Source organism: Eublepharis macularius, chromosome 8 (assembly GCF_028583425.1).
Source record: "Eublepharis macularius isolate TG4126 chromosome 8, MPM_Emac_v1.0, whole genome shotgun sequence".
Classification (NCBI taxonomy): domain Eukaryota; kingdom Metazoa; phylum Chordata; class Lepidosauria; order Squamata; family Eublepharidae; genus Eublepharis; species Eublepharis macularius.
In genome coordinates, this window is record NC_072797.1 from 7,024,151 (window position 1) to 7,168,329 (window position 144,179).

Here is a 144,179-nt window from a genome sequence, read left to right on the forward strand (position 1 = left end):
TCCCCGCAAGCGGGCTCAGGGTGGCGAACAACATTTAAAAACAATTTAAAACATTACATCTGTATAAATATTAAAACACCATTTAAAAGAGCGTCATTTTGTATTGTGAGGCGGCAACATCAGGAAGACTTATAATATTTTGCATGCATACTGTGGTGGACAGTTTTTCACGGGGAGGTTAAATTTCCTCCCCCCACCTGCAGGCTGGCGGAGGCCCAACCTTAGCCATGAGCCTGGCAGAACAACTCTGTCTTGCAGGCCCGGTGGAAAGACAATAAAACCCGCCGGGACCTGGTCTCAGTAGATGGAGCGTTCCACCAGGTAGGAGCCATGACCGGGAAAGCCCTGGATCTCATCGTGGCCAGGCAGGCCTCCTTGGGTCCAGGGACCACTAATAGCTGATCGGAGAGTCGCCCAGGGAATATATGGGGAGAGATGCTGGCCCCAGTCCGCATGGGGCCTTATAGGTCAATAGCAGAACCTTGAATATGATCTGGTACTCCACTGGCAACCAATGCAGCTTGCGTAGTATTGGTGTTATTAGCGCTCTACTTGCGTTCTTGTAATAACACGCACCGCTGCATTTTGCACCAGCTGTAATCTCTGGGTCAGGCTTAAGGGCAGACCCATGTAGAGCGAGTTACAGTAGTCCAACCTCGAGATGACCGTTGCCTGGATCACTGTAGTTAAGTCACAGTAGTTAAGTACTAGTTAAGCACTATTTGGCAGGACAGTGATGAATTAAACCGAGAGGTCACATGAGAAGGCAGAACTTGATAAAGAGCTTCCTGTGTTGTTCTCTAGAATCCTAGAGCATCAGGGCAACACAGCGATGTCACTTCCAGATTTGGGCAGGAATGGCACAACGGCACCCCTAATAATAATAATTTATTCGATTTCCCATTTCCCCCTGCAAACCTATTCATGTGGATGATGGTTTGGTTTGGGAATTTGATTTTGGACCAGTTTGGCTGCAAACTACTTTTGTCTACGCATTGCCATTTCCAGTAAAAGAATTCATATATATTAAGATGCATAGGACCTAGCTGTGTTAGTCTGTAGTAGCAAAATCAAAAAGAGTCCAGTATCACCTTTAAGACTAACCAATTTTATTGTAGCTTAAGCTTTCGAGAATCACGCTCTCTTCGTCAGATGCCTGATACAGAGACTGGTCAAATACAGAGGAGGAGGAGAGAGAAGAGGCAATTAGGGGGAGGAAGGGGGAGGGAGCAATCAAAACATTCCTTTGCTAGTATATGTAAACATCTCCTTTTAGTATGTGTATCAGTTGGCTTCAAAGGAGTTTGCCCTGTTAGTTTGTAGCAGCCAAACAGCTAGACCATCCAATTCCAATGCAGTATGGGCCTTCGATAACCACAGCTCTCCCTGCCAGATGCATCTGACAAAGAGATCTGTGGTTCCCGAAAGCCCACGCCAGGTGCCACTGAGCTCCCCCAGACCCCGCCTCTGTAAAGGAAATCTGTTACCTGTGGTAATGTGATAACCATTCATAGTCCCTATTCAGTCCCAGCTTGACAGAGTCAAATTTGCATATGAATTCCAGTTCAGTAGCCTCCCGTTGGATTTTGTTTTTGAAAGGTTTCTGTTGAACTACAGTGACCTTTAAGTCTTTGATGGAATGTCCTGGTAGATTGAAGTGTTCTCCCACTGGTTTCTGGACGTTTCCATTTCTAATGTCAGATTTGTGTCCATTTATTCTTTTGCGTAGAGGTTGGCTGGTTTGTCCAATGTACAGAGCAGAAGGACATTGTTGGCACATGAGGGCATATATCAGATTGGAGGATGAGCAGCTGTAAGAGCCAGAGACAGTGTAATTGATGCCATTGGGTCCTGTAATTGTATTCCCTGGGTAGATACAGGGGCAGAGCTGGCATCTGGGTCTGTTGCAGGGCCTGGTACCTGTGCTGGTGACTCTGCTAGCCGATTCATGGTTGTGAGTGAGAAGTCGTTTAAGGTTGGAGGGCTGTCTGTAGGCAAGGAAAGGTCTTCCACCCAGGGCTTCTGAGAGAGAGGCGTCTGGCTGCCCGTTTGACCCTCTAGTCTCTCTTCATGCAAGAGCTTTTAAAGGGCCACTTTGCAGCAATAGTAGGGATTCACTTCCAATGTGAAACTTTCCCCAGAAATCCCACTTACAGTATTGTAACACCTCTGGCAGAAAAACTCAACAATTGGACAGGTAGATTATCCAAATTTCTGCAGCGAAGATGAGATGGGCTGAAGGAAGAAAAAATGTCATTAAAAAAGAAATTTCTACAGGGGAGGGAAGAACCCATGGAGGTAGCAATCTAGTTTGCTGACTTCAGAATAGTTGTTTTCTGTTGCTTTATCTGACGGCCCTAAACCCCACCCACCCACAGATATTTCCACATTCCCTTGGTGCAACTGTGTTTATTTTATTGTCAGTCTGTCAATTTGTAATGAGAAGTACATTTGTCATTAGTGTACCCGTTCTGTGTTTATAGAAGTAAAACCCCCAGAAATGTTCTTTCACATATGCTCAGTGTTTTTTTTTTAAAAAAAGAGGTATCAGTGTTTATGATCTCCCTTCCCAGCCCTGGTCCAGAATGCCCTAGAGGTGCCGGCATGCCGTAAAGAGGTGCCAGCATTCTGTACCGGCACATACTTCCTGAAAAAAAGCCCTGCATAAACTACAGAAAGAGATACATATGCAGAGAGAAATTTGATGGAGAAAAACTTTGTACATAGTCCTGCATTTTAGCAAATTCTGTGGGATCACCTGATCTTTTACATTTTGTCCTCAGGGTATATTGGTACACCACAGCTGTCACTTCTCTACTCAAGGAAGGGGCAATTTGCAGAAAGAAGTTGAAAGGAAGGGTTTCTTCCGCTGTTTTTCTTCTGAAACTCCCCACTTCTGCTATTTCTGTTCTTGAGAGGTTTCCAAGTAAACCAAGCAAGAGTAAATGTAGCAAGAGGGAGGCTCCAGGCAGAAAAAGACTTCCTCCCCCTTGCTCCTTCTCTGCATTTAATTTCCACTCCTTCAAGGTAATTTGGAGGAAAGAAGTGGAAAACGTGACTTATAGCAGGTGGCTCGATCCTTCTTGAATTCATGCTTTGGAGGCCAACACACAATAAGGTCATTTTATTCTTGGGAGGGAAAAAGACCCCCGTGTCACAAGCCTTCTCTTACAGGGTCTTTAAAAGGAGGTGTCTTTTGGTGGCTCCATTATTCTGTCTTCAAGGAAGTCCTTTATTTTTACTACAAAATGACCTTCTTTTATGGAGAGCAGATTCCACTCTGCAGTTTAAGTGTCACAAATGTTTCAGGGAGCAATGGGGTCGGCTGTTGTATTGCTGGAAAGGCCCACAGGAACATCCGAGACAACGGCACAGCGCGGGTGTCTCACCAGTGAAATTAGACTCCTAGTAAAATAACAGTTCCAGATTTCTTCTTAGCAAATCAGGGGTCAAAACATTGCATTCCCCCTTTGGGTCTTTCCTCATGCTGTAATGTAATATAATGAAAGAATAAGTCATAGATTTACATCTCCCTGTGTGATGTTTTTATATTCTTACATAATTTCAAATTACATATGAAAAAATACTGTAACTCAAATTAATGCATTTTCAACATATGATCAATTACATTGTATTTCCTGGCCATTAAAATATATAGTTTTATAGCATCAATAACAAATGTAATAAAATTGTATTTCCTTATTGGGCTTTTTTTTTGAAGGGGAGGGAAGCAATAACTGAAAAATTATAATCTTCAAAGTTCTTTTTTTAAAAAAAAATACAGTGGTGTAATTGTTCTTATATTGCATAATAAAAGAACAGACGGTATTGACAAAATTAATTCCAGAAAAAATGGCGGCTGTTCATCTTTTATCTTCCACTAAAGCCCGGTGCTTGGTTGGAATTTGAAAAATGGACTAATAAAAAGAAATTACTATTTGTTGCAAACATGAAGGAATCGATTAAAAATATCCTTCTGCCTCTTGGAATTTTGATATGGAAATAGTAAAGGTAGAAATGTAAATTGTCTTCGAAGTTCACCGAGAGCTACCTTTACACGTATTTTGGCTTAAAAATAGGAGCCTGTTGGGGCCTTTTTCTTTACCGACTTTCATAAGACTTTTCCTCATCATTTCTCTTCACTCGGAGCACAAAAGCTTTCAACTTCAAAACTGTGCCTCTTCCCTGCTGCTACACAGGCCTGGAGAGAGGAGAGACTCGCGTAGTCAGGAAGGGGGTAAATTAGCCTGTAGAACTTCTTTTATGAGGTCTCCGAGACTCCTTGCTGACCTCTGACTGCATCAGGAAGTTGATGTTTGTGTGGATCACAGACATCAATAATTCTGCAGTTCTTTTGTCCCAGCTCTTTGAAATCATCTTCTGTCTGTTCCAGGAGCTTGTCTGGGTCACCACGTCAATCTCATAAGGACAATAGAGAAGCTCGCTTGAGATAGCAGGCAGCATTGCTTTAAATTGTCTTCTAGAGATTTAAGAGAATGGTTGGGGAAAGCTTCCAAAAATCAGAAGAGTTGGAAGGGACCCCGCGAGACAACTTGTCCAGTCTCTGGACCCCGTGTTTTTCAAACTCGCCATCGTCGGGGCACGCTTTTCAACTTCTCTGCTGAGAAAATCCTCAGTGTCTGCCGTAAAGCCATTGCACACTGTGAAATATTATAAAGGCATATTCTAGGTTGTGCATATAGTTCACAAAACATACAAGCCAGACTTGTCAGAGCACTTCTTCGCCCAGGACAGTATGATCTGGAAAATGTCTTCAGTGTCTCTCCTATCTATTGCAGGAAAAAATCGTGGATAATATGTTCTACTGGGAAGCTTATCAGCTAATATCGATCCACTAAAAAAAAAATTGGATATACTTGAACACAGCTTGAAAACCACTTCCTCGGTCTATAAAACTAAAACACACTATATCTAAAACATTCTTAACAGATTCCTTCCTGATTTTTTCCCCTTGAAAAACATGCTACCTTTTTAAGCATGATCCATTTCAGTAAAATTCTGTGCAATCCCCTGAGGAAACTCTTTTTTGCCTAGTTCAGTGCTTGTCATCGTATCAGTTGGGTGTATAAGGAAGTTGGGACCACATATTGCAAGGATCCTTGTGTTAGAGGGTGCAACAAACCCTCTCTGCAGTATCAATTAGGGGTGCTATTGAACTTGACAATCCAGCTGATTTGAGGGGAAAGTCTCCATTTTACAGCCAGTTTGGTGTAGTGGTTAGGATTGGAGCAGTGGGACTCTGACCTGGAGAACGAGGTTTTATTCCCCATCCGCACTCCTCCACTTATAGCCAGTTGGGAGACCTTGGGTCAGTCACAGCTTCTTGGGGCTCTCTCTGTCAGACTGTGGCTTGCTAAAAGTTGCAATTCAGCCTACCCCTTGCAATGAGACGAAAGTCCATCGATTTCAAAAGGCTTTACTGAAGATAAACAACATTAGAAGTACACATTCCAAGATACACGGATCTTAGCTGGACTTGGAAATTGTTACGAATGCCAGGCAAAAGCTGAAGTACAGAATAGCAGTTCCCTGCAGGCCCCATCCTCCCCCTCAGTTCTCAAAACAATCGGCCGAGGGTGAGAAAGTGAAAGTTTCTCAAGGGTGTCGGAAAGGCAGATATATGTAGACATAACATTCCTCTTCTCTCTGTGAGCTTCCAGCGGAAGGCTTGCCACCTGCAAAAGAAACACTTAATATACTGACAGGATTAAAATGGAGTCTCTTTGGCTTAAACACAATCAGAACCTGACACTCTCAGCCCCACCACCTCAAAAGGTGATTGTTGTGGGGATAATAATAATACACGTTATAAAGAGCTCTGAGTGGGCATTAAGTTGTCCTGAAGGGCGGTATATAAATAAAATGTTGTTATTGTTATTGTTATTATTATTATTAAATTGCTCCAATGAGTCCACAAATGGCATAGGTCACAAAAGCAGCAGTCGCCACAATGAAAAGGAGTTTTTTAAATTTATTTTATTAAATGTATATTCTACTCTCCCCACAAGCAGGCTCAAAGCGGATCACAAAATGCAATAAATATTATGTAACATATGTTAAAACATCAGTCAATAAAATCTATTTAAGACAATTGCGCACATATTGCACATCCACCAGACGTTAAACTGATCCATGGGGCAGGGTGGCCAGCTACCAGATAAAAACAGTCCAGGGGGACAACACGGCGCCCACCCCCACCCCACTATGCCCCCCCCCAGACAGGCAATGTTAGTCTTTTGCCTAAACTAACTTCTTTAATGAAAGGACAAATGGAAGAAGACTTTTCCACGCCATGGGATCCCTTCTACAAATGGATGAAGAATAAATACGATTAAATGTAATGTAATATGAAGGTGATACTATATGATATAACAGAACTCACAGTCGAAGATGTATTAAGAGGAAACATATGATGCAGAGAACTAGAATATTGATACAAGCAAGCATAAAGATAACTGCCTTAGTTTCCATATGTTTATCTTTTCTCTCCTTTTTTTCCTGTATGAAAATTAATAAAAATATATATCAGGAAAAAAACCTGATCCATGTCTCTGGGGCAAATGGAAGCTGGTTCCTTTCACGATGATTTGCATCTCAGCAAGACATCACTCCATTGCTTGATTTGCCACCTCTTTCCAAATTATAAGGAACATTCCAGGCAGCTCAAAAAACGTGTTTCTTTATTTTATATATTCAAAATATTTGCAGACCTGCTTTTTTCTCCCCACCCCAAAACAGCTCGTGAAATTAAAAAAAAAACATTTTAAATACTCAATAAAGTTCTAAATTGTATAGCAAATATTTTGTTTGTATATACTGTCACTCTGCTTTCACATGCTGGCATTCCATTATAGCAGAAAACCCCTCAGCTGCCTGCTGCTTTGCCTGCTGGGGCCTGAGGCAATGGTGGGAGGGAAAGGGTGGGATTGGAGCATGCACCAATTTTGTGCCAGTGTGCCAGAAGCACTTCTGGTAAAATCTGGAACTGATGTAGTGGATGCCTTAGAATTTACGAAAGTTCTACGGAAAAACCATAGAGTTTCTATACAATCTAGAACATCTAATGATGTCACTTCTGCTTTTTACTGGAAGTAATATCAGTACACCAATGCAGTGCCTTAATGCCAGGCCTTGTTCCCTAATTTCTCCCAGGAGTTGCCAGTTGATGCCTTCCTTGCTTCCTTCCTTCCTTCCTTCCTTCCTTTCCAGACATTTAAAAGAGACACATAAACGCATAAAATTACACAGGCAGAGAGCTAGCTTGTCAAGAATGGTGTGATGTCACTTCTGAGTTTGCCCGGAAATGACATCACACCATCAATGTGACAGCACATCTCTCATCTCCCACCCTCCCAGTCTCCTTCCAGTTTCCAGATGCTGGTTGGCAACCCTATTCAGTCCTCGTCCTCCAGGCCTTCACATGCCAATCAAATGGCAGCAATCAGCTTTGTTTCCCCTTGTTGCTTTTCTGCTAACAAGCTGAATGATGGAATGATTATAACAACGGCATTTGGTACAATAACATTTCATCCAGTCCTTCTGAAAGGAAGCTGAGCTAGAGTTATCATTACAGATTGTCTCTGATTAGGCTTTGGAGTCAACCCAACATTAGCTTAATTAACAACACAATGCGACTGTTCTGCTGATTTGGATGCAAATATTCAAGGACCCTCCAAAGAAAGTGGGAAGTAAATACTCATGATTTAACCCTATGCCAGTCTATCATATGTTCTTCCCTGCTGATCCTCTGAGGAACTCAGGGTGGCTACATAGTTCTTCCTTTTGCATTTTTCTTTCCTTCACAGCATCCTTGCAAAATAGGATAGCTGGGAGAAATTAAGTTTAAGTATTGCCTCATCTCACTGGAAGCAGCTGTCCAGATTTTCAGAAGAAAAAAGGTCACTCCTAACATCGGCTAAGTAGAGATGCCATGGGCTGAATTGCAAATGTAACCTCTATGAGGTCATTGGTTTAGCCCAGTAGGGCGGAGTCGGTAGCTAGAGCCATGAAGCTGAGGAAGAAGCGGGTTGCTGGGGAGCTGAATAATAATTTATACGCTCTTATCACCTTGAATGAGGTAATCTATTGTATTGTGTTTGGTTGATGTTACTGGGATTGTATTAGTTTTGCAGGGCTGTAATTCCTCAAGAAGAGGAACTGGAACTGGGTTCCAGTTGCTTCAAACTGGAAAGATTGTGAAGGACTCTCTCACTTGGTGGGGTCTGATAAGCTGAACTGTTTACCTTTTCAAAGACATTGTTGGCTGAAAGTTTCTGTAGGGTTGCACTGCTGGGAGGGCCCCGGAGAGTTCCTGCTCTTCACAGCAGGCCAATTTTGGCCTCAAATAGGCCTGATTTGGCTCACTGCAGAGTGCGGGAGCACTGCCAGGAGGGCCCTGGGGAACTTCTGCACTTCACAGTGGGCCAATTTAGACCCCAAACTGGTCTGATTCAGCCTGTTTAGGGCCCACATCAGTCCACTGCAGAGCACAGGAGCGTGTTGCACCACCTGGGAGTGCACCCCGGCAGTTGCTTTCCCCTGTCTTCCCCCCCGACCAGGTAAGTGGGGGCGGGAGGTGGAGGGTGGGAGTGGGGGATCCCCTTGCTCCCAGTGGAGGACTGGCAACCCTAGAGGCATCTAAATCAATGCTGATTCTGTGAACCTAGGCAGATCATAAGAAGGAGGACAGGAAGGGTTACATAAGTGCTTAGTTCTTATGACCAATTCTTACATGCTCAGGGTAATGCCAGATGCCACCTTGGGGTCAGGTAGCAATTTTTCCCAGGCATGTCCCTGGGAGAATAAAATTGTGATTTGTAATGTAAGTACTATCTTAATGATTGGGGGACGGTTATACATGTATTGCTGTACATTACTGCTTTATGTTATTCTTTAGATATTGTGGCCTGATGAAAGATTTATTCAAGTCTGAAACGAGAAAAAGAGAACGATCTGGCCGGCTCACGCTCGTTGCCTCAGTTGCTTTATTCCCGCTTGTTTTACAGCGGCTTCTACAAGCGTCAGATTGGGACGGCTCGCCTTTCAGCGGCTCTCACGAGCGCCCATTTGGGCTACCGCCCGCCCTGCGGTGGATGTGCAGCGCCTATAATCTCTCGTTATACACATTGGGAACTATATTGGCTACAGCTGTTTTAAGCAGCAATAATTTGGTGTTAACCGGACTTTGAAATCGCTGATATACAGTGATTCTTGCATGTAATTTTGTATCACGTGCTATTCTGGCTGAAACTTTGTAAAATTGTCTTTGATTAATTCCGCCTTGGGCGTGCTTCCTTTATGTGTGGTGTACTGTTTATATTTAGGCATGGAGCAAGGGTCACTGAGGGCCAAGCTACACATGACGAATGACACTTGAACGGCAAGTGGATTGAGTGGAGGGCAAGTGAACAGGGAGAAATACACTTGCTGTTCAAGTGTCATTCGTCATGTGTAGCTTGGCCCTCAGTGTGTGTGGGGGAAGGGGAGGTAGTTGTGAATCTCCTGTATTGTGCAGGGGGTTGGGCTAGATGACCCTAGAGGTCCCTTCCAACCCTATGATTCTATGGTTCTATGAAGTAAGGCCTCCAAATATGACTGGTTTATAATCTATCCAAGTCTACTGAACAGGAAACAGGTGAAAAAGGTCTCAATTTTGGACAGGAGCCCATGTGTTCCTGTCTGGCCCCATCAAGTGACCAGCTAAGCTCACATTATTCAAAATGGGTGAGTGGGTTTGTCAGCAGGAAGCAAATGAAGACTCAACATAAATACCGCCATCAAACAGGAACCTAGTGCTTCTATTGCAAATGGAGCAGGCACAATGTCTTCCATCCGCTGGAAAGCAGAGAACAAATTGGTGGATAACTTTTTAAAAGCTTGCCTAAACAACCTTGGCCTCTGATCATCAAGTTCGCTTAATAAACACTTCCAGCACACACACCCCGGACCCACGCACACTCAAACTAATTCTTTATTTCTGGATCACTTGTGTCAACTGCATTGAGGGGGGGAAAGGGAACGATAAACCGAAATGATAGCCAATCAGATTGTACTCACAGCTGAACTGCTAGACAAATTGCAGCTCATGAAATTTGCCATGGGTCAGGGGAGTGAGTAATTTCATTTTAATCAGTCTTATTTGAAGCAAAGAATGGCTGCCATTGCAGAAAAAGCTCAAAAGAAAAGCTATGGAAGAGAAAGCGTTGAAGACGGGGAAAGCAGACACACAATGCACGGCCGTTAGTGATCCGTGGAGTGATGATCAGCCTGTGAAGCCGTACTTTGGAATTACACCCAGCATAGGCCGCTATCCAATTAGAAAGCCCGTGTCAAGTTCCCCAACACCATCTCCAAGTCAGCCTTGTGCCCTGACATGTCTTGATGTAATTATGACGAGCACTTCTCTGTCAGTGACAGCAGATGCTGATCAACTGAAAAGGAACCCTGATTAATCAAAGAACCTCGTTTAAAATGTTATTTTTTTTACCTGTAAGTACCTTTCAGAACTGCAATGGCACACATCGTCTTAGGAGTCAAATTACTCCTCCTCTCATGCTCAGAAGGAGATACATCTTTAAAGTAAGATTAGAGTCCAGTGGCACCTTAGAGACTAACAAGATTTTCAGGGTATAAGCAGTTGAGGATCAGATTTCCCTTCTTCGGACATTCTCTGACCCTCAGAAGCTTACACCCTGAATATATCACCCACAATGATAAACTACTTAACAGTTGATAAATAAATCATTATGTAGGCCCCAGAAACTTAATTAAAGGATTCCATGTTTGAGCCGTTAGCAGAGTCTATTGTTTAGGCATAGGAAGCGTGATTATAGGTGGTTGGGAGCTTGTTCTGCTGGCTGGTGTATGTGCAGGAACGGAAATAATAAAAGCATATACTTAGTTTATATTTAGGAAAGAAATAAGAGTTCTTTTTTGCAGGAACTCCATACTCTGATAGGAAAGGAGGAGAGATAGAGCCTAACTTCCTATCTAGTCTAAGGATGGACATGGATGCTAGGGCAAGTCCTGCATTCATGCTTTCAAAATGGAGGGAGGAGGAGAGAGATGTTGCCTGGAGCAAATCCAGGAAGAGAAGGAGTGAGAGGGAGGAAGTCAGAAGGAGGAAATCCTGAGAACAGCAATCTGCATATCAAAGGCTAGTCAGAGCAGTAGGCAGTAGTAAACAATATACAGAGTGCCCTGACCTCTCTATCTTTCTAACTCTTTAGTTTGGTCTCTGAAACCTGAGGAAAGAGACAGCACTGGGTCCTCCTCTTCCAACAACAGTAACATGGACTCTGGTGCCAAGGCCTGCAACAAACCAAGATGCCAACTTTGCTCTCATACAAATCCTAGCAACACCATCTGTGGACTCAACAAAATCAGCCATACTATCTCAGGTTCATACTCCTGCTCGTCCTCTAATGTGATTTATGCCATCAAATGTCAGCAATAAACATGGGCATGAACAGAAAAAAAGCCTCGAACACCCTGTTCATCGTTGGTTGCCATCCATGAAAACAAACAACAAACATGAACTGTTCCTGGACACATTCGGTGTTCATTGTTCGTGGGGGCCAGAACTACCCCCGCCCCAACCCCCCACTTAGCCCCCCTCCCCTCAAACCCACTTACCTGGCCCTTTAAAGATCCATTTAAACTATCAGCTGGCAGGCGACAGGGGGGATTCCCCCCCACCTGCCAGCTGATAGTTTAAAGGGTCCTGTCCTGGCAAAAACAGCAGTGTCTGCTGGCAGCTAGTTTGAGGGGTTACAAACTGACCTTCCCAATGGCCAATACCCACCAAATTTGCAGGGGACATAGTTCTCACTGTCCTCTGAAGACCCCCCTAAGTTTCAGAGAGATTACACCCTGGGAAAGGCATGATCCACGGGTCTCCCTGTTGGCTGTCATTTTCTCTTCACAGTGGCAAAAACGGGACTCTCTGCTGGAAGTACTTTGAAGGGTTAAAGCCAGAAGGGAAGCCAGAAGGAGTTCAGACAGAGTTCAGAGTTCAGTCCCTGCCTCCGGTTGCCAAGGGGATTGATTACAGGTGCCAGAGTCTGCCAAGAAAACGTCGTGATACGATGTCCCCCCATGGGTCAGTAATGACTCTGTGCTTGCACAGGGGACTACCTTTACCTACCTAAGAAAGGTTAAAGTAATGTCTGCGAATACACAAACTCAATAAATCCTTCTCTTGCCAGAGTCCCAGCTGCATGTGTGGTCAAATTAGGAACTCAAAATACTGTATGAAAAATGGTAGTTTTTGAGCAGTTAAGACTGGGAAAGTAGGTTAAATGAATTAGTAGGATGGGAGAGGGAAGAGCAGGGAAGTAGATAAGAATTAAACATGCCAACTGTATAGCCTAGGTTAGGCTGATCTTGCTAAGCTGGTCCAGCCCTGGTTAGTACTTAGATGGGAGACCACCAAAGAGGACCAGAGTTGATATACAGAGGCAAACAATGGCCAACCACTTCTGTTAGCCACTTTGCCTGGAAAACTCCAGCAGGGGACACCATAAGTCAATTACAACTTGACAGCACTTTCTACAACCATGGCTTCATAGAAGGTGTCAGCTGTAGTATGAATGTCCTCTTCTGTAGGGTGTATATGGGCCAAGCTACACATGACGAATGACACTTGAACGGCAAGTGGATTGAGTGGAGGGCAAGTGAACAGGGAGAAATACACTTGCCATTCAAGTGTCATTCGTCATGTGTAGCTTGGCCCTCAGTCTCAAATACTTTCACACAGGTCAGTGCAGTCGAGGTAACATAGCATCATGGGAATTGTAGTTTGGGGTGGTTTGGAAGCATTCCAAACATGCTCATACTGAATATGTATCTCTTGGAGTTTTAATGTCTTCAGCCACATTGAAAAGTCCCCATACTCCTTTTTCCACCCATTGGGTTTTTGGAATATTACATTTGTGCACAAAATTGCTGGTAATTTCTGGTTTATGTTCCTTAGGCAGGGTTTAAATCTATCACAATTGTACAGCTGCACAAACAGTGAGAAGGAAACCGATAATAACCCTCTTAGAATCTTTTTAACCAGTAACCAGAGTTACTAATGTAAATTACATTAGAATTTTCTCCAAATCACTTGTATTCATAATCAGAACTCTGCATGCCAATTAGGTTATAGCTGTAGGGGAGAAATGATTTGAACACATGAGGAATTGCTGTGCACAGAGGGGGGGAAAGATACCGGGGAAAGAGCGTTCAACAAAGTTGCACTTTTGTGTCTCAAAGAAACTTTCAAATCGGGGCAAAATTTGTAATAGAGTTGGTGTGAACCCAGGTGCAAAGAAATTCCCCATTTTACTTCTTCATTGTAATAGATGGACTTTTTTATAAAAGGCAGTAGCTATTTAACATAATATAATCTCTTTGTTCAGAAGCACTGTACCTCTGAATACGAGGTGCTGATCGAGCAACAGCACGTCCTAGAAGCTGGCAGCATCTATTACAGGATGTTGGACTATCTCTGGCTGAATGGAGCATCCACCTTGGGTTACTAACCACCAGGTGGGGCGTGGAAATCTCCGAGAACTACTACTGATCTCTGGACTTTGAAGATCAGTTCCTGTGGGGAAAAGTCTGCTTTGGAGGGTAGAATCTATGGCATTATACTCCTACTGTAGTTCCTCCCTTTCTCCAAACCTGCTCTCCCCAAGCTTCATCTACAAGTCTACAGGAATTTCTGAACCCAGAGCTGTACACCCTACAAATGGCCTGTTGGTCCTATTCTGCCGGTCTCTTACGTTCCACCTGCTTCCAACTACAGTGGGGGTGGAGCCCTCAAGTCATAGCTGACTTATTGGCAACCCTTGGCAGGGTTTTCATGGCAAGAGACTAACAGAGGTAGTTTGCCATTGCCTGCCTCTGCAACCCTGATCTTTGGCGGAGGTCTGCTGTCCAATTACTATCCAAGGCCAACCCTGCTTAGCTTCTGAGATATAATGAGATCAGGCTCACCTGAGCTATCTCGGTCAGGGCACCAACTACAGAAACAAAAGTAAAACAGAGGCGCAGAAGGCTTCATGCCATGTGCGACTGGGGGACAAATGTTGGAATGCTGAAATACCCCTTCGCCACCTCTTTTTTGTACTTTATGCCTAGCATAACAAAGAGTTCAGGAGAACTCAAAATCTTGCCAGCCCCAGCAGGTGGCCAGATCTGAGTCTTGGCTCATGAGTAAAGATGGCAGTCAACCACTGTACGTTTGCCTGCTGAACATCTGTTCTCTGAGTTTCCTGGTGTGCCTTTTCGTAAGGGAGAAAGCATTCCCTGAGTTATTCTGGAGACAGGGCACTTCACACAGCCTATAGAACCTTCGTACACCATTCTTCAGCCATTCTTTTAAATGAAGCCTGACTCTCCTTCCGGGGGAAGGTTTTCGACCATTATAATCTTGGGCTAGGGGTTTGCCACGCTTTTTGTAGGCTGCCCTTTCAACCCCTCTTCCAATCGATAATGATTAAGGGGCCAAGCAGTGATTTGCGGGGGTTTCCTTTGAATTGGTAAATAAGGGGGGCTTTCCTTGCTCAACCATTGACTCCAAAACCATGTGGAGGGATCTCCTCAACTGCCAGGATTCCTTCTTAACAACCATCCCAAGGTGTCTAAGCACAGAGGGCTGTCACAACTATCCTACCATTGGCTTGTGCTGGTGGGTAAGGTTGCCAACCTCCAGGTGGTGTCTGGAGATCTCCTGGAATTCCATCTCATCTCCAGGCAACAGAGACCAATTCCCCCGAAGGAAAGGGTTGCTTTGGAGTGTAGACTCTTTCGCATTATACCCTGCTGAGGTCACTCCCCTCCCCAAACTCCACTCTCCCCAGTCTCCACCCCCCAATGTCAGACTATGGATATCAGGTTATGGCAGACAGATCCCCGGATCACTTCAGCATGACACATTTCTTTGGCTAAATGATCTTTATTCAAGAATTCAATCTTGTACATATACACAGGTCCATAGGAGTACATGAAGTAAAAGGCAGATGAGCCTGGTGAATTCTCATTGAAAGGAATAAAGCTTCAGGCTATTGCAGGACAATATAATCAACCAACCTCCTCCCCCCTAGATCAGAAGTACAGAATCTGTCTGGGAAACATTTCTGAAGTTCCCACACTAAGCAGACAGAACACCGGGCAAAGCAACATTCAAGGCCAGTCTCAACAATATCAAAAGAACAGATTGTCCGCAGCTGCCAGCTAGGCCGTGAGACTGAGAAATCGAAAGTGGTTATTGCAAGTTACAGAATGTACTTATCAGTACTACATAAGACCAGGTACAACACCAAAGCATCTCTGGACCATACACTAAATATTGGAATGGAGGAAACATGACACCCAAATCCCCAGGAATTTTCAAACCTGGAGCTGGAAACCCTGTCACCGGGTGCACTGAGGATGCCCCTTGGTGTTGAACAAACTCTTAGGGCCAAGCTACACATGACGAATGACACTTGAACGGCAAGTGGATTGAGTGGAGGGCAAGTGAACAGGGAGGAATACACTTGCTGTTCAAGTGTCATTCATCATATGTAGCTTGGCCCTCAGTTGCACCCTGGAGAGGGAGATACGGCTTAACACCTATCAGAACCAGTAAAAGCAGGCGAGGATAAAGAAATCTAGTGCTAATGCTGGTCAAGTGTGCAGCCAGGGTGGAGTGACCCAAAATGCTGGTGGCCATAGAAAGCTGCCTGGATAGCTAGCAACTCAGTTTTAATAGCTGGTGGTAGAATGTGCTGTCAAGTCACAGGCAATCTGTGGTGGCTCCATAGAGTTTTCAAGGCAAGATACAGACTGAGGTGGCTTGTCGTTGCCTTTCTCTGCACAGCAACCCTGAAAATCCTTGGTGGTCTCCCATCCAAGTACAATCCAGGACATTGTCCTACTTAGCTTCTGAAATCTGACGAGATTGAGCTAGCTTGGGCCATCCCAGTCAGTTCTTTTTAATAGTTAGAATACGAACTGAATGAATGGATTGAGAAAATATATGTCCTGCCTCTCCAGAGAATCGGCTCAAGGCAGCTTACAAAGTAAAACGTGTTAAAATCATAAAAAAGGAATGAAATTGTTAAAATTAACCAACTATTAAACCCAGCCATTAAAAACCTAGCCAGGACATAAAAACAATATAAAATATTTAGTAGCCTAAAAAGTCATAAAACAGTTCTCAAGCTAGAAGCAGATGGTTTAAAAAAAAATTAAAAAGTCCTTTAGTTAAAAGTCTCGATTAAAAAAAAACTTTTCGTCCTTATGTTTAAGAGTCCAGGATAGCCATGAGGAATGCCACTGAAAAAAACTCTCTAAGGTGCTACCGGACCTGAATCTTGCTCTTCTATTATAGACCAACACAGCTACCCATCTAAAAAAAACTCTGTGTCTAATGTAGGCTAGTCATTAATAAAGATTAGTTTAACCCAGATGTTTATATCTCATGTCTTTGTGTCTTACTGCTGCTGTTACAAAGCTGAGAACTTGAAAATTTAGAAGTCATCTATGCATAGCCCTATATTGAGATGATTTTGTCTCAAATATACTGAGTTGAGAAGCTCCATTTTGTAGGATCTGAGCAAGTCTGTTAATAACAGAATGTTTTGGAGATCTGTCATTTATAGAGTCACCGATTGGTGGTGACTTGATGGAACATAACACACATGGGAAACTAGAATAGGTCTAATTCTATGTCTTGGGCTTTCTGGATGGGCATCACAAATATGTAACTTGCCAGCCCCCCCACCCCCGCCAAGTCCCATGGACCACCACCACTCTGAAGAGCGGGGTGGATCGGTGGAGTGGAATCTGCCCTGAGCCTGCTGATGTGGGGAGGGTGGAATATAAATTAAATATAAATAAAAATAAATAAATTTTTAAAAAAATGATGTTGCTGACATTGCTACATCATGTCCTGGTTCAACCCAAAAGTGACAACAGCTCTAGGAATCACCAGAAACTCTATGGTTTTATCCTCCTTGAGCACCTGGAAGTGATGTAGTGACATTGTTGATGCCTCTCATAAATTCATACCCAGCCAGCCTGCCGGTTGTTGCAGAAGCGACAGCCTGCTAAGAGTCTAGTTACTGTAAATACTGAAAAAAGTAGTTTAGTCTGCTTGTACCCTAGGGGGAGCTGTGGAGCATTCTCTAGTGTTTAGGGTTTAATGAATGTTTTTCTTGAGGTTCAACCTACCTCTTGTTTTCTCTCTCTGCTGTGTATCAGTATGTGTTAGTGCTTGCGCTCTGAAGTCCTCTCTGTTGCATTAACAGCCTACAGCCAGTTATTGTCTTCTGCAAAAAGCCTGTTGCAATAAAATTCAAGAAAGCAAATTACAAAGCATGGATTGGATTATTTCCTGAACTCTGCCAACACCAGTTGCCAGGCTCGACCTGTAAACGCTTGAAACATGGTCAAGACTGTGCAGATCTTATTTTATCAAGAATTTTGGAAGAGTTGGCTAGCAGGATTTTGGTTTGAAATGTTGTCCAAGTATTCACTCTGCTTCTGAGCAGTTGTGCCAGTGATGAGTTTACGAAGCTGGCAGGACAGAGGCGACTTAACAGTTGCAAATGATAGATGTGGGAGGACTCATAAACGGACCCTTGAGTGAGCACACCATAATGCCAAAAATGTGTGCGGCAGTTAAACGAAAAAGTGACGCTAAGCTGAAGAAGATGCTTAGGTAAGAACTTTCGTGCCCCGTGCCACTCAGTGATGATTAATGCATAACCAGGCAAACTTTATGGGGGGGGGGGAAGAGAATGAACCGATTGTATTCCTATCAACTTTGGATTTTAGCTCTCCCTTGGGGATGATAATGATGATGATGATGATGACGACGCTGATGATGACGCTGATGATGATGACAATAATGATAAGGTACTCCTCACTTTGTGAGTATGAATGTCTTTCCATTCTTGTGCCATGATGATAACAATAACATAATAACGTTCGATTTATATAGCGCCCTTCAAGACAACTTATTACCCACTCAGAGTGGTTTACAAAGTGTGTCATTATTATCCCCACAAGAACAATCACCCTATGAGGGGCTGGGGCTGAGAGAGCTCTGGAAGGGCTATGACTTACCCACGGTCACCCAGCTGGCTTCAAGTGGAGGAGAAGGGAATCAAACCTGGTTCTCCAGATTAGAATCCTGCCGCTCTTAACCACTACACCAAACTGGAATGGCCATTCCCTGTTAGGTATAGTCACCTAGTCATCTTCATGCCAACCATGTGGAGAAAAAGAAGCATTTATTAGAAGAAAGAGGAGTAGAGGGAAACTGGGGGAACGGAGCGTGAGACAAAGCCATCTTACCAACAGAATGGAAATGTGTCCATTCTCAGTTATTAAGGAATATTCAAGATTCCTGGTCTTCAACCCATAAGTCAAGACCTTCAGATGGGTCATAGAGCCACACTGTTTAACAACATCCTACACAGCAACACTCTCTGGAGCAAGCAGGGTTGCCATTTTCCCACCCCCAACTCCCATTGATATTTGCCGCTCTGGTAGCCAGTGGGTGAAAAAAATTGTCTTTAGAACAATAAAGTTGGAAATGATGTCGTGCCACTCTAGGAATCACCAGAAACTCTTTGGTTTTACCATGCAGTTTCTGGTCATTCTTAGAGTGATGTTTTGTCACTTCCAGGCTTACGTTGGCACATAATCTTGTTGTGCCAATGCCCTTCATGTCGCCACCCCCTCAGATTTCTGATGTTTGCCATCCACTGATGGACGACCCTAAGAGAAAGCATTCCACAACTTCAGACTCTTTTGGCATGCGTTCTGAGAAGTATAGTGGTAAAGATTATTAAGCTTCACACTTGATCTTAGCCAAAAGGCCGAGAAGCAATGATTGTTAAGCTTAAATTTAGAGATTCTGGATCTTTCGCTTCCTGTCACATGACTGTGATGCCATGTGACTTCCTACCACATGCTTGAAGTTCCGTGGGCCCCATTCAGGTATCTGAGGTGAAAGGCGGTGTCCTCTGGATCTTCAAGGTCAAAGGTCACTTATCTTAAATAACATTATACGTTTGGGTCTGTTAGAAGAAAATTCTTCACTTCAAGCAGAGCTCTTTCAAGAAGCATGGGGTGTCATTCAGTAGCATGTGCCAGATGCTTGTCTTTGTTCCTCTTTCCAAGTGCATTTCCTCTTCGTAAAGTATAAGACATACTAACCTGTTTAAACCATAACTCAGATGGTTGGTGAACCATGGTGGTGGAGCTGCTTCTCCGATCAAGACAATCCACTTACTCACCGGCGCCGTTTCCATGTGACTGCTAAATTTGGATTGACTGCATATGTCGCACCTGATAGCATGGGGCTCTGATTGAAGACTGAGGCCCTTCTCTGCTTTGCTCTTCACTTGGGGGTGGGGGGTAGGACACACAAGGTTTGTTTTGCTGAGTCTGTTAAGCTAACATGACATGATGTAAATTCACCTGTCACAACACCTTCGAAATTAAGAGAGAGAGAGAGAGAGAGAGAGAGAGAGAGAGAGAGAGAGAGAGAGAGAGAAGCTTTCTTCCACATCTGAATACCTGAATCCATTTTCTTGGAGCTTTTTCGCAAAATGACTATTGCATTGCTCAACAACAAACATGTCATATGAGCTGGGATGCTCTTCTATGGGTCCAAGGGATGACTGACTGACTTTTTCACCATACCCCTGCACATATAATCCTAATCTTCAACCCCCACATAGGAAATTTATCATATAGAACCCGTTTGGTGTAGTGGTTAAAAGCAGCAGGTCTCTAATCTGGAGAGCCGAGTTTGATTCCCCACTCCTCTGCTTGAAGCCAGCTGGGTGACCTTGGGTCAGTCACAGCTCTTCCAGAGTTCTCTCAACCCCACCCACCTCATAGGGTGATTGTTGTTGGGATAATAATAACATACTTTGTAAACTGCTCTGAGTGAGCATTAAGTTGTCCTGAAGGTTGGTATTTAAATTGTATGTTGTTGTTGTTGTTATATACACACAGAGAGAGACATACATACATACACACACACCACATGAACCTGTGTTATATACAATCAGAATACTAGTGGTGGTGGAGGAAAGTATCATCAAGTCATAACTGACTCATGGCCACCTCTGCTGGAGTTTTCAAGGCAAGAAATTAACAGAGGGTCTCTGTTGGAGGTCTGCCTTCCAATGAACTAACCAAGACCGACTGCTTAGCTTCCAAAATCTGATGAGATCTGGCTTGCCTGGGCTATCCAGGTCAGAACACTAGTTCAATATTGCATACTCTGATATGCAGCTCTCCAGGGGGAGGACCTTAGAGAGAAAGTTTTCCTCCAAAGACCTTATCTAAATAATACGCACACCAGAGAGAGATTTCTGGTGCCATTTGGTTGATTTGTAATGGTTACCACATGCATTTGTCATGTTAAGGTAGTAGCTTGTCACCTTGGGAATCCATCTCAAGAACTTTGTAAGGATCTGGCGAGAGCTCTTTAGCTCATGCAGGTCGTTGAATTCTGAATCTGATTATTTGAAAGAAAGAAGATCATCTAGCTGTCTCAATGTGCCCATGGTCCTCTTTCAAAGTACTGGCTGTATGCAAAGCAATGGATATTATCATCTGGAATTATCAGCATAGACGGCCAGTGATTGCAGAATGCATTGCTTAAAAAACTGTGGTGCACAATGTCCCGCCCATTTTTTTAATGCCACTGTCACTTTCCCATCACATCAGCTTCTAAAGCAACACAGTCAAGAAAATGTGACCACTGCCAATGACAGTTGCTAAAGAAAAGTAACTGATGCAACAGTTTGTCTAAATTCCTTACCCATTCCCTCTTACCAACAGCTATTAATTTAATATACCACACAAACATCCTTGGCTTTTCCTACTTTATAGTCCAAGATCATTTCTCGTTGATTTGAGTGATGTTTGTACCTTATATCAGAAGGCTCATAAACATGGAGCATTTTTCCACATTCCATAGATGATTCAGGATTAGAGATGGGCACAAACCGGAAAAAAACTGAACCATGTGGTTCATGGTTCGTCAAATTTCACGAACCATGAACTTTCATGAACCTGCCCCCAGGTCGTGAACTGGTTCGTTTGGTTCATGAAAACGTCACATCCAGGTCAGAAAATTGTCACTTCCGGGTCAGCAGAAGGTTACTTCTGGGTCAGCGGAAGGTCTGCAGGAAGTCCATCTCGTTGCCTAGGAAACTGATTGATCAGCACCAGGCTGTCTGCAGTGACGAACCAAAAAACGAACCAAACGAACCAGCCTAAAGTTCATGGCAGTTTGTCAGAAATGGGATCTGATGAACCACAAACCGGCCTGGTTCATCACAAATGTTGGTTTGTATTTTGGTTCATACCCATCTCTATTCAGGATTGATCAGCTTCATGGACCAAGGAAGACTTGGGCACATTGTGTGCCATTTGGAATCAAAAGCCAATTTATTTATGAACCTGACACAATTCATGTTTTGACATTAATGCCAGAGAAGACACATGCTACAGGAACTGATGGCTTTAAGCTATTATTTTGTCTGGGACAGAAATTAAAAGCATACATTTGGAATTCAAAATTCACAATAATTGCCCAACTGGAGACTCTCACACTGATTTTAGAAGCGAATGAGGCATTCCATGCTTTCTCACATACTGGATTTCTAAGGCAATGAGAAAGCCAGTCAATGGAGACATAAATGAGACAGAAGACAGCACCCTTCAGCAGAGAATTTTTTTAATGCTGATGAACTTTTCTCTATCAAGGGGGACTAAAAGAAAATCCTTACAGCTTTGCTCCCTGAATATAACAGCTGGAGGATGGGGTGGGGGGAGATGTTCAAATCGAGCAATTTCTGCAGGATGCTCCGCCAGATCTTGCCAGCCAAACAAGGTCATATCTATTATCTAGCATTTTAAAACTTTATATTAAAAAGACCAACAACTGCCCAAACTGACTTGTGACTAGAGACCATTTCCCACTCAGAAAAGGTGATTTTTCCTAGGATTTTTTATAAGAATTACTGACCCGCGAAAGCAGCGTCCTTGTGTTTTTAAAGGACTTCACGGAAACCATCCAGGCATAGTTATCGCAAACACCTTATCTATATTGGCAGCCAATATGACCTCGGCAGTGCAATCCAAGGAAGTAACTGAGGCATTCATTCCTAAAGCTGACCCTCTTTCACACACAAAGGTTTGCTTTTTGTGTTTCTCAATTACTAGAAAGAGGGAGGAAGAGAGAAAGAGGGTGAGAGATAGAAAGAGAGAGAGATCTGGAAATGTTCATTATACCTTGCAAATGGTGATAAAAAAATTGTCTCTGGACCTTTTTATACTAGGGAAGTACTAACCTGTCAGATTCCATTCCATTTCCTTATCCATTTATCATCTTGTCAACTTTTCCATTTCGCTTTCTGCTCCCTTGCAACGGGATGCGTTCTTTCCTTCCGCATGTATTTTGTCTTTTAAATTCTATATGCATTTTATAAGTCATATATATATTTGTCCATGTACCAACGCATATCACTAACCTTAAGAAATCGTTATGACGTAAACAGAAAACCATTTAAAGACACCTATTTTGTGATAGGGAAAAAGTATTCAAATTAAAAGAATGCCAAAAGGAAAGGAGGTTGACGGTGTCATTTTTCTTTTGTCAAAAGAGGAATTTAAATAGTATTTGAAACCAAATCAAAATAAATGAGAAACTGAAAGGGATCGCTATTTCATTTTTTTTAAAGGAAGAAGAAAAGAAAGAAGCCAAGAAAATGTCTTTTTCTTATGTCACATAATATAGAAAAATGCACACCATAGGATCATTATTTTTTGGTTTTGTCATAGAGTTTCCAAAGATTCCTAGAGGTACCTAACATCATTTCTGGGTTTTCTTGGAAGTGACATCATCATGCTGAGACATTGTCCCCACCGTGTCCCCAACCCAACAACTGCTGGCTGACAACCTGAGGGTCAGTTGATTTTTGATCTGTTCTCAGTTTTAATGATGATTCACAGTATGACTGTAGCCAAGTAATCACTTGCTTTTCTCCAAACTGAAAAATGATGCAATGATCCCTAGTAGCCACTGTAAAGTGAAATCGCCACATAGAAGAACATGAAAATGTCTCAATCAGTATGACGTAAGAAGGGAGGGAAAGTAGCTTGGTATAGCCCAATCTCATCAAGTCTCAGAAGCTGCACAGGGCTGTTACATGGATGGGAGACCACCAAGGAAGATTATGCAGAGGAAGGCAATGGCAAACCACCTCTGCTTCTCACTTGTCTTGAAAACCTCTTGTTGGAGTCACTATTGTAGAGCAATTTTTTAAAAAATACCATCGACAATGCCATGATCGCTTCTGGAGGAAACCCAGAGGTGATATGCCTCTTTAGGAATCATTGGGAACTCAATGGTAACACCATAAGTTTTTTTTAGTGGTTCCTAGGGAGGACTGGTGTCATTTGGGGAAAACATAATTCCTCTCTAGGAATCACCCCAAATGCTATGATTTTATCATAAAGTTTCCCGAGATTCCTGGAGAAGCACGGAAAAGATTTCCTCCTGCTGGTTGCCAGGCCAGGCAAACCTGGACAATCGTTGAAATCTCTATGATGAAACTCTACGGTATGGAGATTTTTTGAGATTGCTAGAGTCTTGATGCTGCAATGACACTTTTTCTAAATATTTCTCCTGCTTCTGAACCAGGCAGTAGTTGGAATGGTGGAGGGCTGCTCCTCTATTTGTAGCACCTAACACCCGTTGCAGAGATAGAACATCATTTAGAAACCTTTCCTTTTGTCATAGGCCCTGTGTGTGTGTTTATTTCAGGCCTCGCCCAAAGGATAACCCGATTCACGGTAACCAGAGAAACATGAATCAGATCCTTGGTCCATCAAGGTCAGTATTGTCTACTCAGGCTGGCAGCCGCTCTCGAGTGTCTCAGGCAGAGATGCCAGGAATGGAACTCGGGAGTTTTTGTATGCCAATCAAATGCTCTACCGTGGAGCTACTGCCTGTCTCTGAGATCACAATGGCATGATTTGACTGATAATTCTCTTAGAGAATCAAGTTCAAATCTCCACTGAGCCACAAAACTCCCAAGGTCACCTAGGACAAGGCATTTTCTGTTTGCCTAACCTGTCAGCCCTCACAGGGTTGTTGTAAGGATAAAAGGGCAGGTGCAATCTTCTGAATTTTCTTTCTGTTGTGGTTGTTTCTTTATCTAATTATATTTGCAAGTCTCCCCCCCCCTCTTAATCTGCTTTTGGTTCATTTAAATAAATGAAAATAAGCAATGTATACTTCCCTGGATTCCTTGGTCAAAGAACAATAATATGAATAATACCTTTCCCCAAATAATACCTTTCCCCAAACCCCAATTCTCTATTCAGTGGTGGGTGCCAACTCTCAAGTTATCATATGGTACTTCTGTTTTTCTTTACCAGACGTACCTTCTTGGAGACATGGTGTACGGTACGATAGCTTCGATAGGGAGGCCATTCAACATCTCTTCTTGGGAGATATTAAGTAATCCATTTTGACTCAGCAAGGAACTTTTGGTTATCTGCCTTCTGCAATATGATTCATTCTCCTGTGATTTCGCACTTGCCCACAAGCTTACTCTCCCCCCCACACACACCCCACACCCACATGCTGTGTTACTACAAAAACTTTGACCTTGCATTGAAAGATAATAACCGAGCACATCTACAGTATCTTTGTGATTAATAGTACAGCCAAAGACTTGTCTCAGACTTATGGAACGCCACGAAAAAAAAATGCTTGAATACACCAGGCACCTCCAAGGCGCTATCACCTTCGTGCTCAATAATTCATCAGCGTAATGATAATGGCATTCAAATATTGTAATTACAGCAAACTCTTTAAAAAAACATAAATTTTGTGCCTCAAAATGGAGAGCCACCTCCCTCCACCCGCGGCCCACCCCGCCTTCTCCTTCCCACCATTAGCCGTTAATGCCAAAATATGATCTTTATTCATTTCACTGACATAATATAAAACTAACGCCGTTTCCCCATTTTTCATAAAATTTTCATCCACACTATTAGTTTCGCTGAGAGCAGGCTAGGAAATGTTGTTAGGTTACAAGATGGACGACGCTGCAAAACCTCAGCATGTTAAGAAGCCATAAAATTTTATTCAGTTCATTTACTGCCACAGTCCAGTAACCCTATCGTCGTGTGCTATTTTTATTGTGTATTTATTTAAAGGTTGGATGTTCCCTCAGCTGGGCCATCTAACTGAATTAATCTAGGTTTCTAATGAACTCCGTTGGCGGAGAGGTGCATCGGATCCATTGTGCTTCGATAGCTGAACGCCGCCGTGAGTACATTATTTCTTGGGTTTCCAGTGGCGAAACAATTGTTTTAACAATGAACATGTATGAAGCTATGTTTTACCAAACATAAGAAGGTTTCCTGCCTCTGAATGTGAAGTTATCTCTAGCCACTATGGCTACTATCCTCCACAAATCCCTCTTTAAAGCTATCTAGTCCCAAGTGAACTCCCCCTCCTTTCAGTACTCTGTAATTTGTTTTGAGTCTCAGAGTCTCTCTACACAAGCATCTGACACATGAAGAAAATGCCTCAGCTGATGCAATGGTAGCTGGGAAGGGTAGTTTAAAAAGACGGAGCTGGCAACCGGGCAAAGGATTTGCTATACACTAGAGCTGTGTGAAGGGGCTGTGAAATGTCAGAAGGGGAACTTCAGCCCATTATAACCTCTCCAGGTCCAAGCCTGGCTCTGGGAAGCAGCTCCAGCCCATTTTCATTCCTGGCTGCCCTTTGGTTGTGATCCCACACAGTTTCAGACTGGAGAGGTGAAATTGACAGCCCTTCCAGGAGGTGAAGATGAAATTAACAAACTCTCTGAAGCAGGATCTCCACCAGCTGTCTTTTTAAACTACGCTTTTTAAACTGCACTTCCCAGCTAACATTGTGTCTCCCTACACTTGACGAACATGCGCCGAGACGTCTCAGGCAGAGAGACTCACAGTGAAAAAGTCTAAGTACAAATAAACTAAATGAACTAAATAAATAAATTTTGCCTGATTCAAGCGGATTGACATTTCAGAGGGGAGGGGAAATATAATAGGAACCAAATGTTCAAATGTTATACAAAAAGCAAATTGAGGGACGAAAACAGTGGCTGGATGGGAAATCTCTTGCAGGAGATAGATGGGAGCTAAAGGATGATTATGGAATGTATATTCAAGTCTGCATTCCACTGAGAACCATCGAATAGAAATCATCTAAATGTGCTTCGGCGTGTGCGTTCCTTTGAAAGCAATGGAGCAGGAGGCATGTGAAGTTGCATTTAAATGCGCATTCCACCAAAAGCAATGGAGTAGAAAGCATCGAAATGCGCATCCTAACATGCATTCCCTTGAAAACAATGAATTAAATAGCCACTAACTATGCATTCATATATTCATATTAGTGAACAGTGAGTCTCTTTGGCGGCATTTGGGTTATTGAAATGGATGTTTGAGGGCTTGGGATTAAACTGCATCAGAAGATAAAGTCCCTTGATGTCTTTTATGCATTTTCACAAAAACTTGTAGTCTTTTAGTGCAATTCTAAGCAGCGTTACTCCAATCTAATAGCCTAGGCTGGAGTAACGCTGGTTAGGATTGCAATTGCAAGACATCTTACATGGGATGCTACATATTCAGATAGAAGGGCTGTAAGATAAGGAAGCTGTCTCAAAGAGTTGCATCAGTAAAGGGTTAGGGAGAGAATATAGCCTTACATACTACAGCCTTATATACATACTGTTGTAAGTACGATAGCCTATAGACTTTACTGCTATTCCAGGGCAGTTTCTATTGTCATTTAATATGTCAGTCTTAGAATTGCTTATGCTCTGTTTCAGCATTTCTTGATTTCACTATTAGATTCATGCTACTTTTAAATCTTTGCAAATTTGCATTTACATACCCTATTACACGTGTATTGACATATCTTTGGAATTAACTGTATGACTCTCATTGTGTAGTCTGCATTAAGTCTCAATGAGAAAGGCGGACTATAAATAAATAAATAAATAAATAAATAAATAAATAAATAAATAAATAAATAAATAAACAAAACACATGCTTCAAAAGTGGATTAGGTCTCAACAACAAAATCAGATGTGAACTTTCCCAAAAAAACTCTGATGGATTTAATTGAATGTGAGGCTTCCTGGGAATATTTGTTATGATATAACTGAAATATGGAATGAGTCGGTCCGGCAAAGGTCCCTTGAGAGTCCCTCTACACGAGACATCTTACATGGTATGCTCAAGTGTAGGGAGTCACAATGTTAGCTGAGACGCATAGTTTAAAGGGACAGAGCCTGCAGAGATTGCTCCTCATAGGGTTTGTTAATTTCCTATTCACTTCCTCGAAGGCTCTGCCAATTTCTCCTCCCCTTTGGGAATACGAAGATGAAATTAACAAACTCTTTGAGGAGCCATCTCTGCAGGCTCTGTCTCTTTAAACTATGCATCCCAGCTAACATGGCATCTCCCTACACTTGAGCTTCCCACGTAAGTTGTCTTGTGTAGAGAGACTCTGAAACTTAGCATGAAACCCAATAACTGCTGTGTGTCTGTGTATATGAACGAACGAACAAATGAACGAATGAAGGAATGAGAGGTGTGAAGCTTCCTTCCTTGCGACTGCAATTAGGGTACAGGTATAAATCAAAGCCACAGAAGCATGAATATTCTTTTCTGCAGATGTGCAGGTGAAATCTTCAATGCTTTTAAAAAAAAACAGCAATGGTGAGAGTGGACATTTTTGTAAGGTGAACAAAGAAATTCCGTGGAGCAGTATCTTCTGCAAATCAACATATTTGAGACATACAATGGGAAAGAAATATAAGACTCTACAACGTTATTGAAAACCGACGAATCTCTACCCCAAGGCAGAAGCGGAGAGTAGGGCTCATCAGACCCTGTTCCCTGCTGACTTGAAGAGGAGAATTTCAAATACAAGAGGCCAAAGAAGAAAAGGTAGGAATCTCAAAGCAGCTAACGAAAGCATAAGCATTAAAGTCCCTATCTTCTACCCAGAGCTACCTCAAGAGGTAGTAAAAAAATGTATACACAGGGCAGAGCTTACTCTCCATTTTCTATCACTTTTAAAGAATAAGGTGGAAAGAAGCACTTCAAACACTCAAAGACAAAAAAGAAACTTCAATTGGTGAAGACAGTTCTCCTGAATATATCTGCTTCTCGGCACAAATGCACACAGCCCACTGCTTCCTCGATCTCTGTTAAGCCGATAACTTCTGAGGAAAGGAATATAAATTTTTAAGACGAATGTGTAAGGGAATTTAAACCATGTTCCTGTTATCTTTCCCCCCATCTTCTTTCAAGGCCAGCCTGCTGTGCCTTCAGTTTCCTATCCTTTGCTGCCATGTCTTTTGGGGAGAGCACAGTGTCCTATAGATTGCTCTGAGAGTTGAAAGAAGAGCCCCAATGTCAGAACCATCCAGCCAACAATCCCCCTCAGGTCAGGCATGAAACTGCCTAATACTAAATCAGACCATCAGTCCATCAAAGTCAGTATTGGCTACTCAAGCTGTCAGCAGCTCTCTGTGGTCTCAGGCAGAGGACTTTCTCATCACTAGAGATGGGGAAGAAGCGGAAAAAAACCAAGCCATGTGGTTCATGGTTCGTCATATTTCGCGAACCACAAACCATGAACTTTCATGAACCTACCCCTGGTTTGTGTACCGGTTCGTTTGGTTCATGAAAAGGTCACATCCAGGTCAGCAAATCATCACTTCTAGGTCAGCAGAAGGTCACTTCTGGGTCAGCAGAAGGTCTGCAGGAAGTCCATCCCCTGTTGCCTAGGAAACTGATTAATTGGTACCAGGCTGTCTGCAGTGACAAACCAAAAAAATGAACCAAACAAACCAGCCTAAAAGTTCGGGCCGGTTCGTCAGAAATGGGTTCTGATGAACCGTGGTTCGCAAACCATGAACCGGCCTGGTTCGTGCTTAATTTTGGTTCGTATTTCGGTTAGTGCCCATCTCTACTCATCACCTACCAACTGATCATTCTTAACTGGGACCTTCTGCATGCCAAATAACAAAGAGCCACAGCCATTACGTCCCTTGCAGGGTGCTGCGCTCTGCGGACAAACAACTCCTGGTGGTCCCTGGCCCGAGGGACATGCATCTGACCTCCACCAGGGCCAGGGCTTTTTCTGCCCTGGCCCCAGCCTGGTGGAGCCCTGTGGGGCCTATTACAGTTCCACAGGGCCTGTAAAATGGAGATGTTCCATCGGGCCTTTGGCTGAGGATCAGTGGGTGTCCCCCTTTATTCCACCTAAGACCACCACCTCTTCTATGACTGCCCTCGACCATGCGTTCTGCCCACAAACTATGTCCTATGCAGGTTTTTGATCAGTATCTAAAGTAGCCTATGTAAAATGGTGGAATAAATTCCCCCCTCAAAAAAAGGAACACTTTGTGTGCCTATGTGGAATGGTGATGGTTAATATAATAGTTTTTTTATTATTATTATTTTATGGATTAGACAAATTCATGAAGGACATGCTACCAACTTTTATGTTTTATAAATAAAATTAATCAATGGCACATCTGTACAGAAGTGCTTTCTTTTGTCTACCCTTTTCTAATTTTTAAGGAAGCTTCTCAGGGAATCAATTGTGGATGGGGGGAGAGGTTCGTTACCGTTCTCGTCTGACTTTCAAAACAGGTCCAAGTTCAAGAACGGATTGAAAATGCCCCCAAACAGCAGGAGAGAATGCTGCCTACAGCTGTAAAGGAAAGCGTGGGTCAGTAAAACCCTTGTCAATATTGTGCTTGAATTTGTCAAACATTAGTGTTTGACAACATGATAACCCCTTTGCTTTGATTCGCAACAGAGAACGGGGAGTCGGAAACAAAGCTCGCCAAAATTCCCTGTAGCTAACACTTGATCAAAGAACTTCAGATAAAAGCCAGGGAAAAAAATGTTGAAAATATATAATAAAAAAAAACCCTCTCCACGTTTTGTCAATCAAGTCCTTGTGGAGGTTAGAAACGAGCCTAAACATCTCTTCACAGTGGGATCAGGCCTTTATGCAAAGTCTTGGGTTTCTCCAATTTACTTCTTAAAAGGAAGGTAAGGAATGAACTGTGTGTATTTTCTTGTCTTTTAAAAAATGTACTGCTATTTAAACTTAGGAACAAAAAAATGGGAGAGACGGAGATGAATCCAATGAAGTCAAAGTGTATATTATATCCATCTGGGGAAGAAAATGTTATCTCATATTTTTGAAAACAGAGGATGACTTTTGCATCAGTAATGCAAGTTTGAACATGCTTTTGAGTATTCAAGCCAGTGTGGTGAAAGTACTAGCTTGTTGGCATCGGGCTGGAGAGACTTGAGTTCAAATCTCCACAGCCATGAAACTCAGCCATGAAACTTTCTCTTAGGTTTACTAACCTCACTGGGTTGTTGTACAGATCAGATCAGATGGAAGAGAGAAAACCTAGGTATTCTTCCCTGAGCTGCTTGGAGGAACAGCAATAATACAAATATGGAAGCTATCATGGGATATTTATTTATTTGACTTCTATACCGCCTCTCCACCGTATTTATGTTTAGTGCTCGAGGCGGTTTACAACATAAGATATAAAATAACCAATACTTAAAAAAAATATTTTATTTTTTACAATTTATTTATGTCATTATAGTCCACCTTTCTCACTGAGACTCAAAGCAGATTGCAAGATTAGTAGAGTCAAGATCCAAGGACATTTCCATAAACAATGCCATAGAGTAAATAAATACAAGTTTACAAAGACGTAACGTTAGCAAAAATCTGATACAGAGTTGAAGAAATGCTGAAACAGAAGCAATTCTAGGACTGACATTAGGCAACATAGAACTACCCAGCAGGGTTATACTTGAAGCACAAGTAGCACATGGGAGCACATACAGATAAACATGGTGGTGGAGTACATGATCCCTAACTCATTAGCAAAGCATCTGAGATCCCCTCCCTACAATGCAACCCTCCTATCTGAGTGAAAAGCCTTTTTGAAAAATTCCATTTTGCATCGTTTTTGGAAAGCCAGGAGAGTGGGGACTCTCCTGACCTCCTCAGGCAGGCCATTCCACAGGGTAGGGGCCACCACAGAGAAAGTCCATGTACAGGCTGCTGTTGATTTCACCCATATGCAGGCTGGCACCTGCAGAAGACCCTATTCAGGTAAGTGAAGCTGCCAGGGAGGAACATAGGGAGGGAGGTGGTCCCGTAGGTGTGCCGGACCATGGCCATGAAGAGCTTTGAATGTAATAACCAATACTTTGAATTGAGCATGGTAACTGATAGGTAGCCAATGGAGTGACTGTAGGATGGGAGTGATATTCACGATCCTGCTCACTCTTGGTAATAGTCGAGCTGCAGCATTTTGCACCAATTGGAGTCTCCTAGTTAACTTAGATGGGAGACTTGTGCATAGCGCATTACAAGAGTCTCCCCCTGGAGTTCTGGATCTGGTTCAAGGTGTTAACCTTGGTGTTTAAAGCCCTTCACGGACTGGGACCTGCATATCTGTGGGACCGCCTCTCCCATTACATCCCCTGCAGGGTGTTGCACTCTGCTGACAAGCAACTCCTGGTGGTCCCTGTCCCGAAGGACATCTGTCTGGCCTCAACCAGGGCCAGGGCTTTTTCTGCCCTTTCTCTAACTGAGGGCCAAGCTACACATGACGAATGACACTTGAACACCAAGCGTATTTCTCCCTGTTCACTTGCCCTCCACTCAATCCACTTGCCGTTCAAGTGTCATTTGTCATGTGTAGCTTGGCCCTCAGCCCAGTCACTACTATCCTTTCCACACCCAGTCAGGGCATCTGTTGTCTCATCTGATTCAGTCAAAAAGGAGAAATAGAGTTTGGTGTCATCTGCATGTTGATGACATTTATCTCCAAAACTTAGGAGGAATGCTCCCAGAAATATCATGTGGGTAATAAATAGCACAAGGGAGAAAACTGGACCTTGTGGGACACCATAGTATAAGGATCATAATGCTGGACAAAGACTCCCTTTCTGGAAATGATTAGTCAGGTAGTAATGGAGCCACCAAAGCATGGTGGTCTCAATATCCATTCCTGCCAAATGATTCAGAAAGATACAACGGTGATGTCAAGCCAGGGGCATGTTCAAAAGAACTGACAGGGATACACTCCCCTTGTCAGATCCTCAAGAAAGGTCATTGAATAAGTAACCAAGGCAGTTTCTGTTCCAAACATGGGCCTGAATCCAATGGAAGTGAGTCTTGAAGATAATCAGTTTCATCTAAGACTTGAAAACCATGCCCCAGATGACCATCTTGCCTTTGCAATATCAGAATAATAAAACTGGCTTCTCTTCTCTTCTCTTCTCTTCTCTTCTCTTCTCTTCTCTTCTCTTCTCTTCTCTTCTCTTCTCTTCTCTTCTCTTCTCTTCTCTTCTCTTCTCTTCTCTTCTCTTCTCTTCTCTTCTCTCCTCCAGTTTCGTTTGCCATGCAGAAAATCTCTGAGGTCTGCCACATCCCCGAGTCATGTTTGCACCCTTACACTCTTCCCTTCTCTTCCCGTCCCATCCCATCCTGTCCCGTCCCGTCCCATCGCCTTCCTTCCTTCCTTCCCTCCCTCCCTCCTTCCTAGTCAAAGACACTTCAAAAAAACTCTTCTCTTTTTGTTTAAACCAACATAGGCTTGGTTTGTATTTATAGTACAGATTTAGGTCACTTCTTATTTTATCCAAACTGTTTTTCTCCCCTCACCCCTAGTCGTACCAATGAATTACCTGTGGGGAAGACAGAGGATGTGAAGGGAGAGTACATTGTCGGCATTTGCCTTGTTTACGAGAAGTCACCGCCAGTTCCTTAAGCTAATGGAAACATCAAACATGATTCTCTGTTTCCTCATTAAAATGTAGATAGAGCAATGTACCGTGGTGCCATTACGTACTTTGGCAGACAGGGCATCACACTGAAATCTCTTCTGCTGTCTAGGCAGATGTTAAATATGACACTTTTAAAGAGCAGAAGGGAGACTCAGAACCAAGAATTGCATCCGGCAATAAAGCAGGTTGTCGCTGTGCCCTGGGTTCTGTGAGTTGCCACTGCCTAGTAAATTACTGTGGCTCATCCTCCAGGGGCTGTGGGCCCACAAGTCTAAGCCTCAGATAAGTTATCATGATTAATAAGTGGGTGCTCCTCAAAAAGACAATTGCTTGCCTTTTATGATGGGCCCCTCCTTTACTTCCCCACTCTGAGGCAGATTTCCCACCAAAGTACAGGTTTGCCTGCTTTAGCCGAGCAGCCCCAAGTAGCATATCTCTATTTGTGATTTTAAATTTCTTTTGTGCCCACCCTGAAAAACAGTTATAATTTTGGCTTTTTAGCCCACCCCAGAAACGTGATGGGGGGGGGAGTAGGACCTTTCATTCTCTATGTTGAAATGGCACTGAAGAGACTGTACAATATTCAAAATAAACACTGACTTTATTGAACAGGCAGGAATGGAATAAGGGCAGTCAGGGAGGTGAAATTTGAGCTGAGGTAAAATTTGTTGGTAGAACAGAATACTCTTAAAGTCACAGGTAAAATCGTTTTCTTGAAGCCTAGTTTCTATGTTCTTAATCCTTAACAGTGAGAGGTGTTTTGTTTAATACTTTGGCTACAGCAACAATATTTCTTCACAGAGTTCCATTTTACAACTCAAGTTTCTTGATGTTAGTTCAAAACTGTTTTCCATTTAAACAGACCCGGGGTCCTCCTCAGAGCCAAACCTCCTTTAGACACTGGGCAGGAATTAATCTTGTTTACCTAAGAAGATATATCCCTTCTTCACTTGGTTTCAATGGGAGACTCCATTTACTATCCAAACACTTTGTCAACCCCCTCCCCCCCCTCCCAGTTCTATCGTGGCTGTGTAAATGGGTTTGAGCTTCTGCTGGCTTTTATATTTGGAATTCTTAAGAGAATTCTTCCAAAGACAATTATGTTACAGTAAGGACAAAAGATTTCTTTCCCCTCACTTCACAGAGGAACCTGTCTGACCTTCCTGTCAGACTTTCTCACATACTCTCCTCCCAAAATCCTATTAGCAACCAACTTTCATCCTGAAGGCTGGTTCTAACTGGTCAATCAGAGAGGGGAAGGAACAGTTTATCAATCAAGCTCTCATTCTAGGCAATTGTTAACTATTTCCCTTCCAGCTCTCTGAGTGCTGCACTTAGGAAACCTTCTTTAAACTGCATTCCATCACAACTTCCTTTCTGAAATACTTTGTAGAGCTAGTGCCCTTGCACTACCAAGTTTCCAGCATGCACCACCAATAATGGACAGCACCACCCACCATATTGTGCCAATTTTATTTTTGGTTGCATGGGCCAGCAGGCAGATCAGTGAGAGGTCAATAGCTTTCTCAAGTCAAAATGGAAACCAAAGAACATGCATTATTCTAGCGTTTCTATCTTTATGCTTACCCCCAGACTCCTTGAATTTCCAAATCATCACTCATGGTGGTAGCCAAGTCAGTAAGCATAGACAATGGTACCTCCTCCTAAGGATCAGCTTTTTAATTAGGTTTAAGGGTGTTTTGAGTCTCAGTTGTGCAGAATGGTTTCTACACCACCACCAGTGAAGTAGTCATCCTCTGTCCATGGAATTATATGAGTCCTGACATCATAATGTCCCATGTTTCCCTGGCCTAAATCTGTGGCAGCCAGTAAATTGATGAATTGTTCAGGAGATTATTTAATACACCACATGGTGAGGAGTGGAGGAAGGCCGTACACTGGAAAAAAACAGAAAAAACATCAGATTTAGATGTTGGCACTGATACCATAATCCTGAATCTTCAGGTATCTCAGTAATGGTTTAGCTTTCTTTCTTTCTTTCTTTCTTTCTTTCTTTCTTTCTTTCTTTCTTTCTTTCTTTCTTTCTTTCTTTCTTTCTTTCTTTCTTTCTTTCTTTCTTTCTTTCTTTCTCTTGCTGGCTGGCTGGCTGGCTGGCTGGCTGGCTGGCTGGCTGGCTGGCTGGCTTCCTTGCTTAGGTGGGATTGCTTCCCCCTCTCCAGGAATCTGGAGCAAAGGGTACCACATCTACATAGAACCAACTCCTCTTGGAAATGCCATGCTCCCAGGCAATGAAGCCCACAGTAGCTGAACAAAACCAATGTCAGACATAAGAACTCAAGTGGAACTTATGTTAAGCCAGAGAATCCACAAAGAAACAATGTCATGTCACAGAATCCACACAGAACCAAAATGCCAAACCAAAGTGAACCTCGGTCAGACCTCAGAATACAAACTTAAATGAGACTTGGCAATCCATACAGAACAAAGCCATATCTTTCCTTTAAAACTTTCAATAGAATTGGTCAAAGGAACCTCCAGTCTACCCCGCAAAAGCACCCCAAATCTCCACTAGCAAACAACAAACTAGGACAACAACAGAGAAAAACTGCCCTAAAACAAAAAATACCCTCCACAAAACAGAGTAACCCCCAACCTTCAATAACTTAAAATGATGTTTTTTCTTCAGTTTATATTTACTTACTTACTTACTTATTTTATTTACTTACTTTATTTATTTATTGTATGCCACCTTTCTATCCAAACAGGATTCCTAAGACAGCACACATTAAAACATTAAAGAAACTAAAACAAAATTTTAAAATATTTTAAATTTAAAGTGAAAACATTGGAAATAGCATAAAATATTTCAATAGATACACACATGCATAAGCACACAAGATAAAGCACAAGGAGGAAGGCCAATCACAGTTACTGGAGATATGCCAAGCCAAAAAAAAAAAGTTTTCACCCACTGGCAGAAGACAGCAACTTACACTCCAACTTTCTTCTCAAAGGGAGCCCAAATTGGCTTACACCATTCTCTCGCTCTTCCATTTATCCTCACAACAACCCTGTGAGGTAGGTTAGGCTGAGAGAGTGTGACTGGCCTAAAGTTACCCAGCAAGCTTCCTTGGCAGAGTGGGGATTCGAACCCAGTTCTCCCAGATCCTAGTCCAACAATCTAACCACTATACTATAGTGGCTCCCTGATCTGACACTGACAATCCAAAGACATTAAAATAAAGATGAATGTGGGCTTTGTAGGATGGTAATAGACACTTCTGTGGTTACTATAATATCATAGGCTTTCCATTTTTTTTTTCTTTGAAGAAATCATCTGGAAAGATGGCAGCCCTACTAAGAGTCTCTCTACACAAATATCAAGAGATTCAACGTTAGCCAGGAAGAGTAGTTTAAAAAGACAGAGCCGGCAGCAAGGCAAAGGCTTTGCTATACACTGGAGCTGTGTGAAGGGGCTGTGAAATGCCAGAAGGGAAAGTTCAGCTCATTATAACCACTCCAGGTCCAAGCCTGGTTCTGGAAGGCAGCTCCAGCCCATTTCCATTCCTCGCTGCCCTCTGGTTGTGATCCTACACAGTTTTAGACTGGAGAGGTGAAATTGACAGAGCCTTCGGGCGGTGAAGCTGAAATTAACAAACTTTCTGAGGAGTGATTGACTCTGTGTTTTTAAACTATGCTTCCCAGCTAACATTGCATCTCTCTACACTTGACGAACACACGCCGAGACATCTCGTGTAGAGAGACTCTAAGCAAGAAGTCTGGTTACAGCCAAGAATTCCTGCTTGCATCTTTTACCCCAAGTAGCCCATCCCTTACAACTGGCAATACTGAAGAAATGCTATTGATTTCCTGGAAAATAGTACCCCCTACAGTCAAATGAGAAAGGACTTTAAATATATATATATATTCTTGGCTTGCTCTCAAGGTTTTGCTCGCATGCCTCGGTGGGTGACACTGTTGTGTACAAGACAAGGCAACCAAGAGGTTTGTTTGTTTCTTTGCTTGATGGCTGCAGTGGAATATAATTTGGCAGAAATAATGAGACTCAATTGCTCATAAGTAAACGGCATCTTAAACAAAGACGGCAGGGCAGTAATTGTTGGCCTGTCAGTTGTTTCAAATAGCATGCTTTGTCATTGACTTTATCAGGAAATGTTCTAAACTGGCTAAAAAGTTGCACTGGACTAATTTTAAAAAGGGAGAGGGAGAAGGAGTGGAAGAGGAAAGAACTTTGAAAGAGAACACAGTGGAATTCAAAAATCAACCCCTTTATCTCCTTAACCCAAGGACTAATTTCTGGGTTACAGAATCTAAAGATAGTGATGTGAGATATGCACATTAAAATGATACATGGGGACTATGATGTTTAGCACATGGACCAGTGAATGGGATTCCAGATTCATCTTGGGATCCTCCCAACCATCCCAGACTTAGATGTTCCAGGTTTACCCAATCACATCAGATCTCAGAACCTAATCAGGGCTGGCCCTGGTTAGTAGTTGGATGGGAGACCGCCAAGGAAGTCTAAAGTTGCTACATTAGTAAAGAGATAGGGACTAGAGATGAGCACGAACCAAAAGACAAACCAAAGTTTGTCACAAACTGGGCCTTTTTTTGGTTTGTGAACTGGCAGTTCATTGGAGAGCATTTCTGATGAACCATGACAAACCACGATGATTTTAGGATGATGTATTGTTGAAGGCTTTCACAGCCGGAGAACGATGGTTGTTGTGGGTTTTCCGGGCTGTATTGCCGTGGTCTTGGCATTGTAGTTCCTGATGTTTTGCCAGCAGCTGTGGCTGGCATCTTCAGAGGTATAGCACCAAAAGACAGAGATCTCTCAGTGTACAACACCGCAACACTGAGGGCCAAGCTACACATGACGAATGACACTTGAACGGCAAGTGGATTGAGTGGAGGACAAGTGAACAGGGAGAAATACGCTTGCCATTCAAGTGTCATTCGTCATGTGTAGCTTAGCCCTGAGAGATCTCTGTCTTTTGGTGCTACACCTCTGAAGATGCCAGCCACAGCTCCTGGCGAAACGTCAGGAACTACAATGCCAAGACCACGGCAATACAACCCGGAAAACCCACAACAACCATCGATTTTAGGATGGTTTGTTTCACTGCAGACAGCCTGGCACCAATCAATGTGTTACCTAGGCAATGGGGCTTTCTGCAGACCTTCTGCTGCCCCAGAAGTGACATATCCATCAACCAAACAAACTGGTTTGTGACCCGGGAAATTTCATGCAGGTTTGTGGTTAGTGGTTCGTGAAACGCAATGAACCACCATGTTCCCAGTTCATGCCTATCTCTAATAGGGACTATAAACTTTACTACTATGTAAACTCTATTGCTATAAGTATCATAACAATAACAACAACAACGGTTGTTGTGGGTTTTCCGGGCTGTATTGCCGTGGTCTTGGCATTGTAGTTCCTGACGTTTCGCCAGCAGCTGTGGCTGGCATCTTCAGAGGTATAGCACCAAAAGACAGAGATCTCTCAGTGTCGCAGTGTGGAAAAGATGTTGGCAGGTCATTTGTATCTACTCAGGAGGGGTGGGGTTGAGCTGAATGGTTCTTGTGTCCCTGCAGCGTAGAAGAAAAGTTAAAGAACAGAGTAGATGTGCCACAGCTGCTGGCAAAACGTCAGGAACTACAATGCCAAGACCACGGCAATACAGCCCGGAAAACCCACAACAACCATCGTTCTCCGGCCATGAAAGCCTTCGACAATACAACAACAACATTTGATTTATATACCGCCCTTCAGGTCAACTTAATGCCCCCTCAGAGTGGTTTACAAAGCATGCTATTATTATCCCCACAACAAAACACCCTGTGAGGAGGGTGAGGCTGAGAGAGCTCCAGAGAGCCGTGACTAGCCCAAGGTCACCCAGCTGGCTTCAAGTGGAGGAGTGGGGAATCAAACCCGGCTCTCCAGATTAGAGTCCCGTGCTCTTAACCACTACACCAAACATCCTACTTAGTAGATTCCTATGTTGTTTAATATGTCCATCTTAGAATTGCTTATGCTCTGTTTCAGCATTTCTTCAGTGCTGTATTGAATTTCTGATGGTTTTAAATATTTGCAAATCTGAATATATATACCTTGTTATATTGTTTATTGAAATGTTTTTGAAATTGATGGTACTAACCCATGCTCTGTAATCTGCCTTGAGTCTCAGTAAAAAAGGTGGACTATAAATAATGTAAATAAAATAAAAATATTCAGAGACAGGCAATGTCAAACCACCGTTTTTTGTTTCTTGCCTTGAAAACTCTTAAGTTTGCTGCAACTGGAATTTAGGCACATGAAAAAAATTGCCTCTCTATTGACAATCTAGAAATTTCCCCAAGTCTGTAAAGACCATAGATACAAAGGGAGGCAACCTAAAATGCTGCCTGGAAGTGACATCATGTCCTCCCCAGACTCTGCCCTCTGCAGGCCCCACTCCAAATATCCTGGAATTTGTTGAGACCATATTACGGACTCAATACAATAATCAGAGAATCAGTGAAAATTGCAAAAATCAGCGAAAATTGCAAAAACTCCATTTGTAACCATCCCAACCTCATTCCTCTTTTTACAGATATCAAACAGAAGTTTCAAAGCTGTTAAAAAAGAAAAAAAATATATGAAGGTTCTTCTAGTCGTAGCACTGGGAGAAAGCTCAAATAACTAGAGATGTGTTTGCCTTTTTATTGCTCTGTTAATTTTTTTATTTATGTCATTATAGTCTGCCTTTCTCACTGAAACTCAAGGCAGATTACACAAAGTGAGATCAGCACAGTCAATTTCAAGGATATTTCCATAAACAATGCCATGGGGTAAATAAACACAAGTTCACAAAGACATAGCATTAGTAAGAACCCAATACGGAGTTGAAGAAATGCTGAAACAGAACATGAGCAAATCTAGGGCTGCCATTAGAGCACATGTGGCACAGTTACCTCATAAGAGAACATATTTAAGACAACAGGTAGTACGTAAGGCAACATAGTGGTGAAGTCTATGGTCCTTAACTCATTAGCAAAACATCTGAGAGCCCCCCCCCCAATACAAAAGCCTTTTTGAATAATTTGGTTTCTCATCATTTGCGGAAAGCTAGGAGAGTAGGGGCACTCCTGACCTCCTCAAGCAGGCCGTTCCACAGGGTAGGGGCAAACCTTTCCTGTAGAACATCTGCCTGTTTATTTGAACATTCTCTAAGAGAACAATCCCTGTATACATAGGTTGAGATTTCCCAGCTACCCCCTCTCACTGCATCTCCTTGAATGCTAATTCCTCCCACAAGGAGGCCCTCCATTTGGGTAACACGATGCTCTATCTCCTGAATTTCCCCACTTGGAGCTATCAACTCTAAGGCCTGAGTGGTGTGAAGGTGGGCCAAGACGGATTTGCCTGTGCGACTTTCACCAGTCCTGAACACAGCACAAAAATCTTGATATGATGATATACTCAGTCACATCAAAATTGCTTTTTCACAGACTTATCTGGGGTAAGGGAGAAGAGAAACAAAGGAACTGAAGAGACCCAGTATGGTATACTGGTTAGAGTGTTGGACTAAAATCTGAAAGATGCAGATTCGAATCCGCACTCTGCCGTGCGGACTTGGTGGTGACCTTGGAATTGTCACACTAACTTTAGTAAACATGTACAATCTGTGTAAAGTGTACATTTGATTGCTTTTTCTGCGTGCCTTCAAGTATTTCTCTTGTTACATTCAACACATGTACAACTGAACACGTGATGGAAGCCACACATCAGCCCTCTCTTTCACTTGTAAAGTGGATGTATGAGGGCCAGCGTAGTGTAGTGGTTAGAATGTTGGACCAGGAGCTGGGAGAACCCGGTTCAAACCCCACTCTGCCATGAAAGCTTGCTGGGTGACCTTCAGCCAGTCACGCACTCTCAGAATAACCTACCTCACAGGGTTGTTGTGAGGATAAAATGGAGGAGAGGAGAATGTGTCACTGTTGGGGAGAAAAGTGGAATATGAATGAAGTGAATGAAAAAAAATAGTTATTTTTTAAAAACAAATATGCATGCATTCGATGTGTGAACAGGGTTTATTTCTCAGCCTAACCTACCTCTCAGGGCTATAGCAAGGATAAAATCAAGGAAAGAAAGCTGTTGTAAGCTGCTTTAGGTCCAAGTGTATAAAACCCCAGTCTAGCTAACACGGAGCTTGCAAATAATAAAAAAAGAACTTTGAAGAACTCCTAATACACCTGTCCATACTGAAAACAAGGCCAGGTTATTTAGAATGCCAAACTCTGAACAGAAAGGCAGGTGAGGAGAATCCTTAAAGATTGCTGTGTCTTTTGTGGGGGGAAAAATGTGTTGTGTCCTCAGGTCACGATCTTGCAGGCACTTACCAGTGAAATAGTAAAGAGTTCAGTAGCACCTTTAAGGCTGACCTACTGATTCGTAGCATAAGTTTTCGAGTACCACAGCTCTCTTTGTCAGATGCATCTGACAAAGAGAGCTGTGACTCTTGAAAGCTTATGCTACAATAAAGTTGGTTAGTCTTAAAAGTGCTACTGGACTCTACTTATTTTGCAACTACAGACTAACACGGCTAATTCCTCTGGATCTACTTACCAATGAGGCTCCTTCCTGTGCCAATCTCATCAAACCTGCCTGCTAAACACACAAGAAGGGAGTTTCCCCTCCAACGGGGGGGAAAAAAAAGCTTGTTGCTGCCACTCCCCCAGGTGGCTTGACATCTTCTCGAAGACGCCGCCACATTATCCCCAAATATAGCTCAACAGGTGACAACCTCCGAATCTTCCTTGTGGGAGAACCTGAAATTATGGTGGCTTATTGTGCTCCATTCATCATGCCACGCTTGTTAGCATGCTGTTTTATAGGCACATCGCTCGGCAGTGTAACCATTTTAGTGTGCGCAAACTCTACGTTTTCCGTTTAATTTGCAGCAGATATGATATAAAGATAAACGAGTCGATGTCTCTCACCCGCCAACAGGAATTGTCTCTGGCAGTTTGCTAGCAATCAATCACAACAGGGACGGAAGTCCTCCTGCAGAATGTGTGTGTGTGTGTTTCTTAAGTTTTCTTTACAAAGAAGGAAAGGAGGTAATGAGCAACCCTTTCTCGAAAGACTGTCATTTCGCTCGATGTATTGCTAGATGAATGCTGCTTCGGGGCTTGAGATACAGAGTTGATTCGTACTCTCCCAAAGCCCAAGTTGGATGGGAAGAAAAACTCCACTTTGCATGCTTTCTCATGTCCTGCTCAAATATGCAACTGGAGCTGTTTTTGCCATGCCCCTTTCCGTGGCTATTGGGGCAGGATCAAGAGCTGGCTATCCAAAAGAAGGGGGTGGGGAAAATGCTCTTTAAAGCAGATCTACCTTTCCATGCCAGGACTTCTATGGGGAAGCAACATGTCCTTCCAAATCCTCCTTCTGGGAGATGTGGACTTAACCATTACTATGAGGAGAAACAAGAGTGTGTGTGTGGGGGGGAGAGTTTCTCAAGCTATTGTCAGTCTCTGGGTGATGAAATACAGCAGACAGATCCCTGGTTCATTGTAGCAAGACACAGGTTCTTGGTTAACTGACTTTTATTCAGAAATCAGTTCTTTCCATACTCAGAGCCAAAGGTCTACTTAGAAGTAAGGTAAGCAACTAAGCAGTTCTAGCAGAAAGTTGACCAGAATGGCCACACAGGAAAAGTACATCCCGTTTCTATCCATGTTTCTCCCCACTCCCAATTTCCAAACAATCTAGTGTTGTTCTTACTGTGTGAGAACACTATGCATATTTGTGCTACCAGGCTACAAGGAGAGAAGACATATCACAGGCAGGAAGAAGGCTTCAGACTGGTAAACACCTGGCCACCTGGGAATGTGTGAGAACTTACTGGAATGTTAGTAACAAAAACCATGTCTGACAATACAAGATGGAGTCACATTTGACAGCATATAGCATACATTTGACAACAGAAATATTGGCATGAATGAATGGGTACAGTCAGACATGACAGCTATCTTTGTTATGTGACGTCAAGGCAGTTTTGACTTATGGATGCCCTATGACTTAGCAATAGACATGGGCACGATCAAAAAATAATCCCGATTTAGCTGATCGTGATTCCGTGGCGGTGCCGAACTCAGGTACCCGAACCTCGCCGATCAAGTCCCGTTTCTGATACAGAATCGGGAATCGGGAATCGGGAATCGGGAAGGCCGATGCGGGAGGGCGCCCCACCACCAACACTCCCCCAGACCAGAGTGACCAGGCACTAGAGTGTGTAATACTGTGTGAGCCCTCAGCCAAGGAGGTGCCCACTGAGCTTGGCCCCAGAGCTAGACAGCAGCCCTGGAAGCAGAGAGAGAGAATAGGAATAGAGCCCAGCCCCAGCTGCAACACTCCTCCCCAGACCTGAGCCCTCAGCCGAGGTGTCTACCGAGCTTGGCCCCAGAGCTAGGCAGCAGCCCTGGAACCAGAGGAGATAGCTCCCTATTCCCTATCCGCTGAAGCCCAAAGCTAAAGCTCCCTCTCTCTCTCTCTCTCTTGCGCTTTCTCTCTCCAAAAGCAGCAAGCGAGAGCTCGCCTCTGTCCCACTCCACTTGCGAGCGGAAAGGGAAACTTTGTTGCGCAGCACATGGCTATTTATAAAGCCTGGGTCTGCTACTCAGGAGGGCTGTGTTTGGCCATAAGAGCTGCCTCTCAGGCTTTGCAGGGATGAGATTCGAGTGCCCATGGCTGCAGAAGAACACCCCCCTTCCCCCTTTCCCCGCCCTCCCCTCTCTTCTCCCAAATGGACGAGACGGGCACGTGCTTTTCTGGCTGCTCTGTGGTTGGAAGGAAGCCCTGCTGATCAAGGAAAGCTGGGCTTCCATTCGCGTTTCCAGGGCGACAGAAGGAGGGCAAACAGCTCCGGCATTCCCCAGGCTCTGTTTCCACGGGGCTCCGTTCCCTCGGGAACAGATGGCTGGCGCCAGACTATCTGCAGACTGCAATCCCGAACGGAAACCGATCGATCCGATCGAGACCCGATAGAGTGCCCCACCCGAGCGCTGAACCGGGAGCCGTGGACGGAACCGATTAGCCCGGTCCCGATGGCGCAAACGCCAAAATTGGGGCAATTTTCAGACCATAATTCCGATCATCCCCATGTCTACTTAGCAACCTTCCAAATGACTTGTCATTAACAGCCTTGCATAGGTCTTGCAAAAGAAAGGCTGTGGCTTCTTTTATTCAGTCAATCCATCTCATGTTAGGTCTTCTTTCAACTTTTCTTAGTATTATTGTCTTTTCCAATGAGCCTTGTCTTTTTATAGGAGAGCTGCTGTAGCATGATAGATAAGTGGTTGGGCTCGAAGTCAGCACTCTGCTGGTTGTATCCCTCTGAACGAACCAGTGGCATTCACAGTAGTCAGGCGCTGGGTTCAGCCAATGGGAAAACACCACAGAACAGAACCAAGCAGTACCCAACTACAAACACAAGGCGTTGCTTCAGTTTGCTTCTCTTGGTCAAAGTTGCAACAGTGTCCCTTGCTTCATTTTGGTTTGGGTGCAATGGATGTGATTCTCTGATGTGATGTTGATCCCTTTCTTCAGTTTGGTTCTGGGGGGAGGGGGTCTATTCATGTGCTTCAGTTTGCTTCTGTTGGGCTTTCTCTGGGGATGAACTCAACTCCATTTTGGGAGTGTGCTTTGGCCATGGCAGCCTTGCCCCAGTGTCTTTCTGCAAAGGGAGTCAGCTTTGACTTGTTCCTCATAGGAAACAATGGAGTGGCTGGGGCACCTTGTTCAGGGGCTCATAGAATGGCTCCCCGGGGCCCAATCTTAATGAAACTTGGGATATCATTCAAGCACTGTCACAAGTTGAAAAATGATACCTTTAGCCCACTAGATAGCCCCCAGAATGATTTTCCCATCAAAAACAATGGCCAATTTTTTTCCGAAATACCCAAATCGAATTAGAGACTCAATCCAGAATTCAGGGAATTCCAATTTTTTTCTCATATTCGGTAAAAAAAAGTGGATTTACCAATTTTTTTGGGGGTGAACTGTCCTAAATGACACCACTAGGCAGTGCAAAGTCTGCACAATCCAAGCATCTCTTGAATCAATTAATGAAAATAAAGCTGCTTTCTGGAACCACATGGAAACACAGAAAGCTCCCTTATACTGAATCAGGCCATTGGTCCATCAAGGTCGGTATTGTCTACGCAGATGGGCAATGGTTCTCCATTGTCTCAGGGCCAAGCTACAAGTGACGAATGACACTTGAACGGCAAGTGGATTGAGTGGAGGGCAAGCAAACAGGGAGAAATACACTTGCTGTTCAAGTGTCATTCGTCACTTGTAGCTTGGCCCTCAGGTAGAGGAGTTTCACATTGCCTACCACCAGATCCTTTTAACTGGAGATGCCGAGAATTGAACCGGAGGCCTTCAGCATGCCAAGAAGATACTCTACCACTGAGCCGTGGGTAGGGAGGAGAATCTATGCAGAGCTCAAGCTTTTGATCAGTTGAAGTCTTCAAAGGATGCCTAACTTGTGTATGGAACTATGTGATGGTTCCTTTAGGAAAGGATTAAACCCATTTATGGAGGTCTATCATTCGTTGCCAATAATAGAACCTCAAGGTTTTTATTGTTAACCATCAGAGGCTGAAAACAAAGCATGGCATTTGCATCACCTTTATGTCCTGTTACTGAACACCCAAAGGGCATTTGGATGATACCAGTGTTGGACTAGATGAGCTTTTGTTCAGATGACCTTATGTCAGCTGACATGGCTCAGATGGCTGGAACACAAGTTGGTCAGTAGTGGGAAATGTTTGTCCTGCAACAAAGATGACCACATGAGAATTTTCCTCTGGTGCAAGATCCTCTTCATATAATACTGTCTTTCTCCAATGTAAACTGACCACTAGCAGAGGGTCATATATAACAAGTGGGGGATCTAGTGGTGGTGGCAAACCATAGCACATTGGATGGAGAACAAGAACGGAAATCGCCACCACTATTCTCTGGGATCATGGAGGAATGGATCAACTGCAAAGCAAAACTGGAAAGATCATTTTTTAAAAAAAATCAATGATACTCCGCTTCTCTTCCTAATGGGGACCTAGTTTGGTGTATTGGTTAAGAGCGGCAGGACTGTAATCTGGAGAGCCAGGTTTGATTCTCCACTCCTCCGCTTGAAGCCAACTGGGTGATTTTGGGTCAGCCACAGCTCTCTCAGAGCTCTCTCAGCCCCACCCGCCTCACAGCATGATTGTCATGAGGCTAATAATAACATACTTTGTAAACCGCTCTGAGTGGGCATTAAGTGGTCCTGAAGGGCCATATGTGAATCAAATGACTTTATTATTATTAAAGTGGCTTCTGTCATTCTCTTCCCCTCCATTTTATCCTCACAACAACCCTCTGAGGTAGGTTAGACTGAGACGTGGTGACTGACCAAAGGTCACCCAGCCAGCTTCCATGACAGAGTGAGGATTCGAACCTAGATCTCCGATACTGGTCCGTCATTCTAGCCATTGCATTTGCAAGGTGCTCCAGAAGCCATGATTGGTGGTATCTAAAGCTGCTTAGACGTCCAGAAGAACAAACCAAATAAGAGCTGGAGCGCTATCTCTCATCATTTGGGATCTTAACTTAATGACTTCGTTTTCCTCCTCCTCCCTCTGCCTTCTCTTATGGCTTTTAACTAAAGCTGGTGTCAAAAGGCTGAAGAGATTTTTATATTGCTTCTGCAGACAGTCGCTTGTGTAAAATAAGGTTTATTGTGTTGCCAGTGTTGCCCTGAAAATGAGGCTGTTTAAACCAAAATTAAAAACAGGATGAGGCCACACTCAGTTTCCTGCTTTAATTTCACCACTTTAACAGAGTGCCTTGTGTTTATGTCTTGCTTGTTTATGGGAGAAATTAACCAAGCTTCCCAATCTCACCCCACTCCTTCCAAGAGGATTGCTGAAAGTTGAGGAGTCACTGGAAGTTCACTGGTTTTGAACTAGCCATCTAGCCTCCTGGAGAAGCTTGGGCTGCTGCCTCCTTCCCCACAGACCCCACTCACATCTATTTCCAAAGGGATCTGCATTTCATGTATTCGTATTTACTTACTTCATGTATAGCCTGCTTTTCTGCCCCGTGGTCACCCAAAGCAGCTTACAAGATTACACCTTTTCTTCATTTTTATCTTCACAGCAGCCCTGACAGGTAGGCTAGGCTGAGAGTGTGTGTGATCAGCAGAGGTTTGCAAAATGCCATCACAAAATAGAACCGTTTCCCTCTTTGCTTTTGCTGTCCAACTTACATTGAAATCCTAAATAGAGATGGGCACGAACCAAAATTCATGACGAACCAGGCCGGTTCGTGGTTTGAGAACCAGTGGTCCATCAGATCCCATTTCTGATGAACCGCCACAAACTTGGTGGTATGGTTCGTTTTTTGTTTCATTTGGTTCGTTTTTTGTTTCGTCATTGCAGACAGCCTGGTACCAATCAATCAGTTTCCTAGGCAACAGGGAATAGACTTCTTGCAGACCTTCTGCTGACCCGGAAGTGACCTTCTGCTGGCCCAGAAGTGACGATTTTCTGACCTGGATGTGACGTTTTCATGAACCAAAGGAACTGGTTCGCGAACCAGGGGCAGGTTCATGAAAGTTCGTGGTTCATGAAATTTGATGAACCACGAACCATGTGGTTCATTTTTTTTCTGGTTCATGCCCATCTCTAATCCTAAACAGAGTCACACCAGTCTAAGTTCATTGACATCAACGGGCTTAGGCTGGTGTATGCCTGTTTAGGATATCTCTGTTAGTCTTCTTTTTCTGTGAATATCACCCACTGTCCCCACTGAATAGGAGCTGAAGCTGCCCTAAACCTGTCAAACCACCAATCTCAGCATTTTTCTGTTCTAGCCAACAGGGATTCTCCCAGTTCTGTCCTGCACCACACTTTGTACCTGGTCTTTGAACTGTAAATGCCAAGGACTGAATCTGCAACCTTCTCTAATCCAAATAATTGCTCTACCATGGAACTATGGCACCTCCCCCTCCCAGTGATAGCTTTTAGATAATTTTATTCCAAGAGTTGAAAAGGAGCTTTAAAAATCAAAATGTATTAGTTCCTAGTCTTCTTGACAGTTTTTCTTCTTTCCTACAACCTATTGTGAAGCTACAGACTGCTACTTATTTAGGAAGTATACTTGCAGTTCGTTGTGTAGCCAACACTGCAAGCAAAGCTCTTCATCTTCTCCTTCAACTCTTTCCTCTTTCAAGAGTTCTAAGAATCGTCATCAACCTTGGCCAACAAAAACTTAACTACAGTTGCTAACTTTGGCCAAGGAAATTCCTGGAGATTTGGAGGAGGGATCTGTTGAGGGTGGAGTTTGGGAAGCAATCTCACCAGAATCTATGATATACCATAGAGTCTGCCATCCAAAATTGCCCCTTTCTTCAAAGAAACTGATTTCCATAGTTTATAGATTAGTTGTAATTCCGGGAGAACTCCAGACCCAACGTACAGGTTTGTAAGTCTAATGCTGACCATTTTTACTTCCTCTCCTTACTACAGGCATTTAGCCTTTTAAAAAACATCCTTTTATGTAATATGTTACCACTGGTAATAAACAGTGGTCTATATTTTTAATGTTTCAATTGCCTTAAATTTTAGTGTAACCATTGTAAAGATGTGTATTTTCTTTCTGCTGCCACCCCATTCCTACCTCATTCTCCCTTTATATGTGAACTAGGATTTATTTTACTTATTTATTTACTTTATTTATAGTCTGCCTTTCTTGCTGAGACTCAAGGCAGATTAGAAGATAAAAAACTGTGCAATCCGATGGAATAAAACAACGACTGAACAATGCAATTGGACAGGAATTACAGAATTAGAGGACAATGTGAACAACAAACTATCTAAGATAAGGGCCGTTTCCAGACGGCTTATCTGCCTCCGGAACGTTGCGCCATCTTGCGGGGAAAACACGAAATATCGCGTTTTCTCGCGCGAGTTTTGCATGACGTCGCGCGACATCGCACAAAACTCGCATGAGAAAACGCGATATTTTGCGTTTTCCCCACAAGATGGTGCAACGTTCCGGAGGCAGGTAAGCCGTCTGGAAACGGCCAAGGTATACTATAAACGAGTGTTTTGTTCGTTCTTTTGTTTTTCAAAAGGTTCCGGTACTCATACATAAGGTTTCACTGATTTCCCCCAATCTCCTTGCCCCTCAGGACTTGGGAGAACCCCAAGAAAGGTGACTGTACTCAGTTCTGGTGAGGACTGCCCCCTCACACACACAGAGCTATAAATACCCTGGCCTGGATTACGGTTGCCAGGTCTGCTTAACAGCTAATGGGAGAAAGAAAGAGTGGGGGGCATTGTAGTGCTTACCTTCTTATCCCAAAATAACCCCAAATTCTACCTTTCTTAAGAAATCAGGCCTGACATAAAGAACCACCCCATGCAATTACATCACTTCTGTAAGTGACATCATTACAGCAGGGGGCGGAGTCATGCGAGACTAGTTGCCTGGAATTCCTGCTGGTGGCGGGTGATGGATGGGTGGCATGCTTCCTCCTGCTGATCGCCAGTGATTGGCAGACAGAGGGGCAAACCACTGGCAGGCAACTTGGAACCCTAGCTTGGTTTGGAGGCAGCCTGATCTCATCAGATCTTGGAAACTAAGCAGGGTTGACCCTGGAGGGGAGATCACCAAGGAAGTCCTGGGTCACTATGCTGAGGCAGGCAATGATAAGTCACCTCTGTTGTCTCTTGTCTTGAAAACTCTATAGGACCACCATTAGTTGGCTGTGATTTGATGGCACTTTACACTCATACTATGAACAATACAGGTAGTAGATTACAAAGTATAACACAATGCAAGAAAACCACATGTCAATCATGCAGCAACCCCCATTATTTTCATTCCAGGATCATTGATGAAAGCATTAAAAACAACAGTTCAGTAATCTCCGAGTTCAGCAACAACTGACATTTTTTATGTACCCAAAAGTTTCTATCCTTCTCCTTCCCCCGCCCCCAAAAAGTTTAATTGACTCTCTGGAGCTTGTAGATTATGGCTACAAATTTGGCAAAGAAGAGCTGGGTTTTTTTTTTACTATTATTTATATTCTCCTGGAGTGGTGCTTAGAAGTTCCCACTGTGAGTGAGGCCTCATTAAGCCAGACAGCGTACAAACAACATAGTAAAAAGTTAATCCTGTTGTAAAAGGATCTTGCAGCCCAGAGAAGTCTTTGGGGTTTCAGAAACACATGGGGTTGATGCAAATGGTTTCGCAGGAGGAGAGAGGGGTGATAAAAAATGCAGATGCTGCATTGCTCCTCAACGCCCTAGGAAGAAGTTCCCTCACAAACAAACTTTTCTCCCCTTTCCTTTCAGGATTTGAATGGCTCGTAGAGATAGCGGGACTTGTGACAACTTGAAACCGCACTGAAATGGCAGATTATTTCTGCTGAAGTGTACCATTATTATTTATCCCCACAAAGGCCATCATACAGTGTTCGGAAAAAAAGACCATCGTACAGTGTTCTGAGGGTGCCCTGGAGCATTTAATTTATTTATTTAAAAATATTTCAAGCTACTTTCCTCTCAGTAGGGATACAAGTGAATTCTCCAACTCTTCCAGCTGCAGACCTTTCAGCACCCACCCACACTTCCACTACCAGCATATCACACACCACAACATGAGGAATAGAATTTCACATGTGGAGACCCGAAATGTCCTCTTTCCCTTTCCTGCCTCCTCAAATGTTATTATAGCCTCTCTCCCTTTTTCTGCTTCCTTCTCCCCTTCCTATCCACCTTTGTCCCCATTTTCACCTTTCCCTCTTCCACTCTGGCAGCATCTGACCATAGAGTTTCTGGTGATTCCTAGAGAGGCATGATGTCACTTCTGGTTTTTCCCAGAAGTGACATGCCATTGTTGTTCCTGATTACTCCTTCATATCCCCCACTCAGTAGTGGTGTAGTGAATAAAGTATTGAACTAGACACCAGGGAGACCTGGGTTCAAATCCCCAGTTCTACCATGGAAGCTCTCTGGGGGAAACTCTCAGCCTAACTTACCTTACCTCACAAACTCTCAGCCTAACTACTTTACCTCACAAGTTCTCAGCCTTACTTACCTCACAGGGTCATTGTTGTGGGAAAACGAAGGAGGGGAGAACGATGTTCTAAGCTGCTTTGAATCCCTAACTGAGGAGAAAAGTGGAATATGATTAAACAAACAAATAAGCAAAATATTTGTAGATTTAACAACATTTGTAAAACATTTTAAAGCCAAAGGCTTAGTAAGTATATCATGTGCATATTCCAGTTCAACATCAGCATCAGATCTCAATGTCATTGGGAGCAGGAGATTTAGAGAATAACAGTGAGATCCTAAGCAGAGTAAGCCCATTGATTTCACTGGAGTACCTCTACTTAGGATTTCATTGTAAAAGAAGGAGGCTTGTGCCGAGTCCAAAATGCACCAATTTTTTCAGCAGGGCCAAACTTCCCCTTTTCTCATTGACTTTTCAGCACTTCTGAAAAACGATGGCCGTTCATAGCTGTCTTTTGCTTTCCATTGCTCCCTCAGCCTTTGACACAAACCTGATTGCCTCCATAGTGTCAGGGCATTTTTATGTACAATGCGCAATTCCTTAAGAAAAAAGAAACTTTCTCCCAGTTGCCCTCAGTGATGTCACCATGCTCCTTCGTTGCCTCAAATAATCCACATAAATAATCCCTGGAAAAGAAATGTTTGAGGAGCCAAATTGACAGGAGCCAGGATAAACAAGGTCTACTATTAAAAAGGGGGAAATATTTGTGAATATAAAGTATTTTTTTAAGGGGGAAAAATCAGTCTTATGGAAATAGCTTTTCTCCCCTTCAGAATCAAAACTGGAGAACATTCAGTGCAGCCATAAAATATACATCTGCAGCTTCCAAATTCCTTAAAGTTTGGGGAAAGTCAAAATTCTGTCAGAACTTTGTAACTAAATCTGTCTCGGTTTCTTATGTTTTCCCCCCTCTCTCCCAAGCTGGGGGGGGGGATGTTCCATCCTTCCGATTACTCTCCAAGCCAAATTGAAATGTCTCTGCTGAAAATGGATTGGGAGAATTCCATGGTTGGCTGTCATGTAGTCTGTTCCCCTGAGAATGAGATGGGTGCAGTGATGGGAAACACTTGTAAGAAAAAGAAGTTTGGCACATGTAAATAGATTTGGGCCAGAATCCTTGTTGCATCAGCAGAGAGCAAGGTGAGTAGGCGGTTCGTCGGAGGCCAATAAAGCCCTCTTTTCTCACACCACACTTTACACTATGGCCTACACTACAAAGAGATTACTCTGAAGCACTTAGTTCATGAGGAATCTTATACTGAAGCTGTGATGGACTCAGGTCCAGATGCTGCGATTTCCAGTCAGTGAGCTATGATTGACATGCCCCACCCCAGATGTGGCTAGCCTGAAATGGCAGTTGGGGGTGGAATGTTGGGGAAGCTGGCAGTTGGAGTTGGAGGGAAAACAAGAGAGTGGAAGGGAGTTGGAGCCTGGCTTTAGACCAGAGAGGGTCAGCCAGAGAGTCCTCCATGAGAGGAAATAATGTTTGTGAAGCACTAGGACTAAATTGGGGAAAACCAGCACTAACTCCTGCTTAGGCTTGAGAGATCTGGGAATTATAGAGGGCCGAGGAAGTGGATAGAGAGGAGTCTCCCCTTCAGTGCCAGGAACAGGGTTATAGCTCATAACTATAACGCCTGCCCAGTATCTGGTAAGGGTTTGTCTCAATGGAGCACCCTCAAGTCTGGAAAGGAGAGAAAGTCATGCTGCGTCTGTGCTTTAAAAGTAGAGCATTTGTAAAGCAGTGTCAACCTCTGAAAGAAGCCAGCAACCTAATGTTATACCAAGTATTTTGTGCCTCACACCAGTGAAGTTCCTGTACAAAAACCTTTCTGTTTCTTCAGTTCAAACACCTGCCTACCTGCCTTCTGACTTTAAACCCTCTATTATCTTTTGAACCTCCCCAAGCCTTGTGTGCCAGTTTCTGCTAAAGGGAAGTGCAAAATCCTGATCTGTCCCCTACTAAGACTTGGCGGGGTAACCATTTTTAATATTTCTTAAGGGTGGGACAAGAAGGAAAGTTGAAGCTTAACATCAACCATGCTAACAGAGGCTTCCCAGCCCAGTATACAGCTTCACAGGCTTAAAGAGAAGTTTGACCTCAGAGTAGGGGAAGGTCAGCTTAAGTCTGAGTTGGACGTGGGTTTGTGGCAGAAGCAGTTCGCAATCCATCCCTACCTACACCCAGTTTGATGTAATGGTTAAGAATGGCAGGACTCTAATCTGGAGAGCCAGATTTGATTCCCCGCTCCTCCACTTGAAATCAGCTGGGTGACCTTGGGCCAGTCACAGTTCACTCAGAGCTCTCTCAGCCCCACCCACCTCACAGGGTGATTGTTGTGAGGATAATAATAACACCCTTTGTAAACTGCTCTGAGTGGGTGTTAAGTTGTCCTGAAGGGCAGTATATGAATTGAATGTTGTTATGTTATCAGTATTATAATCTCTTAGTATTCTCTCTGGAAGACACAGATGTAGAACAGCAAGATCGGGGTCCAGCGGCTCCTTAGGGACCAATATCATTTTCTGGGTGTGAATTTTTGAGAGCTCTCTTCTTCAGAGTTCTCTTCTGGTGTCTGAAAAGGGGACCTCTGACTCTCAAAAGCTAGAAATCTTCTTGGGCTCTAAGGTGCAACTGGACCCAAATCCTTCTGTTCTACTGAGACTAACTTAGCTACCTACCTGAAAACCACATCATGTAGGAATCTAATAATCTGGAAAAGGGGAATTGCTGGAGATATCCATGAGGTCATATGAGTATCTGGCTTTAAATCAGGGGTCCTCAAACTACGGCCCGCGGGCCACATGCGGCCCGCCGAGGACATCTATCCGGCCCGCTGGGTGTTTTTGCCGCCGCTGCCTGTCCTGCTTAGCAGCCGACTCGTCCCAGGCCCGCAGTGCACATGCGTGGAATGTGTGCCACAATCTCTGACTCCCCTCCTTCTCTTTGTCTCTCGACTCCTCCTCTCAGTCTCGGGTGTGATCTTTTTTTTGCGGTTAAGGGGGGCCTTTTTTCCTGAAGTTAGGAGGTCTTTTTTTTTTCCAGATAGGGGGGCCTTTTTTTTTTTGATGTTAGGAGAGCCTTTTTTTTTTGAAGTTAGGAGAGCCTTTTTTTTTAAAGTTGGTTGACCATCTCATTAGCCAAAAGCAGGCCCATAGTTCCCATTGAAATCCTGGTAAGTTTGTTGATTTAACTTTACTTGTTCTTCATTTTAAATATTGTATTTGTTCCCGTTTTGTTTTTTTACTTCAAAATAAGATATGTGCAGTGTGCATAGGAATTTGTTCATAGTTTTTTTTTAGTCCGGACCTCCAACGGTCTGAGGGACAGTGAACTGGCCCCCTGTTTAAAAAGTTAGAGGACCCCTGCTTTAAATGAACACTCCAGAATAGCTGTAATATAAGTATATAAACAACAGCAGTGCCCCATCCCATATATTCTGCTTTATATGCCTGACTTTCATGCATTTTACATGCTCATAAAGCATAGGAACCTAAAATGAGACCCATCCTCTTGATGGCATTTATGTGCATGCATATTTTCGGCAGCAAAAGTAGAAAAGAGCAAGAGTCCAGTAGCACCTGTAAGACTAACAAAATTTGTGGTAGGGTATGAGCTTTCGTGAGCCACAGCTCACTTCTTCAGATACCAAAAAGCTCATGAAAGCTTGTACCTTACCACAAATTTTGTTAGTCCTATAGGTGCTTCTGGACTCTTGCTCTTTTCTACTGCTAGAGACAGACTAACATGGCTACCCATCTTGATCTGTCTCTTGTAGTACAACTGAGATATTCAGTGGAGTTGATATTATAAAGCATTGCCTTTCTTATGAGGGGGAGGCATGGTATAGCCTGATCTCATCAGATCTTAGAAGCTAAGCAGGGTCATTAATTGAATGGGCAAACCACCAAGGAAGACTCTGTAGAGAACCCAATGGCAAACCACCTCTGTGTCGCACTTGCCTTGAAAGCCCTGTGTTAAGGTCACCATACATCCATTGTGACATGACAGCACACACACTTTTTTGCAGCCAAGATGAGTGAAATTTTAACACCCCCACATCTGTATGAATACAGAGTGATGTTAGCATCCCAGATCAATATAGTGTTGTAGCAATAATGCAGCAAAGAAGATAACATCCCAGGTGGTTTGAAAAACCTTCTTTCTTTCTTAATTCATGCTTCTGTATTTGAAAATTGTTTAGCAATTTGCTTATATGTGTTATTTGATTTATAGCTCACCCCATTCCTCAAGGGTAACAATGTATTAATTACAAAATCCTAATGACAATGATTAATATCCTTGGTAGTCGAAAGCCAATCGGAAAAGAGAGGTCTTGCGTTGGGCTGAGCTGAAATTTCATGGGTGAACATTTTCAAAGTGAAACGAGAATGCTAAAGGACCTGAAATGTTCTCCGAAAGGTCCTCCAAAACTTTCTTCATTTCTCCTTGTTTTGCTCAGCTTTGCTTGTCTGCTACTCTTTTTAGTACTTCCTAGATTTTCTTGCTGATGATTTATCTAAGTAAAGGTAAAGGTAAAGGTGCAAGCACCAAGTCATTACTGACCCATGGGGGGACGTCACATCACGACGTTTTCTTGGCAGACTTTGTTATGGGGTGGTTTGCCATTGCCTTCCCCAGTCATCTACACTTTACCCCCAGGAAGCTGGGTACTCATTTTATCGACCTCGGAAGGATGGAAGGGTGAGTCAACCTTGAGCCGGCTACCTGAACCCAGCTTCCATCAGGATCAAACTCAGGTCATGAGCAGAGTTTGGGCTGCAGTACTGCCGCTTACCACTCTGCGCCACGGGGCTCACTAAGATAGCCTATGTATAATGGCACCTGGATTATTTTAGTGGTAGTTTTAAGAGCGTTATGGCTTTTACAGCTGATTTACTGTATTATAATATTGTATTATAACGGTATTTATTATAACAAATGTATTTTCTGATGATGCGAGCCACCCGAAGCCCATTCGTGGGGAGGGCGGGATATAAATCAAATAAATAAATAATAAATACATGACCCAGCCAATCAGGAATCCAATTGTCAATGTGATGACATCATAATAACACATTATGTGTTATAGTCATAAAGACACATGAGAATTAAGACAATATTTTCCATTACTCTCCCTCCCCTACCCCATTTTTTTGTTTAGCTCTAGTCTGATTTGTCACCTACCACATGCTTAAATGTGGTTGCTGCTTCATGGGCATATAATTCCAACACTGAAATGCAACCAGTGACAATGTTTCTTTGGGTCCCTTGTGGTTCCGACTTGGTGCACAGAAGACCAGTTTCAATTGGAATTATGGGGTGGGCTTAAAAGACGAAGAGCTGGATGGCCCATACTAGCCCCACCTCATCAGATCTTGGAAGCTAAGCAGGGTCAGCCTGGTTAGTCCTTGGATGAGAGACGACCAAGGAAGTCCAGGGTTATTATGAAGAGGCCTTTGACTTGAAGGCACTTTTCACCACCATCTTCAAAGCCAAAATGGACCATGGAGAGGAGGCAAACTCTTGGAGGAGGGGGGTGGCTGTTGTGTAATTTGATCCTAAACACAGTTGCTCAGAAGTAATTCCCAATGAGTTCAATTAGTTTTTTGTATAGGACTGAATCAACCCATCTAGGGCAGTATTCTCCATTGAATGATAGTGTCTAGCCAGGAGAGATGTCTTTGCTAAAGTACCTTACTTCATTCCATTCTTCAAAGACCTCAGGCTGGCCTTCAGTGCTTCTTCACCCCCTCCCTCAATCTTTGCAACAGCCTAGAGAGGTAGGTTAGGCAGAGGGCTGGTGACTGGTCCAAGGTCATCCAGTGTGCTATGTTGCACAGTGGGGAACCAGGTATCACTGGGCCAACTCAGACACTAATCACTAGACCTCAGTGGTAGCTCTACTGAGAGGGCAGGCCTATCACTGGCTGCTAAACATGAAAATGAAACCCTGCCCTCAAGTCATAGTTGACTTATGATGACCCCTAGTGGGGTTTTCATGGCAAGAGACTGACAGAGGTGGTCTGCCATTGCCTACCTCCACAACCCTGGTCTTCACTGGACGTTTCCAGTCCAATAAGTAACCAAGGGCAACTCTGCTTATCTTCTGAGATCTGATGAGATCAGGCTGTCCTGGGCTATCCAGAGGAGGTCTTTATAAATGAAATCCTCCCCTCGTCAGAATTTGTTGGAGGTCTCCCATCCAATTACTAACCAAGGCTGACCCTGCTTAGCTTCTGAGGGCCAAGCTACACATGATGAATGATACTTGAACGGCAAGTGGATTGAGTGGAGGGCAAGTGAACAGGGAGAAATACACTTGCTGTTCAAGTGTCATTCGTCATGTGTAGCTTGGCCCTCAGATCTAACGAGATCAGGTTCTCCTTGGCTATCCAGGTCAGAATCTGCTAAATAGAGCTAACTAGAAATCTAATTATTCATTTTGGGAAACAGGAAGAAGGGGGCAGAAGTTTCAAAGTGAGGGAGGGGATGAGATGGACTGGTGTCTCTCAGCCTGAATCAAGTGAAAACCAGTAAACCAGTGGAGTGGATGGAAGGAACAATAATCTCAAATAGATTACAGGTGGAATACATGCCATACTGTGTACGATTGGAAAGTAAGTCCATCTACTTAGTAAAATTTAGGAATGGCAGTGAATACTGCTAGATCAGATGGAAATGAGGAAATGAGAGCCAGTTTGGTGTAGTGGTTAAGAGCACAAGACTCTAATCTGGAGAGCTGGGAGACCTGGCAGGACGGCAGACTGGCAGAGGAGGGTGCCAGTGAGGGAGGAGCCTCACCCAGCCTTCATGCTCTTATAGCACCCCCAAGCTTGTGCATGTGCTTATAACCTCATGATGCTTTTCTGTCCCATGCGTAGGACCAATTCATGCAATCATTGCTCGATCATCGCATTACAGATAACCACCTGGAATTAAAGCCAAAATCTGTTGTTCTGCCATCATCTTACCTAGTGAGCCCCTTGTAGGGATCCCAGATCCCCGGTGGGGGCGGGGATCCCCCACCCCTGCTCCCCACCCCCCACCCCCACTTACCTGAGCAGTGGGGGGTGCGCACCTTCCTTGCACACTCCCCTGCAGCGTTGCACGCTCCCGTGCGCCGCAGTCACCAGGATCGGGCCTGTTTTGGCCTGGATCGGTGACGCTGTGGACCGCAGGAACGCTCCAGTGCTCTGCAGCGCTCAAAATGGGCCCGATCCATGGCAAACTAGGCCCATTTTCAGCAGCTGCAGAGGGCTGGAGTGCTCCTGCGCTCCACAGTGCCCCAGAACAGGCCCATTTCGGCATGGATTGAGCCCATTTAGAGGCACTGCGGAGCACAGGAACACTCCTGAGCTCCGCAGTGCCTCAAAAATGGGCCCAATCCGCAGCAGAATGGCCCATTTCCAGTGCTGTGGAGCACAGGAGCACTCCACAGCACCTGAAAACGGGCCTGCCCAGGGGCCGTGCGATGACATCGCTCCTGTGATGTCATCGCGCCTGCGGGGGCATGCGTGCACGCTCTGCATGTGCTCACCCCCCTCTCCCAAAAGGTAAGTACCAGGTCCCTGTCCCCCGCCGGGAAGTTGTCCCCCGCCTAGTCCCCCGCCTAGCCCCTTGCCATGGACCAACCAATTGGCCATTGAATAGACATGTAACAGAGCAAATACAGGAGAAATTAAGTAGGTCGCCTGGACGCTTGAGGTCAATTCTTCCCTCTGTGAAAGGAATCATTTAGCTGTATTTGTACATAAATTTCCCATTATCGTTAGCACCAGTGAGGGAAAGATCTTTGAGTGAGGACTTCGAAGCCGTTGAAGTTTTTAAAGCACTCAGTAACTTGCTGACTGATTGCACAGAGGGAATAAAAGATGGTTTCCCCTGTTCTATTCACACAGGCTGCAAGTATATTTTAAAAAATACTTTAACATTTGATGTTGGTAAGGCAGAAGTAGCAAGCTGCCGTAATTAATAACTATTAAAGCTATTTGACTGATCGTATCTTCTGGCTTGCCGAATCTCTTCTGTGCAGGTGCGTGTATTAATGGAATCCATTAAATTCGTATATTTCAACAGATATTAATTTACGATCTCTTCTAAGATCTGTCATGAAACACAGTCGAAGATATAGGATTGTCTCGACGTATTACAGAGCAAAATTGTGCTCTTTTCCCCCTCTCCTCTGGAAATGACTTGCTTTTACAGACTAAATATGAATGTCAACGCATTGGACATTTTGGATGCTTGCCCCCCCCCTGCCCATTTTTTCTCCCCACCTCTCCAATAGCCTGGGAATATGTGGAATGAAACTTTCCGATGAGTTATTAACATTTCTTTTCAAGTCAGTTTCCACAGCAGTAGACTGGGTCCCTTTTCATGGGGGATGAGAGTTTGAGAAGATCAAGAGTCATTGCTCTTTTCTTTTCTTTCTTTTTTTTAAGCAGCAGGGAAACATTAGCCCAGCCAGACAAGATTCTAAGAACTTGATGTGTGCACCTATTGCTCATGAATGTCAATAGCAAAGTCTTTCTTTGTACTGTCCCCTATGAGCAGCAGAAGATATAAGGTTGCTAAATTGGAAAGGAAATTGTATGCAGAAAGTAAGGAGCTAAGAAGCATGGCGAGTGTGTGCATTAGGTCGGGTTGTCAATCTCCTGGTGGGGGCTGGAGATTTTCCAGAATTACAACTGATGTTCTGGCTACAGAGATCAGTTTCCTTGCAGGAAATAGATGCTCCGTAGGGTGGTGTCTGTGGCATTATATCCTACTGAGGTCCCTTGCCTCCCCAAACTCTGCCATCCCAGGATCCACCCCCCCCAAAAAAATCTCCAGGAATTTACCAGCCCAAAACTGGCAACCCAAGAATTAGGCAGGAAGCAACTACTTTGCACTTTGAAGAATGATGCTGGAACAAAACACTGTAAGAGCATTGGAGCTGCTGTTCTACCCCTCTCTTTTCTTTGAAATGTCTAATGTATCAAAATGCATGCAGTGATGTCATAGCACACTCTTTTGAATTTCTCACTCATGTTTGTTGGACTCCAAAATCCCCATTTTGATTTTCCTTCTTCTATTAAAGATCCCTGGCCCTAGGGAGGCCCGCCTGGCATCGACCAGGGCCAGGGCTTTCTCAGTCTAGCCTGGTGGAACGCTCTGTCTTATGAGACTAGGACCTGGAGAGATTTGTTAGCGTTTCGCTGGACCTGTAAGATGGAGTTGTTCGTCCAGGCATATGGTTGATGCTAGGTGATGCCCCCCCCCTAGCCGGGGGTTATAAAGTATATGCCCTCCCTTCCAGTGACACCTTACATCGCCCACATATCTTCCTGGTAAAAACACTTTGGAGATGGCGAAAAAGGTGGTTGTCCAGATTATGTGCTGCTATGTTTTTGTTTTTATATTTATAGAGATATGATATTTTAAACTATGGTATGTAAGTATTTTATGCTTTTAATGGTCTTAATGGCCTAAACTGTGAAATGTGTTTTTAAGTTTTGTCGTGATCCACCCTGAGCCTGCTGGTGTGGGGAGGGCAGAGTATAAATTGAATATAAATAAATAAATAAAATTCTTCCTCGTGCAAATCAAAGTCATGACCTTTTCGTTGCACATGGTTTTCCATTGCCTTGCACCAAACTGTGCCCATAAAACGTACATCGTGTGACACTTTTTGGTGCATCAGTCAATGATTATTACACACCAGTTATTAGAACGGCTGTACTTCTACAGTTTTTAGTATGATACTCTTAACACTTAAAATGCTGCTGTTTTTCCATCCGCTGGTTTCTCATTATAACTTTGTAGATAACTTTAACAAGATGGACCAGAAGCACAAGATTAATGGCGGGGGAAAGATTTTCAAGTTCTGTTGGCTACTGCAAAGATGGCAGTTGTACCCTATGCATATAAATACTGTTTAGATTCTATGTCAAACCAATATGACATGCATATACCTAGAATTGTAGAAACCAGGGCTTTTTTTCAGCAGGAATGCGGTGGAACGGAGTTCCGGCACCTCTTAAAAATGGTCATATGGCCGGTGGCCCCACCCCCTGATCTCTAGACAGAGGGGAGTTTAGATTGCTCGGCGCAGAGGGCAATCGAAACTCCCCTCTGCCTGGAGATCAAGGGGCGGGGCCACCGGCCATGTGACCATTTTCGCCGAGGACAATTTAAACTTTAAAAAACTCCCCCTTTGTTCCAGCTGACCCAAAGTGACGTCATTGTGCAGTCCTGAGTTCCACCACCTTTTTCCCAGAAAAAAAGCCCTGGTAGAGACTGTATATGCCCTCTAGTCCTAACCCTGCTTAGAGCAAGAAATACAAACTTGAGCATTCCTGATGGCTGTCCAACTTGAGTGTCAGGTAAACCCCAGCATATCTGCCATGATGGTCTTTCTGCATAATGTTCTGAACATTTGAGAATATGCAAAGGGAACATAGTTGTTGCTTGGCTGTTAGCTGCTTATCTTGCAGGTGTTTTGCTTCAGAAGCCAGTTTGGTGTAGTGGTTAAGAGTGCAGGACTCTAATCTGGAGAACTGGGTTTGATTCCTCACTCCTCCACTTGAAGCCAGCTGGGTGACCTTGGGCTAGTCATGGCTTCTAGCTCTCTCAGCCCCACCCACCTCACAGGGTGTTTTGTTGTGGGGATAATAATGGCATACTTTGGCCGATTCCAGACGGCCCCCTGCCTTGCGAAACGTTGCGCGTCGTTGCGCAGAAAACGCGAAATATCGCGTTTTCTCGCGCGAGTTTTGCGCGACGTCGCGCAAAACTCGCGCGAGAAAACGCGATATTTCGCGTTTTCTGCGCGACGACACGCGACGATGCGCGACGTTTCGCAAGGCAGGGGGCCGTCTGGAATCGGCCTTTGTAAACCACTCTGAGTGGGCATTAAGTTGTCCTGAAGGGCGGCATATAAATCGAATGTTATTATTATTAGTTTTCAGAAGGAAAGAATGTTGTCACCATATAATGTTTAGTTCTGTAAGGTTCAAAGCCCCTCCCCATCTTGTCTTTTCTAAGCTAAATATATTCAATTCATCTCTCCTCATAAGCCATGTTTTCTCAGCCTTTCACCTTGCGAGGCATATGTATGTATGTACCATTAAGTCACCCTGACCTGGATAGCCCAGGTAAGCCTGATCTCATCACATCTCTGAAGCTAAGCAGGGTCATCCTTGGTTAGTAATTGGATGGGAGACCTCCATCAAAGACCAGGGTTGCAGAGGCAGGCAATGGCAAACCACCTCTGTTAGTCTCTTGTCATGAAAACCCCACTAGGGGTCGCCATAAGTCAGGTGTGACTTGAGGGCACTCTCCGCTGCCGCCATCAAGTCACAATGGACTTATAGCAACCCCATACTAGGCAAGCGAGAAGCAGGGGTGGGTTTGCCAGTGCTTTCCTCTGCAGAGTCTTCCTTGGTGGTTCCCCATCCAAGTACCAGCCCTGTTTAACTTTCAAGATTTGACAAGATCAGGGACTACTATACACATGTTCCTGTGGGGTTACTCTTGTCTAAACCCATTCCAGCCTGTCTACATCCTTCTAGAGTATTTCCAGCAGACTGCTCTCCAGTCTCTACTTAGAGACATCCAAAAAGGAAGAGTCATTAGTTCCATTTATGGCAGCTTTCCTTTCATCCTTTGTTTCGTGCCATTTGGAGAGCAAGTAAATTGCTACCATGTCTGCAGTTCATTAGGTGGTGGCAGAAACAACAGCAATGGTCATTTCCGTCAGTATCCCAAAGAATGTGAAGAGGACTACAGATAACAGGGAGTGAGCTATGCTAGATCATTCCTTTCATGTTTTTAAGGAAGCTAGCAAGTCCTTCCATGTGCCATGTGGGAAAACTTCCAGTTGAGGCTTATGCATGCAAAAGATGCACATGTGGTGAGAAGAGAAAGGGTTAAGTGTAATCTCACTATGGTGCCAGGCCTCTGTTGAGTGCATTTGCATGTAATATGTAGTGGGGCCCCAACACATTAAGCACCGTATGGGGTGAGTGGGGGGGGGCATGACCAGGGTGCTAAGTAGGCTGGGAGGAGTGACTCATGAGGACAGAGATGACGAAGGAGAAAAGGTGGGGGGGAGTGCTTTACTTGGGTGAAGATGACAAATAAGAGACATCACCGCATAAAATGTTTTCATAAAATGAATTCAAAGGCTGTTCGTTCATCTGCTTTTATCTGGAAGGAGATAATTAACAGTGCTTTTCCAATATTGAAAAGTAACCAAGACAGATAAGAAACCAAAAGGAGCTTGACTCTGAACGCCGAATATAACTTTGCAACTAACCAGGAGACATCTTTTAAAAAATATTTTAAAAGGCTTCTGCTGCAATTGACAAAGGATAGAACAAACCCGTTCTGTGCATCCAGAATGTATATCACACTGTTTTGCACTCACATAATGTTATTTGTCCATTTTTGTCTACTGTGACCGGCAGTGGCTGTCTGGGTTCATAAGCAGAAAAAGGCCTTTATTAACTTATTTTATTTGATATCCGAAAGTGACTGTACCTCTTTCTTTCTCTTCCTTCCTTCCTTCCTTCCTTCCTTCCTTCCTTCCTTCCTTCCTTCCTTCCTTCCTTCCTTCCTTCCTTTCTCTCTCTCTCTTTCTTTCTCTCTCTCTCTCTCTCTCTTTTTTGCTTGAGCCAGTTTAGTGAAGAGCACGGGCAAACTACCTCTGTTAGGCTCTTGCCATGAAAACCCCACCTGGGTCGCCATAAGTCAGCTATGACTTGAGGGCACTCTCTACCACCATTCAATAAGTTGTTTCACAATGAAGCCAAGTGCACAGAATGGGAAAGGAAGTTGAAGAAGCCAGGCTTTGGAGAATCTTTAGGCAACAGCAAGACAATCAACACTTTCAGTGGAGTACAATGCACACTTATGTTGGGATGTAAACAAATGTACTGATAAAAATTTGCACAATTTAATCCTTGAAAAATACCCCAAGTGTTCTTTGGCCATAGCTGAAAGAGGTGTGCAAGTAATGAGGAAAGCTTTTTGCATTTGTACTGAGTGTTACATTTGTAGAAAACACAGCACATAGGTAGCACAGGTTTTGCATGCTGACGTTTCTGGTTCCTATCCCTAGCACATTCAGTTTAAAAGATGAGTAATATATAATTTGAAAAACCTCTGCCATAGATCCTGGCAGAGGACAATGCTCCAGCCTGGTGGAATGCTTTGTCTAATGAGACCAGGGCCCAGCAGGATTTATTGTCTTTTCCTTGGGGCTGTAAGACAGAGCTGTTCCACCAGGTGTATGGTTGATGCTAGGCGGAATCCCCCCGTCCAGTCGAGCATGGTCTGTGCCCTCCCCACTAGCGACATCCTCCATCTATTGAGCTCCACTATAAATGCTCTGGTGAAGGTGAAAGGGACGTGCCTCGTGTATGCATATAGTGCATTTTATTATGCCACTGAGTATACGTGTGTATATATATATATATATATATATATATATATATATATATATATATATGTATGTATTTTAAATGTTAGAATGTTTATATATTTATAATTTTAAACGGTGTAATTGTTAGTTGTATTTTAAATGTATGTAAATTGTAATCCGCCCTGAGCCTTCTGGTGTGGGGAGGGCAGAATATAAATCTAATAAATTAAATTAAATTAAATTAAATAGATACTGGAGAGCTGCTGCCATCCAGCATAGACAAGACTGATCTTGGTAGACCAACCATCTGACCTTGTATAAGGCAGCTTCATTGATTCATGTGTGTTCCACTCAGAATTAAGAGCAGAATGAAGGACTGTTATTATCTGATGGCTACAACCAACAGAACAATCTACACAACTAAAAACACACGGGCAAGAAGAATGGAGGAAGTTCAATAAGAACATAAGAACATAAGAGAAGCCATGTTGGATCAGGCCAATGGCCCATCCAGTCCAACACGAGAAGCCCTCCCAGCATAAAGAAGTCAGATGACTCTTGGAGTGGAGATCCATGGGTCCATGCTTCTGAGAGCACATTGCTTGTAAAAGAACCTGGAGATATGAATGGAGAGTCTGGCATCAACATTGTTCTCTGGAGATAAATCAAGATGGGGTAGCCGTCTATCTGTAGCAGTAGAAAAGAGCAAGAGTCCAGTAGCACCTATAAGACTAATAAAATTTGTGGTGGGTATGAGCTTTCGTGAGTTCACAGCTGTGACTTACAAAAGTTCATACCCAACCACAAATTTTGTTAGTCTTATTGGTGCTACAGGACTCTTGCTCTTTTCTACTTTGTTCTTTAGAAGAGGGAGTGTCACCAATGAAGCTGGTGAGCAGAAGTTACTGCAATTTACTTGCTCAGCACTTGCCAGAGGCCAACAATGTCTCACTAGGGTCTAAGAGGAAGCCTTCCAATTCTGAACTGAACCAAAATGAATTGACGAAGGGAGATCTAACTCTCGAAAACTCATACAGTGAAAATTGAGTTGATCTTTAAGGTGCTACTGGACCCAAAACTTGCTCTTCTACTACAGACCACTACTGCTATCTACCAGAAATATGAAAATGAACTTGAGGGTGGAGAGTAAGCAACTGTTAGACTCAGCAGCTTGCTAGCTCACTGGATTACAAAGTTGCCTGTTTATCTGCATAGTGCCTGCCATGTTGTGGGAAGAACCCATAAATGAGTGGCAGAGCATATGATTGGCATGCAAAAAGTCCCAAATTCAATTTCTAACATCTCCAATTAGAAATATGTCAAGAAGCATAAGTTGGTAAGACTCATGTCCCAAATCCCGGAGAGCTAGAGTTGAGGCTTCAGGTTCTCCTGGAATGACATTTGATCTCCAAGCTACAGCAATCAGCACCCAGGCTGAAATGATAGCTTCGGAGGGGTGGACTTCATGGTATGAAAGTCCTAAGCTGGTTACAGAAGGAGAAACTTCTGTTTCTCCTATAGAAGAAACATCCTTTCTGAGCTTGCTCAGATTCCCACCCACGTTCTGTCCTACCCCAGTCTCCAGGAACATCCAAGATATAGTAGGTAACCCTATGGAGAGCTGTTGTCAGACACTATTAGACTAGACCGACAAATAGTCTGACTCAGTCCAAAACAGCTTCATAATTTTGACCTTCCATACCCTTGTCTATCCATTGGCCACAGCTGTGCTTTCACCCTTCCTGCCTACTTCTGAAAGTTTCCAGAAGCAAAGCTGTTATGATCGAAACAAACTTGTTGGCTTATCAGGAAAAAAACCCCACAAAGATTATCTTAAACTCGAAACAAAGAGAGGTAAGGAGAGTTGTTTATATGCTGGAAATGGGTCTTCCCCAGAGACAAACACATTCTCATACTTTTGGATGAAAAAAGCTGCTCACGCACCTGCAGTCTGGGTCACTGTCAAATGAACGCAACCAAGAGATGCCTTCGGCAAAGCATACAAAAGTGACGTGTTGACATTCCACCACCCCACCCCCCCTTCTGTCACTACAGACATAGAAGATTTAGAGACGGAGACAGAAAGAAAGAGAAAGACAGACCGAAGCTACGGGGGTTCATGCTGAGGAATTCAGAAGAGATGTAATTGTGGAAATCAGGCTGAAGGGCGGTTGTAACTTTGGACTGACGTTAAGAGCTGCCTTAAAAGAAGCTTGATAAGGTCAAACTAATAAACTTGGGAGCTGCTCAAGGGGAAACCAAATTCTGGAGCTGCAAGACACTTTGACAGACAATTAGCATAAAACAGGGCAACTGCCCCACTGGATGGAAAGTAAAATCCACAAGTGCAAATAGCATCGGCCTGCATTAGTCAAAGCTATCGACCGACTTTTACCCTTAGATTCGCATGAAGGACATAAAGTTGTCCCGATGTTGTTACCAAGCGTACAACTATTCCATCATGTCAACGGAAGCGGCACATAGGCCTTTGGCATTCACTTCTCCATAAAGGTTGAGAGGACATGAGGGTGTTACCTTGAAAGATCCGTTTGGAGCTACAGGGATACAGAACCATAGAACAAAATCCGTGGATCGTCGTATCCCAAACTCTGCCATGTTCTTCGTAAAGCCTGCCTTTACAAAGAGATGCACGTTCATCTTGCATGATGAACATATTTCAATAAACGGCTGGATGATTCTTCAGTCAGTCTTCCTGCCGCAAAGGAAAAAAATGTCCTTGAATTAATTCAATAAAAAGTTTCAGCATATATCCCATGATCTTTTGACGGTCAGAAGGTCTATGTGTGCCAGGAACACATAGGCAGGAAAGAATTCCACTGGCCAAAAGAGAAAAAAAAATGGCAAACAGGAATCTCCGTAGCACAAAGCTGTAGTAACTCATTGGCCGTTTTCACACTGCTTACTAGCTACGGAACATCACACCGAACTCCCCGAATATCTCATGCGAAATCATGCCAGTAAGACGCTGTCATTCCGGGAGTTCGGCGTGATGTTCTGTGGCTGGTAAGCAGTGTGAAAAAGGCCATTGACTGTTTATCCTGAAAAACAGAAGGCCAGTCTTTGTTAGTGTTGTAGTTGAGAGGTCCATCTTATGCATTGTTCCTGGTAAACATACGCAGGATGGTTCGTTGACCTGTGTACTAGAATCACAGACACCACCATAAACAGAAGTTTCAGATTTTATCACCTCGCTTCAGGGGCAATGCTTTTTTAAACAGAAGTCACTCACACATTCACTTGCCACTCATCATGTGCACAGCACAGAGATGCTGAGAACTTTGACACAAACACAATCACTGGGTGAACTTTCCTGGAACCAACTCCCTGGCTTATGCCAGAAAACAGGCTCCTTAATTGAATTGACTCGATATTTTCTGTCAAAATTCACTGGGAAAATCACACAAGTAGCTCTGTGCCTGTGCCTTCACTACAACACGATGACTAGGTCATGCCTAGGTATTAAATAACAACTTGGTGTTGCAATTTCAGGACATTTTTGCTCTTGCCCCGTCTGCAGACAGAAACTTCTCAATCAGAGGAGGACAAAAGCATGAATCCACTTGGGTCATATTTGTGGCCTTAAAAGGACCTAGTTGGGAAGCACAAAATCCGTCAGTTTGTTCCCTCTTTCAGCAGATGTCAACAGATGCATTCTTCAAATTACTCTACGGGGAATATTCTTCTTTGTGACGAGAATGAGCTTGGTTTATCCTGGAGCTCGCTCTGTTGTGTCTCCATCTCCCTCTCCACTCAGAGTCTCTCTCTACACAAGACATGTTCATCAAGTGTAAGGAGACGCAATGATAGCGAGGCAGCATAGTTTAAAAAGACAGAGACAGCGGAGATCGCTCCTCAGAGGGTTTGTTAATTTCAACTTTGTCTCCCCAAAGGCTCTGTCAATTTCATCTCTCCAATCTAAAACTGTTAGGGATCGCAACCAGAGGACGGCCAGGAACAAAAATGGGCTGGAGCTGCCTTCCAGATCCAGGCTTGGACCTGGAGAGGTTATCATGGGCTGAAGTTTCCCTTCTGGCATTTCACAGCCCCTTCACACAGCTCCAGTGTATAGCAAAGCCTTTGCCCTGCTGCCGGCTCTATCTTTTTAAACTGCCCTTCTCAGCTAACATTCTTCAAGTGTCAGATGTCTCGTGTAGAGAGACTATCACACACAGAGCCAAGACCAATGAGTACCTGGTTAGAAAGAAACCACAGTTTGCCATGATTTCCAAACTGGGATGAATTGTGCTTCGTTACTTTCCTAGAAGTCCTGATCTGGATAGCCCGGGTGAGCCTGATCTCATCAGATCTCAGAAGCTAAGCAGGGTCAGCCTTAGTTAGTAATTGAATGGGAGACCTCCAAGAAAGACCAAGGTCATAGAGGCAGGCAATGGCAAACCGTCTCTGAGGGCCAAGCTACACATGACGAATGACACTTGAATGGCAAATGGATTGAGTGGAGGGCAAGTGAACAGGGAGAAATACACTTGCTGTTCAAGTGTCATTCGTCATGTGTAGCTTGGCCCTCAGTTTCTTGCCATGAAAACTCCACCAGGAATCACCATAATTCAGCTATGACTTGAGGGCACTCTTCACCACACACTTTCCTTCAAACTGGGACGTCAAACTAGGTTTTGGTCTTGATATCTGAATGAAGCCAAGAGTTATTTTTTCTCCCTCCCTGATTTTTTTTGGAAAAAGAAACCAGGGGAAAGTTTTTATATCTTCTGAAACCTAGCCATTTCTTGTTACGGTCCGATATAAACATGTTTACTGAACGTGCCGCTCAGCTGCTTGGCCTTACAAGATGGGGGCTTTTACAGATGAGATCAGACAGCATGAGAGTGAAAATGTGGCACCTCCAGTGACTGAGTAGACTGGAATCCTCAAAAACATGATATATATTTATGGTGGCAATGTAAACGTTTTACATGATTTTGCAAGGATGACATTAAATTTCATTGAAAGGGAAAATGTCAAGTGAGGCAGAGCCAAATTTTTTGGTTGATGAGCTTGGTCCCAGCTGGACTCTGCAAGAAGCTATTTACAAATCACAGTTGCCAGTTGTATTACTCTCAGAACTTCTCTGGATTTTAACCCTTCTGATGCAAGAACAGGGTGGGAGCGTAACAGGAGAACAGCTGCCCTATGTGAGATTCAATCCATTCCATCTCCAAATACAGGGCCTCAGGTATTCACCTTTCCCAAAGATCCTGGAGAACCGGTACCAGTCAGGGTATGCAGGATTTTAAAAAGTTGGGTCCGGGTTCCCCAGACCACGATGTTTGGGCTGGATTTGGGGTTTTTTTTTTGCTTTTTTTTCTAATTTAGGCCCATCGCCAACTCAGATTGTATCCAAGAATCTAGGAGTCAGTGAAGTATTGCCTTAGTGTGTGACATGTTCCAAGTAGGGAGGCTGTTTGGAACGATCTAATTGTTACCCTAGTTATTAATAGCAAGGATTCATTGCTAATAATAATTGTTTCTTCTCCTCCTTTTCTCATTGGGTTGTTATGAGGACCAAATGGAAGAGAGGGGAATGATGTAAACTGCTTTGGGTGCCTAAAGGGGGGAAAGGGGGTATAAATGAAGTTAATACAAAAATAAATAATGTAAGATTCCAAGGAGAGCAGGGCACCCATCCAGAGTTACTGACCCAACGTAGACATTCTAAGCTTCAGCAAGGTTGCTGGATCAAGTGTTTTTTTTACATGGAGGTGGAAGGACTGTTTATGTTGATTTTGCTTTCTGTTGCATAGCAGCTCAGACTCAAAATTGAGAGGTACATCCACACACCTATTGACTTGGCTACCACCCATGAGTGATGGCTTTGAGGTTCTGGACAGGTTTGAATGCAAGTGTGGGAATAACCATTGGGACAGAAATACTAGAAGAATAATAATAACAACATTTGATTTATATACCACCCTTCAGAATGACTTAACACTCACTCAGAGCAGTTTACAAAGTATGTTATCCCTACAACAAAACACCCTGTGAGGTGGGTGGGGCTGAGAAAGCTCCTAGAAGCTCTGACTATCCCAAGGTCACCCAGCTGGCTTCAAGTGGAAGATTGGGGAATCAAACCCAATTCTCCAGATTAGAGTCCCGCACTCTTAACCACTACACCAAACTGGTGGTACCACTACACCAAACTGGTGTAATGTATGTTCCTCAGTTTTCAACTTAATTCGGGAAATTCAGCCATCTGCTACCAATAAGCTTGTTGTACAGGGGTGACCCTGGTCAAGGAAGGAAAAAAAATGGCATGATGTATGTGTGGAGGCAGCCATGTTTGGTGACACATACTTTAAACTTGTGTAAAGGAACTATAGCACACTATTGGTGTTAGACTTACAACCTTCCAATCGTAGCTCAGAACCCATGCTGGCAGTTCTTGTTCCTGATTTGCAGACCTAGTCAGGAAGCAAAAAGAATATATTTACCCAACCACACCAGTCCAGTGAGCTTCTGTTGTCTTGGTGGGGCACAAACTGGGAGGGGAGGTGTTAAATCAGCATTCCAAATCCGGCTAGTAAAAACAAAGGGGAATTATTCGCTTGTTTTAATTTTCCAGTGCAAACTGCCGTAAGGCATCCTTGCAAAGTCTTTTGTGCATGCATGAGAGTGAGAAGGAGAGACAATATTTATAATACTTCTGTTTATCTGAATATCTCCCAACAGAACTGTTTGTAAGTCTGCCTCGACGCTCGGCTCTTTGTTTTCCGGTCCATTTTTCTTCCTGCCGTCTCATGCTCTTTTGTTATGTATGCGCCGTCTCCTTCCCAAATCCCTTATGCTTATTTTTTCAGACGCATTTATTTATGTTCTCGTACTAATTGAAAACTCTCATATTTGAAGTTATTATTCTGATTGATGTCTGTCATTGTGATCAAACAGTTGCTCACAGATGCTTTGTTAGAACAATTTTGCAGGCTCGTTTATCAGCATCCATCTCCCGTCTGACCTTCCATGATGTTAATGCTTGTTAGGGAGAACCATTAGATATCTCCTGTAACCACCACGGCAGTTGGCCAACCTCCTTGAGGCAATTGACAATAGCCATTAAACACGAAAGTCTGAACACCTTTGGGTATATTACAAGGTTCTTTACAAACAGCTGATATTTCTCCAAATAAATTTGAATTCTAAACAATCAAGAATGCCCAAGAAAAAATATCTGGGATGGGCAGCACTGATAAGAGTGGGTCTTGATGGCTCAGGTCACCTGCAGAGTTCTGTGCAAGTGTTTTTGTGTGGTTGCTGCTGACATTTCTCCCTTTGCACCACTGGCTGGATCAATCACAATATAAGAGGCTTTTTTAAAAGTTTCATCGTCATCATCATCACCACCACCACCTTCAATTTATATACTGCCCTTCAGGACAAGTTAACGCCCATTCAGAGCGGTTTACAAAGTATGTCATTATTATCCCCACAACAAAACACCCTGTGAGGTGGGTTGGGCTGAGAGAGCTCCTAGAAGCTGTGACTGACCCAAGGTCACCCAGCTGGCTTCAAGTGGAGGAGTGGGGAAACAAACCTGGTGCTCTTAACCACTACACCAAACCTTCTAGTTTGAAGACTTTTTCATTTCCTTGAGTAGAGAAGTGACTGATATATGCAGCTGTAGTGTACCAATATACCCTGAGGACAAAATGTAAAAATTCAAGGTGATCACACAGAATTTGCTAAAATGCAGGACTATGTAAAAAAATTTTCTCCGTCAAATTTCTCTCCGCATATATATATATATCTTTCTGTAGTTTATGCAGGGCTTTTTTTCAGGAAGTATGTGCAGGTACAGAATGCTGGCACCTCTTTATGGCGTGCCAGCACCTCCAGGGCATTCTGGACTTGGGCTGGGAAGGCAGAACATCATAAACACAGACAGCTCTTTTTAAAAAAAAAAGAAAAGAAAAAAACACTGAGCATATGTGAAAGAACATTTCTGGGGGGTTTACTTCTATAAACACAGAATGGGTACACTAATGACCAAGGACTCAGAGGACTTAGCCGTGTTAGTCTATAGTAGTTAAATCGAAAAGAGTCCAGTAGCACTTTTAAGACTAACCAACTTTACTGTAGCATAAGCTTTTGAGAACCACAGCTCTCTTCGTCAGATGCGTGGAGGGTAAGAAGAAACTGGTCAGATATATAGGTGGAGAGGGGAGGGGGGAGTAGATGCAATCAGTAGCTTCTGATAATGGGATTAGTTGGCTTCTGATAATGAAATCAGTGACTCTGATAATGAGATAACCATTCATAGTCTCTATTCAATCCAAATCTGACTGAGGGCCAAGCTACAAGTGACGAATGACACTTGAACGGCAAGTGGATTGAGTGGAGGGCAAGTGAACAGGGAGGAATACGCTTGCTGTTCAAGTGTCATTTGTCATTTGTAGCTTGGTTCTGAGTCAAATTTACATATGAATTCCAATTCAGCAGCTTCCTGTTGGATTCTGTTTTTGAAAGGCTTCTGTTGAACTACAGTGACCTTTAAGTCTTTGATGGAATGTCCTGGTAGACTGAAGTGTTCTCCCACTGGTTTCTGGATGTTGCCATTTTTAATGTCCATTTTGTGTCCATTTATTGTTTTGCGCAGAGGTTGGCTGGTTTGTCCAATGTACAGAGCAGATGGACATTGTTGGCACATGAGGGCATATATCACATTAGAGGATGAGCAGTTGTAAGAGCCAGAGATAGTGTAGTTAACACCATTGGATCCTGTCATTGTATTTCCTGGGCAGATATGAGGACAGAGCTGGCATCTGGGTCTGTTGCAGTATCTGGTACCTGTGTTGATGACTCTGCTAGCCGATTCATGGTTGTAAGTGAGAAGTCATTTAAGGTTTGGGGGCTGTCTGTAGGCAAGGAGAGGTCTTCCACCCAGGGCTTGTGAGAGAAAGGCATTGTTTTCCATGATGGGTTGGAGATCACTGATGATACGTTGGATGGGTTTGAGCTGGGAACCCACTGTATCACTAACCCACAAAGACTAACCCTGGGTGCGTCACACCATTTGAGTACAGTCTACAACATCTTTCACTGCTTTCAGGCATTTCTGTCATTCCCCCCTCCTCTACATTATTGATTGACAATTGTGCATCAACCAGCACTGTAAAGTAGTCTCGCTTATGTGCATGAATGGAGTATCAAGACTCCTTTTGTGTAGGGTTCAGCCAATGAACTAGAACACATGTCCTGAACAACAGTTAAACATCCCAAGAAAAGAATCCTGGGTGCAACTATTTATGAATCACATCAACATTATTTACTATTATTATTCAGTTCACATAAGCACACTGGTAAAGGAGAAAACAGAGCAAAGGAAAAGCAAGGATTGGACATTTTTTTGATTTGAGAATTGTTTTTAGAACTTATTTTAGTTAAAGTGGAATTCAGAGGGGTGGAAGACAGTACCGAGTGAAATTTCAGAGCAATTAAAAAAATTGAAAACAATCTGGGAACAGAAAGGAAGATTTTTTTTTTATGTAATCAAGAAATGATGGGAAAAACTAGGAAAAAATGCCTACTGGGATCATTCTTTTCAGTGAAAACATTTGCTAACTATTCTGGTTGGTAGGTGCCCTTGTCATTCCCAAAGAGTATTCATGGCAAGAGATGAACAGGGGTGGTTTGCCATTGCCTGCCTTTGCAACCCTGGTTTTCATTGGAGATGTCCCATCCAATTAATAACCAAGTCTGACCCTGCTTAGCTTCTGAAGTCTGACGAGATCAGACTCACCAGGGCTATCCATGTCAGGAAATATAAAAAGTAGAAAAAGTAAAATGGCTACCTCATAGCTTCTTGTGTTCCACACATTGTTAGATATTACACCAGTGTGGTGTAGTGGTTAAGAGCAGCAGGACTCTAACCTGAAGAGCCAGGTTTGATGCCCCACTCCTCCGCTTGAAGCCAGCTGGGTGACCCTGGGTCAGTCACAGCTTCTCAGAGCTCTCTCAGCCCCACCCACCTCACAGGGTGATTGTGGTGGGGAAACCAACCACTCTGCAAACCACTCTGAATGGGTGTTAAATTCTCCTGAAGGGTAGTATATAAATTGAATGTTGTTGTTATTATTGTTGTTGCTGTTATTGCAGTATAGCAGTCATTCACACCTGTAGTGTGTTGTCCACACAGGAAAATCCAGTTGCAAATGATAACTGTGGTACAATAAATTGCACAGTATCCAAAGATTTTTGGATGCAGCCTTACTGTGAAAGAGCTTATGTAAATTTATGTGACAGGAGTTCCTGGTTCTGCTATTATTTCAGAAGATTGCTATAGTTTCAAATATACATTTGCATATCCTAAGCAACTCTACACCAAAACAGTTATTCCAGAATAAGTATTCTTTGGATCAGAGAGGAATACTCCTGGATTTGTGGTATCTAGAGGTTTTACTAAGAACTCCTTGTTTCGATTTGGCTCCTCCCTTGTGAAAATTGAAACGGCGAGTCTTCATCTCCATGCCATTTTCTGTTTCCTCATTTATAGTTTTCATGTAAAATGTACACATTTTCCAACCTTGTTTGTGCGTCATCTGTGTATAAACAGCATATCTCATGTAAATCGACGCCATCAGTCACAAAAGTGGGCAGAACAAAAGAGTCTTACGATAGAAATGAAAACGGGCATACTTACCCTCATTCTGTGTTGCGCCTTTTTGATTCTTATTCCCTGTGGTGATTACAGATAGTGCTTTTAGGCCAGTCAAGGGAAAGTTTATTATTTCCCTCCCTTTTTAAATACTCTATAAAGAACTCTATCGTTCATAATAGCTTTGTTTACTGCATGGTACAGCATGTTCTAATTACCACCTCTGCCTCACTAACCATACGGTTTATGTTCTCCCACTCATCAGTTATTTTTATGCCCCCTGCAGAAAGTGACGAGAACATTAATAAGAATAATTCTTTCAGGGAAACATTTTTGGGTGAAATGAGGAGAAATACAGAGGGAAAGGCAGTAAAGTGGAATCACCCAACATACGGGTTGATGTCGCTTTGTTTCCATCATTCCACTAGCTTCCCTTTGTTGGAGAAGTTGATTCAGGTTTGATTCTGGATGTCATTTTACAAAAAACAGATGTTGGGATGCCTTAGCTGTCCTTTTGCTAACCCTCAATTTATTTCCAATGCTCTTCTTGAGGCTCTACTGACCGGGGGAGATGGCTTGCAACACAATAGGGGGAAAGTTCCACTTCACGAAGTCTACCGATGGCCTGCCTCTTTTTGTTCCAGCCATCTGTGCTTTTCTTTTCTTCTTTTTTTCTGTTTTTCACAGCGTATACCCAAAGAACCATATCTCCTTAAGTGGGGCAGGGGGTGATCGTTGTTGCACCAGCACTATGACCTCATCTCATATGTAAACTGGAAGTGATGTCATTGTAATGGGTGATGCTCTAGCATTCACCCAAAACTCTATGGTTGGCCAAATGCCAAAGTGTTGCTAGTAATGTAATGATGTCACTTCCAGGTAGGATTGTTAAGAAAAATTCTCTTGATTCCTCTTTACCCTCTTTCCCTCTTTTTAGGATATGGAGTTAGTTTCTAAATAATTCCTTATTGATCAAAAAGAAAGTTGAAGAGAAGTGGGGCACGGAGGCTCTGCAAAATTTCAAAGATTCACTCTGTAGATGCTCAGAAGCAGGCAACGTCTTCCCAAGCTTTCCTATCTTCTTGACAGATCACCACCCTGGGAAGTATAAAGTAAAATAGCTGCAAGAGCTGAAGTTACAAAAGGGCACCTTGATTTCTGAGATAAATGAAAGCGAAATCCTGTTCTTAAAAGAGAAAAAAGAGAATAAGAGGTATTACTAGCTATATCTAAAGAAGTGAATTTTGGAAAATTAATTCCTCTCCCTGTAACAACTCTACTTCCAGGTTGCACCAGAAGTGATGTCACTATGTCACCAATATGTCCCTGGCGAGCCCCGCCCCTGAGGGTTTTTTTTACTTATCTTCTCAACCACCTTCTTGCTTTCCTAGATAACCCTTGGATGTTTTGTCTGAGCTTCTCACCACATTCACTTCAAATTTTGCTGCACTCAGAATTTGAGTAGTGACTTTGCATGCAATGGCCCTACATAAGCCTCTGTCCTTTCAGCATCCTTTATTGCAGAGACAGTAATCCTATTCTATCTTACAGAATTTTTATAAACCGTTCCAAATTAATGTGTGTGAAACACTTAGAATGCATTAAGTGTTAAGGCATTGAACATTCACTATATCAATGTTAAGTATAATTAACATTGTTATTTCTTTTCTTTTTTAACTAAATGGGGAGGGATGAGGGTTGTTTCTGTCTTAACAGTGGTTGCCAACCCGTAGGCATGGAATAGAGTCCTCTCAGAATTACAACTGATCTCCAGACTACAAAGATTAGTTCCCCTGGAGAAAATGGCTGCTTTGCAGGGTGGAGTATATGGCATTAAACCCCTCTGAGGTCCCTCCCCTCTCCAAGCCCCACCTCTCCAAACTGAACATCCCCAGGTCCCTCAGTCTTTCCTCATAGGGCTTGGTCTCCAGGCCCTTGATCATCCTAGTTGCCCTCCTCTGTACTCATTCCAGTTTGTCCACATCCTTTTTGAAGGAAGGCCTCCAGAACTGCACACAATACTCCAGGTGGGCCCAACTCCTGACCAATGCAGTATATAGTGGGACAGTGACATTCTGGGATTTGGATGTTATGCCTTTGTTGATACACCCAAAGATTGCATTCACCTTTTTTGCTGCTGCATCATGCTGACTGCTTATATTCAGCTTCCATCCTTGTTCAATTGCATCTTATTCAAATCTGCCTACTTTTCTAGCATGTTTAGATCTCATTGAATTCTATCCCAATCTTCAAAGGTGCTTGCTACTCTCAGTTTGGTGTCATCTGCAAATTCATCAAGCTCCACCCCCAAATCTCCCAGCATTTCCAAGCCCAGAGTTGGCAACTCTAATATGCAGGAAAGAGGAACTCCTATTTCTCATCTTCTCACTCCAGATCCAGCTTCCCCTCCCCACACCACTGCCAACTCACTAACTCCCCCCTTAACACCTGGCATACAAATCACAGTTCAAAACACATGCGCAGACCAGCCGCCAGAAGATTCTTCACCGCTTTCCTAGCTCCGAAGGGGCCGTTTGCCGCGCGCCTCAGTGACCGTTTCCCGCCCAAACGGTCACATGCTCCTCCAGCGGCCAACGGCCCCTTCCCTCAGTTCTCCCTTGCCGCCGCTCATCCAATACACAGAGCCATAACTCCGACTAAGCAACTAGAGCTATAGCCCAAAAGTACAACATCCAGAATAAAATAATAACCCAAATATCTCCTTGAACGTAATTCCCAGGTGAGTGTACCATTTTCCACAGGGACAATAGCTGATACCCATTGTATCAGCATTGCGGCTTTTCAATAGCTGTGGTAATGGAGTTCCACTTGTAGGTCAATTCTCCCCTGGGGTCATGGATACTCAGATCAAGTAAATAAATATTACAGGGGTGGACTACAACTCCTATAGGGTTGTGTGAAAACGAGCATGGAAGAAATAACATTGTTCATCCAAATCTGGATGAATACAAAGTAGTAAGTTTTTTTTAAAAAATTACCAAAGTGTTTCGGTTTCATCAGTGGCTGACTGCTTGATTTGGCTGCCTAGTGTGTAGCAGAGTTACCGAAAGCAGTCTCCTTGCATGTGGTGGGGGGGGGGGGGAGAAGACTATGCAAGAAGGGTAACAAATTGGGATACTACACCAATTTTTATGGGGCCCCCTCCCCAAGGAGACTAACAAGATGGGTGTACTTTTAAGTCAAAGAGTAATTTTTATTTAAAGGGAATAACATCAATAATAAACATTTGATTTATATACTGCCCTTCAGGATGACTTAACACCCACTCAGAACAATTTACAAAGTATGTCATTATTATCCCCACAACAAAAAACTCTGTGAGGTGGGAGGGGCTGAGAGAGCTCCAGGGAGCTGTGACTAGCCCAAGGTCACCCAGCTGGCTTCAAGTGGAGGAGTAGGGAATCAAACCTAGCTCTCCAGATTAGAGTGCCATGCTCATAACCACTACACCAAACTGGCTCTCTGGAACTGGAAAAACTGAAATAACTCACATACACAGAAGAAGTAACTCACAAGCACACAAGAAACCTAGGAAAGCAGTGGTGAAATTGGAATAAATTTGAGGGATTTCAGGCAATAATTACCTATTCAGGAAGCAGAGTGGTCCATGGAGTAAGAGGGCTTCAAATGGCCAACGTTCTTGACCAGGGAAGCTTAGGGAAGGAGACCCTAAGGGTACAGTGGTCAGATCTGAAGAAGCATGCACAATTTGAGTGAGTCAAAGCCCAGGTTCTTATAGGGGAAATCATACCTTGAGGCTGAGGAGCCCCTTCAGCTGTTAGAACAAAGACCGTAAAGGTCACTTTCTGGGAATGACAAAGGTTTGAGTACCTTTAATTGGTGCTACTGGGGTGTAACAAAGAAATCAGATTGGGTGTTCCTGGTACTTCATAAAGAAAAGGTTGCTAATCAGTGTTCCCAGAACTTGGCTAATGAATTTAGATCCTTGATTAGATGTTCCCAGGAAGGAGTTACAAACTTATCAGAGCTGATTGATGGTCCTCAATTAAAGGATAGGATTCAATCATGGAAAAGAGGGGAGATTGGAATGTTTGGGTAGTGACTCATGAGTGCCCTTATTGTCACGATTGCACATTCTGCACCTTGGAGGGGCAAGACCCAATCATGCCCAATCGCTCGGCATTTGCATTCATATTCCATTCATGACTCACTTTCCTGGGCAGGACTTGGCAACACTTTGCTCAGCCAGCTGGGACTGTAATGTGAATTAAGGCGCATCAGATTCAAGGGACTTATGATGTTTATATCATAAGCAACTATTAAAGATGGCAGAGGCTGGGGTTGACAGCTCACAGCAGAGACAGATTTCTGTGTGGGGAAAACAAGGAATCACATTGGGTTATGTGAGCATGTGTGTGCTTCTGATAGTGTTGTAGTGTACTGTTTAAATATGTAGAAAGTAACCCACCAAACAGGCCAAATGGTTCATGAACAGCCAAATTGTTCAATAGAAAATTGGCTCCCTGCTCATAAGTGGGAAACAGAATCTAAGCCAAACCAGCAAGTTTTTGATCATCCCAAATGGTAACTCTAAATGCTACATGAATGTCATTGGTTTAATATATACTCAGGAAGAAACTTACCAATGCTGGTTAAAATGCTGTTTGGAGAAGATGATGCAATAGAGGAATGGCTTGACAAAGCAATACACCGTGAAACGGGCTGTCTAGATTGCTAGTGCACCCATTGCCAACAGTCCTGGAGCTTCCTTATCAACCTTCTGGCTCCCGTCGGACCCTCTTCACCCTTCGTTGGCGCAGGTTTGCCCGCAAGAAAGAAGAAACAACCCGTTGGAACTGTACATTTTGAAAGATGAACTTTGTATTTATATGCATGTTATTATACATGTGTTGTATGGATTATATTCCATGCATTGGGGCTACATGCGTGTAGATGGATACTCCCTAGTATTTTTGGAGTATATATATTGGAATACTTACCTTGCACTTTTTGCACTCATTGTAAGTATTAAATGGGGCAGGGGGAGGGAATCATCTGCTGGGTTTCCAGAAAGGGTTGCCAACACCCAGGTGGTCCCTGGAGATTACCTGGAATTATAACTGATCTCCAGGCCACAGAGAACAGTTCCCTTGGAGAAAGTGGCTGTTTTGGAGGGTGGACTCTATAACATTATACTTCTCTGAGACCTTCTCCAAACCCTGCTCCACCCCCTAAATCTCCAAGGATTTCTCCATTTGGAACTGGAAACCATATTTCCAGAACCCGAAACATTCGCTTCAAGGGAAGGTGACATGGTATAGCCCAATCTCATCATATCCCAGAAGTTAAGCATGGTCTGCCATACTTAGGACTTGGATGGGACTTTAGGGTTTAAAGTAGGGTTGCTTTACAGAGGAAAGCAATGGAAAAACACTTCTGTTCCTCTCTTACCTAAAAGCTCCTTGCTGAGGTTGCTGTAAATCGGTTGCAATTTGATGGCGCACACATGCATATAAATGTAAGCTCAGACTGGCCCACTTGTGTGGATTTCGTTATCGATAAAAAGCCCAGCTCTTGACTATTAGATCCAGTGATGTTAATATTGCTATTAATATGCCATTAATTGTTGTGGGTGACTTTGGATACATAAACTTACATGTAAACACATGTGCATGCCCACACAAGTATCTATATCAATACCAAGCGGGAGAGAAAGGATCATAATATATAAATAATACATTCACACGTATGAGCATATGCAGAGATGTCTTTGCCGATTTCTGAAAATAATTGCAAAATTGCTGGCATATTTTATTCTTCCTCTGTAATAATGCAACAGCAAATGAATTACCATAAATAAGGCCCGACAGCTCACAGATAGGTGCATAAAGTTGTCCTCGCTTCCTACCAGATCTGACCTTGGAACACAGAATGCTTTACATCTGTGATGATTCTATCTGCCTCTTGATGAATCACAACTCTTGCTTATGTTTAATCACTGCTGATAGGAAAACGGTGACAGCTAGCTGGGGGAAAATACTCAGCCGCTAAATCCTGATCTGCAAGAAGAAGAAAAAATGCTTTGTGCGTATGCCTGATCTGCATAGAGAGACAGCATTATCTCAAATATGTCCCTCTTTGAGAATGTAGAGGGCATCTAGTCTATCCTCAAAGTTTCTCTGCTGTAAACACTCCATGTAGACTAGAGAGCTCTAGAATTAGAGAGCATGTTCAAAAAGGAAGGGTAGATTTTGAGGAACATATGCAGATGGAACAACCACAATGATTTGGGAGGAAGCTTAAAAATTATCTCCCAAAAAGTCTTAAGTGGTGGGTTTCCCTGCTGTTCTTTAGATATCCAGGGATCTCTTGTGATTAGAGTGGCCAGGTCCCCCAAACAAATGGAGGGAAGTGGAGGGGTGGGGGTGGCAGGAATTTACCAGTGGCATGCACATATTGCTTGTTACTGTGTGATGACATCTCTTCTGGTGCTACCCAAAAGCGATGGAGCTGACCCATAGCCTATTTATTTATTTAAAAATAAATGTATTTATCATTTATTATAATAATAACATTCGATTTATATACCGCCCTTCAGGACAACTTAATGCTCAGTCAGAGCGGTTTACAAAGTGTGTTATTATTATCCTTACAACAATCCCCATGTGAGGTGGGTGGGGCGGAGAGAGCTCTAAAAGAGCTGTGACTGGCCCAAGGTCACCCAGCTGGCTTCAAGCAGAGGAGGGGGGAATCCAACCCAGTTCTCCAGATTAGAGTCCTGCCGCTCTTAACCACTACACCAACCTGGCTCTCTTATCAATTGGCCAAAAACATAGTATTATGCTTAATTATTAAAGAATCAGATGGTGCAACACCATCACTTCCAGGTTATGGTGGAAGTGACATCATTGTCTGGGGATGATGGAGGAGTGCCCCCCTTTCACCAGTCTGCCTCCTCCCACCCATCAGCTGGTGATGGGTGCACCGAGGCATAAATCGCTTGGAAATTGCCCACTATAAGTGTGCACCTGACAGGCCTACTTTTGGCATAAACTTAGTGGAATGAGCAAGTCTACAGTGTGTACACCCTGCAGCTACACTCCAGTAACATCTGGTGATATAAACTGGAGTCTTGCAGCCCTTCAAAGGCTAACAATCTTCTATTCTAGCAAATGATTTCATGGACTGGATGTATCTGATGAAGCAAGGCTAGGGTTATCAGCCCTTCTTCCATGTTCGCTCAGAAACTCTAGGTAGGCCACTGTTAACCTCAATTAAGTAAACATCTCCCTTCCTTCATTCCTTCATTCCTTCCTGCCTTCCTCTTACATAATCTCACTGGAAATTGTCAGTTCCTGAGATAACTTACGATTTATTTTACTTTTTTAAAAAAAAGCTGCCGTTTGTTAATAGAAGAAAACCTCACTTTAATTGTAACCTCCCGTTACAATAGTGAACGCAGCACAACATGGCTGGCCACTAATAAAATTGGGCTTCCCCTGTCATCAGTCGACTCCTCGGGTATTCCAGAAAAATGCAATCAAAATTAAGAAAAAGAAAAAGACACTCCTTACCTCAGTCTCCACAAGAAGAATCAGTGAGATGAGGACTGAATATGCTTTTGATCCAGACTGTTGAGAGCAGTTAAGAATCCCTTAAACAAAAAGTGGAGGAAAAGGATACTTAGAAACCTGGAGGGAAGATTTTGGAAGAGCAGAAAGGCTGTCCACATTATTCCCTTAAGAATCCCCCTGTTTTTTTCCTTGAATAGTAACATATGGACATATCACTCCTCTGGTCTCAGAACTCCTTCCTTCTCAATTCTCTCTTTTCTCTGCTTTTCATATGCAATGCCATTCTCTGCCCTTCCCCATTTCAGGGTTTTCTTGCCTCAGTCGCAAGTGGATGGTAGGGTGAGCAACTGGATATTGCCAACCCTAAAAGTTGTTTGACTTTCCTGTCATCAGATCAGACAGATACCAACCCAAACAGAGAAAAGTTCCCTGTAATTCTGAGTCCCTGTAATTCTCATCCAATAATTATTGGAAAGACCCACAAATGGACCAAGAGGTTTATTCTCAGTTCCCTGCTGGCAGTTTGTGTTTCCTGGAAAAGGGAGGCAAGAGGGAAAGAGAAGCAGGTCTCCCAGCCAATTTGATCCCAGAGAGATATTAGTAGAACTGCCATTGGCCAATCCTGTGCATCAATTTTCCTCCCCCTGTTCCTTGTGGACGATTTTGCATTAATCTGGGGGCTTCTGCCTGGACCGTTCTCAGACTCCTGCACTGGACTCTCACCTAGACACACAGGTTGGTTGGATTTGTTTCCATTATTAGTAGCTAGCTTTTTCCTTAGTTTGGCTAGTTATGAAGGGACACACTTGTGATTTCTGGGGAGGGGGGGGGGAGAGGAAGTTTATTTGTTTATTTTATTTATTTATGTCATGTATAGTCCGCTTTTCTCACTGAGACTCAAGGCAGTTTACATAGTGTGTGATTAGTACAGTCAATATCAAAGATGTTTCAATAACCAATGCCATAGGGTGAATAAATGTAAGTTTACAAGGACATAACATTAGCAAAAATATGACACAGAGCTGAAGAAATGTTGAAACAGAGCATAAGCAATTCTAGGACTAACAGTGGACAACACAGAACTACCCAGTAGGGTCAGGGCTTTTTTTCAGCAGGATCTCCCTGGATCTGAGATCTGGCACCTCTGGAAAAAAATCACGTGACTGGTAGCCCTGCCCCGGCATCCAAAAACCCGTGGGCCATCTCCCCAGGTGGAGCTTCTTCCAGGCCACCTGCTTCCCTGGCCTTTTCCCCTGCCTTTCCCTTTCTCCCTCCCTCCCTCTTTCTTTCCTTACTTCCTTCTTTCTTTCCTGCCCTCCTTTTCTCTTTCCATGTCTTTTCTTCTTCCCTTTCTTTCCCTTCCTTCCTGAGGTGCGACCATCTCCTGGCTGGCTGAGAAGCAGGCTGTGGGGGAGAAGAAAGGAAGAGAAAGTTGCCCTCCTGTTCCTCTTCCCACTGCTGCACCAAGCAAGGGGTGAAAGAAGGAAGGAGGCATGCGGCTGGCTGGAGGCAGTGGCAAAGGAGCAGCTCGGCAGGGCGCTCCCCCCTCAGCCACCCCACAGGAAAAGGACCCCCCATCCTGACCATGAGGGGAAGAAGAAGGAGCACTCGGGAGGCAACCGCTGCTGCCACCCCCAGAGGAGCCAGGCGAAGAGCCCAGCAGCAGGAGCCACAGCAGATGAGGTGGCAGCACTTGGCAGCAGCAAGCCAAGAGCGGCTACATGGAGCGAGGCGGGGACTAAGGTGAATCTCGGGGCTTCCTCGCTACCTGCATGGGGCAGGTGAGGCATCCATCTGGGTCAGCCCTTGTCAGGGTTAACGAGGCAGGCAGCCACTTCCCTCTCCCTCCCCAACTCGGTCTTTGGGAATGAAGGAGCCTCTCGGAAGGCTCCCCCACATGCGCACATGTAATAATAGAGAGATCCACCACCTCTTTTCCCAGAAAAAAGCCCTTAGTACAGTTAAAGCAACAGGTAGTACATAGAAGCACATGCTTAAAGCAACAGATAAGATGTAAGGCAACATAGTAGCAAAGTCTATGGTCCCTAAACAGAGCATCAGCAATTCTAGGGCTGACATTACACAACACAGAACTACCCAGTAGGTCATGCTTAAAGCAACAGGTAGTACATTGGAGCACATACTTAAAGTAAGGAAACTTAGTGGTGAAGACTCTGGTCCCTAACTTATTAGTGAAGCATTTCTTTGAGACCCCATTTCTACAATACAGCCCTCCTATCTGAGTAAAATACCCTTTCGAATAATTCAGTTTTGCATCGTTTGCGGAAAGCCAGGAGAGTGGGGGCTATTTTAAATGTTCATTTATTATTGGGTTTTTTGTGCTTGATTTACTAACCCATATTTGTAAATGATCACTAAAATCAGCCACTGTATCAAAAGACTGGAGAGTAACAAATGTTGTACCAAGTTTTAAAAAGGGGTCCAGGGGGGAACAAGGAAATTACAGGCAGTAGATTCAGGACAGACTTTTTCATACAATGAGAGATTAAGATATAGAATTCGCTGACAGAGGATGGAGTCACGACCACAGATATGGACATCTTTAAAAGGGGATAAGACAGATTTGTGGAGGACAGACTTATCCGTAGCTTACTAGCCGTGGTGACTAAAGGGAACCTTCATCTCCTTTGTGTCCTGAAGCTCAGCCACTGTGTCCTGTTGTTGGCCCCCCAGAGTAACTGGTTAGCGATTGTGTGAAACAGAGTGTTGGACTGGATGGACCTCGGGTCTGATGCAGAAGGACTCTTCTTACGTTCTTATGTTCTATCATAGCCATGCTGGAACATGGAGGGATTTTGAAGAGTTTACCTGTGTTTATTTTTACATTGTTCATTTTGAAAGACTAGGAAGCAAATTGCTTATTCTGGATCTTATTTTTCTCTCACTCAGTGGCATAGTGTGTGGGGGGGGGGCACAGGGGCAGTTGCTCTGGGCACAAAATTTGTAGGGGTGTAAACTTTCAAAATGTGAGCCGACAGAGCAGCCAACTGGGTGCTGAGCTGGACTTCCTGCAGTGGCTGCTGGCCGAGGAGCGCGCTCAGCTGGTGGCTCAAGCTGAGCTGGCGGAGGCGCAGGTGGCTGCGGTGGAGGGCACAGGCCGAACCACCTAAGCTAGCCAGCCACAACTAGGAGGTCATGAGCAGTGTGCACCAGGAGACAGTGGAGTACCGGTGTCTGCTGCAGTCACGCTTGGCTGAGATCGAGGCCCTGCTTGGCGCCATCGACTCTTCACAAGCAGCTGGAGAGCCTGGGGGGGCAAACAGATTGCTTAGGTGGCCCACTGCCAGGTAAGGGGAGGGGAGATGAGCAGCCCGAATTGGCCTGAATTGGGCCCCCCACAGAATGCAGGAGTGCTCCCGGGGGCTGCCTCACCCTGCCCGATGATATCACTTGTGACAGAGCACAACATATAGGCACAGTACTTGTCTTGCCCGGGGTGCTAGCAACCCACACTACATCACTGCTCTCAGTTCATTTGGGGCAGTCGCCAAAGTTTACCTAAGGAACCCAAAAGCCTTGGGCCAGCCCTCCCACCTTGTCTTGAAGAGCTGATACTTCCCCTAGGAGCCCCTTCTTACCTTAATGTGCTGTCTTTCTCTAGACGGTTAAGCCGAAGTCTGCACTTCAGAAACAGAGGGTTGAGTAAGGAGAGTGGTCTATAGAACTTTAATTGCAATGAAAGGAGAGAGAACAAAACGCCAAAAACGGTTCCCTCCGGCTCCTCCCTTGAGCAGGAGAGTTTTTGATGACATCAGAACATCTGTGTAATTAATTACAATATGATTAGTTCATAGTCATGTCACAGTTAGAAATTTTAGTTTGCATGTCACCTTCTTTAGTGCAAAGTCAGCTTATATCACATTGCACATGTGTGACCCTACAGAATAAGCCATTGTCTGTTAGCTTTTAAGAATTCCTTTCTGCCTGAATGTATCTGGAAAACACACCATGCTAGCCTGTACCGTTATCTCTGAAACAGAGCTCTGAATTCTTGTCTTCAGTACTCAATGTAACTAAACACAGCTTCTCAGAGTAACTAAGCAATTATGAATTGCTTATAGTAAACATATAAGAAATCAAAAAGAGTCCAGTAGCACCTTTAAGACTAACCAACTTTATTGTAGCATAAGCTTTCGAGAATCACAGTTCTCTTCATCAGATATAAGAAATTAGTGCTTGTATTAAGTCTATCAGCATTCAATTAATTGTTAATTATTATAGGTGAACTTGGCTGTGGTATCAAGACCATTATGCAATTTGGCCAATATTTGGGAGAGTTGGTGAGGTGAAAGGGCCCCATGAACCTCCCGAGAATAGATTCGATTTTTTTTTTTGCGAGCAAAGTAGAGTAATGAGAATTTATTTGAGAATATTGTTTCTCTCCTAGGAGGTAATTTTAGCTGTGATCTAAACCAAAAGAGGGACAGAGAGAGGTGTTACCAGAATTGGTCTCCTTGCGAGTAAGAGAATTTGTGGGGGAATTAGCAAGCAAGGAAGACAGCTATGCAAGAGGCCGGTAACTATGGGATCTTGTGCGCCAATGTCTATGAGGATCCATTCCTCTAGAGAACCCTTTCAATAAGCAGGCAGCTATTCAAACAAAAAAAAGGGTTTTTTGTTAAAAACATTGTATATCAATTGCACCTAAAACACACAGCACACACACACACACAGCTAACTAGAAAAAAAAACAGGGAGGAAAGTTGGAGAGAGTTGCAGAGTTATGGTTGTTGGGGGTTTTCCGGGCTGTATTGCCGTGGTCTTGGCATTGTAGTTCCTGACGTTTCGCCAGCAGCTGTGGCTGGCATCTTCAGAGGTGTAGCACCAAAAGACAGAGATCTCTCAGTGTCACAGTGTGGAAAAGATGTAGGTCATTTGTATCTACTCAGGAGGGGTGGGGTTGAGCTGAGTCATTCTGTAAGAGTTTCCCAGGGTGTGGAATGCTAATGGCGGGAGGCTTCACTGTAACCTGAGGAGGTTCTTTTGCATATGGATTGGTGCTTGATGTGCTAATCTTCTCTGCAGGGCTATTGTCGGGTGTGGAGTGTTTTGTTGGCCTGGTGTTTTTCAGAACTGGAGCCCATGCTCTGTTCATTCTTAAGGTTTCTTCTTTCCTGTTGAAGTTTTGCTTATGCTTGTGAATTTCAATGGCTTCCCTGTGCAGTCTGACAAAGTAGTTGGAAGTGTTGTCCAGTATTTTGGTGTCCTGGAATAAGATACTGTGCCCTGTTTGAGTTAGGCTATGTTCAGCCACTTCTGATTTTTCAGGCTGTCCAAGTCTGCAGTGTCTTTCATGTTCTTTTATTCTTGTCTGGATGCTACGCTTTGTGGTCCCGATGTAAACTTGTCCACAGCTGCAGGGTATACGGTATACTCCTGCAGAGGTGAGGGGGTCTCTGCTGTCTTTTGCTGATCGTAGCATCTGTTGTATTTTTCGGGTGGGTCTGAATACTGCTTGAAGGTTATGCTTTTCCATACCTTCAAGCAGTATTCAGACCCACCCGAAAAATACAACAGATGCTACGATCAGCAAAAGACAGCAGAGACCCCCTCACCTCTGCAGGAGTATACCGTATACCCTGCAGCTGTGGACAAGTTTACATCGGGACCACAAAGCGTAGCATCCAGACAAGAATAAAAGAACATGAAAGACACTGCAGACTTGGACAGCCTGAAAAATCAGCAGTGGCTGAACATAGCCTAACTCAAACAGGGCACAGTATCTTATTCCAGGACACCAAAATACTGGACAACACTTCCAACTACTTTGTCAGACTGCACAGGGAAGCCATTGAAATTCACAAGCATAAGCAAAACTTCAACAGGAAAGAAGAAACCTTAAGAATGAACAGAGCATGGGCTCCAGTTCTGAAAAACACCAGGCCAACAAAACACTCCACACCCGACAATAGCCCTGCAGAGAAGATTAGCACATCAAGCACCAATCCATATGCAAAAGAACCTCCTCAGGTTACAGTGAAGCCTCCCGCCATTAGCATTCCACACCCTGGGAAACTCTTACAGAATGACTCAGCTCAACCCCACCCCTCCTGAGTAGATACAAATGACCTACATCTTTTCCACACTGTGACACTGAGAGATCTCTGTCTTTTGGTGCTACACCTCTAAAGATGCCAGCCACAGCTGCTGGCGAAACGTCAGGAACTACAATGCCAAGACCACGGCAATACAGCCCGGAAAACCCCCAACAACCATCGTTCTCCGGCCGTGAAAGCCTTCGACAATACATAGTTGCAGAGTTGCTTTTATAGTTACCAAGTCCAAAAGACTGAGAGTGTCCAAGGAAGAGCAGCTTCAGTGACCATGGCAAGAGGGAGGAGGGACATGCCATCTGAAGGCATGGGGGGGGGGTCCAGAACACTCACACTGAACACATGGCAGAACAGTCAGATATACTGTGTAACGTGCCCTAAGGCAGGACTGAGAGTCTCTGCCCTAAAACAATGCCTTAATGGTTCTTTCCAGGGTGGGACAAAGAACTGGGAAACTGTCTCCAGGGTGAGACAATAAGGCTGGTGAACTGTCCCCTAGGTGGGACAATGAACTAAGAAGGTTTGATTAGATCTTCCTGGGAGAAACTATAGATGTAAAAAGATTATTTGATGACCCACGATGGCTGGATGGGTGAGGCTACAATAGGAGAATGGGTAAAGGGTAGAATTGGCAGGATGTGTGAATGGATTCATCCAAGTACCTCTGGAGACCTCCATTCTTCTATGGTTATGAACAGACTCGGGGGTGTGGGGCTAAATTAGTGTTACTTCTCTTCTCACATTCCAGTACTTTTCCTTCTCCTGCCTAGCTAGACAGCTTGTCTGTGTTTTAAACACATGAGCAGAGGGGCTTATGATATTGCCATCTTCATAAGCCTTAATATCGTGAGGGCAAGTAAGACCACTTACAGAGGGATTCATTTGTGAAAAGTGCCCCTATCCAAAATGGACATGAAAAGATGCCTTAGGGATTGTCAAACCCCTCAACTAAACGGCACTCCCAGCCAGCAGCAACAGCTGCTTCAGCTGGGGGCCGCGATTTGCTTCCCGGGAGGAGGAGGAGGCAGCAGCACTTCCCTGGTTCTCCCCACCACTGCACCTTGTTAATTTGTTTTATTATTTGTATATTGATTTTAGTTTTTGTTTTTATCGATTTTAACTGTTCACCGCCCAGAGCCCCTGGGGGTGGGCGGTATATAAATTGAATAAATAAATAAATAAATAAAATATGGGAATGCTGGAGGAGTGGAGCAAGAGCCCTTATAGGGCTGCTCCGCCCCTCAGTGTCTCATTCGCTCCTCGTGCTCGGCACTCTATTTCAGTGCAGGTTTAGCCAGTCGCTGTTCATCAGGGCCAGGTAGGATTTTTTTCCTCCTTTTCCCACAATTGGCAACAGGATGAGCAGTTTTTCACCTACCTTGCACTGTTTGTATGGAGAAGTAATTGGCTTAAGGTGGGTCTGTTAGGAGTTGCTTCTGGCGGGTTAGAAATTGGGGGAAATCAGTGGGCTGGTGAGCCCCCTTGGCATACTCCCATTGGCTGCTTCATGACCCAGTTGGGAGGGCAGATACCCTGGTGGGAAACCCCTGGACAAGCCAGTCCTCCTCCAGCTTCACAGCCATGTGGGGGAGCTTTAAGAGTTGGAACCACTTCGCCTGGCTGGCCCAGGTCCCGGCCATGTGTGTGGATGGCCCACACCTGGGGCAGCGGAGGTTTGCCCAGATAGGTCAAGGTGGAGGTCCAGGAGTGACCCTAGGGCCTGACCTGTACTGCTAGTTAGGCCCTTGCCGTGTTGACAGTTATGTTGTTGTAATTTAATAAAGCAGCCCTTTAGTTCCCAACTCTTGTGTCTGCCTCTTCATTCCAAATAGGGGGACAATTTTTTGTAATTTGTGCGTGTGTGTGTGTGTGTGTGTGTTTGTACTCTCATTAATATTAGTTTCAATGCCTGCCTTAATGTCAAGAATAGTACTGATTCTAACCTGCTGTTCGTTTCAGAAAAGTTAGCACCGTCTTTTCTTCTTCTTTTGCATGTCGTTTGACTCCGATGGAGATGGGAAGACATATATCAGAGCTTCGGCAGTTATCCTGCTGAGAGTTCACACAGAACCGCAGTCACTTAGGAATGATCTATGCCCTCAACAGTTAAAGATAATGACTGCAGGAATAATCTTTCATAGGTTTCATAGATTTTATATTAAATGAGACTAAAGAGCAAGCGGAGGATTAAAAGCACCTTGTTATTTGCCGAATGCTTAGAGTAACCTCAAATATGGAGATATCAAATTTCATGACCTTTACATTACAATCTTCCTTTCTGGTTCATTATTAAAAATGTGGCTGTGGTTATGTCACTGTGTTATTTGCACACATGGCACAAATCGCATGTGCCTGTGTGCATTACAGGGAACCCCACTTTGTTCAATTGTTATGTTAGCCCAGAGTGTACAGTTGGAAATTTACTGACTAAAATCCAACCTAAATCATAGTCTTTTGGAAATACTTTAAGTGGAACAAATCCAAATATAATTTTCCCCCACCATTTCAGAATGGGGAGGGAAGGCGGGATAGTACAACCCAATCTTGTCAGATCTCAAACACTAAGCAGGGTGTCATGTATGCCATGTATCCATGCCACTGTTGTATTGCATACCATCACTGTATGTTGATTTTTATACTGAGAATGATGTAGACAATTCTACCATTGTGGTCTACTGCATTTTACACTGTGCTTTATATTATAATACTGTATCTTATGCATTTTATGAGAAGACTCATGAAGGTGTCCAAACTGCTAATATTAATTGTCAAAGGAACTGGCAATCTCTAAGAAATATGTGCTTTCATTTTTGTGTGGCCTTGGCTAAGAGCTTGCAGCTGGGTACTAACTAGAGATGGGAATGAACCAAAAAAAACGGAACCATGTGGTTCGTGGTTCGTCAAATTTCACGAACCATGAACCACAAACTTTCACAAACCTGCCCCTGGTTCATGAACTGATTCATTTGATTCGTGAAAACGTCACATCCAGGTCAGAAAATCATCAGTTCTGGGTTAGCAGAAGGTCACTTCTAGGTCAGCAGAAGGTCCCTTCTGGGCCAGAAGAAGTTCACTTCCAGGTCAGAAGAAAGTCTGCAGGAAGTCCATCCCCTGTTGCCTAGGAAACTGATTAATTGGCACCAGGCTGTCTGCAGTGACAAACCAAAAAAATGAACCAAACGAACCAGCCTAAAAGTTCATGGCAGTTCGTCAAAAATGGGATCTGACAAACCGTGGTTCACGAACCACGAACTGGCCTGGCTCGTGCTTAATTTTGGTTCGTTTTTCGGTTCATGCCCATCTCTAGTACTAACATGTATCTGTTTCACAGGAGGGAAGATTACACTGTGTACCTTAGACCAAACTGCTTTTTGTTCCCATGTAACCTTTTAGGCTTTCACACCTAAATGCAAAGGGGCGGGAGAACGTCTCTCTATATCAGTAGTCCTATAGTTTGTCTAATTACTTCTGCCAACTTTTCCCTATGAGTGAATACCTGAAACGAATGGATCTCTGAATAAAGTTCGTCAACCAATGCATTTGTTTGCTTGCTGTGAGGGGCTTGGGGATCTCACTGCCAGGGACTTACACCCTAGGACTGACACAGGGTCAGTTTGGGGATGGGGAACCACCAACAAAGACCCTGCTGAGGAAGGCAACAACAAACCACCTCTGCTTCTCATTTGCCTTGAATGCCCCTTACTGAGGTCACCCTGAGATGGTTGTGATTTGATGGCACATATGTACATATTGCAGAGTGATATGATTACTTATGTTTTAAATTTCATAACAGCCAGCCTGGCAGACAGTTCTGATGGGCTTGAAAACTTGCCGTAAATTTAGCTGGTCTTAATAAAATTTATGACATGGATTTTGTTCTCTCTTTTTTTGTGTGTTTGTATTTATTCTCATACCTCAGTTTTCTAGTGCCATTTCCTCATGAAAGGTGAAATGGAATTGATAGCAAAGAGAAAGAACAATTCAGGAGGGTTGTGCTTCCAACCAGAACAGCTAGCTGATTTCCCACCAAACAGGATCAGGGTGAAACACAGAAGTGACGTCAGGCAGCTCTAGGAATCTCCATAAACTTTACCACAGTGCTGTACCCCACATGTACCCACCCCTGAAGCTCTGAAAATGGCCTGGAGGGAAGGCAGAAGCCCCTCCTGCCCCCTAAGCATCAGTCAAAGCTGAAGAAGACTCTGTATGATGTACGAAATAGAATTCTTGCAGCCGATGTGCGACTGCAGGGAATACAAATTGGGTTCAGGAAACCCAGAACAGCTCATCAACAAACACTAGCTATATTTTGGCCCTAAGAGATGGAGACAAATGTCTTTTGGCTGACCCAGGAAAAGTGAGGGGAAAGAGCTAGTTTCTCTCTTTTTTCCCCTGCAGCCCAAGCTAACAGATTTGAGTGGGGAAAAGAGAGGGAATCAGCTGGGATTCTGATCAACCCCCCCCCCCACCACCAAATTGGCTCTGTCTCTCAGCAAATCTGGGAGGCAGCGCTGTTTCCAGAATTCCAGCTTCCAGCTGAACACCTGGGAATCTGGTACTGATCTTTCTCCCCCCCCCCAAAAAAAAACAACTTTGCTGGATTCAGAACAAAGTTTCCCCAGCATGGGATCAGAAGTTCTGGCTGATACTTCACCAGCTGGGAGCTGGATTCTTCAGACTGCAAGTAGCCTGCTGCTGCGAATACAAATGAACTTGTTGCAAATGGCCAAACAGACTATCAGTTCATTGGCTGCTAGATCACCACTGGCTAATGGGAAGCAAGCTGAACTGCTACATGTTTGAGCAGCCCTACTTCAGTCTGCAGATAGCAGCTCACATGATTAAATGCTCTTCCATATTTAAAAAAAAATCCCTGCCCATAAGTATCTAGCACATCAGGAGAAAAGAAAACTGCAGCCTTTCTCCCTGACATGGTAGCTTCTATGTACAGGGATCTTTTTTTTAAGTATGAAGAAGCATTTACTTATGGGGGCCTGTAAAAGCAAGAGAGGACAGGAACGTCTGTTTGTTTTGAGGCTGTTCCTCTTTCACATTGTGGAGCCTTACATCTCAGTTTGGTGTAGTGCATAAAAGTGCTGGGACTCTAATCTGGAGAACTGTTTTGATTCCCCACTCATCCACTTGAAGCCAGCTGGGTAACCTTGGGTCAGTCACAGCTCTCTCAGAGCTCTCTCAGCCCCACCCACCTCACAGGGTGATTGTTGTGAGGATAATAATAACATACTTTGTAAACCACTCCAAGTGGATGTAAAGTTGTCCTGAAGGGCACTATATAAATTGAATGTAGTTGTTGTTAGAAAACAAATCTGCAATGCAATCCTACGAAGAGTTACTCTGAACTAAGCCCATTGATTTCAATAGTCTTAGACTGGAGTAACTCTTCTTAGGATTGCTCTATATATTGTAAAGAAGGGGGTTTGCTTCCAAACAAATCTATTTAGGATGTTGTTTTTCTTACGTATTTCTAAAGGTTTCTCATACTCATATTTGTTGCAGCTTTCCCACCCCACACACACCTATGGAAAGGCATGCAAATTGAGTTATGTTTATATTTTTCCCTGGTATAAAGCTGGTTTCTTACTTTTCAGTTATATGCTGAATTCTACTTTCTTTCTTTCCTAACCTGCTGATGTACTGCTCTGCTAAGCAGTTGCTGAATTGCTTTGCCACCAATGTCTGCATTTCAACTCGGCCTGGAGAATTATGCAGAATGGCAATTTATTCAATGAATGTATCTACATCTACCTATATGCCCATACATGCTACAGTTATATCCCAGTGATAAACTGCCGAGCCAAGTGGAATTGAAGTTGTTGGTTATGACCTACTCTATAAAGCCCAGGGAGTTTTGACGTCTGTGTCGGCAGATTTCCTGTGGTTCAAAGAAGACTCAATTTGAGCTTGGCCCGGGTGACTCTCAAGATGTTGATCCAGGATTTGAAAGGGGAACAATGCTGCATTTCGTAGCAAAATTTAAATGAGGAAATCAACTCTTCTGGGGAGCAGAGAGAGGACATATTAGTGCTAGAGGTTAAGCAATTGTTCCTTCTTTAAAAATGTACACAAACAGAGAAATAAGGACGCTGCAGAATTTCTCACAACTCCATTAAGGTGTCTGCCAATTCAAAACTGGAAGTTAGGAAAAGCAGATTAGCATTATGAAACAGCCGGTTGACTTACCAAGATGTGATTTTTTTCCATTGACACTGCTGCTTTTTCATTCACCCAGGAAATGCTGTAGAGAAACGCTGTAGGGAAATAATAACAACAACATGATAACAGTGTGCTTATATACTGCCCTTCTGGACAGATTTTCAGAGCGTTGAACATTCAGTGTTATTATTGTAGGACTGCCTCTCAGGGCTCATTTTAAGGGGGAACACACAGGAACGCAGTTCCGGTAGTTCCCCATAGAGGTCACATGTCAGGTGGCCCTGCCCACCTGACTCTCGTCCATTTGGGGCCCATTTTGGCATGGATTGGGGCCAAAATGGTCCAGATTGGGGCTCTGACAGGTGGTGGATCACTCTTCCACTCAGCAGCGGCCCGATCCTGGCCATTTTGGGCCCCTTTTTGCCATTTTGGGCCCAATTTTGGCCCTGAATGGCCAGGATTGGGTCCAAAACAGTCAGGATAGGTGATGTCAGGGGGTGTGGCATATACAAATCAGTTATGCTAATGACACACTTCCGGTGGTGTCCAGGGGCATGGCATATGCTAATGAGTTGTGCTAATGAGTTATGCTAATGAGTTCCTCCAGCTCCTTTTCTACGAAATGACCACTGCCGCCTCTCATATCTGCAGGACTGCCTCTCCTCATATGTACCCCAGAGGATGCTTCGTTCAACAAATGAACAACTGTCGGTGGTCCCTGGCCCAAGGGAGGTCCGCCTGGCCTCGACCAGAGCCAGGGCCTTTTCGGTCCTGGCACCGACCTGGTGGAACTCTCTGTCTGAGGAAACCAGGGACCGGCGGGATTTATTATCTTTCCGCAAGGCCTGTAAGACAGAGATGTTCCGCCAGGCATATGGTGGAGGCTAGGTTGGGATCCCACTGGCCACACTAAAGATCTGTCCACTACCCTGCATATGAGCCAGGGCTTGAAAAGCAGTATTTTATCATCGCTCTCTGAAGAGAAGCTGTAAAGTTGTTTTAATGTTATTTGTATACTGTTTTATCTGTTTTTAACTGCATTTATGTAAATTGAAATGTTGTACTCCGCCATGAGCCCATCTGGTGGGGAGGGTGGACTAAAAATCTAATCTAACAACAACAATTACAACAACAACAACAACAACAATAAATTATTATCCCACAATATAGCTTGGGACCTGGGCTGAGAGGAGGGGCTTACCCAAAGTCACCCTCAGAGCTTATGGCAGTAGTGGGAGTCAAACCAGCAGAGGGCTGATTCACAACCCAACCACTGTGCTGAAACGGTCCATGTTATTATTATCCTCTCCGTACAGTTGGGGAACTGGGGCTGAAAGGAGTGGTTTACCCAAGGCCAGCTGCTGAACTCATGGCAGTAGTGGGAATCAAACTAGCAGAGTGCTGATTCACAACACAACCACTCAACCACTATGCTACAGCAGCTCTGCTGATACTTTAACATTTTCACATACAGCTACGGAACTGGGACTGAAAGGAGTGGCTTACTCAAAACTATCTGCAGAGCTCAGGGCAGTAGTGGAATTCCAGCTAGCGGAGTGCTGATTCACAGCCCAACCACTTAACCACTATGCTACAGCAGCTCTGCTGATACTTTAACACTTCCACATGTACATACAAAGCCTGCTTCCCTAGCAAGACTACAGAATCCATGATGTCGTGCCATGATGATATTTTATGTTTGTGACCCTGACTGATAAAAGCAGGGCTGCAGTTTTCACCATGTTCCCCCAAACAGACCATAGGGCATGAACAATTGTTATCCACAATTGGCTTTATTTGTGCAGATCTGAGAACACAGTTGGAAGATCTGTCCTCTATATGTGAAGAGGGGAAAACCAGGAGTAGAGATGGCATGGGAAATGGAGGTCAAGTGGGGGATTCCCATGCACCTGGCCATTCCAGGTTTTCAGGAATAAAAATATAACCAAGCCTTCAAGAGTTCTCAGACAAATCTCAGGAAGACCTGCTCTATTCCAAATCAACACTAATGTGTACATGTGACCTCGCCTCTAGCAGGAACAACCATGGTGGCAACATTTTTTAGGTAAAGTGAATAGTAGAAATTTTCATTTACTCTTGAATTATTAGAATTTATGGAATAAGTCTTGCAATCTTGAGATATCGGATGCTCAATGGGATATAATTTAGAAAGCCAAAACACTAAGCACCAAGGCTAATACCTGGACCCTTTCATTTAAGGTTATTTCTAGATGGTACTTGACACCATCTCAACTTCACTTAATCAACCGGAGCTCCAGCCCCCTCTGTTGGAGACATTGTGGCTCACAAGGTAGCTACTTTCATTGCTGGTGGGCTCGTCCAAAAATTGGGGACAGATACTTCTCCATGTATATAGAATCACAGGCTGTAAAGTCCCTCCATATGCAGCCTGAGGTAGTACTGCTAAGCCTTTGGGAAGAGCCCACCATTCCAAACATAAGGAAGGACTTAATTTTCTTCCTTCTCACTGCTGCTAAATCAAACATTGCTTCTTCTTGGAACAAAGCCACCCTTCCTCCTTTATCGACTTGGTACAAAAAAACCCCTGGGATTATTTTGTTATGGAAAAGATTGCTGATCAACTTCATTCGTATGACAATTCGCAATTCCAGTCTAACTTCATGTGTATATGGCTTCCATTTCTAGAATACATGGTTGTTCTTGGCCACTTGCAATCACCTAATGCAGCAGTGTGCAATATTCTTGTGACTCTTTGATGCACTATAAGTGTAAGAGAGCCAGTTTGGTGTAGTGGTTAAGAGCAGCAGGACTGTAATCTGGAGAGCCAGGTTTGATTCTCCACTCCTCCACTTGAAGCCAGCTGGATGACCTTGGGTCAGTCACAGGTTCTCAGAGTTCTCTCAGCCCCACCCACCTCACAGGGTGATTGTGATGGGGATAATAATAAAACACTTTGAAAACTGCTCTGAGTGAGTGTTAAGTCTTCCTGAAGGGCAGTATATAAATCAAATGTTGTTGTTATTACTACTACTACCTTGGGCCTGTGGTGTCCCCCCCCCCCCCGCAAATTGTACATTTGGCCTGTGACATTGAGGCCTACTCCTGAATGCAGTATTAATGTTGCTTAAAACGCCTCTTCTCATCCCTGTATTATTCAGAGCCACTGACAGCTAGCATGGTGTAGTGGTTAGAGTATTGAGCCAGGATCTGGGAAACATATGTTCAAATTGCTGCTCTTCCATGGAAGCTCACTGGGTGACCTTAGGCCAGTTACACTCTCAGCCTAACTTACCTCACAGAGTTGTTGTGAGAATAAATATTTATGTATTAAAAACTTTTCTTTGTCACCTTTTGTTATGAGTCTTGGCCTAAGTAGTGAGGCCTATAGGCTCCAAGGAAGCATGTACTAGAGTGAATACAGGACCTACATTTCCCTTTGGACCTGTGATTTTCCCATTCAACAGAGGATTTGGATGGCAAAATTGCACCAATAGAGAAGTAGGGGGGTGGTGCCTGAGAAGAAGGGATAAAAGGCCTTGCCCAAGGTGGGAGGGGTTCACTCCTATGAAGCAGAGCTGAGGAGAGGCTGCTGCAGACGGAAGGATCCCTCATCCAGAAGGGGTGAGACAGTTGGAAGCCCGTCACCAGGAGACAGTTAAGAACAGTCTAGTTAGACACGTTAGGGTGTGTTAAGTTTGTTTATTCACAGAAGAAAGTAAAACCAGGGGCAGGGGGTAGAGGGTGGGAATGGGGGATCCCTCACCCCAAGCGGGAGACTGGCAACCCTAAGTGAGAGATTTAGAAGCCAGTCACCAGGAGACAGCTAAGAACAGTCTAGTTAGATGTGTTAGGGTGTATTAGGGCCAAGCTACAAGTGACGAACGACACTTGAACGGCAAGTGAACAGACTCACATGTATTCCTCCCTGTTCACTTGTGCTCCACTTGAACACTACGTGAGTCTGTTCACTTGCCATTCAAGTGTCATTCATCACTTGTAGCTTGGCCCTTTGTTTATTCACCAACCTTTACTATTCTCTTTATTTACAAAGATTTGAACACCAGTTATTAGTAAACCTTTTAAATAAAGTTCTTTATTATTCTGCCTGGGTCCTCGTGCCTCATTCAGTCACATAATAAATTAAACCTATTGGGAAAGAGTCAGCCTAAGGGGGACAGTTGGGTGCTCTGGGCCCTTCTGAGGAGACCTGTACCACAGTGGTGGCAGCCTCCAGAAAGCTTCTCTGGTTCTCTGGTTCTCTGGCCTTCTGCAATACCTTTCCAAATAGGGTCCCCACACCGGCAACCATTAAATCATCAACATTAAAATATGAAGACATTAAAGCAGCATTAAAATGAAATGATGATTTGTGGATTTGATGATTAAGGGGGAAAAAAGAAATTGGGTAATAGTAAAAGGAGAGCCGGTTTTTTGTAATTATAGAGTGTTAAGGTTGTGATTTTACTTGTGTTTGTTGTAGAGAAAATCGGAAGTCACTTTTTATTTCTTTATATTTATATGTATTATTTTTTCAACTTTATATTTTTAGCTTCTTTTTCAATTGTTAGTTTTGATCTTTTGGTTCAAAATTTTTTAATAAAATTTAATTTGAAAAAGACATTAAAGCAATATTTCAAATATAAGTTTTTATAAAATATCGAAGCAATTTGATTAAAGCTTATAAATGGAGAAGATGATGTAACACAGCTGGGGTTCCCGCTGAGGTGAACGGTGTAGTATAAATAAAGGAAGTAAATAAATAAAATTCACATACTGTCTTCCCTGCTAGATTTGACTGACCTCATTGTGCTCATCCAGGTTTCTGTAAGGCCCTCAGATTTTAGCAACATTCTCATGTGAGGCTGGTCTTGAAGATAACCTCAGAAGATTTGACCCAAACAGATTTTGGTTGCTCGCCTGTAACTGTATCAGCAAGTTCCTCTCTTGCCAGTACTGAAACAAAGTTCTGGTTCTCCTGTTTAAAGCTCTTCATGGCCTGGTCACACATATCTAAAGGACTGCACCACCTGCTTAGAGCTCTTAGGGTTGTTAACCATAACATAGGGCCTGGGGAATCTCCCAAAATTAAAACAGATCTCCAGGTGACACGCCCTGACCTGGATAACCCAGATGAGCCTGATCTTGTCATATCTCAGAAGCTAAGCAGGGTTGGTCTTGGTCAGTAATTGGATGGGAGATCTCCAACAAAGACCAGAATTGCAGAGGCAGGCAATGGCAAACCACCTCTGGTAGTCTCTTGCTATCAAAACCCCACCAGGGGTCGCCGTAAGTCAACTATGACTTGAGAGCACTCACCACCTCTCCAAATGACAGAGATCAGTTCTCTAGGAGAAAATGGTTCCACTCTCCAAAATCTCCAGGAATTTCCCGACTGGAAGGTGGCAACTCTACCTGAGAGACTTTGCTCAGTTTTTTTTTACAGACATGCATACCAAAGGATCTCCATTGGTCAGCAGCGTATGAGATTTCTCCTTCACCATATGCAGTGGGCTCCATAAAAGGGTAAGAAAGGATCGGTCTCTCCTTGCTGCTATATCACATTCTTTTTTGAGAACTGTCCCTGACTGTGGTTTTAATACCTGATGCTGTTTCATGATGTCTTTGGGGGAAAGGGTACCTTTGGTATGATCCCATTGATATCGATTTTAATTTTCTTGTAAGCTCCCCTGACCAATTGGAAGGGCAATTTAGAAACATTTAAATAAAATACTTTCTTGATCCTCTTATATACCTCTAGAACTGTAAGGTTGATTCTTTTTTTTTGCTAATTTTAGCTTCTCGAGCACCCTAATGTGGACTGACATAGCAAATTAAAGACAAGGAAGTTCACAGAAGGGCAGTCCCCAGAATATGTGCCAAGCACATTAGCATACACCCAGCAACCTCGCCTCCAGTTTGTGTGGAGTTGATGGTTGGAGGTTACGCTTTCATTAAAAATTGACAACATTTTAAATGCTAATCAAAACTGCTTGTCCTTTTGACGACTATTTATCTTTGAGGGGGGGGAGGTGAAAAGGAGGGAGGGTGAGGGAGACATGAAAGAATCCTGACTTTGAACCATAACAAATAGTCTCTTCCTTTTCTCCGCACACCCCTTCCTCCTGTGTACTACTGATAAGAGTTATGCAGATTGAGTGTCGAGACCCCAAGAGCAAAGAGGGAACATGCCATTTTAGGACGCCCAGCTTCTCAAAGAGAACAGGCAGCATAAAACAAAAACAAAACAAAACACTTCTTTAGAAGGCAGAAAGACTCTGGGAGATGCTTTTTCAATGAAGAAGACCGAATCTGTAAACATGGTGGACGAGAAGGGAACAACTACTCAAGCGCACCAGCTGAAATTTGCTTAGGGATGAAAAACTTTCAAAAGCACGCTTACGATTCTAATTCTTTCCTAAAGCTATTCGAACGGTGTGTGATGATTGCTCCTTGTTCTTTGGCGCTTTCATTTTTTAAAGTAAACCCTCATGTCTCGTTCATTTCTGATTGTTGATTTAATCTGTACTGCTTTCATTGGTGCAATTTGGAAAATAGTCAGAAAATAGAAACACAGTTAATACATTTCCTTATTTTTTTAAAAAAAAACATCTGATGACCTAGAGGCCTTGGACAGAACCAGTCTTACAAATACCATCCTCTGTTCTGTCTGCATATAGAAGCTACTGGTAATAGCGTTTGATTCATACACTGTCCTTCAGGACACCTTAAAGCCCACTCAGAGAGCTTTACAAAGTGTGCTGTTACGATCTTCATGACAATCATGCTGTGAGGTGGGTGGGGCTGAGAGAGCTCCAGAAAGCTGTGACTGACCCAACGTCACCCAACTGGCTGGAAGCGGAGGAGTGGGGAATCAAACCTGGCTCTCCAGATTAGAGTCCTGCCACTCTTAACCACTACACCAAACTGCTAGAAGTTTAGCTAGAAGTTGAGTTCAGTAAAAGCTAGCAGGGAAGACACAGAAATAAAGGGAATTTTGAAAGCTTTCGCAACTCTATCCACAGATCTCTCAAATGGGCTGGCACTACAAAATCAAAGAAAATGTGACAGAAGGTTTCAGTCACCCCAGACTAAGGTAACCAGGCCACACCTGACAAATGGCGGGATAGTTGAGGGTGGCGACATGAGCAGGTGTAGCACTGGCAACACTGGTACAACACTTCTGGGGAAAACCCAGAATTTGTTAGGTAGCTCTAGAAATTACATTAAGCTCTATGATAAGATCAGATTTTTTTTTTTCAATTCTTAGGACTGCCCTACGTCACTCCTAGGTTTCCCCCAGAAGTGATATAGCAATGTAGCCATCATCATATATTTTTTTTAAAGAAAAACACAATTCTCCTGCTTCGAGAAGCAGCAGAAACTAGGACTGCTGGAGGGAGACCTCCCAGCATACTGCAAAGTCTGATAGCCCATCCCTAGATCCACATTCACATAATCTATCCAATCAGGGTACTCTTAAGTATCTACCCACCAAAACAGCAGAAGAGGAAGCATTTTGCCTGGTCAAACGAAATAGTCTCCAACATTTGAAAGTCCATATGTTTCATAAAATAGACATGTGACCATACATAAAAACATCTTTATGTACAATTTTATTTCCAGAGCGTTGCCAGCAAACCTTTGTGCATTTATTTGCAACCAGTACCAATGATTTGACTTGCCATATTATTTTCCTAACGCCTTCTGTCCCTCTGTGTCCATGTGATACTTCTCTGCTCTCTGCATAATGCTCGTAAACCTGAGTGCTCCAGCAGTTCTTCCCCTCTGACTTTCAGTTTAGGTTCTGCTATTTGTGAACCCCCCTTCAAATGCTTCATGCCATTTATGAACATCATAAAATTCAACATTAAAATAATAAAACGAATAATTTAAAAACCCACAGAGAATTAGTATACACATCACCAAATAGTCACCAAAGCTATAACTCCTCAAAGCTTATAAACTGGGAAAAATTGCTGGTCTCTAAGGTGCTACTGGACTCAAATTTTGTTCTACTGCAGACTAGCACAGCTACCAGCTGATATGGTCACTAAAGACAACATGACATAGTAATTTCCAGTGTGTATTAGGACCTGGCAGACCCATGTTCAAATCTCCACTTTAGACCCAAGTTTCAAATCCTCTCAAGAGTTCATTAGATGAATTTGGCCTAGCCCCATCGTTTCAGCCTAACTTACTTCATCAGGTTGTTTGGGGGCAAAATGAAAGAGGAGAGAATCATAGGGCCAAAGTACAAATGATGAATGACACAGTTTGGAAACTTGTCAGCTTCCTTCAAGTTTTGATGGGAAATGTAGGCAGCTTGGTGGAATGTTGGACAAGTGACAGTTGAAAAGTCCATTGAACGGCAGTCAGAGAGCCAAGCTGCAAGACCAGGATGCCAACATTTCCCATCAAAACTTGAGGGAAGCTAACAAGTGTCCAACCTGTGTCAGGCATCACTTGTAGCTTGGTTTCTCAGATCCTGGTTCAGCACTCACCACGTTGGCTACTTGCAGTCTCTGTCTACTTTGGAAATGCTTGGATTTAAGCAGTAAAAAAGAATGCTCCTACTAAAGGAACAAGAATCAGGGAAGGAACACTAAGTAAGACTACAGGCCAAACTACAAGTGACGAATAACACAGTTTGGACACTTGTCAGCTTCCCTCAAGTTTTGATGGGAAATGTAGGCAGCTTGGCGGAATGTTGGACAAGTGAGTTGAAAAGTCCATTGGACAGCAGTCGGAGAGCCAAGCTGCAAGACCAGGACGCCTACATTTCCCATCAAAACTTGAGGGAAGCTGACAAGTGTCCAACCTGTGTCATTCGTCACTTGTAGCTTGTCCCATAGACACCACTCTGTGCTCCATGGGGAAGTGGTAGCACAAACGTTATAGAAAGGCAGATTCTTGGATCCTGTAGGTAAGTTGTATGAGCTAGAGGATCACGCTTCCCCTTGCATTAGTCCTTCCATTTGCACCATGCTTAGAATTCTCAGGTCTCTATACCCTCCTGGTGGGAGGTGGGGGACCTCAGACTTACCTTTGAAGTCTCCCAGATAGGCATGATGATGTCAGTTCTTGGAAGTGACGTCATCATGCCAGTCATGGGCATGCTCCCACACTTCGCAAGAGGCTAATTCTGGCCCATTTGGGGCCAAAACCGGCCCTAATGAAGTACAGAAGCTCACCAGGGGCCATACCAATCAGGTCACTTCAGGAAGTGATGTCGCACACCACTGGGACCATGCCCGGTGCTCACTTTCCTATGTTGCCTTCCAGTGGTAGGCAATCACCAGGCGAGGAGGTTGCCACCTCTCGCCAGTTGCCAGCAATCGGCGGGCAACCTGGTGGTAAATAAACTCGCTGAAAATGTCGATACAGTGTGTGATGGCAATAAAAAAGGCCAACACTATGCTGAGGATTATTAGGAAGGGAACTGAAAACAAATCAGCTAGGATCGTAATGCCCCTGTATAAATCAATGGTATGGCCTCATTTGGAATACTGTGTACAATTCTGGTCACTACACCTCAAAAAAGATATTATAGCACTGGAAAAAGTGCAGAAAAGGGCAACTAGAATTATTAAAGGGAAGGAACACTTCCCCTATGAAGGAAGGTTAAAGCGCTTGGGGCTCTTTAGCTTGGAGAAACGAGGACTGAGGGGTGACATGATAGAGGTTTACAAGATTATGCATGGGATAGAGAAGGTAGAGAAAGAAGTATTGTCCTCCCTTTCTCACAATACAAGAACTCGTGGGCACTCAATGAAATTGCTGAGGAGTCGGGTCAGAACGGATAAAAGGAAGTACTTCTTCACCCAAAGAGTAATTAACACATGGAATTCACTGCCACAGGAGGAAGTGGCAGCTTCAAGCATAGACAGCTTCAAGAGGGGATTGGATAAACATACGGAGCAGAGGTCCATCAGTGGCTATTAGCCACAAGGTATCGATGGAGCTCTCTGTCTCGGGCAGTGATGCTCTGTATTCTTGGTGTTGGGGGGGGGGCAATCAGTGGGAGGGCTTCTAGTTTCCCTTCCCCACTGGCAGACCTCCTGAGGACACCCGGGTTTTGGCCACTGCGTGACACAGAGTGTTGGACTGGATGGGCCATTGGCCTGATCCAACATGGCTTCTCTTATGTTCTTATGTTCTTATGTAACTGGTAAGCCTAATCACATTGAATACCATTGTTCTTGTGCAAACAAAAGCGCCAGTGGTTGTGATTCTTCTGTCACACTGAAGCTTTGGCCCCTAAAGTTATGCCATTGTAAAACCATTAGTGAAGCATCTTACCCAATTGCTAAATTGAAGAGCAGTCCTATACATATTTATGCATGCAGAAGTCCTCTTCAGACCGAAGAAACTTGAAATATACATGACCGTGTGCCGTACTGAGGCTGTTGTGAATCACATTGGTATTCTTTCAGGAAGACACAAGAGTCTATTATTCTAAAATCTCATTCAACCATGGAATTAAGATCCCAAAGAAAGGACTGCAATAAACATGCCCTTTGGAAAAAAAATCAAATTACTCATATTTCAAGCATTTTTTATTGTAAATTAAAATGCATGGTTTGGACCATATTTCAATTATCATCTCAACATTACTGTTTAAGCAAATGACTGGAGTTAACAAGAGAGCTACTACATTTCGAATACATTGATTTTCTGCTTGGTGTAAACTCTAAATAGCCGATTAGAAGGCTGTGAATCAGAAGGTCTTCGTGTACCTAATATACCCAGCGATAAATTATGAGCTGAAAGCCGTGCGGCTCTTTGAAGGAGAAATGTATGCTAAGCATGCGATTGCAGAACTGAAATGCGGAGGCATAAATGGGGTTGACACCAGTCCTGTCTGTCCAATTTGAGAAACGGTCCCATTTTGATAGCCCACATCAACTTAATTTGGAAATCCGTTGTGTTTGAAGATGCACTGGTCCCTTTTTTATTGTTGTTGTTGTTGTTGTTGTTATTTATTATGTATTATATTTATATCCTCCCCGCAAGTGGGCTCAGGGCGGGTCACAACAGAAGATAAAATATACAAGATAAAATCACAATCAATTAACACAGCTTTCTAATAAAATACCTGCTCACCGTATAAAAACCATATAACATCTGACAGAGGTGAAGGTGCAGCTTAACCATGTGTGGTCGCTCATATATGGGGGGGGGTAGATGGTCAATACCCCCTACAGACATAGAGGAAACTGGGAGGAACCCCAGTTTGGTGGAAACCCTGATGGCCTCAATCATACGCCTGGTGGAACATCTCCGGCTTACAGGCCCGCCTGAAGGAGACAAGATCTTGGCGGGCCCAGGTGTCCTCCGACAGAGAGTTCCACCAGGTTGGGGCCAGGACCGAAAAGGCCCTGGCCCTGGTTGAGGCCAATCGAGCCTCCCTGGGGCCAGGGACCACCAGTAGATGCTTACCGGCTGATCTCAGCACCCTCCGGGGAGTATATGGGAAGAGATGGTCCCTCAGGTCCCTTGAGTTTGCTTAAAGAAAAGAATGTAGTGCTGAAATTAATATTGCAGACTTCCATCTTTTTCTCCTTTAGTTTCCCCTGCTGTGGCAGCAAAAAGTGATATCCGATGATGGTACTCCATTTTCCACTGATGAGAGCCATTGGGCACCAGCAACTGAAATGCGTAGAGGAAGAACTCCTCCATTGGTCATCTCAGCTATGTGGTGAAAAATGTTCTCACGTCTACTACTGACTTATGGCAAAGTCATAGAGTTTTCAAGGCAAGAGAAGAAGAAAGGTGGTTTTCCATTGCCTGCATCTGTGTAGCACCCCTGGACTTCTTTGTTGGGCTCCCACCCGAGTACTAACCAGGGCTGGCCCTACTTATCTTCAAAGATTTGTTGAGATCTAGTTTGGGGCATGCAGGTCAGGTCTCACCTCAGTTCTTAAGACCACTCACATTTTCAACCACCAGTAAAGGACTGAAGGCTAGCCCTTATTCCCTTCCCCCCTCCATTGGCTTCTGCAACAGCTGAGGCACTGAGAGACTTGGGGAGAGGAAATGAACTGAATTCGTTTGGAAGAAGGGCAAAGATGCCTCTTCCTTCTTCTTCTAAAATGTCTCTAATTCCCCCCCCCCATTTTTTGCCTCATAAATTGGTGGAGAGTGCCCTAAAGTCATAGCTGATTTACGGTGACCCCTGGCTATCTCTGGGGGTAGAAAGTGCGATCAAGTCAAAGCTGACTTGTGGTGGGGTTTCCAAGACAAGAGACTAACAGAGGGGGTTTGCCATTGTCCGCCTCTGCAACCCTGGTCATTGTTGGAGGTCTCCCATCCAATTACTAATCAAGGCCGACCCTGCTTAGCTCCTGAGATCTGACAAGATCAGGCTCACCTGGGCTATCCAGGTCAGGAGCCTCTTACATTATGTATCTATGATACAAATAAATGACCAGTAAAAACTAAAGAAGTGAAATCATTGATTGAATAACTGAAATCAAAGTAGAAACATTTTTTTTTTTTTAGGAAGACGGCGTATTCATGGATCACTAATGCACTCCAAACCATACACTATTCTTTGCTCATTATTTTTTTTTTGCCATCTTCTGGGCATGGAACACACTGGGGGTGTGGAGGGAGATAGTTGTGAATTTCTAGCATTGTGCAGGGGGTTGGACTAGATGACCCTGGAGATCCCTTCCAACTCTATGATTCTATGATTGTCGGCGTTAAATATGTATTGCAGGTGATACCCCTTCCTATAATCTTACCTACAGTCTTATCTTGTCACCTCTAATAGCAATGCTATCAGCTGGGCATTCTCCTGTGCCCAAACCTTCAAAGATCAGCACAATGTTGGTTTTTAAGAACTGGGACTTTTCTGAACAAGCATTGTTCTGTAGAGCAGAGTCTCTTTTTCTGAAATTCACTTTTTTATAAATAGCCATTGATTTCTCTTGTTCTCTTTTTTCTTTCAAAAGAAAGATTTCTCTTTCATTTGTCTTTGATTTCTCTTTGAAGAGAAATCAATTTACCCTTTTATAACTTCAGCCCTTGCAATACTTTTATTTTATGCCATGCACCACATGGTGGTGCTCTTACTCCAGCAGGACTATTGGAAGGTTTGGGAAGACATTACTTGCCTCTGAGCATAAACAGAGTGAAATTCAGAAATTTTGCAGAACCTCTCCTTCCCGCTCCTCCTCTTTTCAAATTCCTCTTTGATCAGAAACAGATTCCAAATGCCTAAAAAGAGGAAGAGAAACAGATGGCTGAATTTCAGGAAGAAACTTCCTAAAAAGGAATTCAGGTAATTTCTCTTAACATTTGCCTGAGCTGTTCATCCCTACTTTCACAAGTTTACTTTCTTCGTTTCTATTTTTTCTTTCTTTCCTGTGCTTGCCCAGTCTGATTCTGTCTTGATCTGAAGCTGTCTTAGAATGCATGTTAATGTATGGTTTTATTTCATTGATAGTCTGTAAACCTTAAACTACTAGTAGCAGTTTCATTGCCACTATCATACTTCTCTTCTCTTCTCTTCTCTTCTCTTCTCTTCTCTTCTCTTCTCTTCTCTTCTCTTCTCTTCTCGTCTCGTCTCGTCTCGTCTCGTCTCGTCTCGTCTCGTCTCGTCTCGTCTCGTCTCGTCTCGTCTCGTCTCGTCTCATCCCTCCCCTCCCCTCCCCTCCTCTCCTCTCCTCTCTTCTCTTCTCTTCTCTTCTCTTCTCTTCTCTTCTCTTCTCTTCTCTTCTCTTCTCTTCTCTTCTCTTCTCTTCTCTTCTCTTCTCTTCTCTTCTCTAAACCAGATGGGCATATTCTCAACCCTTCTTCCCATTCCCAGTTTTGTTTGCCATTTATTATTTATTTATTTTATTGGATTTCTATTCCACCTTCCCCGCAAGTGGGCTCAGGGCAGATCACGTCATTTAAAAACGCAGTAACATAGTTACATAAAATCATTAAGAACGTTATAAAAATAATTTACAAACATTATGAAATCTCGGTCAAATACAAAAAAAATATGTATGTAATAAATAATTTCCCAGGTGGCGACAATCATTTTTAATTAGCTAATTAAAAATGCAGACAATCTCAGAGGTCTGCCACATCCCTGAGCCACGTTTGCCCCTTCGCATGAGGACAGAACCAGAATGGCTGAATATTTGCAGAAAAACAACCTCTGCGACTCACAAGTACCTTTGGCTGCTCTGAGAAAGAGAGGACAGAGACCTTGCTATCCTTAGAAGTCTCTTGCATTAACAATACTATTTAGTATTGCCGTCTGCCTTTCCTCATTCCCCTTCCTTGAAAGAACAGAGACCTCCAAAGAGGTAAACATGCTCTCATTATCTTTACCGTGAGATGTTTTAATTGAGTTAAGGACCAGAAGTGAATCATCTTCCCCTCCCCTCCCCCACTCTTAAAATCGAATTTCTATGTTAATAAATATGACATTCAAGCCTTTGTTTGGTGTTGTTGGCTCTTCAGGAGGCACCTACCTTTTCCTTGCCTCGACTTTGAGGTTCTCTCTTTGAAATCACAAGAGTCCTTTGGCTGCACTCCAGCTTGGGGGGGGGGCTCCAATGTCATGTGTGCTTCAAAGTCGAGGGAGCGCCAAGCTGTCCTACATTAAAATCTTGGACCTCCTTATCTGCATCTTGCTGCCTCTTATGGTGAGCCACTTGCTGCAGATGGAAAGCTGATTTATCCTATTATGATCTAGGAGAGTGCCACACATGTGTGGAACCCACTTGCTCCCTTGAGGTGAATCTATAAATGCTCTCGGATCAGTACTTGGCAAGAGGTAGATTCCAGCCTTGGCTGTTTATTTATCTTCTGAATAGCTATATTAGTCAGTATTTCTATACTCCCTACCTCTTTATATTCTACACATCTCTGCTTACCTGACCACATATATTTAGTTAGTTGGTTTATTCATAGACCGCTTTTCAACTAAACAAGATCTGCAAGATGGTTTGGTGGTGGTGAGTGCCCTCAAGTTATAGGTGACTTATGGCAACCCCTGGTGAGGTTTTCATGGCAAGAGACTACCAGAGGTGGTTTGCCATTGCCTGCCTCTGCAGCCCTGGCCTTTGCTGGAGGTCTCCCATCCAAGTACTAACCAAGGCCGACCCTGCTTGGTGATTTGTGATGAATTCTATTAATTTATTGGACTGTTAAAGGAATAACATCTTGCACTACTTCCTACCTACTGGCTGCTTATTACTGTTGGCATGTTGCACTTTAAAGATGTTGAATGAGTTCTACGGACTTTGAATACCCATTTTGAATTGTGTGTGATATACATTGATGGACTCTGTATTTTTGGATTATATGATTGTATTGTAATCATCGTTGTATTTATTCACACTGGCACTTTTGCACGTTTTGCACTTTGATTGATTAACAACAATTTTGTATATCATTGTGGTTCCCTGGTCTTGTCGTTTTCCTCCAATTCCACATCAGGGTTGCCCGTTGTTTTCTTCTATAGCTTCTGAGATCTGACAACATCAGGCTCACCTGGGCTATCCAGGTCAGGGCACAAAATGGTTTAGAAGACAGTAAGCAATTCAGTTAAAGAACAATAAAAACTCCTAAAATACAATTTATCAATTTCATTAAAATATAATAGTACCCCTTCCCTGGCCCCACCATTTCTGAACAATCTAATTTCAAGGCTCTCTGGGAAAGACAGGTCTTCAGAAGGCCTTTAGGAAAGCAGACATTCTGTAGAGGAAGGGAGTTACAGTGTCAAAAGGGAATATCCAAAAAAGTCTTCTCCGGGGTTCTCTACCCTGACCTGGTGAGCCTAATCTCGTCAGATGTCAGAAGCTAAGCAGGGTTGGCCTTGGTTAGTAATTGGATGAGACACCTCCAACGAAGACCAGAGATGCAGAGGTAGGCAATGGCAAACCACCTCTGTTCATCTCTTGCCATGAAAACTCCACCAGGGGTTGTCATAAGTCAACTCTGACTTGAGGGCACCCTCCACCTCCACTTGGGTTCTCCACTCAGCAGAGGATCAGCTCTCTGCTTTGAGGCCCAGGCCAGGGAAAAGCTTGCATGCTTCATTCTTGGGAACCAACATGTGGGCTGTACCAGACTTTGGACACACGTGTTTACAATTTACGAACATCTACTCATTTCAGTAGGACTTATGCATTGTGCTCCTTTTTTCTCTGTTGCATTTATTTAAGAGCCAAGCGAGCTTGAACAGATTCCTATATGTGAATTGGGCATTTAGTAATGGCATGTATACTAATTAAGGTAATTATGATAAAGGGAGCACATTAACCTTGTTAACATAAATGACCCAAGGCAAAACTCCTTAATACATATTGAAGTTAACTCAATAGAGACAATTGCATAGAATAGATGGAGAATAGACTAGACAACCTGAGTAGAGGAATCCAGGTTTGTTAGGCAGCAGATGGCTTTCTGCTAGGAAGCTGGTGTCACACAGTGACTAAATGTGTGAGCTTGGACATTTCAGTTCACATTGGCCATATTGGGTTTTCGACAAATCACAATTCTTTCACAATTACCAGTCCCTGCAATGCTTGTAATAAAAGGTATAACAACACTTTCCTCTCTTATAGGGCTGTTGCAGTGATTACTGAGCTGTTCTTAGGTGGGTAGCCATGTTGGTCTGCAGTAGAACAGCAGGATTTGAGTCTGGTGGCACCTTAAAGACCAATAAGATGTTCAGCAGCCCAAAATGCGCCCGCTTTGGCCCAGATTGGGCTCATTTTGGCCCATTTTGGTACAGATTGGGCCCGCTGTGGAGCACGGGAGCACTCCTGCACTCCGCAGTGGCGCAAAACGGGCCAAATCCAGGCAAAAATAGTCCTGAAATGAGCCCAATCTGGGTTGAAATGGGCTTGTTTTCCACCACTGTAGAGGGCAGGAGTGCTCCTGCGCTCTGCAGTGGTCCCAATCTAGGCCAAAATGGGCCTGAAATGAGCTCGATCTGGGCTGAAATGGGCACCTTTTGTGCCGCTTTAGAGGGCAGGAGCGCTCCTGCGCCCAGCAGTGGTCCCAATCTGGGCCTGATCTGGGCCAAAGCGGGCCCAATACAGGTGGCTGAAGTGCACTGGAGTGTGCAGTGCTGCAGGAGAGCATGCACGGAAGGTGCACTCTCCCCCGCTGGCCAGGTAGGAGGGGGCGGGGTGTAGGGGCAGGAGCCGGGGATCCCCCGCCACCCAGCGGGAGTCTGGCATCCCTTGTGTGGTGCCTTCCATGAGGATAATTTTAGGTGGATAGCCATGTTGGTCAGCACGCAGTAGATCTATCAGGTCTGCTGCCCACAGTCCTTCCATATTGTTTTTGCTTGCTGTACTTTTCCAGTAATATTTCCTGTGCGTGTGTTAGCAGGAGCAGCTTGGTTCCCGAGACAGCCTTATCTGAGATGGCTCACCACAGCGGCCTTGGGACAGCTCCTTTCACGTTCCCACCTTCTGTACCAGCTGGGTAGACACTGAGGGTGGGGGATGGTTTAGAGGGTTTGATATACTGTAGCAAGCCCTTAATACGTCATTCTCAACAAGAGATCTATGTACAGCCAGAAGCTTGCTTTAGCCTTTGGATAACCTATGGACACTTGGATTTTCTGAATATATAATCTCTCAATAAAGAACCTTTGACTCAAGAGACCTTGGATTTCTTGCTGCAAGGGGTGGGAGGCGAAATCAGAGTATCCTGCTTTCCATACACTGACAAGATCAGCAGGATTTGAGTCCAATGTCATCTGAAAGACCAACGAGATTTTCAGACAGTAAGCTTTCGACAGTCAGAGCTCCCTTCTTTAGTGTAAGCTTCATGAGTCTTTTCAGGTGTCAATTTTTTTACAGACTTAAATACACAGATGCACAATGCAACTGTATTCCCCTTCCCCCAGTACTCTGGGCCAGGGATGATTTTCAGTGGGAAAATAGAAGGTGGAATAAGAAGCACGTTCCTCATTTATAGAACAATTCCAGTAAAATGAATGTGGTGCTTTCCATGGTCATAGATCCAGAGGAGTTAGCCGTGTTAGTCTGTAGTAGCAAAATCAAAAGGAGTCCAGTCGCACCTTTAAGACTAACCAACTTTATTGTAGCATAAGCTTTCGAGAATCACAGTTCTCATCTGACAAAGGTACATTTCGCACTCGGTTTTTAGAGCGCGTTTGTACCTGTTCCACATCCCATGTTTGCAAGGTTTTCACACTTAAAAGCAGTCATGGGATGCAGTCCCGCTTTTTGTCCGCTGTATCCCCGATTCTTCCCCCTGCGGACATACCCCGATGTTTTTTTAAGTTCGCTGCCAACTGGCAGCTGGCCCGCATTTTGCTAATGTGAACACTTTTGCCTCCTTTTTGCTTCTCTCCCCCCCTTTCCTTTTCCATGGGAGCTGATTGGTTTGTGCAGAATTAACCACTCCCACCCTCCTCAGCTCTCTGAACTCCTTGTCCACCATTTTTTTTAGTAAAGCGAGCTGAGGGTCATAAGGCTGCTTCTTCGTTGGTTTCCTTCCTCCCGGTATGCATGCTGTTTTATTTTTTTTCAAAAGCCAGGAATGATTCCTAAGCTTGCTGCTAATTCCCTGCTAGCTTTAAAATCAAGGAAAGTGTTAAATAGCTGCTTTCTCCTTCCTCCCTTAGGGTATGCACACACATTCTTTTTTTTTTAAAGACAAGAATGGGTTGCAACGTTGTAATGTTCCTGCACTTTCTTCCTGGCTTTAAAAGCCAGGAAAGGATTAAATGGCTGCTTTTCCCTCCCTCCCAGGCATGTTTCAGACTTTGCCAAAGAGGGGGAAAAAACCCAAGCATTTTGCACAGCCCTTTGGAAACAAACCTCTGCTTCCTGGGAGGAGATTAATCGGCAGCATTTTAACCCTTTCCTGGCTTGATTTAAAAAAATGAGAGTGGTACATGTTTTCCCCCAGAACTCTGCCACCAATTGCCTCTCCGGTGGGCAGGGGACAGCCCAATCAGCAAAAAGGGGGGAAGGGTTCCAACATTGCAACGTTACTACGCATGCTGAATTTTTTTTAAAAAAGTGTGACGTGAATTGCAAGGCCCCAAAAGCCCAAAATTGCACCGAGGTTTTGAAATGAAGCACAGACACCAAATCGAAATTGCAGTGGACAGTGTGAAATGAACAGGTGCAATGCCGAAGCCACTGCGATCGGGGTGAATGCTCATAAATGGCGGTTTAAACCGTAAGTGCGAAAAGGGTCAAAGAGAACTGTGATTCTCAAAAGCTTATGCTACAATCAAGTTGGTTAGTCTTAAAGGTGCTACTGGACTCTTTTTGAGTAAAATGAATGTACCTTATAATGAAAATAAGAATAGTGTGGCTTTATTTACTACTATTATTGTTGTTGTTATTTACGTCATTCATAGTCCGCCTTTCTCACTGAGAACTCAAGGCGGATTACAGACTGTGAGATTAGGATAGTCAATATCTTTTTTTAAAGTTTTTTTATTAGTTTTTGAATACAAATCACAGGTATTGAAAGGAGGCATAACAAGTTAGTATTATATAAGGATTGTTTCTGCATTGTCTCTCCACAAAACTGGAGGAATAGGACAATTTAACAGGACAGAACTATATTGATAGCCAGTTTGGTGGAGAGCCAGTTTGGTTAAGTGTGGTGGGTCTCTAATCTGGAGAGATGGGTTTGATTCCCCACTTGTCTGCATGAAGCCAGTTGGGTGACCTTGTATCAGTCACAGCTCCTTCAGAGCTCTCTCAGCCCCACCCACCTGACAGGGTGATTGTTGTTATAGGGATAATAATAACATAGTTTGTGAACCGCTCTGAGTGGGTGCTAAGTCACCTTGAAGGCGGTATATAAATAGAATGTTGTTCTTGTTCTTGTTATTATTGTTGTTGTTGTTTTTATTACTTGGATAAGATATCACCAAAGAAGACTGGAGCTGCCACATGGAAGAAGGCAATGGCAAACCACCTCTGTTCATTTTTTTTGTCTTGAAAACTCCGTGGCTGGGGTCACCATGAATTGATGGTCCATTCTTCTTCTTCTTTGTAGAAAAAAAAGAAAGGAAGACTGAAACAAACCTGCTTTTTCGATTTGTAATGGTCTGCAAATTTTTAAAGCTTTTTTTTTTTGGTAATTTGCAGGAAAAAGAACTTCAAAGAATAGAACAGCTTGACAATGGCAGATGCTATGCCGGAAAAAAGAAACAAGATGGTGTCACTTGTAATGATTTTTTTTAAATGAAAAATTAAGCCCGAATAAATGAAATGTCCTTGATGGGTCTCCCCCCTTCCCTTTTATTTACTAGGCCCTTCAGTAGAATCTGTCTCTGTTTTCTTCTTTTCTTGCGGTGCAGCAAGAGGACAGTAGCATATGCTTGTCAAAGCTGTGTAGAATTACATTGTTTTGAAAGGTTTATTTAGAGGATTATGGGGTCTGTTTTCGGCCTTTGAAGAAGAAGCTTGAACTGCGCTGGAAGAGGCTGGTAAACCTGTCCCAGGTTTAGGGACTGGCTCATCAAGCAGCAGAGAGAGGCAGCTGCCAGGGAGACGGGACTCAGAGTTAGGGTTTCTTCTGAATTTCTCCTTTAAGATAAAAATCCCTGTCTTGACTTTGCTTCTCTAGGGTTGTCATGCACATGCCCATAACACCCAGGAGACTTCTAGGGGGAGAGCATGAGGGAAAGGACATCATCAACGTTTCTATGTCACTTCCAGCTGGTAGGTCGCCAACCCAATTGGCTACTTACCAAGCAATGCGAAACGGGCTGTGATAAGGCTGCTGCACCCGTTGCCAACAGCCCAGGAGAGGGTTTCCCCATCTTTAGCTCTCCTGGAGCTAAAGTCCTCCCGTCGTCAGGTGCTGACGGGAGTTTGCCTGCAGAGAAAAGGAAAGAAAAAAACGGATCACCGAATGGTTATGTTGAAGGAACTGTGAAACTCACCAGCATTGTTTCTTCAGCGACAATTTATTGACAGTAATTGGGATATTGTCTGATTGTGAACACCGTTATTAGGCATTGGTTATATTGTGGTCAGTGAGCTTTGAACAATTATCAAGAGCTATGATATTGATTGGGATTTTCTTGCACTTTGCACTTTCACTGATATATTACATTTATACTTTATATACAGTGGTCTCTTAGGACTGTGTCTCTGAACAGGGTCCTCCGTATATATTTGTTGTGGGGATAATAATGACATACTTTGTAAACCGCTCTGAGTTGGCATTAAGTTGTCCCGAAGGGCGGTATATAAATCAAATGTTTTACCACCACCACCATCTGCAAAACTCTCCTCCAGCACCACATTTCAAATGAATCATTTTTCTTCCTGTCATCTTTCTTCACCGTCTTTCACATCCATACGTAGTAATGGGTAATATCACTGTTTGGATTATCTTGATCTAGGTCCCCAGAGAGACACTATCTATCTATCTATCTATCTATCTATCTATCTATCTATCTATCTATCTATCTATCTATCTATCTATCTATCTATCTATCTATCTATCTATCTATCTATCTATCTATCTATCTATCTATCTATCTATGGAGGAGAGTGGAAAGAATAACATCTCAACGAGGCAATCAGGTTGTTCTGTGGATCGTACATCCTCTACACTTTCTAGTTCACTGAATGAACTTTTAACTCTTCATTCTCCTCACCTTTCCCCTCCAAGCCACCCCAGGGAGGCCTCTCCTCTCTCGTGGACATTCCTCCTTGCCCTTTTCCTTGACGTTGCCTTGTCACTCTGGCCACAGTCTTGTTCAGCCAGATAGGTTTCATTTTCTGCATGACTTCACCCGGATGGGCATTTCAAGCTGTGATTCCTAAGCTTGATCTCGCCCTGCAGATCCTGTTATCTCTGCTCTTAGGGAAAAAAATAGCAGCTTTAAAGTTCAAAGTGAACTGGATGAAGAATGCTTTAAAAGCAGGCTCACAGCCTCAGCATCCTCTGGGTGTGAGTGGTCTCGGGAAATGTCAAAACTGCGGAAAGCTTTTGTTTGGAGGAAAAGCAATTAAAAAGTCCAGATTTGAGTTGGGAAAAGAAAGAGAGAAAAGAAAGGGAGCACATTAAAGGGGTTCATAAAATATTGCATGGGGTGGCCAGCCAGTCACGGCCTCGCTTAATAACTAACTTGGTAACCAAGAGAAAGGCATCTTGTGCTTTGCGCAAGTGGCCGAAGATCGATTTAGGTTATAGAACTGCCCAAGACACGAGTGATGCATATTCTGGTTATGAAAACTGGACTGAATGAGTTTCAAGCAGAGCAGCCCAATTAACAGAGGATAGATTTATCAATAGTCGTTAGCCATGAAAGGTAATGGGAAGCACCATGTGCCAGATGGGTGCACTGCGAAGTACCATAAGCTGGAGGTAGACAAAATAAGTCTGTGGACTAGAGATGGGCACAAACCGGGAAAATGGCGGTTCGTGCTGGTTCATGGTTCATCAAGTTTCACGAACCACACAAATCATGCATTTTCACAAACTTGCCCCAGTTCGTGAACCGGTTTGTTCCGTTCTTGAAAACATCACTTCCGGGTCAGCAGAAAGTCTTCAGAGAGCCCATCCCCCCATTCCCTAGCAAACTGATAGATCAGTGCCAGGCTGTTTGCAGTGACGAACTGAAATATGAACCAAATGAACTGGGCTAAAAATGAGCTCCCACAAACCACTGGTTCGCGAACCATGAACCAGCCTGGTTCATGATGAACTTTGGTTCATAATTCAGTTTGTGCCCATCTGTACTGTGGACTTTATGTACTGCTTGGTGGCTTTCCAGAATGATATAGTCATGCATTGCCTGACAGGAGGATCTGCTGGTTATGCTGAAGGTATGAGAGTCAAGGTAGAGTGACTCCTTCCTATGCACAAGTTTGGACATGCATTCAGAAACTGGAATTAAAATTTTGAATCAATTTTTCTCTATTCATCAATATCTTTATGAACAGTCACGAATGAAAATGAAATCCTGCCCCCAAGTCATAGTTGACGTATAGCTTATGACTTATTCCCAAGGGTTTTCGCTTTCTGCAGGTCATTGCAATATGCTCACAGATGGGGAGGAATTTCTTGATTATATTTTTTGGATCTTGTTGTTATTGGGGTTAGCTGCACCTGCCTACCTGCACAGAAGCAAACTTTTTGCTTAGCACGATCAGAATTGAAATGCTTCAAACTGAAGGCCTCCTCACATGTTACCCAAATTTGAGTTTGGTTTGAATGGAACTCCAGCCTACTCTGAATTTAATGCATGATGCTATGCTTATCATTGAAACAGTGCATGGGCGGCCGGGGGGGGGGGGGCGTCATCTGTGCATGCATGGAGGCAGAAGGAGAATTTTCCTATTCTCCTTTCACTCTCACATTCTTCAACTAGCTGAAGAAGGCCATGGGGGAGGGCTATTGGCAATACCGATGATTCATGATGGATGAATGGAATTGTCAGTAATGCAAATTGCCCTCCCTATTGCCTCTCTAGGCTAGCTAAAGAATGTGGAGGTGAAAGGTTTTGTGTGTGTGTGTGTCTGTCTGAAGGCTTTCCTTCTGCCTCCTTGCACACATGGGAGAGGATTTACACCTCCACACACACTGGCTGTTAACACATCTCGTTAAAGGGACGCCTAATCACAGAACACTGGTGGCTCATCCCCTTGACTCCAGATGTCTCCATTTTTAAAACAGTTGCAGATTGTTTTCCGACTTTTTTTAGGCATTTCTTCTGTGACCGCACTTTTGCTGGTCTTTGGTTTTGCTGCAGCTTGACGGAGAGCTTTTTTCTTCATTCTTGGGCATGTGAGTGGTAAAAGCACTCCAAGAAATCCTCCTACCACCACCCAGTTCTCCCCTGAAGCTCTCGGCATGCGATCATGCATGTGCGGAGCAAAAAGAACATTTGAAAGGGAGGCAGACCATAGTGACAAAAGTGTCCAACCACCTTTCCAAAACTGCTTTTTATAGGAACTGTTGAGGCTGATCAGAAAGTGCAAGATAAGTGATTTTGGGGAGTGTATATGGAGGCTGTTTTCAGAGCTATTTAGCAAAATACCCATAATAAACAGGACAAGGGTGGGAAAGAATGGCTACATGGAAACTGCTACTGTTTTAAAGGTATGTTTGCCATCACTTGTTAAACATGAGATGGATAAGAGTTTTGTCCAAAGCAAACTTGAGTTTGTGTAATGTGTGAGGAGGCCTTGAGTGGGGTGGTGGGTTAGAGACAAAGTTTACATCTCCTCCCCACCAAAACCAATATGCCTCTATAGGACAGGGTGCAAACATTTTGTTTGTACTCCCTGGAAGACAGATAGGCTCAAACTAAATGAGGCAGGGACAGAGGTGATACACTTTCCTCACATAATAGGTGTGGAGGAGAAGGTTTTTTCTTATATTCTTGTATTCTGTAGGCAGCAAGAAGGTTGCTACAGAAAAGATTGGCAGGATAGATAGAGGCAAATACTCCCAGTCCCGGAGATGAAAGTAGAATCAAATTGGACAAAACACAAGAGATCTTTGATGGGGAAGGTTCTCAGATCCTTCTTTATGATAGATCAAGAAGGAAAAAGCTTCCGACACCTCTTTTCATCTTAATGACTTGTAAAAACAGATGTACTGCTTGCTTGATAGCAATCCTTCTCCCTGATTCTGTTGGCCTCAGTAGGGATAAACAATAGGCAACCTGTTGTTCACATGTAAAGAAAGTAGGTGTGAGGTCTATTCTAAAGCAAAAGCAGAGCCTGTATATGAGATAAATTAACCCCTTTCTATGATGTACTCAAGTCCATTCAGAATTTTCTGCTTGCCTAGTTTATTCTATCACAGGTGGTGTTGTTATGGGGATAGAAATTTGTTTTTTCTGAAATTTGCTTTTCAGATAGTCATTGCTTCTTATTCTCTTTTCTCATTTAAAAGAAGGATTTGTCTTTCTTTTTTCTTTGAAGAGAAATCAGTGCACCCTCTTGTAACTTTGGCCCTTGCCAATGTTTTATGTTACAAACTACATGGTGGCGCTCTAGCAGCGAGGTAAAAAGATTAAGGAAGATTTTTTTTTTTTTGCCTCTGAGCATTTACAGAATGACATTTTGAAATTTTACAGAACTCCCCTTCCCGACCCTTTTCTCTTTGACTTTTTCTCTGATCAAATCATACTTAATTAGAAACAGACTCATTATTCCTGAAAAAGAGGTAAAGAAATCAATAGGTGGATTTGGGAGAAATTGGGTAAAAAGGAATTAAGAGAATTCCTCTTAATATTGAAAACTTGGCAAGAAGAAAAGTGTTCTAAGCACCAGATGCATGAAAGATGCAGAAATGCGCCCCTCCCCCCAGGTGCCAGCATTTGCCTCCCCGGATGGAGGAGGAGGCAGAATGCCTCCCTAGGCATCCGGGGATTGAGCCAGGGGGCAGAGATAGACACCTTAGAAGGTGGCTCTGCCCTCCTAGCCCAGTAGTTGCTCCACATGATCAGCCCACCAACTTCGCCCTGTTTCAGTGTAGCTGCCGGTAAGGAGCCAGGTAGAATCCCCCCCCTTTCCCTCAAATTGGCCAAAGAGGAGAAGAGGTTTTTTTCCCTACCTTGTACTGTCAGCAGAGGTTGAGGTAATTGTTACCTAGGTGGTGCTGGATAGGAGGTCATGACCAGGAGAGAGTTTGGGAATAGGGAGCAGGCCGGTGAACACCCCCTTGGCAATTCCCCTTTGGTGTGGAAATGCAGTCTGACAGGAGAGGAGGGTATGCTTTACGGCTACCACCACCTGCCAGACAGCCTCCAAGTAACCGCATAAGCAAGTCCTTCCCTTTAGGAGGCTTTAGGAGGCTTTAGGAGCTTGAAGGGGGGAACCATTTGCCTGGCTTGCTGAGTCGAAACCATTCCAAGAATGGAACACACCTGGGGCAGTGGGGCTCACCCTGACAGGTCAAGGAGGAGGTCCGGGGTTGACTCTGTGGCTTTACCTGTACCACTAGCAGGCCTTTGCCACAGTTAATGATTGATATTGTGTTTAATAAAGCAGCCCTTACTTCCAAACCTTGTGTCTGTCTTCTTCCTCCAACTTGGGGAGTGAAATTAGCAGTGTTTGCCTCCCCTTGTCTCCATGTTCTGGTTTTGTTGAAAATAGACCCCTGCTTGACCCCACTTCAGATGGGATGAATAACTAACGCCCATGTCAATTCATGCTTCTTTATGCCTACTCCATACAATCAACTGCAAGGTGCCAAGCGTTGAACAACCAAGGGCTGGGACATCAAGTGAAAAAGCATGATTGTGAGAATCAGCCCTAAGATGCTGGGAGCTTCCACAAATGAGCTGGTAACTCATTCCAATTGATTTGGCGTAGGTTTAACCCAGGTTAGCACTAACCATAGCTTTAACCCTCCAAAATGTCTCCTTGAAGGAGGAAGTGGTTGTCCCAGCTTTGAACCAGACAGTGGGATGTCCATGAGAAAGAAACTTTCTCTGGATTCAGGATATTTGAATAATTATCTACCAGTCTCTCAAATATTCCATCTTTTTAGAAAACTGTTTAGGGAACTTTCCCCTTTTCATTTTTAGGGAACTCGTCTTGAAGTAACAGCTACTTTAAAGAATCTGCTCTTCCAGAATAGATTTCTTCTGTGGAAGTGTGTGTGTGTATCGAGATGAGAGATGTATTTGTTATTTTTGCAACCAGTCCTCCTGATTTCATTTCTCACTTTATTGCCACAGTCATGGGAGTGGATTAAGGCATGGAATGTCACTCTTACTTTCAGAAGGCATCTTTTTTCTTTGGAATAAAAAAGTTCTTTTAAGAAAGGAAGGAAGGAAGGAAGGAAGGAAGGAAGGACCATTTGGAGAGTTGGCTAAGCAACAGTCCTGAATAGACAAATCAAAAGAAAATGAGTCTGCCTTTGCCTCTTTGGGGAGAGGCTGAGGCTCAGTGAAAGTGTATGTTTTGCGTGGCAAAGGTCCTGCGTCCAATCCTTGGCATTTCCAGTTAAAAGAAAGAGGGGGTACATAATGTGAAAGACCTCAGCCTGAGATCTTGGAGAACCACTGCGCGTCTGAGAGCTAAGCTACAAGAGACGAATTACACGAGGAAGAACACGTGAAGGGAGTCATAATGTTAGCCGGGAAGTGGAGTTTTCAAAGAGATCGGAAGGCTTTGCCAATTTCCCCTCAGAGGGTTTGTTGATTTCCTCTTTGCCTCTTAGAAGGGGAGGTGAAACTGACAGACCTTTTGGGAGGCAAAGGGGAAGTTAATAAACCCTCTGAGCAGGGATCTCCCTGGGTCTGTAGAGAGGGGAAATTGACAAAGCCTTCCAAGCTCTTTTAAAACTCCAATTCCCAGCTAACATTGTGACTCCCTTCATGTGCTCCTTCTTGTGTAATTCATCTCTTGTACCTTGGCTCTGAGTAGACAATAATAACCATGCGGGACCCATGATCTTTCTTCAGTAGAAGGCAGATTCATGTGTTCAAAGGCTCAGAGGAAGTTTATGAGACAGAGCAGATAAGGGGCATGACTCACTGGTAGAGCATCTTCTTGAAATGAAGAAGGTCCCATGTTCAATCTCTGGTACTTCCAGTCAGAAGAATCAGATAGATACGATATTGTTTATGGAAATGTCCTTGACACAGTATGGAAATGCCTGCCCTTGTCCTTGCCACTGATTGTACTAATCTCACACTATGTAATCCACCTTGAGTCTCAGTGAGAAAGGAGGAATATAAATGACATAAATAAATAAATAAATAAATAAATAAATAAATAAATAGTACATGATGTAAAAGACCTCAACTTGATACCTTGGAAATAATAATACTAATATAATAATAATAATAATAATAATAATAATAATAATAATAATAATAGATTTATATACCGCTCTTCCAGACAACTTAACGCCCACCCAGAGTGGTTTACAAAGTATGTTATTATTATCCTCTCAACAATAATCACTCTGTGAGGTGGGTAGAGCTGAGAGAACACAAGTAAAGCTGTGACTAACCCAAGGTCACCCAGCTGGCTTCAAGCAGAGGAGTGGGGAATCAAGACTGGTTCTCCAGATTAGAGTCCTGCCACTCTTATCCACTACGCCAAACTGGCAAGCCACTGCCAGTCAAAGTCAATAATATTGAACTTCATGTATGTTCATATACATTCAAAAATATGTACTGTATTGATAACCTGAGATATGCCAATGAAGGCTTTGTTGTCTTGTCTACATTCAAAAATAATTTAATCACAGTAAGGCTCAAATGACTCAGTTCACTTCTCCTCCCCTTTTCCTTCCCCAGGCACTCCAAACAGAAACTTCCAGCACATTTTCCTTTATATCTTCATAACAAAAAGGGCTAGGCACTTTAAAAATAACAGCTGGGATTCAGAGAGGGGGCATCACTTATTTCTAATGGGCTGTTGCTCCACTGTGGGCCCTCTAGCTCTGGAGCTCTGCTCTCCACCATTCATGAACCAATCTAAATGAACAATGGGGGATATTCCTTACAGTGGTGAAGGCTTCTGTGACGGACTGTATTTTTCAAAAGCCTGGAAGTGCTGTACAAAATGCTGATGTACTGTTAAGGATTAATTCCTCACAGACACAGAGAGCTTTGAGTAACAGGCTACTCCAAGGAACTGGGTAGCATGAGCTGGAAAGAGGAGGGTCTGTTTTCATTCCGAGCTGAGAGGAATTGAGTGTGAAGAGTTGGGAGAGGTAGTCCTAACTGAGAGCAGTTTAACACCAATGAGAGGACTGGGAAAAAGTTGGCAAGGAAGTATGAGAAGGAGGTGCAGACTCCCAAATGGGCCAAAAAAAGGGATAGATCTTCTAAGGAGAGGAAATTTTCCCTACCCAGTCAAACATGGAGGCAGCTTTGGAAAGCAGAGAGATCCAGGGTCAAGTATAGTTGGAAATTGCCAGAGGAGACCTTCAGATTCAGTTAAAACAAAACTGAAGATAATAATAATAATAATATTTGATTTATATACCGCCCTTCAGGACAACTTAATGCCCACTCAGAGCAGTTTACAAAGTGTTATTATTACCCCACAACAATCACCCTGTGAGGTGGGTGGGGCTGAGAGAGCTCCAGAGAACTGTGACTCGCCCAAGGTCACCCAACTGGCTTCAAGCGGAGGAGTGGGGAATCAAACCCGGCTCTCCAGATTAGAGTCCCACGCTCTATAAGATAAGCCCTGGTGTTTAAAGAGAAGGGGTTTAGAAAGTGAGTACCAATATTCTTAAACCCAAAACAAACAGAGAATACTAAAAGAAAGTGTACCAAAGTGTTTGGGGACAACTCGGGAACAAAAGCTTTTAAACATCAGTATTTAAGTATCTGTGAAGAACGTAAGAATTAAAGTCTGTGAATTTTACCTCAGAGATATCTATATTGTGTCAGACTATGGCATTCCAGACCTGATAGTCTGTTTCACTCCCTTCTGCAAGAAGACAAGGTCTTTTGATTTCAAAAGGTTTGTTGTGAAAGACAGCATTCAAGCTCAGATGTACATATTCCAGGATTAGAGATCCTGGCCGAGCAAAGCGTTGTTAGGAATGAATCATAGAACGAAAGTTGTTACATTTCCCACTCCCGGAGCCCAGCCTCCCCCCCCCCCCCGCCCGAGTTCACACAGCAAAACTTCCCAGAGGAGCGCTGAGCTGGCCAAGGTCGAGACGACAGATAAGACAGTATCCTTTCCCATGGAATCGGCTCTTTGCAGGTGGTGGTGCCTAGAGGGAAAGAACACTGAACACTACAGGATTAAACATGGTGTTACTCAGGTTAAACAGGTTCTGACATATTGAATTACCTCAGAAAATTTCAACCACTAATTTTACCTGATCTTTCCCCTCAAAAATTTTTAAAACACCACTGGTGCCATCCCTGCTGTTTAATACGAAGAAGAGGGAAAGAGGAGGATGTTATAGTCACCCAATCTCAACAGTGGTGGTGAGAGTGTAGCTGCTGAAGCCAGAGAAACTAGGTTCAGTCCTGGAGATTCCCCTCCCTTGTTAAAAAAAAATATTTTAGCTGTAGTCCTGTCTGGCCTGTCCTCCTTGAGAAGAAACACAGTGGTACCAAACAAAGCCAAAAGAGTCCCTCTCAAAAGCTACCTTGTTCTTTCAAGATTTCTAAAGTGTGACCCAGAATCGCTTGACTTTTGCCTCTACTGCCAAATCACTCTTGCAAGCCCTAAAGTACTGGGAAATGGAGCTCCCTAAATATGCACATATCCAAGCTCTTCTTCGCTAAAGAGAAATGATTCTCATATCTCAAAGTGACAGCCATCTCAAGAATTCACAGTGACCTATTCATTAAAGCCCCAGTCCCTTGTGCATAGCAGAATTCATTAAGAAGCACATTCGCTAAGCAAATGCTATAGGATTCTACCATCTGACATTCATAAATATTTGTGTCATGCAATTTACCTGGGATGGGAGAGAGAATGAGAGAGAGAGAGGGAGAGAGAGAGAGAGAGAGAGAAGAAAGCTTCTCTTGAGTTGGAAAGGAAATATTCAGCTAAAGTCATTCCTCTTCTTCTTTTGCTGAATGTCTTGACTTTTGTCAGTCAAATTCCAAGCACAGATTCTGTCGCATAAAGAACAGGGGGCTCCTGCTCGGCATCAAAATATCATCTTGTTGAAGGTCATTTAATTCAGTACTAGGGCCTCAAAAGTGGATTCGTTTGTAGGCTGAAACTGGAGCAGGTGGCAAACAGGTGCCTCTAACAAGAATGGAGGCCTTTATGATTTGTGGATGCTCCAGTTCTCGCCGCATGGCTCTCATGAGCTGGTACAGGACTGGATCCTGTTACAGTACAGATTGACACTTCCTTTGGGTTGCATCTCACGTGAGCTTTCCGTGGGCTCAGCAACGTCCTGCTCGCAAGGAGACCATGTGCAGCCAGCAGTGAGGCAGGGAGGACAAGAAGGCATTTTAGTGAGTCCGTAAAACCTCTCATTGTTCATAATGTCACCCTGTTGAAAATTGGAATAGCAGAACTAATAGACCCTTCCGTGCACAATCTCTAATGTTCCTTGAAAAGCAAACGCGAGGGTTTTTACTTAGTATCCATTTTATATGGAGTCACCGAAAGCACTGACAAGGCCGGAAATTTCCTCTGATCTGTCAGACAGTGGGAATGAAAAGGAGCCTGTTCATTTAGGACTAGACCTTCATCTCACTCTTTTCCTCCTTGATCTACCAACAACGTGACATTTATCGAGCTCCAACAGAATATTAACCATAGAAGTAACATAGCCCCTGTCAAGTCAGTTTACAATCGCAGACAGACTCTCACCATCATAAACTCAACCACCAAGGTTCTCCAAGAAGAAGATTTATGGAAGGGGCAGTCTTGGGTGACCCAAAGAATGATAGGAGGTGACCCCAAATGAATAGACTGGACAAATGCTTTCCTGACTCCAGTGGGAAAAACAGTGGAAACACTATTCACACAATCTCTACTGTTCAGCCCTCAGTCTGGGTCTAGCTGAGAAAAATCAGACATACTCTAGCATTCCATCGTTGCTTTTGCCAGAAAGTAGAGCAATTTATTGAATCAGTAAGATCTGCGTATTTTTTAAAAAACAAACTTGCTTCCAAATTCCTTTCCAATAAACATCCAACTTTATGCCACAGCAATTTGAACAGCCCAGGTCACAGAACGGCATGTAGTTCCCCCATACATAGTCATTTTCAATTGGTATATCCTGATTTTTTTGTAGGGATCGGGTGTTAATGGGATTTCTGGATATGTATAATGATTATGGAAATGTTGTGAGTGAAATCTGCCTGCTAAAGCCATGTTACAGACTTTAGGAAAAGTCAAAATAACACAAAACAGTGTACAAGCTTTGAGTTCTCCATAACTCTTCATTAGGCAGAATGTAGAAAAAAAATTGGTGATGGTAGAAAATGATTTAGGCCATTATCTTAAAGCCACTTGTCTGCATTCTGTGTAGCATGCTAGATAAAAAGGAGCTGGGTGGAGCTCCTATCCAGTTGCACCTTTGGTGTTCTGGGAAGAAGAGTCAGTGGTAGCCCCTCACTGAAAATAAAAACAGATATTGTTATGGTAGTTGACCTCCTACCCCTGCAATCCTGTCCTCCACTACAGCTTGATATGGCAACAAGAGAAAAAAAATAGGGAGGGAGACAGCTTCACATGACGTGGCAATGCCACTTCCAGGTGAAGTCCCAGAAATGCTGTCACCATCACTGAGCGACACTCTAGGAATTCCCCCAATCTCTATGGTATTTACCATATTGATTAAGGACATTCCTAAAATATCACTAGACTTGGTGACATCACTTCCGGGTTTTCACTCAGAAGTGACGTTGTTTTCCGCCACACTTCTCCTACTGTGCTCCACTCCCCAAACCTACCAGTTGTTGATTGACTATATCGCTAACACCAAATGGAATCCAAAAGTTCCTTAAAACACTCAAGCAGATGTTAGTAAGTATAGTAACAGTTCGGGAGGTTAATTTTAGATGATACATTAGGTAAAGAGGTGATGGCAGTCAAACTGAGCAATATTGACATGATTGATGGAATAGATAACTCAGCATACCTTGGACATTGTGGGGCGCTGCATGTCTCTCTGTGTGGATGTACAACTCTTTTGATTGTAAGTTGCTTCACTTTGTCTAAGGTGGGAATGCCTCCTGACTAGAGATGGGCACGATCCGCATTACGATCGGAAAAAAAAACAATAGTGGCAATCGCGCAATCGAGACCAGGCGGATCATGCTCGGGCATGACCAACGATCCAGCAGTCAGGAGGGGGGCTGGATCGGGGCTTGATCAGGGCGATCGTGCTCGGATTGGGAAGCCAGAGACTCAGGCACCAGCAATATGTTGCCCTGGCAACAGAGCCAGGGGAATGCCTGAGCTGTGTTTGTCCTCCTTCTGTCGTCCTGGAAACCCGAATGGAAGCCCAGCTTGCCTTGATCAGCAGGGCTTCCTTCCAACCACAGAGCAGCAAAGCAGTCACCAGCTGGGAGAAGACACCCAAGGGAGGGAGGGGGGAGGGGGTGTTCTGTAGCCATGGGCACTCCAATCTCATCCCCGCAAACCCTGATGGCAAAACACAGACAGCCAAACACAAACACAGATGCCGCCGGCATCAGCCACCGTTCCTGTATCTCTAGGAACAGCGGGGTGCCCCTCTGCTTTTACCTCCACGATCCACGATCCACGGATTGGAAATGGAAGATGATCAATGTGGATCATTAATTCAGGATCATCGTCAGCACCGATCCACGATCAGCTTGATCGGTATTTTTTTTTTTGGATCGTGCCCACCTCTACTCCTGACACTGTCTCAGTGTCTCTTGGGAGATTCCTTCCTCTTGCCTCATGGCCTTCCAGAAGGGAAGGCTGTATTTCTCAGAGCTCCTGCCATGAAGGCCTCAACCCCTGACCCACCTGCAGCCTCGCCACCGGACTATCTGGCTGCAGTATTTATAAGAAAAGTGACTCTTTAGATTACGACTCTTTCATTCTTCTCCAAGATATTGCCATAAATGGAATCTATCACAATAAACTGTAAGTTCTATCTTATCTACAATTTGATAGCCTAAGGAAAAATTGCTGCATGTTGAGGAAAACACTTGTGGCTAAGTAACTTGCTACCGAACCAAAATATAACTTTTTTTAAAAAAAATGATCCCCCCCCCCAATTCTTGTATCAATTGATACAATTCTTGTATCAATGCAGTAAAATAATTGAACATAACAATGTGCTAGAAGAAACTAACATTGGAGGTAAAATACATTACAAAAAGATCAGGGGAGTTTAGCTTACCAGTCATATGTAAGATCCCAACATATTTTAGAAGAAGGTGAGAGCCTGAGGGACATAGGAAGGTGGTAAAATGTCATGTTTGCTGAGGTCAGTCAGCAGTGGAAACCAATTTTGCATGAATTTGGCATAGGAGTCCTCTGTATCTGATTGTTTCAGACCTTGTGAGATTTTCTCATATCTAAAAAACTCTCATAATTTTTTGCACCATGTTTGCAGAGTGGCAGAACAATCTGTGGTATAGAGTGGTAAGCTGCAGTACTGCAGCTCAAGCTATGCTCACAACCTGAGTTCGATCCTGGCAGAAGCCGGGTTCAGGTAGTCAACTCAAGGCTGACTCAGCCTTCCATCCTCCCGAGGTCGGTAAAACGAGTGCCCAGTTTCCTGAGGGTGAAGTGCAGATGACTGGGGAAGGCAATAGCAAACCACCCCCTAAAAAGTCTGCCAAGAAAATGTCGTGATGCAACGTCCCCCCATGGGTCAGTAATGACTCGGTGCTTACACAGGGGACTACCTTTACCGTATCATCTTTCCATTTAGCTGCAATGACCATTTTTGGTGCTCCTGTTACATTAGTTATGAGTTCTCTTTGTGATGACAAATCAGACCTGTTCTCCCAGACATTTAGTAGCAATGATTCTGGAGTATTGGGAAAGGAACACCCAGTTATTTCATGAATTTTTAAAATAATTTCCTCCCGGAACTTTTTCACTTTGGGGCCAACCCACCAACAGTGAGCATATGTGGCAGGGTTTCTACAATTCTTCCAGCATAAGGGAGATCTGGATCTATCTGTATAGTGTAATTTTGGGGGAGTGAGGTACCAGTTTGTCAAAATTTTGAATGCTTGCAATCGGATAGGGAAGGCCTTCCTTGAAAATGATAACATTATTTCTGATCGCGATGAGGTGGTGGAGGAGCACAGGTCCTTTTGCTCCCGTTAAAGAATCCTTACTTTATCGGCTAGCTCCAGGTATTCCTGAAATATAGTCTCAACCACAATGAAGGATCAAGCACATACAAATGATCTTTACAGAAATTCATGGTGGAACATTCGATAGATTCAGGACAGAACGTTTGCCTGGTGGCCACAGCCTGGCGTGGGATGAAGAGACATTGTAACATCAGATTTTAAGTTTCAAAAAGAAGAAAGAACAGATGGATGCAGCTCCTTCATCATCCCCTAGAAGTCCAAATTATTCATTTAACCCTGAAAGAGTAAACTTCCTTGATGCATTTCCTTTGAAATAGGCAATGGTTTTGATCGAAAATACTTGGATGATACTTTGATGGAAAGATAGCCTTAATCTGTCATCCCCCCTCCCCTTCCTCCTCCTCTCTCTGTCTTTCCCTTCTTGGTTTTAAATGCATTGTCAGTTTTATTTGCTGTACTATTTAGTTTCAAAGCGGAACCATTTCAAACCCGGCACTTCTAATGTAATTCAGGCTTTTGACTCAAAGACTCATCCTCAGATATTAAATCAACACAGGCCTTTATAACTCACCCTTTATCTTTAGGGTGATGATTGAATTTATAATTCAGAAAAGACATTTGTATAAATAGATCCCGTCTAATCAAGGCTAAAGATAATCCAGCCACATTCCGTTATAAAGAATCCTTTAAGGAAGGCAGGATGATTTAAAAAAAAATGTTCCCTTCAAGAGCAGATACAGAAATGTGTAATGTGGTCCAAATATTTTATCAGTGCAATCCTGAAAAGAGTTACTGCAGTTTAAGCCCATTGAAATCAATGGGTCTTTTTAGAATGGTACTGCAATTCTCATTGAGAGCCAAAACACACGTTAAGAAAAACCTAGGTTCAGCACGTGTTCTCTTACCTCAAGGTTTGCCGGGATCTGTAGGCGTCCTGGAAGCTTAAAGTAGGCGTCCTGGAAGCTTAAAGATCTGTAGGGGTCCTGGAAGCTTAAAGTCCTGGAAGCTTAAAGGATCTGTAAGCGTCCTGGAAGCTTAAAGGCGTCCTGGAAGCTTAAAGCTTAAAATACAGGCGCCTGTATTTCCCTTTCCCTTTTTGCTGCTCTGTAAATGCTAAACTTTAAGCTTCCAGGACGCCTACAGATCCCAGCAAACCTTGAGGTAAGAGAACACGTGCTGAACCTAGGTTTTTCTTAACGTGTGTTTTGGCTCTAAGTGGCAAACTGTAGAGGGGCTGGGGAAGGGGACAAGGGGACATAAGGCTAACATCAACAACCCCAACATTGCTGATATCTCTACAGCCTTCAAGGCACCTAACTATATAAATCTAATGTGTCTATAAAGTGCTGTCAAGTCACTACCGACTTATGGCAACCCCTGCTGGAGCTTTCAGGGCAAGTGAGAAGCACAAGCGGTATGCTGTTGCTTTCTTCTACATAGTCTTCCTTGGTGATCCCGTGTCCAAAGACCGACTCTGCTTCGCTTCCGAGATCTGAAGAAATCATAGAATCATAGGGTTGGAAGGGACCTCCATGGTCATCTAGTCAAACCCCCTGCACAATGCAGGAAATTCAGATCGGGCTATACTATGCAGCCTTCCTTCCTATAAACCCAATACAACTATTGAATTATCAGTAAAATAGAAAGATGAATTTTTCCAAAAAAAAAAAATTCTGACAAGCAAAATGAAACCAGCGCAGCAACTCAAAGAAAACCCATTCACAGCAAAACCCACAGCACTAAAACCACAAAGCAGCCGCCTTGGAACTTGGTGTTGGGAAACCCCTCCGGACGATCAAACAAAGACTCAACAAAGTTAAGGTATACAACTGTTGAAGGACTTCTGAAATAAGACTCTTTTCAACAGATTCTGCCAAGCTTGAAAGAAAGTGTCAGGGAGTTCCACATATTGGGAGGCATCACTGAAAATTGATGACTCTATAAGTAAGGTTGCCAACCTCCAGGTGGGGAGATCTCCAGAAATTATGATTCGTCTTGAGACCACAGAGATCAGTTCCTCTAGAGAAAATGCTGCTTTGGAGGGTGGGCTTTATGGCGTTATATCCCACTGAGGTTTCTCCCTTCCCCAAACCACTCCTCTCCAGGCTCCATCCCTACATTTCCCCATTCCAGAGTTCACAATCCTTTTAATATGCCAACCAGTCTAGCCTTCTGTATGGCAGGATCTTGGGGCTACATTCACACGTCTTTGGATATAGTAGCATTACACGATGATAGTCATTCTGTTGTATTTTTCAATGGGGGCAAAATAATCTTGGAATAATTACCTCGACACAATAATAATGCAATATTCTATCTTTTATAGATATTGTGTGCCATCTGGGAGGAGAGCGCTGCTCTGATTTGACCCAACTGAGCTCCCATCACTTCCTTTTTAAGGGAAGTGATGTCAGCGGAAGACCCCTCCCAGAACACACGAGCACCATCTTTTGTGTGGTCTAGGGTGTCCAGCCAGTTTACCAACACTTTCCCTGCACTGGCCAAGTGCACAGGGGTAGGGGTAGGAGGTGGCAGGTGGGGGAAGAGGATCCCTAGTGGATATAATTGGTAAATAAATTATGATGTAGGCCCCAGAAACCTAATTAAAGGATTCCATGATTGGGCCATTAGCAGAATCTATCGTTTGACAAAGGAAGCGTGATTATAGGTGATTGTGAGCTTGTTCTGCTGGCTGGTGTGTATGCAGGAGAGAAAATAGTAAATCATACACTTGCTTTATAGTTAGAAAAGAAATGAGAGTTCTGCATTGTAGGAACTCCATACTCTGATAGGAAAGGAGGAGAGATAGCTCTTAACTACCTATCTAGTCTAAGGATGGGCATGAATGGCAGGAAAAGGCCTGCATCCATGCTGCCAAGATGGAGGGAGGAGAGAAGAGTTGCCTGGAACAAAGCCAGGAAGAGAAGAAGTGAGAGGGAGGAAGTCAGGAGGAGGAAATCCTGAGAACAGCAATCTACCTATCAAAGGAAAGTCAGAGGAGTAAACAGTAAACAGAGTGCCCTGACCTCTCTATCTTTCTAACTCTTTTGTTTGTCCCCTTCTGAAAGCTGAGGAAAGGGACAGTGCTGAATGCTCCTCTTCCAACAATTATTTATTTATTTACATCATTTATAGTTCGTCTTTCTCACTGAGAGCTAAACTACATGAGATGCCCTGTAGTGTGGAGAAGGGAGAAAAGATCGAATTCCACGCTGCCTACCAGAGGAAGAAAAGTGTGAATCGCTTTAAACTGGACTAAGAAAAAAGGATAAACTGCAGAGTAGCGGAGGCGGGGGGACACATTTGCCCGGTGCTGCGGCACCTGCTTTTTATTTCTCTCTCGCTCTTGTAAAGCTGGCAAAGTGATTACAGTATCCTTGGAAGGGAAAGGGGGAGGGAAAGGAGGAGAAACAATGGCTCCCCCCCCCCAACTATCTGCCAAGATGCATCTTTAAAACAACAAAAAGAGCAAGCTCCATTTGCCCCATGAAGTGTGAGTGCAGAGCAACTGCAAAGAGCAGCTGGCCATCCCCCCAGAGAGAATCCCTCCGCTGGCGATTCTCCCCAGCAGAGAATGTCAGCAAGCGGCCACTGTTGGTCAGACTACACTTCCCAGGGAAACTTGCCGGAACTCAACACGTGAAGGACACATGCCGGGTGTCATGTGTAGTTTAGCTCTGAGACTCAAAGCACACCGCAAGTCAGCACAGTTCATATCAAAGATGTTTCAACAAACATGTAATGGGTACATACACGCACGTTATTGAAAATCTAAAAACTAGCAGAAATTCAATACGCAGCTGAAGACATTTTCAAACACAGCATAAGCAATTCCATGAATGACATATTAAACAGCAGAGGAACTAGCCGGTAGGATCATACTTACAGCAAAAGTAGTGAAGTCTGTAGTGCCTCATTGTTTACAGCAATAGTAGTAAATTCTGTGGCCCCTCCTTATGCCTTTACTCCTGGGTTCTCAATTCCTTTGCTGATAGGTCTCTTGAGACCAGTTCCTTTTAATACAACCCTCTTATCTGAGAAAAGAGCCCATTTGAATAATTCAGTTTTGCATCAAGCCGTGTTAGTCTATCTGTAGCAGTGGAAAAGAGCAAGAGTCCTGTAGCACTTAGAAGACTAACAAAATCAGTGGTAGGGTATGAGCTTTCATGAGCCACAGCTCACTTCTTCAAATACAGCTAGAATGTGAGTCCATTTGTCCTTAATATCTCGGAGGGTGGAGTGATTATAGAAGACGAATTATAATAGGCAGTGAATGGCAATAGCAGGTGTGATGGGATAGAGTGGGGTATGCAGAGGGGTAGTGGGTGGGGAGAATTAACATTGGTAATGAGACAGGAAGCCTTTGTCTTGATTCAGTCCAGGTGGATGCATTGTCTTGAACTTCGTTAACAGTTGCAATTCAGTTATCCGTTGACATTCCTACAGAGGAATTTCAAAGGGAGATTAGAAAGAGAGACTGCTGAATTGCAACTGAAATTGCAAGCGCTCCCAGCAGGCACAATGACGTCATTTCCAGAAGTGGCTTAACATGGCTAACTTTTCTCCTGTTAAAAATTAATTGCAGTCACAGGAAAGTGCTTGAAAAGAAAGGAAAACTCATGACCACAAAGCTTGGGAAGAGACAGAAAAGTTGTGCACGGGGAGTGGGGGAGTGAATTATTTTAAAACTTAATTTAATAAAAGGTGTTATAGATGCTGAAAAAATGCATTTACTTCTGAACTGGCAGGACTGTGTGTATTATGAAGTAGAATTTAGCTGTAATGGGGTTTCTGCTCCATCAACTGCAATAATTATTTTCCTCGATTCGACTTCGCCATTTTGTATAATGATTTCTAGGTGTGCATTTGCAAATACATGAGAATGAGAAAGAGAGAGAGAGAGCACATTTATGTGCAAAAATACATTTTATTTACCTCCAGTTCTGATGTCTCATTCCTCCCACCCCAGTAAAAAGAGTCCTGTAAACTAATAGTGAAGAGAAAGAGTCTCTCGACATGAGATATCTTACACAGGGATGCTCAAGTGTAGGTAGACACAATGGCTGATTCCGCACACGTTGGATAATGCACTTTCAATGTACTTTATCAATCGTTTGAGGTGGATTTTTTGTTCCGCACACGAAAAAATCCATTCCAAATGATCTATAAAGAGGATTGGAAGTGCATTATCCAGCGTGTGCGGAATCACTCAATGTTAGCCAGGAAAAGGCAGATGTCATGTCTGCATACCATTCATCCATGCCATTCATATGTTCTCTGTTCCCTGTATTGATTTGATCATACTGTGTAACTATATGCTCTCTTATTATGCTCATGTACTGTGACCATTATGTTCATGCCATCTCGAGCTTGTCTAAAAACGAAAGTACTAATGTTGAGACTGTTATCTCTGAAGCCTGCTACTGACCTTGTACTAAAAGATCGCAAGATACAGAGGGAGTCGAATTCCTTGTAATCTTCTGGCTTTCTCTGGCCAGACAAAGCATTGTGTTTCTCATGAGAAGTCTGCCAGTCGCGCCTATGGCAGAGCCATTTAGGCGCGCGGCAGTTATTTGCCCCACTGGAAGGAGGGAGACAGTGGGTCAGACCTCGATCCGGGGCTTATCCGTGGGGGCGGAGTTTACAGCGTTTGCTGGCTTCTCCGCCCCCTCTGGCTCCAGTTTGGACTCGTGCTCGGCCCACCCACCTCACCCTATTTCAGTGCGGGATTAGCCGGTCGCCATTTATTTGGGGCCAAGTAGGAATTTTTTCTCTCCAGCTCTTAATTGGTCTTGGGGCTGGAGTTTTTTCGCCTACCTCGCACTGTGAGATCGGTGAGTTAATGGCCTGGTGGGCTGTGTTAATGTCATGGGTGGCAGGATGTTAGTCAGGGAAGAATTTGTAGTGGGCCGGTGAGCACCCTTGGCACCTCCCCATTGGTGGGGAATTGGGTCTGCCAGAAGTGACTAGCTGCCGTACGGCCCAGTTACGTGGTTAGACGCCCTGGGTGGGGATCCCCTGGACAAGTCAGTCTCCCCCCGCTGCCGTATGGCCGGGTGGGGGAGCTTTACAGGGGTGAACCACTTCGCCTGGCCAGGCCGGGTCCCAGCCATTGGATGGATGGCTCACTCCTGGTGCAGCGGGTGCTCGCCCAGACAGGTCAGGGCGGGGTCCGGAGTGACCCCAGGGCCTGAACTGTACTGCTAGTTAGGCCCTTGCCGTAGCTGATGTCTGTTGTTGTTAATTTTAATAAAGCGGCCCATTTTATATCCCAAAATATGGTGTCTGTCTCTCATTCTGACTAGGGGGGCAATTGATATTTTCGCTCCTTGTTGCTAATTGCCCCAGGGGAGGTGGAATCCTGCTCCTTATATCAAAGTGTATCCGCCTGTATGCTCATTCCTGCCAATTTCCTACTCATCTTTGGAAGTACCTGTGAACTTAATGGATCTCTATAATAAAAACTTTTCAACCAAAAACCTGGAGTACTTGCTGTGAGGGGTTTGGGGATCTATCTGTCATGGACTGCCATCCCTAGAACTGACAACAGAGCTGGTGGAGATTGTTCCTCAGAGGGTTTGTTAATATCATCTTCACCTCCTCAAAGGCTCTGTCAATTTCACCTCCCATTCTGGGAGGTGAAGATGAAATTAACTAACCCTCTAAGGAGCGATCTGTGCCAGCTTTCTTTTTAAACTCCGATTCCCAGCTAACATTTATTTATTTATTTATATTTCAATTTATATACCACCCATCCCAGGGGCTCTGGGTGGTGAACAGTTTAAAATCGATAAAAACAAAAAACAACAATACTAAAATCAATATACAAAACAATAATGAAATAAATTAACCAAGTGCAATGCTGGGGAGAACCCTCCCCCACCCCAAAGATGGGAGGCCGACATGTCACCGCCCCCTTCAACCACCGAATGCCTGGCGGAACAGCTCTGTCTTACAGGCCTGGCGGAACAATAATATGTCCCACTGGGCCCGGGTCTCCATTGACAGAGTGTTCCACCAGGCTGGGGCCAGGACTGAAAAGGCCCTGGCCCTGGTTGAAACGAGGTGGGCTTCCTTAGGGCCAGGGACCACCAGTAAACATTTATCCGCTGATCGAAGCGGTCTCCGGGGAACGTAGAGGGAGAGGTGGTCCCGAAGATATGCCGGTCCCAACCTCTCTACACTTGAGTGCCCCCGTGTAAAATGTCTCGTGTAGAGAGACTCTGAAAGATACTTGAGGAAGACAATTGCAAAGCCCATTTAGTAGGAGAGGGACCCTAGATGCACTTAGCAATTTGCAAAGCAAGAGAGAAAGACAAGTTACAGCCAACTGAGGACTGATGTGTAGTAGGACTGCTAGGCTTCCTGCTATGGTGAGAAGAAGCCCACTGGCAGGCTTCTTTTCCAGCCACGACTGGAATTTCTCTTTTCCCTTCCCAGAACAGCTTCCTAACCTGAAGAAGTTATGAAAATTATCTAATAGTTAGGGCATTAATAACATAATAATATTTGATTTATATACCGCCCTTCAGGGCAACTTAACACCCACTCAGAGCAGTTTACAAAGTGTGTCATTCTTATCCTCATGACAGTCACCCTATGAGGTGGGTGGGGCTGAGAGAGCTCTGAGAGAGCTGTGACTGACCCAAGATCACCCAGCTGGCTCCAAGTGGAGGAGTGGGGAATCAAACCCAGTTCTCCAGATTAGAGTCCTGCCGCTGTTAACCACTATGCCAAGCAGGCTCCCTTCATTTGCTTGTTTTCATCTTCCCTTTCTGACTCCTTTTTCATGGTATGTATCTTGTAGGTGTCATTTGGAATTGTACATCGCCCTGAATACAATGACAGAAAGGCACTGGAGGAATGTATCAAATAAATAAGCTCCACTTTGTGGCTAATTTAACATGATGTCATAGCGTGTTGTCCTCAGACTCTCCCCTTTCCATCTCTGGGAAGCAGTTCTTCCTATGAGGCATTGTCGATTAATGTTTTTGCATTATTCTTTCCAGGATTGACTGCTTTATTTGAAAAGAGGATATGATTTCAGTATCCCCTGATGAAGGGAACTCTGGCTCTAAAAACCTCACACCCTGGAAATCTAGTTCATCTTTAAAATGCTACTGGACCCAAATTTTGCTCTTTTATCACAGACCACCTGAAATTATCTTCTTGAAGATGGTAAGGGATAGTTTCTGTCTCAAGGCAAAATGGTGGGTTCCGTTTGGGGAGCGATTTGGGTCTAGGTGCCCCGAGCCCGACTCATGTTTCCTTCAGTCACACACCAGAGATTTCGTGAGTCTTATGTTGTAGAACCAGGTTGCTGATATTTGATCTTCTGATGACTGTTCTTTTGTTTTATGGTTTCTAAGATGGATCATTGTATATTGGCTCCTCCACTGTGTTAGGGCTCACAATGAAAACGAAATACAGTAGATGGGCCAGAATGATGATTATTTATTTATAAAGTGGCTATAACTAAAATTCTAATATAAAAAAATGAAGCAGGCCCATCCATAGGGCTTCCATTTACCCACTCAGGACAGGGAATTACCAGCATCAATTTCCTGTCCCATAGGAACTGAGAAATGGGAGATAAAAGGGCCTCAACCTAATGACACTCTCAGAATTTCCCCTAGTTTCTATGGCAGAGACTAAAGAGATTATTGGAGGTAGCCTAGAGCATCACCCAGAAGTAATATTGAATCCCTCCCCAGGAACTGTCCACCCTGGAACTGCTCCTCAAATCCCTTGGCATTTTCTACGGCAGTGTCGGGATTCGGAATCTTGCCCGCTAGGGTTTCCAGACCAAGCCTAGCAACCTGTGGGAGGGTTGGAGGTGGGTAAATGGTATGTGTGTGTGTGTTACCTGGATGGGACTCCTTGCGAGTAGGGGGAATTAGTGGCAAGGAGGGAAATTCACACACACACGCACACACACACACACACACACACACACACACAAAATAAGGTAGGGTTTCACAAGCACTCAGAGTCCTAGGAAATTAGCCAGTAGTTTGGAATAGAGTGAGGGATTTCGGGGTATATTTATCTATCCACAGAGAGATAAGAGTAAAGTAGTCCACGGAGGAAGAGAGCTACAAATGTCCTGCATCTTCAGGTAGGGGAGGAAGGCTCAGAGAGAGAGACTCTGAGGGCCCTACGCTTGAGTAATTGTGTACACTTTGAATGGGGCAAAGCCCTGGTTTTTATAGGGAAAATCATGTCCTGAGGCTGGGGAGCCCCCTCAGCCATTGCAGCAAAGACCTTAAAGGACATCTCTCTTGGGAATGACAAAGGTTTGAGTACTTTTGACTAATGCTGCCGTATATATGTATATTTTCTTCTGGGGCTTCACAAAGAAGCAGTATGTTAATGAGTATTCCTGGAGCTGAACTGATGGATTTAGAAGTTTTGATTAGGTGTTTTCAAGGAGTGGCAAATTTATCAGGGCTGATTGGTAGCTCTCAATCTTTAGGGTGGGAATGCAATCATGCAAGGAGGGGATATTGGAATGTGCTAAGTTGGGTGACTTAGCGAAAGCTTTTCTTGTCATGAATGTACGTCCGCAGCTGGAGGGGCTTTAAACCAATCATGCCCGGTCCTCGGCATTTGCATGAACATTCCATTCATGGCTTAATCTCTTGAGTGGGACTCAGCAATGCTCTGCCCAGCTGGCTGGAATTCCCCTGACTTTAATATCACAGGCTCCACATAGTGGAGGCCGGAGTTGACTACTCATGCGTGTGTGTGTTTATGTATGATTGCAGGCTGACAAGGTTCTTGCTGTCTTCTTTCTCTCTCTGATGCTACCAAATGCAATATACAATGGCAGGGAGGGTGGAGGCAAACTCCACCAAACCAAGTTGAAATACACGTATTCTACAATGAAACACACATACATTAAAAAAAGTTAAAAACAAGGTGGGAAGGAATCACCAAGGGATCACCAGCTGAAACAAAAGAAGTCTTCATTTGGTGGCGGAAGACAGCAATAGGAACTCTTTGGACAGAGTTTCAAAGTTTATTGAGAAACTATAGGTTGGACTATTGTAACTCGCTCTATGCAGGGCTTCCCTTAAGCCTGACCCAGAGACTACAGCTGGTTCAAAATGCAGCAGTGCGTGTTATTGTAGGAGCGACGACTGGAGCGCATATAACACCTATACTGCGCCAGCTGCATTGGCTGCCAGTGGAGTACTGGATCAGGTTCAAGGTTTTGGTATTAACCAACAAAGTCCTATGTGGACTGGGACCAGCGTATCTGCGAGACTGCCTCTCCCCATATGTGCCCCAGAGGATGCACCAGTCAGGAAAGAAACATCTATTGGTGGTCCCTGGCCCCAAGAAGGTCCTCCTGACCTCAACCAGAGCCAGGGCATTTTCAGTTCTGGCACCAACCTAGTGGAACTCTCTGTCAACTGAGACTAGGCATATGATTGAGGTAGGGCTTGGCCTCTGCTGGTCAAAAAAATGGAGAAGAATATAAAACCTGAATCCCTCCCTACTATGGCTGTCTACCACCTTATCTCGTTGAGCCGTGCTTACTGCCTATCAATTGCTGCCATCTGATTGTAATTATCGTATATTTTATGAGTGAATTCTCTTTTAAATCTATTTATGGTTTTAATTGTATAAATTAATTCTAATATGTTTTTAAACTGTTGTAATCCACCCTGAGACCTTCCACCCAGAGCCTTTCCAAAGTAAATAAATAAATAAAAATAAAGTGTCATTTGAAAATATAGCCCTACCTCTAGTGTTCTGTAGGGTTAAATTACTATTTCCTCAGAATAAATGCTGAAATAGATTATAGAGAGACAAAATTTGGGTCTTGTGGTGGGGGACAAAGGAGTGAATGTAGAAACTTTTGACTCTGTGTCAGTGACTAAAATGTTCTCACTTCAAGAGTTTTTAAACAGAATGGTGCACTTCTTGATTTTTTTTGTGGTGCCATTAATTTTTATGGGTCTAAACGGAACAGTGATTTCCCCCGACCCTTTCATAGTTCTGGTTTCATCTGATACTTTGCAAGAAATTTGCTTAGTCTTCCTTTTTGTGCGAGATGTAAACTTTTAAAATATATGAGTGTATGTTTTTCTGGATGAACAGATCTTGAAGAAAGATATACAATGGATCACTTACAATGTTTTATCTGTCATTGCTGAATGAGACTATTATCGAAAAACTGGTGATATAAAAGAATACATGATCCATGTATTTCAGGGATTGGTGCAGACAGATGGGTTTATTGTTCTTCTCACAAATATGTCAGATGAGGTTTTTGTCTGGGTTAGTGAACTGTTTCAGACTGAATGGAACCCTGCTACTTTCTTACATCTTTGCCACTATGACTCACCAATGGCCACTTCATATATTATGAGCTTCACTGCGCAGTTCAAAGACTGACACCCCTTCTAAGTCCATTGAGGCCATTCAGTTCTGCATAGGATGAAACTGTTAGATGCCACCAAATTCCGCGTCTATAACAAATGTTGACCTTGGGAGGTCTATGGCTCTGTGGTAGGCCAGCTGCTTTAAATAAGAAGATATCAGATTCAACTCTGGAATCTACAGTTACAGGTAGTTTCACTGTAAATGTTGTAGAAGACTAGATTACCATTTGTCTGATTCTGCCTGGTAAACATCTGACCATGCTGCTCCATTCCCACCTGTGCTCAAATAACTGGTGGGAGAGGGGGGAAATGAGGGGAAGGTTTGTCAATAGATGTCATGATGTCACTTCCGCATTAAAACTCTCTAGGACTACTCCAAAATTCTAAGGTAAATGGGGACTTCCTAAAGCCATGTTTCCCAACAAAGCCTTCCCTTTGCAGCCTTCTCTTTCTCTCCTGTTGCTTGCTGGTGTAACCCCCATGAGCTAATTGATTTAGCCCAGTAGGGCAGATATGCTGGGCCCAACATATCTGCAGGATCGCCTCTCCCCATATGTACCACAGAGGATGCTTCGTTCAACAAATAAACAACTGTTGGTGGTACAAGGGAGGTCCGCCTGGCCTCGACCAGAGCCAGGGCCTTTTCAGTCCTGGCACCGACCTGGTGGAACTCAGTCTGAGGAAACCAAGGCCCGGCGCGATTTATTATCTTTCTACCGGGCCTGTAAGACAGAGATGTTCCGCCAGGCACATGGTGGAGGCTAGGTTGGGCCCCCACTGGCCAGACTAAAGATCTGTCCACCACCCTACATATGAGCCAGGGCTTGAAAAGCAGTATTTGATCATCGCCATCTGAAGAGAAGCTGTATTGTATGAAGTTGTTTTAATGTTATTTGTGTACTGTTTTATCTGTTTTTAACTGTATTTATGTAAATTGAAAAGTTGTACTCTGCCCTGAGCCCACGTGCGGGGGGGGGGGGGGTTGGACTAAAAATCCATTAAATAAATAAATAAATAATAAATAATAAATAAATAAGTAAATGAATGAATGAATAAAATCAAGTTAGTGCCTGGAGCCAGGCAGCTGAGGAAAAGGCTAGTTGCTGGGAGCTTAATAACACTTTACATGCTCTTATCACCTTGAATAAGGCAATCAGAAACACGTTATATGTGAGCAATAGTATCTAAAAGTGGTGTCAGTGTGTTAGAATTAGTTGGTACGATTACTGAAATCGTATTATTCTTGCAGGGCTCTAATTCCCCAAGAAGAGGACAGAAGTCTGGGATCCAGTTGCTTCATAATTGGAAGGATTGTGGCAAAGGATTCTAGCACTTGGTGGGATCTGAGAAGCTGGACTTGCTTACCTTGAGTAGTTTTCAAAGACATAGTTGGGTGAAAGTGTCTGTTTTTGTTGCACTTATGAGTAGAGATGGGCATGATCAGCATTACAATAGAAAAATACCCACGATAATACCCATGAAATATAAAATAAATAAAATAATGGCGTTTGCGCGATCAGGACCCGGCGGATCGGTGCCGTCCACAGCAACCAATCCAGCGTTTGGGGGGGGGGGGGGTTCATCGGGGCTTGATCGGAGCGATTGGTATCTGATCGGAGATCCAGTCACTCCGGCGCCAGTAATCTATTCCCCTGACAACGGAGCCAGGGGAATGCCTGAGCTGAGTTTGTCCTCCTTCTGTCACCCTGGAAATCCGAATGGAAGCCCAGCTTGCCTTGATCAGCAGGGCTTCCTTCCAACCACGGAGCAGCCAGTAATGCACTCACCAGTTGGGAGAAGACAGCCAGGGGAGGGAGGGGGAAGGGGGTGTTCTGTAGCCATAGGCACTCCAAATGTTTTTTGCTTTTTAAAAAAACGGGGCTTTGTAGGAGGAATGGCTGTTTTTCTGTCTGTCACTCTCTGTTTTTATCCTGCTTTTAAAACACTGTATTTTGTGGGTAAACCTCATTCACAGCTCTGTGTGTGTGTTTAAAATATGCTTTTGGAAGAATGGCTGCTTGCTTTTAAAATTGGGTGGGGAGGAATGGAGGATTCTGTCCCTGCTTTTTTTTAAAAGCTGGCTGAAACATGTTGACGGGGTGTCTCTCTCTCTCTCTATTTGGAGAGGCAGGGACGGGTTAAAAACTCCCCCCCTCTGTTCTAAGTGTGTGTGTGTGTGTGTGTGTGTGAATGTCTCCTCCCTGAGGGGAGGCAGCTCATTGCCGGGTTAAAAACTCCCCCCTCTGCTCTAAGTGTGTGTGAACATCCCCTCCCTGAGGGAAGGTGGCTCATTGCCAGGTTAAAAACTTTCCCCCCCTCTGCTCTGTGTGAATGTCCCCTCCCCATACCCGCCGGACCCAGCAGTCGCCACCACCACCCACCTTCCCACATAGCTGGGAACAGTGGGGCACCCCTCCGCTTTGGCCTTCCCAATCCCCGATCCATGGATCATAAACGGGAGATGACCGGTGTGGATCGGTGATTTGGGGTCGTCGCCGGCGCCAATCCCCGATCAGCTTGATCAGTAATTTTTTTGGGATCATGCCCACCTCTTCTTATGAGTTTAGTTCCCCTAACCTGGATATCCCAGGTGATCCTGATCTCATCAGTTCTCAGAACCTAAGCAGGGTCGTCCTTGGTTAGTAATTGGATGGGAGACCTCCAACAAAGACTAGGGCTGCAGAGGCAGGCAATGGCAAACCACCTCTGTTCATCTCTTGTCATGAAAACCCTACCATGGGTCGACATTAATCAGCGATGACTTGAGGGCACTCTCCACCACCACATGAGTTTGGTTAAAGAAAATAGTTGTATTGTTCTAATTTTTGAAAGGTTTGGTGAAAAAGAAAAGAATTTCTTAACTTACACTTGTGTGAAAGTTTGTTTCCTAAATTAGCCCCGTAGAAACCATACAATAGAGGTTACACCGGCATCTCACATTTTCACCTCTCCCTCCTTTGGGATAATAATGAGAGAGGGAAAGCTGTCTGAACTAGTAACTTTATTGTAGTAGCTGGAAGAAGGCAGGGAAAGGCTGGAGAGTAGGTAGGAGCTGATTTACTTTCCATGGGAACACAGAGGAGAGAAAGAGGTGTGTGTGAAACAGTATTGAGTAGCATCGCCCCTCCCATGCATGGTGGTTCTTACCCAGTGGGGAAAGATCCATGTCTTGTCTTCTAAGTTTACATGGAAACCGGGTCTTTTTTACATGAGTTACTGGCA